Here is a 142,294-nt window from a genome sequence, read left to right on the forward strand (position 1 = left end):
AGGCCCTAGGTCCAATCCCTATTACCATAAAGAACAAAACAAAACATTTTTTTTTTCTTTTTTTTTCAGAGGTACGGTCCAGCTCTAGCCAGGCTGGCCTGGAACTGACTCTGTAGTTCCAGGCTGGTCTTGAACTCACAGCGGTCCTCCTACCTCTGTCTCCAAAGTACTGGTACTAAAGGTGTGCACCACCATGCCCGGCCAAAATAATAACAACAACAACAATAATAATAATAATAATTAAAGCAAGGAAAAGAAATGTTTATAAAGGCACCCCTCAGATCACTTCTTACAGGGGCTCCGGACAGGACTCCATTCCAAACGTTCATCCATTTGGGCCACAAACTCCTCCATTCTAATCTCATAGCATTTGTGACCCAGTGAGAATGAAGGTTTGCTAAACAAACCCCGTTCTTCTGGGGACAGTGCTCAGCGGGTAGTGAGTCCTTGCTGGCCCTGAGGACCCCACCAGAGGCCAGCGAGAACAAGCGGCTAGAAGCCGTGGCCCCACCTAATGCTCTTAGATCCCGGGGCTCATTCAGTGCCAGATGCTTGTGCCTGGCTCCTTGGGCCTTCAGGTCCCCGCGCACTGGAAACACGTGGGCTGCGGGAAGACTCACTGCCGCCTGTCTCTTCCTGCCATCCTAGAGCAGTGCTTCTTGTTGCGGGCAGAGAGCCTGCTCCGCCTCAGCCTCTGAGCCCGGCAGGGCCAGGGTTGTCCCCATGTTGCTATGCTCCCTCTCGTTCCCTGGTAAAATCCGCTTAAAAGCTGACAAATTTACCTCTTTTTCTGAGACAGAGTCAGCCTGACTTGTGATGCTTGGATTGTCTGATTTTTACAATGCCAAAGTGTTACATATTCAATCAAAACTGTTCTTGGATTCTGATCCTTTTTCCTCCCTATGGCTATAGTCTTTGAGATGCTGGGCAGGGGCAGCTGGCTTCTGAGGCCACTTCTGAAAGTGGCCATGTAGTGTGCAGTGTCCCTAAGCTCTGGGGTTAGGTGGGTTGAACGTGCCTTTTTTTAATTTAAAAGATGTTTTTAAATTAATTAATTTATTTTTCTTTCCTCTTTCTTTCTTTTTCATTTCTTTTTTTGGTTTTTCGAGGTAGGGTCTCACACTAGCTCAGGCTGACTTGGAATTCACTATGTAGTCTCAGGGTGGCCTCGAACTCTTGGTGATTCTCCTACCTCTGCCTCCTGAGTGCTGGGATTAAAGGCCTGTGCTACCACACCAGGCTTAATTAATTTATTTATTTTTAAATTTATTTATTTATTTATTTGAGAGTGACAGACACAGAGAGAAAGACAGATAGAGGGAGAGAGAGAGAATGGGCGTGCCAGGGCTTCCAGCCTCTGCAAACAAACTCCAGACGCGTGCGCCCCCTTGTGCATCTGGCTAACTTGGGACCTGGGGAACCGAGCCTCGAACCGGGGTTCTTAGGCTTCACAGGCAAGCGCTTAACCGCTAAGCCATCTCTCCAGCCCTTAATTTATTTTTTTAGAGAGAGAGAGAAGGAAGGAGAGAGAATTGGCAAGCCAGGGCCTCAGCCATTGAAATTGAACACTAGGTGCTTGCGCCACCTAGTGGGCATGTGCGACCTTGCACTTGCCTCACCTTAGTATGTCTGGCTTACACGGTATCTGCAGAGTTGAACATGGGTCCACAGGCTTCACAGGCAAGCACCTTAACCACTAAGCCATCTTTCTGGCCCTGAATGCAACTTTGAGCAATATTTTCAACTTCTCATGGGATAAGTAAGGAGGCACCTGTACAAGCTCAGGGTGGGGGCTTAAGGAGCCTGCTGGATAGGGGGTAGCAAGTTAAAATAGTTTGTTCTTAATCTGCACAGTATGTACGCAAGCAAAGATTCATAAACTCTCCACTTAAAATTTGTACTTGTAAGTACCTAAGAAGATGAACACGAAATAAAGATTTCAGGGCTGGAGACATGGTTTAGCAGTTAAGAAACTTGTCTGTGAAGCCTAAGGACCCAGGTTTGACTCCCCACATCCCACCTAAGCCACATGCACAAGATGATGCAAATGTGCAAGGGGGCACATGCATCTGGAGTTCAACTGCAGCGGCTGGAGGCCCTGGCACACCAATTCTCTCTCATTCTCTCATTAAAAAAAAAAAAAAGAAAGAAAGAGAGAAAAAAGAAAAAGAAGAGAAAAAAAGGCTAGTCTGTTGGGCTTGCTTCAAAAAAAATTTCAACTTCTGGTGGCTCACGCCTTTAATCCTTGCTCTTGAGAGGCAGAGGTAGGTAGATCACTGTGAGCTCCAGGCCAGCCTGAGACTACATAGTAAATTCCAGGTCAACCCAGGCTAGAGTGAGACCCTACCTCAGAAAAAAAACAAAACAAAACAAGAATTTCAACTTCTGTCCCATTTCCTACTATCTTTAGCCAAAGTGTGTCTGTTTCCATCTAGTATAATAATTATATTACTGGGCTGTAGAGATGGCTTAGCAGTTAAAGCACTTGCCTACAAAGCCTAAGGACCCAGGTTTGATTCTCCAGGTAGGTCCCACTGGAAGACAGATGCACAAGGTGGCCACATGTGTCTGGAGTTCATTCCTACTGGCTGGAGGCCCTGGTGCACCCATTCTCTTTCTCTCCCTTTCTCTGTCGCTAATAAATAAATGAAAATAAATATAAGCCGGGCATGGTGGCGCATGCCTTTAATCCCAGCACTCGGGAGGCAGAGGTTGGAGGATTGCCGTGAGTTCGAGGTCACCCTGAGACTCCATAGTGAATCCCAGGTCATCTTGGGCTAGAGTGAGACCCTACCTCAAAAAAAAAAAAACAACAACCAATAAATAAAGAAAGAAAAAATAAAATAAATAAAGAAAGAAAAATAATTACGTTACATGCAATTTATGTGTGAACTGTATCTCCCGCCAGAACGTAAGGCCCGGGGTGGGGGTGAGAACTTTGTCCTGCCCACTGGAGTAACGCACAGAGTGCAGCAGAGCACCTGATGATGCCCGGCAGACAGTAAGGCAACCAGTGAGTGGATAGATGGGTAGATGCATCAAATGCTTCTTTAATGATTTATTTATTTATTTATTTTTCTTTAAGAAGAGACTGCAGCAGAGGAGGATAGCCCGGAAACAGGAGCTCCCGACGCTGTCAGGCCCTAGCCTAGCAGTTCAGGGGTCTTGCCCTGCGAGCCACACGTCCAGGGTCCCATCCCCGTGGCTCGCCCACACGGGCCTGCCCTAGAGCTCGTTGGGATCCGTCTGGTCGGCGTAGATGAGGAAGCCCGTGAACAGGCTGTCGGTCCAGTAGGGGTCGTAGAAGAGGCCGTTCTGCTCCGAGTAGAAGATCTGCAGCCAGACCTCGTCGCCCTCCTTGAGGGGCAGGACGGTGGAGCCCGAGGCCACGTCGTGGTTGCCCGTGTTGGCGTCGAAGGTGCGGATGCGGTACTGGCCGTTGTGCACCAGGCCGATGGCCAGGTGCTTGTTGGCCAGCGTGATGTCGTAGGTGAAGTAGTAGACGCCGGGCACGGCGCACACGAACTTGCCGCTGGACGCGTTGTAGTGGCCGCCCTCGTTCATCAGGATGCGGTCGAACTTGATGGGCAGCCGTTCCCGCGGGTAGCTCTTGGTCACGGCCACCGAGAAGGCCGACTTGGCGCGGCCGCCGCCGCACCGGCAGGGGCCCGGGGGGCCGGGCTCCCCTTTCTTGCCCTTGGGCCCTTTCCTGCCAGGCGTGCCATGCTTCCCCGGGGTGCCGCTGACTCCCTTGGGGCCGCGGGGGCCGGCCCGCCCGATGGCCCCGGCTTTGCCCTTGGGTCCTTGCTTCCCCCGGTTCCCTGTCCGGCCCGGGGGACCTGCAAGACAGAGCAGCTGGTGTCACCAGGAGGGGTTGCCAAAGACCCTCAGCTCGCAGAGGGGCTCCCTCCCCTGCTGGGGGCAGAAGCCGCGGGGGGGGTGAGGACCAGAGGTTGGGGTTGGGGGCTGCGGGCGCATGCTGATGATGGCCTGGAGCCTTCTTTCGGGCTTGTCTGGAAAAGGGGATGATGCAGCCTTGCAGGAGCACACTGGACGTCAGGGCAAAATAATTCCCAACGCCCCGCACTCTGTGCTCTTCCTGCCTTCAGGAGATGACTGGCTTGTCTGCCAGACCTGCCCTTCGCGGGGCTATCCTGGAGATAGGCTGAGAAGAGAACTGCTAAAAGCCTCTTGACTTCAAAACTTCTGAGACAGGCATGGTGGTGCATGCCTTCATTATAGCAGTCGGGAGGCAGAGGTAGGAGGATGGCCGTGAGTTCAAGGCCATCCTAAGACTACATAGTGAATTACAGGTCAGCCTAAGCTGAGCTAGAGTGAGACCCTGCCTTGAAAAACAAAAGAAAGCAACAACAACAAAACTATCTTTTAACTGAAGTCCTTGCCTAGGGCACAAGAACCCTGCCCACACATACATGCTTTTACTGTAGTGTTGCAACAATCAAAGGCCTGTCTGAAGGGAAGTGATAATGTATCCATGCTGCATTTTATTGCACTTTTTAAACTCCAGATGCATGTGCCACCTTGTGCATCTGGCTTTATGTGGGTCCTGGGGAATCGAACCTGGGCCCTTTGGCTTTGTGGACAAGGGCCTTAATGGCTAAGCCATCTCTCCAGCACAGGTCTTGGGTTTTAATGAGGAGAGAAAAGCAAATTGAGACATAGTAGCATCAAATTTTAAAAATATTTTATTTATTTATTTTAGAAAGGGAGAGAGAGAGAGAGAGAAACAGAGAGAGAGAGAGAGAGAGGGAGGGAGAGGGAGAGAGAGGCAGAGAGAAAGAAAGAGGGAGGGAGAGAATGGTCATGTTAGGGCCTCTAGCAAACAAATTCCAGACACATGTGCCACCTTGTGCATCTGGCTTACATGGGTCCTGGGGAATTGAACCTGGGTTCTTTGGCTTTGCAGGCAGGTGCCTTAAACCACCATCCCTCTAGCCCAGCATCAATTTTAGGTTGCTGACTTTGTAACCTGTCACAACTTTTCTTGTAAACAAAGAAAGATTTATTTTATTTTATTTTATTTTATTTTATTTTATTTTATTTTATTTTATTTGAGAGTGACAGAAAGAGAAAGAGGTAGGAAGATTACTGTGAGTTCAAGGCCAGCCTGAGACTACATAGTGAATTCAAGGTCAGCCTGGGCTACAGAGAAACCCTACTTGAAAAAACAAACAAAAAAGAAAAAGGGGGGGGGGGTGCTGGAGAGATGGCTTAGCAGTTGAGGCACATGCCTGTGAAGCCTAAGGACCCAGGTTTGATTCTCCAGGTCCCACATAAGCCAGATGGCACATGGTGGCACATGTGTCTGGAGTTTGCAGGGGCTGGAAGCTCTGATGTGCCCATTCTCACTCTCTCTCTCTGACTGAAATAAATAAATAAATAAAAATAAAATATTTAAAAAAAATAAAAAAATAGTGTTTTACACACCCTATAATGGAAATGAACTATGGGAAAGAACTGAACTGAGACTATTTCTTAGAGACCTTACAAAGGGCTTTTCTGATATTATTTTTCTTTAAATATATTTTATTTACTTATTTATCTGAGAGAGAGAAAGAGTGAGAGCGAGCGAGAGAGAGAATGGGCACTTCAGCCACTGCAAATGAACTCCAGATGCACGCACCCCCTTGTGCATCTGGCTCACGTGGGTCCTGGAGAGTCGAACCCAGATCCTTTGGCTTTGCAGGCAAATGCCTTAACCTCTAAGCCATCTATCCAGCCCCTTTTCTGATATTATTGCTGTGAAATGCTAAATTCCTTACTTGTAACTTGCCCTAAAATTAATCTCACAACTGTGTAATCTTCCCACTTAAAGCAATGTGACTAGGTTTCCTCTGCCTCAGTGTACATTTGTCCTAAAAATCACAGATGACCAATATTGATGAGCAATGTTTAGAGATGCAGACTGGTCTGAGTCGAGAGTCCAACCAGGCCTCCGAGGAAAGGAACATAGAGCACATCTTAAGCCATCTCTCCATCCCCAAATCTTAATTTGAGAGAGAGAGAGAGAGAGAGAGAGAGAGCGATAAAGAGAAGAGACAGAATTGGCGTGTTGGGGCCTCATCTACTAAAATCGAACTCCAGACACTTGTGCCACCTAGTGGGCACGTGCAACCTTGTGCTTGCCTCACCTTTGTGTGTCTGGCTTACATGGGATATGAAGAGTTGAACATGGGTCCTTAGGCTTCTCAGGCAAACACCTTAACTGCTAAGCCATCTCTCCAGCCCAGAAATTTGTTTCTTTTTTTGTTTGCTTTTTTTTTTTTTTTTTGTTTTTTTGAGGTAGGGTCTCACTCTAGTCCAGGCTTATCTGGAATTCACTGTGGAGTCGCAGGGTGGCCTTGAACTCATGGCGATCCTCATATCTCTGCCTCCTGAGTGCTGGGATTAAAGGCGTGTGCCACCACACCCAGCCAGAAATTTGTTTCTTATATGTACATGACATAGAGCATTTCGCTGTATTTTAGACTTGACTTAAGTGTCTTACGTTTAAATTTTTAAAAAATTTGGAATAGATTTCCAAATAGCATTTATTTTACTTAGAATTTAATTTTCAGGAGCCAGTTGCCAATGCTAAGTGCTAAGCAATGTCTAGCTTTGTTATACACCTGCAAGTCATATACCTGGTATTATTAAATACCCAGAGAAAGGCCAGGAAGGATATTTAACTAACTGGTTGACAGTGGCTGTCTCTAGAGATTGAGGGATGACAAGTGACTAAGGAGGATTTCTGCCTTATTTGTGCTGTTTGGCTCTATTAAAGTGACACTATATCTGTGTACTTCTTGTACAAAAAAGAAAGAAAGAAAGAAAAGAAAAAGAAAAAAGGAGGGAGGGAAGGAAGGAAGGAAGAAAATGGGGCTGGAGAAATGGCTTAGCAGTTAAGGCACTTGCCTACAAAGCCTAATGATCTAGGTTCGATTTCTCAGTACATAAACCAGATGCACAAAGTGGCGCATACATCTGGAATTCATTTGCAGTGGCTGGAGGCCCTGGCATGCCGATTCTCTCTCTCTCTTTCTTCTCTCTCTCTTTGCAAATAAATAAATAAAAATTAAGTAAATAAATAAAGATAGTGAAAGTGGGTATGTAGGGGGCACAAGCACATGCTTGGGATGTTTAGGACCCCAAGATGAATCTCCAGTTACCAAATGAAGAAAGAATGGGGAAAAAATAAAACCAAGCCAGGCGTGGTGGCGCACACCTTTAATCCCAGCACTCGGGAGGCAGAAGTAGAAGGATCACCGTGAGTTCGAGGTCACCCTGAGATTGCATAGTGAATTCCAGGTCAGCCTGGGCTACAGTGAGACCCTACCTCAAAAAACAAAAAAGAAAAAAAATAATAAAACTAGATAGGAAGCTCAGAACTGTTTGTTGATAACATGAAGAAGGGAAGGTGGGAGAAAGGGCTGAAAGCAGACGGGGGATGGAGACAGTGGTTGTGGCTTGGAGTTCATTCCAATGGTGTGTACATGCGGGGCTCGGCAGGAACATCTAGGAGCTGTGTGATCTGCTTCCTTCTCCGTTGCTTTTTTTTTTTTTTTCCTGAGGTAGGGCTTCGCTCTAGCCCAAGCTGACCTGGAATTCACTACGTAGATTCAGTCTGGTCTTGATCCTCCTACCTCTGCCTCACCAGTGCTGGGATTAAAGGCGTGTGCCACCATGTCCAGCTTCCATTGCCTTTTTAAATATTTTATTTATTTATTTGAGAGAGAGAGGGGTGGGGGAGAGAATGGTTGTGCCAGGACCTCTAGCCACTGCAAAGGAACTCCAGACGCGTGCACCAACTTGTGCATCTGAGCTTAGGTGGGTTCTGGGGAATCAAACCTGGGTCCTTTGGCTTTGCCAGCAAGTGCATGGCATCTGAGAATTGTGGGTGAAGCAATGAAGATGCAGGCTTGAGCATACAAGTTGCCATTTCAGAACGTGTATCCTTGTGGGGATGAAACTAACATGGAAAGAGGAACAGAGCCCAAATAAACATTTTTTTTTTTTCCAGCTCTGGACCAAGCTATTCCTGAAATGTAGCTCTTGGTCTTCCCAGTTTCATGAATCTGTTAATTCTATTTGTGGCTAAAAAATGGGTTTCTGTTACTTGCAACCAATAGTTTTGGATACTATTCCAGGAAACTTGCTCCAAGTCACTTAGCAAGGAGCAGCAGGGGCAGAGAATATGGTCAGATGTCCCCTGTTCTGTTGCTTTTAGCATCCATACACCATTCAGTGTATAAAGAGATACTCAATTGGTTTATAAAGTAAAGGGTTACAGGGCTGGAGAGAAGGCTTTATGCTTGGGGTGCTTGCCTGTAAAGCTAAAGGACCCAGGTTCAATTTCCCATGTAAGCCAGATGTACAAAGTGGCCTTTGCAGTGGCTGGAGGTACTGGCATGCTCGTTCTCTCTCTCTCTCTCATAAATAAATAAATAAATAAAGTTTTTTAAAAAGTAAGGGGTTACAAAGTCAGGCATGGTCGTTCAGGCCTATGATCCCAGCACTCAAGAGGCTGAGGTAGGATTGCCATGAATTGGTGGAGGCCAACCTGGGCTTGAGTTAGTTGTTGTTAGGGAGGGGTGGTTATTACTAGTTTTAGCATCTCAGGATCCACCCAGCCCCATGGCAGATGCTGTCAACCCCAGGAGGGAGCAGGAGGGGGCAGGCATCAGCAGGTCTCTTACCTTCCTCTCCGCTGTCCCCTCGGTCCCCATCCCGGCCATCCTGGCCATCTTTACCAGGGAAGCCCATCCTTCCCACCATTCCAGAGGGTCCGGGGGCTCCTGGAGGACCAGGTGGACCCTGGGGGCCGGGCAGGCTGCAGACGAGTTGAGGGGCGCCCTTCTGGAAGTCCCTGCGAGAGAGGGCACCCAGCAGCGAGTCAGCGGCGCAGGGGAGGGCGCAGGCTAAGAGCACCCAGGGGATCATGGCGGTCGCCTGTGGGGGGTAAGAGAGCCGTGGCAGGTGAAGGTGGCCATGGGGCTGACCCACTGGTCAGTTGGAATGACAACCAGGGAGAGGGAAAAGGAGGGGGGGAAGGGGTGGTAGCTGGCATGGACAGGGCCATCGCTCAAGCTTGGAGCTTAGGTTTCCTTCCTGCATCCTCCACCTCTCTTTCTTCCCAGCCTGCTCTTCCCAGCCTACTGGACTGCCTTCGGTGGCTCTCCATAAAAATGAGCTGACCCTTCCTCCGCCTGGCTCACCCCAGAGCAACAACAACAAGAAGTCATGGGGATTGATCCCAGGGCCATACTAGATTAGCTTTCTACCACTAAGCCATATCCCCAGGCTACTTTTTACTTTATTATAATTTTTTAAAGAGAGTGAGACAGACGGGTGTGTGTGTGTGTGTGTGTGTGTGTGTGTGTGTGTGTGTGTGTGTGCCAGTGCCTCAATCACTGCAATTGAACTGCGGACACATATGCCACCTTGTGCAGCTGGTTGACATGGGTCCTGGGGAATTGAACCTGAGTCCTTTGGCATTGCAGACAGGTGCCTTAACTACTAAGCTATCCCCCCAGCCCTAGGCTGTTTAATTTAATAATGCTAAAAAAAAAAAAAAAACCCAAGAAAACAAAACAACAACAACAAAAACCCCTGTTTTGAGAAATCAAGCTCTTCACATATAGCAGGATGTGAAATTTCACCATTATATTAAGAAAAAGAGCCAGCACTTGGGTGGCAGAGGTAAGAGGATCACTATGAGTTCATGGCCAGCCTGAGACTACATAGTGAATTCCAGGCCAACTTGGGCTAGAGTGAGACCCTACCTCGAAAAACAAAAAACAAAAAGCAAACGAACAACAACAACAAAAATCCAGCCATGGTGGCACACGCCTTTAATCCCAGCACTTGGGACACAGATGTAGGAGGATCGCCATTAGTTCGAAACCACCCTGAGACTACATAGTGAATTCCAGGTCAGCCTGAGCTAGAGTGCAACTCTATCTTGAAAAACTAAAAAAAAAAAAAAAAAAGAAAGAAAGAAAGAGAGAGGGAGGGAGGGAGACAGAGAGAATGTGTGCACCAGGGCCTCTTGCAACAACTGTGAATGAACTCCAGACCCGAGTCACAATGTGCATCTGGCTTTACATGGGTATTGTGGAACTGAACCTGGAAAGGCAGGCTGTGCAAACAGCCCAATTTTTCTTTCTTTCTTCCCTTTCTTTCTTTCTTCCTTCCTTCCTTCCTTCCTTCCTTCCTTCCTTCCTTCCTTCCTTCCTTCCTTCCTTCCTTCCTTCCTTCCTTCCTTCCTTCCTTCCTTTCTTTCTTTCTTTCTTTCTTTCTTTCTTTCTTTCTTTGCTTTTCTTTTTTTTTTTCCCCCTGAGGTAAGGTCTCACTCTAGCTCAGGGTAACCTGAAATTCACTATGTAGTCTCAGGGTGGCCTTGAACTCTTGGCGATCCTTCTATCTTTACCTCCCAAATGCTGGGATTAAAGATGTGCAACCCCCCTCTTCCCTGACGCGCAGCTTTTTTTTCTCTCTCTCTCTTCTGGGGATTGAACTCCCAGCCTCACACATGCTAGGCAGTTTCTCCACCACTGAGCTACATCCCCAGCTGTTATTGGGAATCTACTCTACACTCAGGCCTCCAGAATAGGAACTGAATTCCCAAACAGGATTGAAATAATCTGGACAGCTGTAATGTATAAGCAGAGAATGAAGGAAGGAAAGAGGTGGGGGTGAGCTTGCACGCAGAGGAGAACCCTGCAAACAGCCAAACCCGCAGCAAAGAGACAGCCAGATGGGGTGGGGCACATCTGTCACAGTCTTGGTCCCCTCTCTTCTGCCCCCAGGCCAGCTGCAAGGCCCCTGAGGGGGAGCGCCTAACTCTCTCCATCAGCAGTGGCCTCTCTGGACAGCTGGCAGGATCAGGCCGCGGAGCCTGAGGAGAGGGGTGTTCTGGAAGCCTGGGAGGAAGGATTTCCTCAGAGCTGGAGCCTGGAGGTTCCTAAAGCCCCTGAGGCTTTCCAGGGGCTCCAGCCAGGAACTGTTTTGGAAATAAAGGAGGGACACTAGATTCTTTTCCAAACCTGGTGGGAGAGGAGAGCCTGCTTGCCTCCAGGGTCACCTCCAAGAAAAACAATACTACAAATAGCTCTAGTCTGAACCCCATCCTCACTCTCCACCCCATGCCCTGGCCCTGGTGAGAAAATGGAGGGGTTGTTTACTTAGCACGGAGCAAGGCCCTAAGTCATCTGGGGTGGCTGACTCTGCTGGGCATTTATTTATTTATTTATTTGAGGTAGAGACTTGCTCTAGCCCAGGCTGACCCTGGAATTCACTATGTAGTGGGCCTTGAACTCACAGCGATCCTCCTACCTCTGCCTCCAGCGTGCGTCACCACGCCTGCTCCAGGGCCATTTACATGATGTCGAGCCCAAAACTTGGGGATGGCCTCAAGCACCATCAAATCCAATCCATTCTGTTACCTATGAGGAAACCGAGGCAGAGGCAAACTGACTTCATCACCCACTGCCAGTGCTTCTGGCAGTGCACAGAGCCCCTCGGGCACACTGTGGTCGGGAAGGCACAATCAACCCTCTGCAGGCCGCACGCTTAGAGACTCATTGGTCAGAGGACGAATCAAAGACATCCTCCCAGGTCACACAACCGGGGCGCAATGGAGGCGACCTTTCCCGCGGCTGACGGTCTCTGCGGCCATGCGTATCCTCACCACCGTTCTCGCTTCCGCTGCAAGTTTCCCCTCTTGATTTGTAGACCAGGAAACGAAGAGTCGGACGGGCTAATTTGCTCATGCTTACGCAACTGGTTGGCGGCAGAAGTTACATCTGAGCTTGGGCTTGGTGACACCCTTAATACTCAAATGCTTTCCATTATGTCAGCATTTCTTAAAAACTTTTTTTTCCTCCCAAACATCCCAAATTACAGAGGAGACCTTGAAGCATGTGCCAAAGCCACACACAGCAACAGAGAAATTTCTTTAATATGTTGTACTCTATTTTACACCTCTGTGTACACACGCACACCACATGACTTTGATAATGTCAAAGTTGTATCACGTTTCAAAGTCATGTGGTGTGCGTGTGTACACAGAACTGTAAAATATACACACGCACATCATTTTGATGTTTTCTGTGTGGGTAGATGGCTGTGACGCATGCACACATGGAAACCAAAGTTTCCCTCTAACTATTCCCTTCTATTGCTCCGTCTTGTTCCCTGAGATGAATTCTCTGAACGGGAGGTCCTTGCTTCTCAGCTGGGCTGGCTGAGCAGGGAGCCCCAGCGACCCACTCAGCTCTGGGGTTACAGGCATTCGTGGCTGTCGATGTGGATGCTGGAGATGAAACTCAAGTCCTCACGCTAGCACTGAGTCATCCCCCGTCCCCAAAAGAGACTTCTGCTTTCTCAGGATCCTGGATGCTTGAGAAAAGCCTGCAGTCCTTTGAAAGGCCACTGCTTCAAAGGACAAAAGCCTTCTGGGTCCTGATTCCCCGTCACAAGCCTGTTCTTAGAGGGGGCTCTGCCAGGAGATCAGGGTACATACACTCAGCCCCCTGGTACACTCCTTGCTTGGATCTACAGCAACTTGCTCCTAACTCTCGCTCCATGACCCTGACCCCTTCCACTCTCCAGGCTGAAGCCAGAACATTTTCAAACCATAAATTAGCCATCTTCTGCCTGAAGATGCTCCAGTAGCTGCTGGCTGCTTGCCACAAACGCTGGCTGACAGGGCCTGCAAGGCCCCACGTGACCTGATCCCAGGCTCTCCTGGCCTCTGCTCTCGCATTCTTCCCTTCCTTCTCCCCCACTCTCCTCCCAACTGGCCAGCTGCAGGGCCTCCTCCAGGCCAAACTCCAGCCCTGTCACCACCCTCAGGCACAGGTTTCAGCCTCAATGTCACTTTTTCCGGGCCTCCCCGGATGCTCGCTCCTCTCTAGGGTAGCGCTCTAGTTTTCTTTTCTTGGCCCTTACAACAACTTGCTGAAGTTTATTCTGTCATGTGTGTCCCACTAAAATATAAATCCGTGGCACATACCTTTAATCCCAGCACTTGGGAGGCAGAGGTAGGAGGAGGATTGCCGTGAGTTCGAGGCCACCCAGAGGCTACATAGTGCATTCCAGGTCAGTCTGCACTAGAGTGAAATCCTACCTTGAAAAAAAAGGGGGGGGAGGGCTGGAGGGATGGTTTAGCAGTTAAGATGCTTGCCTGTGAAGCCAAAGGATCCAGGTTTGATTCTCCAGGTCCCGTGTAAGCCAGATGCACATGATGGCACATGTTTCTGGAGTTCGTTTGCAGTAGCTAGAGGCCCTGGCATGCCCATTCTCTCTCCTCTCTCCCTCTAATAAATACATAAATAAATAATAAAATATTTTAAAAATATTATATGTGTGTATACACCCAGGATCTCAGCTGGCTACCTGGTTTCAAATTTCCAAAAACATATAGGTATTTAAGAAATACCTGGGGCTGGAGAGATGGCTTAGCAGTTAAGCGCTTGCCTGTGAAGCCTAAGGACACCGGTTCGAGGCTTGGTTCCCCAGGTCCCACGTTAGCCAGATGCACAAGGGGGCGCACGCATCTGGAGTTCATTTGCAGAGGCTGGAAGCCCTGGCAGGCCCATTCTCTCTCTCCCTCTATCTGTCTTTCTCTCTGTGTCTGTCGCTCTCAAATAAATTAATTTAAAAAAAGAAAAGAAATACCTGTGTAACTAACAAGAATTTGAGACTCAGAAAGCCAGCAGAGTGAAAGCAAAGCAGTGGCCTAAATGCCAAAGGGCAAGGCCACCCCTTTCTAAAGTAACTTTTCTCTCTTCCTGTAGTTTTTCTTACCAACTCAGAAGGAATCCCTCTTCCTTTGACCTCCTAGAAGCAGATATGAGCCACTCTGTTTCCCTGGGTCTGGGTTTTCAGAATACCTTACCAATGGCAAATATTTCATAAAAAGAGGTTTAATTGGTCAGGGGGAAAAGATAGTATTAGTCGTCCCATACCTTTTCAAAAACTAAGTTCTCCTTTCTGAGTGTGGAAAGGTAAAGGTTGGAAGGGAAGGCTTCATGAAGTCTTTCTGCTGAAAGGAAAAAAACAGGTTAGTTGGTTCAACACCAGAAATGGAATCATGAGGTGCTAAACTTGGAGGAGCTCTGAAGTCTGGATTTAATTTGCCAGGTCCTGGGCTTCTCGTCGCTAAGTAGTTGCTGATCATAACTGCTGCTGTTCTCGGAAATCCCAAGGAGACTGGGCTCCAAGCTGGAGCTGCTGTGGGGAAGAACCAACCTCCTCTTGCCTTTCGTCCCCGTCCTGCAGGGCATTGCCCTGGCTCATGGCTGAGGGTCTTCTACCCAGACTGGTTTTTTCTTTTTTCTTTTTGGTTTTTCAAGGTAGGGTCTCACTCTGGCTCAGGCTGACCTGAAATTCACTCTGTAGTCTCAGGGTGGGCTTGAACTCTCAGCGATCCTCCTACCTCTGCCTCCTGAGTGCTGGGATTAAAGGCGTGCGCCACCACGCCCGGTTTAGACTGTGACATGAGATAGGACAGAAGTAGTGACATGCGTCTCCCATGAAATCTTCTACAATGTGATCTGACAGGACAAAACCTAGGAACAGTTGGCTGGGCCTTGAGTGAGGCTGCAAGGCCTGGGTGCTGATCGATCTCCCTCTGGAGATCTGAAGATGAATATTATGCTCAGATAACTGCTGTAGGGCTGGGGAGATAGGTTAAATATGCTTTCTGTGCAGGAATAGGGGCTTGAGTGGAGCTGAGACCGTCAGAGTTCAAATCTCTAGGTCTCACATAAGATATCTGGACATGGCCATGTGTTCCTGTCACTTCAGTGCCACATGAAGCAGAGACCTGAGACTCAGTAGAGCTCCAAAGGCTCCAGAACCAGTAAAGGGAGACTCCAGCTCAGAACACCAGGCAGGAGAGTGACTGAGTGGGATAGTGGACTTTCCACTCAGGCCACTGCAGGCCACAGACCCTAGGGGAAAGTGAGCATTTAGGGCATGTGCACACACCACATACACATACAAGCTAGACAATGAAAAGTATAAAAATAAATGTTCTATCCAAAGTTTACAACAACTCAGAGCAGAGTGGTTAACTCCTTGAGAAACCCAAGCCAGTCCTCAACTATTTCAAGAAAATGAATCGCTCAAAGGATTAAACCCAGAGTAGGATACAAAATTAAAGTCTGGACAGTTGGTCAGAACTCTGCTCAAGATGTCCCATCCTAACCCCCTCCACAGAACTCTAAGATGTCCCATCCAAACCTTCTCCACAGAATTCTAAGATGTCCTCACCTTAACCATCTCCACAGAACTCTGAGATGTCCCATCCTAACCTCCTCCACAGAACTCTGAGATGTCCCATCCTAACCTCCTCCACAGAACTCTAAGATGTCCTCATCCTAACCTCCTCCACAGAACTCTGAGCTGTCCTCATCCGAACCTCCACCGAAGTCTACTTAAGATGCTCCTGTCCTATCTTGCCCCCATCTCAGGAGGCCTCACCGCTGCCTAGGAAACCCATCCTTGAAATCTCTAGTGTAATCTTTTGGCATTGAGTCCACAGCCTAAACCATCCAGCCTGATGCTCTCACTCCACCCTTTCAAAGCACTTCACGTATTTGTGGTCATGGATTCACTCAATTTGGACTCCTTAGCTGTCTGTCTGTCTCCTGGGAGGTTCCTGAATGTGGTTCTGCCTCTTGCTGGCTTGTACCACCAGAGCCTGGTACAGTGCTGCTCACAGTCTGTGTTCTGTACATCTTTGTTCAGCAACACTAAATACAATGGTTTTCTTTTTTGTGTTTTAGACAAGCCCAGTGGACTGACCCTTGCCCCTTTTATGTGAGAGAACAAGAGCAAGAGTGAGAGTTAGAGAGAGAGAGATTTGGTGTGCCAGGGTCTCCAGCCAGGGTGATAGAACTCCAGATGCATGCGCCACTTTGGGCATACGTGCGCCCTTGTGTCACCTGTGTATCTGTCTTACGTGGGACCTGGAGAGTTGAACATGAGTCCTTAGGCTTCATTAAGCACTAAGCCATCTCTCCAGCCCAGTTAAAAAAATAATTTATTTATTTGCATAGAAAGTAGAGAGATAGAGAAGGAGAATGGGCATGCCAGGGCCTCTAGCCACTGAAAACAAACTCCAGATGCATGCACTCCTTTGTGCATCTGGCTTTATATGGGTGCTGGTACATTGAACGTAGGTCGTCAGGCTTTGCAAGCAAGCACCTTAACCCTTGAGCCATCTCTCCAGGCCAATGATTATTTTTATAGCCCATGAGAGACCAACAAGATCTCAATATATTTGTGTCTGCAAAGCTGCTCTTTGCTAATCAGGAGAACCCAGTAAAATGACTAGTCTTGGGTTCAGAAGACTTGCATGACAGTTCTAGCTTATTTATTATTTATTTATTTGACAGAGAAAGAGGGAGGGAGAGAGAGAGGGAAAGAGAGAGAGAGAGAGAAAATGGGTGTGCCAGGGCCTCCAGCCACTGCAAATAAATTCCAGATGTGTGCACCTCCTTGTGCATCTGGCTAAAGTGAGTCCTGGGGAATGGAACCTGGATCCTTTGGCTTTGCAGGCAAACGCCTTAACCACTAGGCTAGCCCTGCAGCCCGACAGGGAGTTTTGTAACTCACTGGTCACATGACCATGGACATAACATTTTGTCTTATCTGGAACTTTATTTCCTCATCTGTAAAATGGGACAATAACACTTGCCTAGTCTAGTCTGCCTTACAGGGCTGCTGTGAGACTCAAACTAGATACCAAATGTGAAAGGCAAAGTGTTCCATCCAGTGAGAACCTGACTTAAAGTTATGATTGTCACCACCTGCAGTTGAACTGTAAGATCACCATCCTCAATTCCTACTGGGGGCTCCTGGAGTGTTTCAGGACCTCCGTGTAAAAGGACAGCTGAATCCAATTCAATAGAGCAATTCTGTGTGTGTGTGTGTGTGTGTGTGTGTCAGACGGGGTGGGGGGGAAAGGGGAAGGCAGGCTGGCGGGTGGCATTTGCAGATGCAGCTTGCTAAAAGTCTGCTTCAATAGGAGCAAGATTTCTATAATGGAAAACACCCCGCCCACCCAAATTCCAGAAAGCAAATTGGAAGCAGCCCCGTCCCTCTCTGCACTGCACGCTGTGGGATGGCCTGGAGGAGAGGGGCTGCCTGCAGCTCCCATGGGGCTCTTGGAACGTCCCCTTGCCCGGAATCTCAAGACGCAGGTCTACTTAGTAGGGAGGCCTGCTTGCTGGGAAATCTTTGATAGGTTTCTCTTTCTCCCCATTTCTGGCTAAGCCTAGTTAAAAGAGGTCCAAGGATAAATTATGACCCAACAAGAGGTCTCAGAAGCCAGGATCTTACCCGACTTGTCCCACCAAGCGTTCCTGAAGGCACGCAGGAAGTCAACCTCAGAATCCGTTTCCTCAAGCCCTTTGGCATCAACAAACAAGCGATGGGCAGTGCAGGCCAGCCCTGAGCCGGGGCTGCTTCAGGTCTGAGCCTCCCCGCTGAACAACGAGGGGAGACTACTGCCAGGCTCTGGGGTAACCAAATCAGAATCATCAAGCTTTGGCCAGACCTTGGCTGTCTGTGCCTTGGGAGACCAAGGACACAGTCAGAGGAGGGTCAAGATGCTGGATGGGACCTGAGGGACAGACAGTGAGAGGTCTGAGTGCATTTGGTTTCCTGAATCCCTATCATCTGAGGGCCAGGCTTGGCACAACAGACCAAGGCTGAGGGGAATGTATTTGAGGACCACATGTGTCACTTTAAGTGGTGTCATTGTCACAGTAACAAAATAAAATAAAATAAGATAAAATAAAATAAAATAAAATGGGGCTGGGGTGATAGTGAGTCAGTGTGAGCTCTGGTTGCTTGTGCTTGCTGGTGTTGGCAGTTGTCTCTGTGTTGTGGACAGACGCGTGCTGAAGGGAGCCAGCTTCCTCCACCACGATGAAGCTTCCCCTGGGATTTGTGAGCCGGAGACAAACCCTTTTCTCCCATAAGCTGCTTCTGATCAAGTGTTTGTTCTAGCAATGAAAAGGTAACTGCAACACAAGGGAATTGGGCAATCAAACTCAGGGTCGGCAGGCTTTGCAAGCGAGTGCCTTTAATCTCTGTGCCGTCTCCCCAGACCCATTTTATTTTCTTCTTGCCCTTCGGAAAACTAAAAAAAATAAATAAATAAAAATAAAAATAAATTGATGTATGGGGCTGGAGAGATGGCTTAGTGGTTAAGGTGCTTGTCTGCTAAGTCTAAGGACCCGTGTTTGATCTGTCTCCAGATCCCACAAAGCCAGATGCACGAAGGTGATTCAAGACTGCAACATGCACACTAGGTGGCGCAAGTGTCTGGAGTTCAATTGCAGTGGCCGAGGACCTGGCATGCTAATTCTCTCTCTCTCTCTCTAAAAAACAATTGATAGATGATGAAAGCAATACATGAAGCCATGACTAAAACTGTAATAATTACCAACTGCAGTGGAACTAAAGCACAGTCCTGATCTACCTACCAGGAGTTCTTTTTTTAAAATTTTATTTTATTTTTTGTTTTTTTTTGAGGTAGGGTCTCACTGTAGCCCAGGCTGACCTAGAATTCACTAAGTAGTCTAAGGGTAGCTTCAAACTCACGGTGATCCTTCTACCTCTGTCTCCCGAGTGCTGGGATTAAAGGTGTGTGCCAAAACGCCCAGCTCCTATCAGGAGTTCTGTGGCATTTTGGTGGGGGTCCCTGCATCTTCTGCTGGAGGCCTATTTTCTCTGGTTAGTTGTGCTTCTGTTAGCTGATACTCAGAGAGACACTGAGCCCTGCTGCTTCTGCTGGGGAAGACAGTTTAGGTTCTGTATCCCTGACCAATTGGCATGCTCATGCTCCGTACACAAAAGTCAGGGAATTGGGCTGGAGGGATGGCTTAGTGGTGAAAGCACTTGCTTGCGAAGCCTAAGCACTCAGGTTCAATTCCCCAGGACCCATGTAATCCAGATGCACAAGGTGGAGCATGAATCTGAAGTTCTTATGCAGTGGCTGGAGGCCCTGGCATGCCCATTCTCATTCTGTCTCTCTCTCTGTGTCTGCCTCTTTTCCTTCTCTCAAATAAATAAATAAAAATTAGAATATTTTATAAAAGTCAGGGAATCGAGGGTAGCACTTTCCTCATCAAGAGTGGAGCTGGGCGTGGTGGTGCACGCCTTTAATCCCAGCACTCCGGAGACAGAGGTAGGAGGATCGCTGTGAGTTCGAGGCCACCCCGAGACTACATAGTGAAGCCCAGGTCAGCCTGAGCCAGAGTGAGACCCTACCTCAAAAAAAAAAAAAAAAAAAAAAGATGAAAAATGAACAAAGAGGGTGCAATGGCTCAGCATATGGATAAACAATGAATGGTGTCACTTAGTGCTCTTAGTGGTCAGACACTGGAAACCTGGGGAGATGTTTGAGGGCACACGGTGACTATGTGACTGCCCTATTCTGTTCCAGTCAGGACAGAAAGCAGCCCAAGTCCCTCCTTCCCCTTGCAACAGATTGCCCAAGGAGCATCCCAGATCAGGCAGGAGGCAAGGAAAGAAAATTTGGGGGCTAAATGAACCCTCAGAATGGTAAATGGAAGGGACTGTGCAGACACCGAAGGAGAACAAATCCTACATTCAAAAGGGCGAGGAAGCCGGGCGTGGTGGCGCACACCTTTAATCCCAGCACTCGGGAGGCAGAGGTAAGAGGATCGCCATGAGTTCGAGGCTAACCTGAGACTACATAGTAAATTCCAGGTCAGCCTGGGCTAGAGCAAGATCCTACTTCTGGAGAAAAAAAAAAAAGTTTGTCACGAGCCTTGAAGGCAGCGTGGACTGGGAATTGCATTATTACATTTATGCTATAAGCACAGAGCAGTGCTATTCTAAGGGGTAAGGCACGCCTGTCTTCCCCCAGTGGGTGAGCTTTGAATTATCTCCCAACAGGTGAGTTTTCAGTTACTCTAGCCTTGAATCATTTGAAGTCTTCAGAAATGTCTCCTTGAGAAATTGGCCAGCGTGCCCTTCCCTTGTAGAATGATTGTGAATAGTCAAGGAGAAACTGGGGTGACCAGCCCACAGCAAGCCCTCAGTGACAGTGCTATTTGGGCACAACGCTCGTGAGAGCAAAGAGAGATATGGAATCATGGGAGGAGGTCGCTCTGCGCGTGTATGTGGATGACAAACAGGCCTGGGTCTGCTGTTCGCATTTCGGAGACACGGTGAAGGCGGAGAGCTTGTGATGAACTGAACAATCGGGAGCTTGAGTGTAAACACTGGGAAATTTTAATAGTTGATGGGATTTTCCATCAGGGCATGAATGCAAGACGCAGGACTTCTACAGGTGTGCCCTACTTTAACAAGGATGTATGATTAAAACCTATTTATTCAGTGATTTTTAAAAAAATAAAACATAGTTTATTTATTTATTTGAGAGACACAGAGAGAGGCAGATATATATGGAGAGAATGGATGTTCCAGGGCCTCTAGCCACTGCAAACAATCTCCAGATACATGCGCCACCTTGTGTATCTGGCTTACGTGGTTACTGGGGAATCAAACCTGGGTCCTTAGGCTTTGCAGGCAAGTGCTTTATGGTGGTTTGGTTCAGGTGTCCCCCATAAACTTAGGTGTTCTGAAAGCTAGGTTCCCAGCTGATGGACATTTGGGAATTAACACCTGTTGGTGGTGGTGTATTGTTGGGGGTGGGCTTATGGGTATTACAGCCGGTTTCCCCATGCCAGTGTTTGGCACACTCTCCTGTTGTTACTGTCCACCTTATGTTGGCCAGGAGATGATGTCCACCCTCTGCTCAGGCCATCGTTTCCCCCTGCCATTGTGGAGCTTCTCCTCGAGCCTGTAAGCCAAAATAAATCTCTTTTTCCCATAAGCTGCTCTTGGTTCGGTGATTTCTACCACATTGTGAAACTGACTGCAACATGCCTTAACTGTTAAGCCATCTTTCCAGCCCTGAGCTTAATTAAAAAAAAAAATTATTTTTATTTGAGAATGACAGACAGGTAGAAAGAGATAGAGGTAGAGAGAGAGAGAGAGAATGGGTGCACCAGGGCCTCCAGCCACTGCAAACAAACTCCAGATGCGTCATCACCTTGTGCATCTGGCTTATCTGAGTACTGGGGAATCAAGCCTTGAACTGGGGTCCTTAGGCTTCACAAGCAAGCGCTTAACAGCTAAGCCATCTCTCCAGCCCCTTAATTTTTTTTTTATTGGCAACTTCCATAATTATAGACAATAAGCCATGGTAATTCCCTTCCTCCCTCCACTTTCCCCTTTGCAACTCCACTCTCCATCAAATCTCTTCCCCCTCTCAATTAGTCTCTCTTTTATGTTTTCAAAAATTATTTTTTTATTGTATTTATTTATTTATTTTGTTTTTTCGAAATAGGGTCTGACTCTAGCCCAGGCTGACCTGGAATTTACTATGTAATGTCTCAGGGTGGCCTTGAACTCATGGCAATCCTCCTACCTCTGCCTCCCAAAATTTGGGATTAAAGGTGTGTGCCACCACAGATGGTTATTATTTATTTATTTATTTATTTATTTATTTATTTATTAGAGACAGAGAGAGAGAAAAGAGAGAGAGTGAGAATGGGTGCACCAGGGCCTCTAGCCACTGCAAACGAACTTCAGATGCATGCGCCACCATATGCATCTGGCTTATGTGGGACTTGGAGAATCGAACTGGGGTCCTTAGGCTTTGCAGGCATGCGGCCTTAACCGCTAAGCCATCTTTCCAGTCCAGTCTCTCTTTTATTTTGATGTCATCATCTTTTCCTCCTATTATAATGGTATCATGTAGGTAGTGCCAGGCAGTGCAGGGTCATGGATATCCAGGCCATTTTGTGGCTGGAGACTTTTTTTGTGGGGGGTAAAGATTCAAGTGGGGCCAGGTGTGCTAGTTCACACTTTTAACCCCAGTGCTCAGAAGGCAGAAGTAGGAGGGCTGCTGGGAGTTCAAGGTCAGTCTGAGACGACACAGTGACTTCCAGTCAGCCAGCAAACAGAAAAGATTCACATGGGGGCTGGAGACATGGCTCAGTGGTTAAAGATGCTTGCTTGCAAAGTCTACTGGCCTGGGTTTGATTACCCAGTATCCATGTAAAACCAGAGCTACAAAGTGGTGCATGTATCTAAAGTTCATTTCCAGTGGCTAGAGACCCTGGTATGCATACACACACACACACACACACACACACACACACGAGTCTCTCTCTCTCCAATAATAACTAAAAAATATTTAAAAATATTAATAAAAAGATTCAAGTGTTCAAGGACTGACTGGTAGGGGCTGGAAAGCCAAGGAACATGACCCTATCACTGAGAAAATCACATCTCAACGAGAGTGTCAAGCTGGCTAATCAGTGGCTATATGCACATCACAGTTTACACTTTTTTTTTTTTTTTTTTTTTTTGAGGAGGGTTGAGGCAGGGTCCTATGTAGCACTGGCTGGCTTAAAACTTAAAACTTGCTATTATAGACACCCGTGACATTGAACTCCTGATCCTCTAGTCTGTACGTCCCAGGTGCTGGGAATATAGGCATGGAGCACCATGGCTGTACTTTTTTTATTTTTATTTATTTTTTGTTTATTTATTTGAGAGCGACAGACAGAGAGAAAGACGGGGTGGGGGGGGTGAGAGAGAGAGAGAATGGGTGCGCCAGGGCTTCCAGCCACTGCAAACGAACTCCAGACGCGTGCGCCCCCTTGTGCATCTGGCTAAGGTGGGTCCTGGGGAACCGAGCCTCGAACCGGAGTCCTTAGGCTTCACAGGCAAGCGCTTAACCGCTGAGCCATCTCTCCAGCCCATGGCTGTACATTTTAACTTCTGCTTCAATTTGAAATTGTTACCAGTTTAAGAATGAGTAATCTAGAGGTCAGCCTGGACTAGAGTGAGGCCTACCTCAAAAAACAAAACAAAACAAAACAAAACAAAACAAAACCTAGTGTTTTTAAATTTATTTTTATTAACAACTTCCATAATTGTCAACACTACCCTCCCTCCTCCACTTTCTCTTTGAAACTCCACTGTCCATCACATCCCCTTCCCCTCAATCAGTCTCTCTTTTATTTTGATGTCATGATCTGTTTCTCCTGTTTCGATGGTCTGTGTAGGTAGGGTCAGGCACTGTGAGGTCATGGATATCCAGGCCATTTTGTGTGTGGAGGAGCACGTTGTAAGGAGTCCTACCCTTCCTTTGGCTCTTACATTCTTTCTGCCACCTCTTCCACAATAAAACTAGTGGTTTTATACTAAAACAACTTTTGGCTGAAGAGGTGGCTCAGCAGTTAAAGGCACTTGATTGCACAGCCTGACAGCCCCGGCTGGATTCCACACTACCTCTGTAAAGCCAAATGCATAAAGCAGTGCATGTGTCTGGAGTTTGTAGCAGGAGGCCCCAGGGTACCCATTCTCTCTTGTTCTCACTCTCTCAAATAAATAAAAATAAATAAATGAGTTCGAGGCCACCCTGAGACTACATAGTGAATTCCAGGTCAGCCTGGGCTAGAGTGAGACCCTATCTCGAAAAACCAAAATAATAATAATAATAAATATATAAATAATATTAAAAAATACTTCTGGGCTGGAGAGATGGCTTAGCGGTTGAGCGCTTGCCTGTGAAGCCTAAGGACCCCGGTTCAAGGCTCAGTTCCCCAGGTCCCACGTAAGCCAGATGCACAAGGGGGCGCACGCGTCTGGAGTTCGTTTGCAGAGGCTGGAAGCCCTGGCGCGCCCATTCTCTCTCTCTCCCTCTATCTGTCTTTCTCTCTGTGTCTGTTGCTCTCACATAAATAAATAAATAAAATTAAAATATTAAAAAAAATGGTGTGTGCCACCACACCCAGTTTAAAAAAAAAAAAAAACTTCTACTTTTCTTAGGGACCTGATACCTCTGACATTGATCCTGTATTCTGGCAAGTCACTCAAGGCTGCCCCTTGAGACAGGTGCGATGGCTGAATTTTGTCTTCTCCAAATTCATCCACTGAGACCCCAGCCCCTACAATCTCAGAATGGGACTGTATTTGGAGAGAGAACCTTTAAAAAGTAATTAAAGAAAGGTGAGTCACATGGGTAGGTCTTCTCCACTATGAAGAAGAGATTAGGACAAGGACACACAGAGGGCAGCCAAGAGGAAATGTAGAATGGCATGAACGTGGGCATTTGCAGGCGAAGGAGAGAGGCCTCGGACCTGCCTACATCTCAATAGTTTTTATTTCTTTGACAGAGATAGAGGGAAAGAGAGAGAGAATGGGCACACCAGGGCCTCCAGCCATTGCAAATGAACTCCAGATGCGTGTGCCACTTTGTGCATCTGGCTAATGGGGGTTCTGGGGAATTGAACCTGGGTCCTTTGGCTTTGCAGGCAAATGCCCTAACCACTAAGCAAGCCCTCCAGACCCCTCCAAGACCCCCCTTCCCCACCTACAACTTGATCAGGGACTTCTAGCCTCCAGGACAGAGAGAAATAAAAGCCTAGCTGGGTGTGGTGTGGCGCACACCTTTAATTCCAGTACTTGAGAGGCAGAGGTAATAGGATTGCTTTGAGTTCAAGACCAGCCTGAGACTACATAGTGAATTCCATGTCAGCCTGGGCTAGAGCAAGACCCTACTTCTAAAAACCGGAAAAAAACCCCCAAATCCTGCTCTTTTAGTCCCTGGGCCTGTGGTACTGTCTTATCACCCCAAGAATGCAGGGCTTGCAGCTGCGCAAGACGGCTCATATCGATCATCTTAGTATGTGGGAACCTAAGGTAGGAGGATCATCATATCATTTATTTCAAGGCCAGCCTAGACTACATGGTAAGTTCCAGGTCAGTAGTCTGTTTTTTTTTTTTTTGTTTTTTTTGAGGTAGGGTCTCACTCTAGCCTAGGCTGACCTAGGATTCACTATGGAGTCTCAGGATGGCCTTGAACTCACGGTAATCTTCCTACCTCTCCCTCCCGAGTGCTGGGGTTAAAGGTGTGCACCACTATGCCTAGCAAGAGAGAATTAAGAAATATATATATTTATTTATTTGTAAGCAGAGACAGAGATACAGAGAGAATGAGCATGCTGGGGCCTCCAGCCACTGCAAATGGACTCCAGAGGCATGTGCTACTTTGTGCATCTGGCTTCATATGGGCACTGAGGAATTGAACTGGGGTCGTTATGCTATGTAGGCAAGCACCTTAACCCCTAAGCCACCTCTCCAGGCCAAAGAAGAATGTTTTTACCTCAATTCAGGCAAGAGAATCAGGCTTTCAGCCAGGTGTGGTGGCACACACCTTTAATCCCAGCACTCAGGAGGCAGAGGCAGGGGGATCGCTGTGAGTTTGAGGCTACCTTGAGACTACATAGTGAATTACAGGCCAGCCTGGGCTAGAATGAGATCCTACCTTGAAAAACCAAAAAAAAAAACAAAAAAAAACAAAAAAAATCAGGCTTTTATAAAACAATCTGGAAAATTGCTTTTTTACTGTAGCTTATTCAGATGGCATAAACTGGTTTCTTTTTAAAAATATTTTATTTATTTGAGAGAGACACAGTAAGGAGAGAGAGTGGGTATGCGTGCGCCAGGGCCTCTTGCCTCTGAAATTGAACTCCAGGCTCACGCACCACTGTGTGCATCTGGCTTTACATGGGTACTGGGGAATTGAACCTGGGCCATCAAGCTTTGCAAACAAGCCCCTTTAACTGCTGAGCTTGAAGACAAGTAGTTTAAAGGGTGGGTGGGGTGAAGAAAGTTGTAGAAGCTGAGTGCAATTCTCCAACTGCTATTTGGTATACATTCCTGGGCTCAGTCTGCCTGGCTGAATATTGTTGCTGGGAGAGGGAGCGTCATTCTCTTTAATGAGCCATCCACTAGTATGTGTGTTTGTTGGTGTGTGGGTGTTGGGGGGGGATGTTCTGGGATGTGAGAAGGGGGATAAGACAGAATAATGGATGGGGCTGGAAAGATTGCTCAGTGGTTAAGGAACTTGCCTGCAGAGTAATGGAGGTCTTGGTAATCAAAGTACAGTATGTATAATAATAATAAAAAATTATAAATACCCAATATTGGCATATTCAATATTATTGATATAAAATAAAGTTAGCATTTAACTTTTTTGTCCAGTTACTATTTAAGTAACTGCAGAGGGTAATTATGTTCTGAAATTATACTTAACATTCTCAATGAAGTTAGGAAACTATAAAAAAAATTTGTCTTCTATTTTTTACTCATATAATACTTTACCTTTAGAATATGTAAGACTTTAATAATTGTAATTATTATTCAATCTTAGTGGTTAAGGCACTTACTTGCCTGTGAAGCCAAAGGACCCAGGTTTGATTCCCCAGGGCCCACATTAACCAGTTGCACAAGATGGTGCAAATGTCTGGAGTTTGTTTGCAGCAGCTGAAGGCCCTGGTGCACCCATTCTCTCTCTCAACAAATAAAATAAAATAGAAAGTTTTTTTTTTTTTAATCTAGAAGACAAAATAATAATAGTGTGATCCGGGGAGATGCCTCAGGGGTTAAAACTACCTGCATGCAAAGCCTGTCAGCCAGAGATCAGTTCCCCAGCACTCATGTAAAACCAGATGCAAAAAGTAGCATAAGCATCAGGCTGAAAAAAAATTATTTATTTATTTGAGAGAGAGAAAGAGGCAGATTGAGAGAGGGCCTTCCAGCCGCTGCAAACCAACTCTAGATGCATGTGCCACCTTGTACATCTGGCTTATGTGGGTCTTGGGAAATTAATTGAACCCTAGTCCTTTGGCTTCACAGGCAAGTGCCTTGACTGCTATGCAGTTTCTCCAGCCCAAACATCAGGCTTTTATTTACAGCAGCAAGAGATCCTGCACACGCACGTGGGCGCGTGTGCGTGCACACACACACACTTCCACACACTTGTAAATAAATACATTTAGGGCTGGAGAGATGGCTTAGCAAGGATCCCGGTTTGACAAGGACCAGCGTAAGCCAGATGCACAAGGGGGTGCATGCATCTGAAGTTCGTTTGCAGTGTCTGGAGGCCCTGGCGTTGTGCCCATTGTCTTTCTCTCTGCCTCTTTCTCTCAATTAATTAAGTAAAAAATAGATAAAATAAATAAATTTTAAAAATTAATACAAAAACCCAGAGGCCACTAAGTGAAGATTAAAAAAAAAAAGAAATGTGAAGAGTAATTAAGATAATGCATTCAATATATATGTATCTCCTCCTTTTTTTTTTTTGTTTTCAAGGTAGGGTCTCACTCTAGCCCAGGCTTACCTGGAATTTACTAAGTAGTCTCAGGGTGACCTCAAACTCATGGGTATCCTCCTACCTCTGCCTCTCCAGTGCTGGATTAAAGGCGTGCGCCACCACGCCCAGTTTACCCTCTGTTTTTGATTGTTGCTTTTTTTTTTTGAGAGAGACTCTCATGCTCTCCAGGCTGGTCTCAAGCTTACTATGTAGCACAGAAAGTGGCCTTGAAGATCTCATTCTTGCATTATTGGCATGCACCACCACACTTTGTTTACGGGGTTTTGAGGGTCGAACCCAGTGCTTTGCACAGGCTAGGCAAGTACTCTCTATCTAACCAGCACAGCCACACGCCCAGTCCCCAGCTACCGTGACCTCAGCGAGCCCAGGCTTTGGACTCAGACCTGGAAGGCTTCAGGTCCCTTTGCCCTCAGTTACCATCCGGACAGGCAGCCCCGAGCAGGTCACTGATGCCTCTGGGCCTGTTGCTTTTTTTCCTTTTCTTTTTCTTTTTTTTTTTTTTTTTTGGCCGATGGGGAGGATCTGTTGTCATGGCAACGAAGGTTCACAAGGCAAGGGCGGCGGGGCTGGACACCGAGCGCGCGCTCAGTAAGTGGCAGGGAGCCCAGCACCCAGGAAGCACTCCAGGAATGTGCCAAGTCGGGTTCTAAAGCCAAAGGCAGTGGTCCACAGGCGGGGAGGAGGGGCTCCCAGCTCCGGCTCCTTCTCTCTTCCCGCAGGGTACCAGCCCGGGCATCGCATCCTCTGCTCCCCCGGGTCCCCCGCACGCCCACCCGCGCGTCCCTCCCTGCGGGTCACGGGGGCGACACTCACCGTCTCTGCCCGGGGCCACGTCCAGGGGCGTCAGAGCCGAGAGCTGTCGGCGGGGCTGCGGCTCAGCCAGGCATAGTTTTCCTCCCCCGTCATGGGCGGGAGCGCCTTCCCCGGGTCACGTGGGCCGCTGGCCCGCGGCTGATGTGCGCTCTCCTCCGTTTGGGGAAAACTTGGAGCGGCAGTGACAACTTGGATGTGTTCGTGCGTGTCTCTGTCTCTCCTTCCTTTCCTCCCTCCCGTCTTCTCTTTCTTCCTTTCTTCCTCCCTCCCTCCCTCCTTCTCTTTGCAGAAGTTGTCAGTCGCTGCATTTGAAGGTTTTAAGTGCACTCGAATGGCAGCTTATCTGAGCATTTGCAAGGATGTGTGTAGCGTTTATGTCACCGTGGATCTGGGGGTGTGCGTGGGCATGACCGCTTAGTTGAGAGCAATTAGGAACCTTTTGTCCATGTTTAGTCATGTGTGCATAGATCCTATGTCCAAATGTGCACCAACACTCCTGTCTGTACACAAGCAAGCACCCATATGGTGAAGGCTGAGCTTGGTGTGGGACTGGTTGTGTCCCATAGTGGCTAGATACCTGTGGGACTTGCAGTCAGAGAGGGCTCAGTGGCTTATTCTCTGTGTGTGGACATATTTATCCAAGTCACCAAGCGGAATTTGTCTGGATGTGAGCACCTATACACATGGGGGGCAGGTGTCCATGAAGCCCTGCCTCTGTCTCTGTCCTGTCTAGACAGTGACACTGTCCTGGTCTCAATAGATTTCTGGACCACTTCAAGTCACTGACAGAGGTGGGCGCCACTGGAGGGTCTCAACTCCCAAGACAGGCACAGTGATCCAGTTTAGATAGCCCCCAGACACTGGAGGACCGGAAGAGGACCAGAGACCCGGGCTTTGTTTCTCCCACCTCCCTTCTCTGCTGTCTTCCCTCAGCTGCCAGTGTTTCACCAGGAATGGGAACATCTGGCCCACAGCTGCTGTATGAGGCAAAGTTTACAGAGAGAACTTTTTTCCTTTTTTTTTTTTTTTTTTTTTCAAGGTAGAGTCTCGCTCTAGCACAGGCTGACCTGGAATTCACTATGTATTCTCAGGGTGGCCCCAAACTCATGGCGATCCTTCTACCTCTGCCTCCCAAGTGCTGGGATTAAAGGCATACACCACCACACCTGGCTTTACAGTAAGAACGTTAATGAGTTAAAAAAAAATTTATTATTTGAGGCAGAGAGAGAGGGAGAGAGAGAAAGAGAGAGAATGGGTGCACCAGGTCCTCTAGCCACTGTAAACAAACTCCAGACTCATGTGCCACCTTGTGCATCTGGCTTACATGGGACATGGAGAATTGAACCTGAGTCCTAGGCTTCACAGGCGAGCACCTTAACCACTAAGCCATCTTTCCAGCCCTACAGTAAGAACTTTAACACAGATATGTCTTCGAGTGGTAATGCTACTTCACCTTCTTATACAAGCCAGTTAGTCCACAGATGCCATTTCAATTTATGAAAAGTGAGGAGAGTAATTATCTTACTTGTACTGTCTTCCCCACACACTTGAAACACTCAACTATAAGGCAGAGACTCAATAATAATATTGCACACATTTATGTATAATATTTACTATTCTTAATAATAAATGCTATAAACTAGCCAGGTGTGGTGGTGCACACCTTTAATCCCAGCAGTTGGGAGGCAGAGGTAGGAGGATTGTCATGAGTTCAAGGCCACCCTGAGACTACATCATGAATTCCAGGTCAGCCTGAGCTACAGCGAGACCCTACCTCAAATAACCAAAATAATAATAATAAATGTTATAAATATTGTGAGGATGTAAGTTAGTAGGTATAGTATTCATTCAACAGATATTTAATAAGCATTTACTATGCGTCAGCCCCTCAAGCAGGTTGTCGTGTTGATTGAAAAGAAGCTAAAAGTTGAATGGATTCACTGAGTGAGTTACTGTGAGAGTTAATTGCTAAGGAGCTAAAATTTATCTTTGTCAGCAGATTGGAAAAATCCCAAAGAAGGAACTGTCCAGAAAGGGCCCGAAGAAGGGACAATAAGAAGGAAAGACAGTTTAGGCTAAAACAAAATAAAGTGGAGTTCATTGTTAGGGTGGCCTGACTACAGAAATGATATGCAAATTGCCACATCTTGCTCATTCACTCTCCCCTTGGCTATGAAAACTGTAAAATGGATATAAAATCTCAGCTTGACCCAGAGCTTCTCTGGAGGGTGACCTCAAGCTCCTTGGCACCCCAGGAAATAAACTCCTCTACCTTCAATCATACTGGCGTTGGAGTGACCTTTCCAGAGAATCTCAACAACAGTGTTCACTTTTCCTGAGGAGACAAACAAATGTCTATTCACCTCCAGATAGGGCCCTGACCACAGAGCAGAGACTGGCTCCACTGATCCAGCTTAGTGAAGCACTGAGTTTATTAGGGTGACTTACGGGAGCACGGGGGCGAGGTTACATACAGGAGAACGGCTAACCTGACGCCACCACCGGGAAGCTCACGCCAGCACAGGCGACCACTCATGAAAGGTGCATCCCTGGAGCTGCTGGCATTGCTTGCAGGCAGCTGTGCTGGCTAGAGAGGGTCTCCCCAGCCAGAGTTCACTGCTTGCATATCCCTGGGGAGGGCCTTGTGGGTCCTGTAAGTTTCCACTTTCTAGGACTTCAGTCCTGAGTCATAGGGGTCCCCCTCACCCCTCCAGAAGGGAATGTTTCAATTTGAAGGAACTTGCCATGTGGTGCCCTTGTGAAACTTAGTCTATCACGGATGAGATCGTGATTACAAGTCAAAGAAAGCTACAGGAGAGAAAATCTTCCAGGGTTGTGGTTGTTTGAATGTAACACGTTCCCTCTCCGACCCTAGACCCACGTATTTAAATATTTAATCCCCAGCTGGTGGTGCCTTTGGAAATGGTTGTGGAACCTTTAAGAGGTGACACCTTGCTGGAGTCTGAGCCTTAAGGTGTTACAACCCAGCCCAGCTTGCTCTCTCTACTTCCTTCCTACTGAGGTGAAGAAATGACTCCATGGGCTAAAGAGATGGCTTAGCGGTTAAGTGCTTGCCTGTGAAGCCTAAGGACCTTGGTTCGATTCCCCAGGACCCACGTTAGCCAGATGCAGAAGGGGGCTCATGCATCTGGAGTTCGTTTGCAGTGGCTGAAGGTCCTGGCGTGCCCATTGTTCTCTCTATTTCTCTCTGCCTCTTTCTCTGTCGCTCTCAAATAAATAAATAAAAATAAAACAAAAAATTTAAAAAAAAGTAAATCTGTAATAAAAAAAAAAAAATGACACCAGCTGTCCCCTCTTGCCATGCCTTCCCCTGGAATCTGGAATCTGAATTAAATTAAACCCTTTCCTTCCATAAGCTGCTTCTGGTTGGGTGTTTTGTCCCAGCAACGAGGAGGTAACTATGACAAGTATGGAATCGGGTGGTCAGAGGAAGGCCAGGGAAGGTGGTGGTCCAGGTGAGCCGCCGGGTGAGTGAGACGTGTCTGGGGAGAAGTATGAGATGTCAATGCAAGTGAAATAGAGCTTAGACGGCTGGAAGTGTGTCCTCCCATGCAGCATCCTTTGGGTACATTGTTCCCACACGTAGCAGGAATAGAAAGTTGAGGAAGTACTGCTCAGAATGACTAGAGTCCACTTAAACTGCCAAAGGGGCCGGGCGTGGTGGCGCACGCCTTTAGTCCCAGCACTTGGGAGGCAGAGGTAGGAGGATCACCATGAGTTCGAGGCCACCCTGAGACTACAAAGTGAATTCCAGGTAAGCCTGAGCTGGAACGAGACCCTACTGCAAAAACAAAACAAAACAAAACAAAAATAATTAAGTAAATAATTAAAACAAACTGTCAAGGGGGGCTGGAGAGATGGCTCAGCAGTTATGGCGCTTGCCTGCAAAGTCAAAGGACCCAGGTTTGATTTCCCAACACCCACGTAAATCCAGATGCAAAAAGTAGCACATGTGTCTGGAGTTCATTTGCAGCAGCTGGAGGCCCTGCTGCACCCATTCTCTTTACCTATCTCTGCTTGTAAATAAATAACTAAATAATAACATATTTTCAAACTGTCAAAGGTTCGGAGAAGTCCCTTCACAGGGCAGCGCGGGCACCTGCGTGTTGCCCTTGAAGTCACTGGCATGTGCTTGTGACAAGGAAATAGTGGAATACCTAGAGGAGACAGTGGCACCAGACGGCATTTGGGAGACATTTAATAAGCATTTTCTCTTCCTTCTACTTCATTTGTTCTTTCCTTCCTTCATCCTTCCCTCCCTCCCTCTCTCCCTTCTTTTCTTTCCTTTTCTTGTTTTGTAGAGCGAGGTAGGGTCTCACTCTAACCCAGGCTGACATGGAACTCACTCTGTAGCCCCAGGCTGGTCTTGAACTCATGGTGATCCTTCTACCTCAGTCTCCTGAGTGCTGTGATTAAAAGTGTACACCACCACTTCCAGTTTAATAAGCATTTTCTGTCTGAATGAACTTTAACCTTTGAGATAGGGTTTCTTGCTGGACCCCAGAACTCATGGATTCAGCTAGTCTAACCAGCCAGAGTCCCAGAGAGTCCCTGCCTTTGCCTCCCTTGTGCTGGCGTAGAGTGTCCCACCATTTTATGTGGGAGCTGGGGATCTGAACTCAGACCCTCTTCCCGCACCCCTGCCCTGTCCTGCCCACCAGCACATCACTGTCTAAAGCCTTTTTTGAGGTAGGGAGCCACTCCAGCTCAGGCTGACTCTGTAGTCTTCTTGTTGTTTTGAAAATGGTGATGTTGGGAAGCTGGGCGTGGTGGTGCACACTTTTGATCCTAGCACTTGGGAGGCAGAGGTAGAAGGATCACCGTGAGTTTGAGGCCACCCTGAGACTACAGAGTGAATTCCAGGTCATCCTGGGCTAGAGTGAGACTCTACCTTGAAAAAATAAAACAACAAAAACCCAGGCAAAGAGGGTGATGTCTACCCTCTGCTCATGCCATCATTTTCCCTACCATCGTGGAGCTTTCCCCTCGAGCCCATAAGCCAAAAATAAACATCTTTTTCCCATAAAAAAAAAAAACAAAAAAAAAATACAAAAAAAAAAAAAAAACAAAAAACCCAGGCAAGCAAAAAAGAAAATAGTCATGTTGGGAGGATGGTGGCTGCTTCTGAATCTTCAGAATCTCAAAGGAAGAAAGGTTTGGAGCAATAATCTGGTCTATGGTCCTTTTTTCACACACAACACCAGGAGGTCAGTGATCCGATAGTCATGGAGCTAACATGAGGAATATCCATAGCCGAAATGTAAGCCACTCTCTCAGCACTTTTTTAAACAAATACTTATTTATTTATTTGACAGAGAAGGGGGGGGGGCAAAGAGAGAGAATGGGCATACCAGGGCCTCCAGCCACTGCAAACAAACTCCAGATGTGTGTGCCTCCTTGTGCATCTGGCTAACGTGGATACTGGGGAATTGAATCTGGGTCCTTTGGCTTTGCAGGCAAATGCCTTAACTGGTAAGCCATCCCTCCAGCCCTCTCAGCACATTTTAAATTAAAAAAAAGTTTTTAGTGAATCAATGGGTTTATTGGGATTACTTACAGAACACGGGTGCGGGGTCATTTATAGGAGCCTGGAACACTCAGGGGCGGCTGCGTCCCTGCAGCAGGATGACCCCCTCAGGAAAGCTACCTTGTGGAGCCCCACAGGACTTTTTTTTTTTTTTTTTTTTGAGGTAGGGTCTCACTTTAGCCCAGGCTGACCTGGAATTTACTATCTAATCTCAGGGTGGCCTTGAACTCATGGTGATCTACCTACCTCTGCCTCCCAAGTGTTGGGATTAAAGGAGTGCGCCACCATGCCTGGCCTGAACGTTTTTTATTATTTTTAAAAATTAATCTATTTATTTGCAAGCAGAGAGAGAGAAGAGAAACAGAGAGAATGGGCATGCTAGGGCCTCCAGCTACTGCAGATGAACTCCAGATGCATGCACCTCTTTATGCATCTGGCTTTACATGGGTACTGGGGAATCAAACTTGGGTCATTAGGTTTTGCAGGCAAGCACCCTAACCTCTGAGCCATCTCTCAGCCCCCCTCTTGGCACTTTTGGACCCTCTCTTACTCTAATACTAGCACGAAAGTGACTGTAAGCCATTGTTGAAGCATTCCAAAAGGCTGATGGACTAGACCCACGACGTCAGATGTTTATTTTCAACATGGATCTCGGTGGCTCTCAATGGAGTCTCACTACTGCCTCAGGACCGCAGAGATGGCTATTCACGGGGAGGACTTGTTGCCATTCCACGGACTTCCCAGCCAACAGGCCTGGACAACTGCCTTCACTGTGACAATGTCATTTGAGGAAAAAGTATAGAAGACTGTGAGGTTGAAGCAGATGCCAGCTGCTCTGCACTTTGCCACTGATAGTTTATCACGCGTCGTTCAACCCAAAGCAAAGTGCAGATTTATAAAACTTAAAAGTACGCTGATTTAAAAAAATACTTTGTGGCCAGGCATGGTGGCACACGTCTTTAATTCCAGCACTTGGGAGGCAGAGGTAGGAGGATTGCCACAAGTTTGAGGCCAGCCTGAGACTACATAGTGAATTCCAGGTCAGCCTAAGCTACAGTGAGACCCTGCCTCAAAAATCCAAACAAACAAACAAACAAAACAACTTTATTTTATTTTATTTATTAAAGAGCGAAAGAATGGGCGTGCCAGGGCCTCTAGCCACTGCAAACAAACTCCAGACGCATGCGCCACCATGTGCATCTGACTTCTGTGGGTTCTGGGAAATCAGATAGATCTGAGTCCTTAGGTTTCACAGGCAAATGCCTTAACCGTTAAGCCATCTCTCCAGCCCAGTGATTGTTTTTTTTTAAACATAGTTTCTGTTTCCAGGAACGTATTCTGAAAGTATGTCATGTAGATATTAATTATACTAATGAAAGACGAGGCCGTCTGTAGCGGCCACCTTCATGTTGCTGGGATAAAACAGCAGACCAAAGGCGACTGTTGGGAGAAGGGGCTCAGCTCGCGGCCTCGGGGGAAGCTGCCAGGCAGGAGGGAGGCGGGAGCAGGACGGAGGCTCACATCTAGTCTTGCAACTGGGCGGAAGGAGTCTAAGGCCATCTTAGACACCTCCAGCAAGGCTCCATCTCCCAAAGCGCCACCAGCTGGGGACTGGGCATGAGGCGTATTCACAAATACAAGAGGCGACGAGGGACATTTTGCATTCAAACTACCACATCGTCTAAAGGCCCAGCCCCATGGAGCTATTAAGGGGATCATTGTGTATACATGCTCATACACATACTGTTGTTGCTGGGACAAAACGCTTGGCCAAAGCAGCTTATGGGAGGAAAGTATTTATTTTGGCTTATGGTCTGGAGAGGAAGCTCTGCAATGGCAAGGAGAAGATGGCTTAAGCAGAGGCTGGTTAATAATGAGGCCCTATAAAAAAGCACTGTAACTCATGGAATTGCCTCCGGGGAGAGGAACTGGAAGGCAGCGAGAGAAGCACACTTAGTTTTCACTGTGTTTCTTGGAATGATGTGAGTTTTAAAGCCATGGGAGTGACTTAACATATTAAATACCCTTGTCTCCAGTAAAATAAAAATAAATTACATGATGTGTGGCAGTATTTGAAAATATTCCCTTTACTCTTATGGATGGACTAAATGTGTGGGTGTGTCAGAGAGTTCCAAAAGTTAAGTGAACTGCCTACAGTTATATACTTCATTAAAAAAAACGCTGAAAATAGTGAATGTTTTATCTTCCAAATCCTGGGACAAGCATTTTATCCATTGTACAGTTAAAGGCTATTCAGTGGCACCCATCTTCCCAAGGGTGGAGATGGGGATTTATCTTGATGACACCCCCATCACAGATTCCTCTACTAGATCATACCTGGCTGGGGAGAGACTCAGTAAGTAGAGTAGTTTCCATGGGAAGGAGAAGAAGGAACAGGGACTTCTGACTGCCTCTCTTGGCTTAAGGTTTCACAGAGTCAAAGTACCAAGATGGCTGGAGTTCCAGCACACATGAAATCCACCCAAAATAGACACCGCTTATAGTCAACAGGAAATGACCCAGAAAAGTTCTGACTGCTTTCCAGATGTAACTCTCAGGGCCTTGGCTGGAGATATTTCATTTTAGGATCAGATGCCAAAAGGTCTTCATTGAGGCATCTCACCTCAGAGAGTGGGTGAGAAACGAACAGGTTTGTGATTTAGGGACTGAGCAGGTCTGAAAGCTGCTGCCTTGCAGAACCAAGCAAAGTGGATCTAGAGTAAAGCTTTGCTACATACATTTTTGGAAGAGAATATGAAAAGTAAGGGACCCCAGCTCCACCTTTGGCTGGGGAGAAAACCATAAACCCTAGATCAGAGAAACGAGACATCATTAAACTGTGCCAATGAGTTTAGCTAGTGGCTGCCAAGAGACTTTTAGCTTGTGTTTTCAAGAGTTCTATAGACTGAAATAATAATTAGAAGGCATTTAGGGGCTGGAGAGATGGTGTGGTGGTTAAGGAGCTTGTCTGCCTGCAAAACCTAATGACTGGCTCAATCTCTGATGCCCATGTAAAGTCACATACACAGAGTGGCACATGCATCTGGAGTTCATTTGCAGCAGCTGGAGGCCCTAGAGTGCCCATTCCATCTTCTCCCATTCTCCTTCTTTCCTGTCTCTCTCTGCCTGCAAATAAATAAATATTTTAAAAAATAAGGCTGAGCTGGGCATGGTGGTGCACACCTTTAATCCCAGCACTATAGAGGCAGAGGTGGGAGGATCGCCGTGAGTTCGAGGCCACACTGAGACTTCATAGTGAATTAGTCCAGGTCATTCCAGGTCAGCCTGCGCTACAGCAAGACCCTACCTCAAAAAACAAACAAACAAAAAAAGGGTTGGGGAGATTTAACGGTTAAAGCACTTGCCTGAAAAGTCAAAGGACCCTGGTTTGATTCCCCAGGACCCACGTAAGCCAGATGCACAAGGTGGTATATGCATCTGGAGTTTGTTGGCAGTGGCTGAAGGACCTGGCATGCCTATTCTCTCTCTCTCAAATAAATAAAACTAAATAAAATACTTTCTTAAAAGAAAAAAAAGCTGAGCATGGTGATGCACACCTTTAATCCCAGCACTCAGGAGGCAGAGGTTGGAGGATCACTGTGAGTTTGAGGCTACCCTGAGGCTACATAGTGAATTCCAGGTCATCCTGGCCTAGAGAGTGAGACCCTGCCTCGACCTCCCCCTCCAAAAAAATAAAAGCAAAACAAGGGGTTGGAGGAATAGCGTAGTGGTTAAGACACTTGCCTGCAAAGCCAAAGGACCCAGGTTCAATTCCCCAGGACCATGTAAGCCAGATGCATAAGGGGGCACACACATCTGGAGATTGCAGTGGCTGGAGGCCCTGGTGCGCCTGCCCACTCTCTCTCTCCCTCTTTCTCTGTCAAATAAATGAATAAATAAAAAATATTTAAAAATAAAAAAGCAAAACAAGAACAAAAACAAAAACTTAGTTTGGGTTGGAAAATTGGTTTAGCAATTAAGGTACTTGCCTGTGAACCCTAAGAACCCAGGTTCAATTCCCAGTACCCACATAAGACACAAACCAGATTCACACATCTGGAGGTTGTTTGCAGTGACTAAAGGCCTTGGCATGCCCATTCTCCCTTTATGTCTCTCAAATAAATCTCTCTCTCTCTCAAATAAATAAATAAATAAATAAATACATGGCATACAAGAAAATCAACTCAGTGGGACTTTAAAAATTATAATGTTGGGGGCTGGAGAGATAGCTCAGTGGTTAAGGTGCTTGCCTGCAAAGCCTAATGACCCAGGTTCAATTCTCCAGTACCCATGTAAAGCCAGATGTACACAGTGGCACATGCATCTGGAGTTCATTTGCAGTGGCTGGAGGCCCTGGCCCGCCCATTATCCCTGTCTGACTCTTCAATCTCTCTCTGCTTGCAAATAAATCAATAAATAAAAAGTTTTTAAAAATTACGGGCTGGAGAGATGACTTAGTGGTTAAGGCACTTGCCTGGAAAGCCCAAGGACCAGGTTTGATTCCACAGTACCCATGTAAGCCAGATGCACAAGGTGGCACACACGTATGGAGTTCTTTGCACTGGCTAGAGGTCCCAGTGCACTCATTCTCTTTCTCTCTCAAATAAATAAATAAAAGTTTTTAAAAACTGTAATGACAGGCGCTGGGGAGAAGGTTCAGTGGATAAAGCGCTTGCCACACAAGTGTGAGGACCTGAGTTCAGATTCCCAAAACCTATGGAAAAATCTAGAAGCTGGAGCAGAGTTCTGTAACCTAGTACACCAATGGTGAGGAGGGAGACAGACACAAGAGAACTTTCCTGAAGCTCACAGACCAGCTTGCCTGGAGCATGCAGTGGTAAGCAATGAGAGATGCTGCCTTAAGCAATGTCGGGGGTGAGAACTGACACCAGAAAAGTATGTTCTGGCCTCCACATGTGTGCCATGATATGTGTGCCCTTATTCACTACAGGAACATACACACATAAAAAATGGTAATGGTCCAAAAAAATTTAAAAGGTGAGGGCTGGAGAGTTGGCTTAGCAGGTAAGATGATTGCCTGCAAAAGTTAAAGGACCTAGGTTCGATTCCCCAGGATTCACCTAAGCCAGATGCCAAAGATGGTGCATGTGTCTGGAGTTTGTTTGCAGTGGGTGAAGGCCCTAGCACGCCCATCCTCTCTCCCTCTTTCTCAATCTGCCTCTTCCTTTCTCTCTCAAATAAATAAAAAAGTTAAAAAGGTGGGCCAATAAACAGAAATTGAAAGTATTTGGTGGGGGGGCTGGAGAGATGGCTTAGTGGTTAAGGCATTTGCCTACAAAGCCAAAGGACCTCTGTTCGATTCCCCAGGACCCACGTAAGCCAGATGCACAAGGGGGTGCACATGTGTGGAGTTTGTTTGCAGTGGCTAGAGGCCCTGGTGGGCCCACTCTCTCTCTCCCGCTCTCTGCCTCTTTCTCTCTCAAATAAATAAATAAAAATAAAGTTTTTTTTAAAAAAATATTTGGGGTACAGTTGGAGGCATTTTGAGTATGGTCAGGATATTACACAATATTACGGAATTAGTGATAAGTTTTCTTATGTGCAAATGATGGTTTTGTGGTTACATGGGATGATGGCCTTATTTTAAGGAAATGCCTGCTGAAGTAATTCTATGTGAAGATGTGTGACATTGAGAATTCAGTGACAGTTAGGGTGGGGATGGGGAAAGTGTCCCCACACTTGAGAGTGGATGTCTGTGTGGCCTTGGGTGCAGCTGAAAACCTCAGGCCCTTGAGCCACAGTTCTCTAAGCCTCCATTTCACGTCCATGTCTGAGAGTGGGCTTCCTTTGCCTGAAGACGTCACCTGAAGGAAGAATCTCTCACGGAGACACCTACTGGACAAAATCTAGTCCCTGCTCCTTGTTGCTATACTTGTGGCTTGGCTGGGGCAGATCCAGCACCTTTCAAGGCAGCAAGTATGAAGGCTGCTCCTTGCATTCTCTGTATAGCCAAGGCAGGACTCAAACTTAACAGTAATCCTCCCTCCTCCTGAGTGCCAAGACTGTAGGCATGAGCCACCATGCCTGGCTTGCTTGGCTAATGCATAAACCTAGAGAAGGCTGGGTGTGGTGGCGCACGCCTTTAATCCCAGCACTCCGGAGGCAGAGGTAGGAGGACTGCCATGAGTTCAAGGCCACCTTGAGACTCCATAGTGAATTCCAGGTCAGCCTGGGCTAGAGTGAGACCCTATTTAAAAAAAAAAAATCCAGTGATTCATGGCCTTACTGAAGTTTCTTCCCCTCTTCCCTCCTTCCTTCCCTTCTTTCCTTCCTCCCCACCCCCAAGGTAGGGTCTGGGTATTATGAGACCCAGCAGGCCATAAATTAGAACAGCAATGCATCATCAAGTGGAAATGACAAAGAAACAAGGATTAAGATTCAAAAGTCGCAAGCAAGCTGCCTGAGTAGGTGACTTAATTCCTTAACGGCTTTGACACCCACTCCTGCTACAGGCTTGCTTTTAGTCCATAACTATGAAGGCATTGGGTGGGGGTCCCTATGACCAGCAGACTAGAAAAAGGAAATTGATCAATATGACAGCATCAGCCAGTTTCTGCAAAAGCTGTCGCAGCATTACAACCCCAATTTCCTGAGGAAGAACGTTCCTAGGGAGAATTCTGAGCACAGTATTTGGTCGTCTAGTATCTGAACTGAGTAATATCCAGAAACATGGACATAAACTGCGGTAGTTAGAGGCACTTACCAAAGGTTTGATGGATGGTCAGGGACTTCGACAGAGGCGTGAGGCGGGTTTCTCAGAATGAGCAGAGAATTAAAGATAATTGTTCTCTAGGTGAATGCTCCCCAAAGGACATTGTGCGGTCATAAAATCATTTTGAAATACACAAGTGAAAGAGAACATAGTTCACCAAGGGACGCTGCTGTGACTCTGTGAAATTTATCCCTGCATTACCAGAAGCCACTGCCAGTAAATGACCCAGTACGGAGGGAACACTAAGCCATTCCTATTCCTGGGACAGATGGGTCTCATGTGCCAGCTGACGCCGCCTTGAGGATTTCCCAATGGCTTTGCTGAGCCTCAACTAACAGAGACGTCCAACCACTGGGGAAGATGCTCTTATTTAGTAGAGGAGGAGGAAATGTGTGGTCCATATCAGCTGGTCTCTCTCCATGACTATTCAAATGATGATCCAGAGGGCCCATTTATAATAGTGGCTATGTCGGAAGGATGGGTGACGAGACACAGGCTCAACATTTCCTCCCCTTCACCAAATAAATCAGCTAGACTTGCCAATGGCAATGACCAACACTGGGATGCTGAGATGAGTGTGTGGTGGCAGGTTGATTTTCTACCATAGGTGGGGCAATTCTTTTCTCTTATTTGAAAATATACCTATTCTAAGATGGGTGTGGTGGTACACACCTTTAATCCCAGCACTCAGAGGCCAAGGACAGAGAAAGAGAGAGAATGGGCATGCCAGGGCCTCCAGCTGTCGCAAACAAACTCCAGATGCATGAGTCACCTTGTGCACCTGGCTTTATGTGGGTACTGAGGAATCGAACCTGGGTCTTCAGGCTTTGCAGGCAAGCGCCTTGAATGCTGAGTCATCTCTCCAACCATTAAATTACTTTTTAAGTCTGTATATAAAGTAGTATATTTCGGGCTGGAGAGATGGCTTAGCTGTTAAGCGCTTGCCTGTGAAGCCTAAGGACCCCGGTTCGAGGCTCGGTTCCCCAGGTCCCACGTTAGCCAGATGCACAAGGGGGCGCACGCGTCTGGAGTTCGTTTGCAGAGGCTGGAAGCCCTGGCGTGCCCATTCTCTCTCTCTCCCTCTTTCTCTCTGTGTCTGTCGCTCTCAAATAAATAAATAAATACTTAAAAAAAATTAAAAAAAATAAAGTAGTATATTTTATTATGGTATTTTCATAGGTACATATCATCATACTGTATTCTAATTTGTCTCCCACGTCGCCCTTCCACCTGTTTTGTTCTTTAGTTTCTGGCATAATTACTCCCAACAAAGCAGTCTCTCACTCTGCTGTCAGGTCACATGCTCCATTCCCCAGTCTTTTGCTCTTTTCCTCCTTCCTTAAAATCACTTCCTTTCATGGTCCTCTTCCTAGTTTCATGACCACCCACACATACACACAAACTTAAAGATAGGTCTACCTATGAGAGAAGACATCTGGTATTTATCTTTCTGAATCTAGCTTATTTTGTTTAAAGTAATGATTCCCAGTTCTAGCCATTTTCCTGTGAATGTCATGATTTCATTTTATGGCTGAATAAAATTCCACTGTGTATGACAACCACATTTTCTTCATCCACTCATCTGTAGATTGTTATCTGGGCTGGTTCCATTTCCTGGCTATTATGAAAGGCTTAGGAATCAATATGGATGTACAAAAAACAAAAAACAAAAAACTCTTTGGTAGGCTGACTTAGACCTTTAGATAGAGAGTGCCATAGCTGGGTCATATGATAGTTTCTATTTTTAGTTTCTTATTTTTATTTTTGAGAGAAAAGGAGGATGGTGTGCCAGGGCCTTGTGCCCCTGCATATGAACTCCAGATGCATGAGCCACTTTGTGCATTTTGCTCTATGTGGGTTTTGGGAAGTTGAACCTGGGCTGACAGGCCTTGCAAATCACAGCCTTTAACCACTGAGCAGTCTGTCCAGCCCTGTTTTTTTAGTTTTTCTTTTTTTTTGAGAAATCTCCACACTGATTTCCACCATGGGGCACCAGTTTCCATTCCTGTCATGAATGTCTAAGTTCCTCTTTCTCTACATTTTTAGCATTTGCCATTGTTTGTACTGATTTGGGAGAGAGGGAATCTCAAATCAGTTTTAATTTGTTTTTACTTGGTGGTTAAAGAAACGAGACTTTTTTTTCCCCCAAATATTTACCAGGGATTTGTATTTCTTCTTTGGAGAATTATCTGTTTAGCTCATGACCCAACTTAATGATTGATTCGGTTTTATTTGAGGGGTTTGATTGTTGCAGTTCTTATATATAGAAGATCGTAGATGGTACACCTCCCCCCTGTCAGATGCACTGTTGGCAAAGAATGGGAAAATCTTGTTCAATAGGCTGTCTCCTCATTCTGGTAATTGTTTCCTTTGCTGTGCAGAAGATTTAAACTCCATTTAATCCCATTTGTGACTAATATGTTAAGACATTTATTAGTATCATGGTATTTAGTGTACGGGTGCTGAAGGACTAGACATGGTGATCAACATCAAAGAGTAAATTTAAAAATGTCTTATATCAGGTTATCCCTTCTCCCACTAGATTATTTCATAATCCTCTTTGGATTTCATTAACCTCCCCAATAACAACCCTCACAAAGGGGTGGGTAGGACATACTTTGTCATTTTATCCTTTCAATTGTTGGAAGTCTTTTTTTTCCTCTGGTTTAATTCCTAGCCCGTTATTCCACATTTCATACTCAGGTGTCTTCCTTATATATTGCATCAAAAAGTTATACATAGGGCTGGAGAGATGGTTTAGCGGTTAAGCGCTTGCCTGTGAAGCCTAAGGACCCCGGTTCAAGGCTCAGTTCCCCAGGTCCCACGTAAGCCAGATGCACAAGGGGGCGCACGCGTCTGGAGTTCGTTTGCAGAGGCTGGAAGCCCTGGCGCGCCCATTCTCTCTCTCCCCCTCTATCTGTCTTTCTCTCTGTGTCTGTCGCTCTCAAATAAATAAATAAATAATTAAAAAAAAAACCTTTAAAAAAAGTTATACATATAGCTGGGCATGGTGGCACATGCCTTTAATCCCCGCTCTCAGGAGGCAGAGGTAGGAGTATCACTGTGAGTTCAAGGCCACCCTGACACTACACAGCTGTAAGATGTCCTCGCTCAATCAATTCTATAATGGATCACGTCATCTGACAAAGGGTTTTGCTGAAATTTCTTCCCTGCATCTGGTCCCAAAATGATCTGGGTTATTTCTAGCACACAAAGGTCTGACTAACTTTTCAGCTGTCGTGTGAGGATTCTTCTCTTTGGCACATAAATATGCAAACTGATAACAATGCCTGCAGTAAGGCATCCTCATGAGACAACTCCAAGGGCTTTCAAGGCTTCATTCTGTTCTGACGGTTCTGTCATATGCTTCATTTGCTGATTCTCCTGGTACAGCTGCCCAAATGCTGGGATTGAGAGACACAGCAAAAGGTAGTATTTAAATTTTTTTTTAAAAAAAACTGAGCTGGAGCTTTTCAGCGATGATGGGGATGTAGAGATCAGCACTGTGAAGGACATGGGATTTCATGGGTGTCTTAAGCCCCTCCTTGCCTTCCTGTCTAATAAAATGGCTTGAGTGGGGTGGGGAGGGGGTTAGAGGGATGAGCTGGAGAGATGGCTCAATGGTTAAAGGTGCTTGCTTGCAAAGGTCCAGGTTCAAATCCCCAGTGCCCATGTGGGCCACATGCACAAAGTCGTGTATGCAGCTGGAATTTGTTTACAGTGGCAGGAAGCCCTGGCATACCTATTCCCTCCCTTAAATAGACAAAAATTATTTAAAAAAATAGCCGGGCATGTTTTTTTAAAAATAATATTTATTTATAAAAGAGAGAGAGAGAGAGAGAGAGAGAGAGAGAGAGAGAGAATGGGCACACCAGAGCTTCTAGCCATTGCAAAAGAACTTCAGACTCATGTGTCACCATGTGCATCTGGCTTATGTGGGTTCTGGGGAATTGAAACCTGGGTCCTTAGGCTTCTCAGGCAAGTGCCTTAACCACTAAGCCGTCTCTCCAACCCTTGTTAGGCTGACCTGGAATTCACTATGCTGTCTCAGGGTGGCCTCAAACTCATGGTGAGCCTCCTACCTCTGCCTCCTGAGTGTTGGGATTAAAGGCGTGTGCCACCATGCCTGGCTGTCTTGTTTTGTTTTTCTGAGGTAGGATCTCCCTCTAGTTCAGGTTGACCTGGAACTCACTTTGCAGTCCCGAACTGGACTCAAACTCAGTGATCTTCTACCTCTGCCTCCCAACTGCTGGGATTAAAGGTGTGTGCCACCATGCCCAGTACCATGGAATTCTTTTGAGCCATGAAAATTATAGCACATATTTCCATAAAGGTAGCTAATATTGACAAATTAAAAAAAAAGCTGGGTGTGGCAGTTAGTTTGCAATCCTAGAACTTTGGTGTGTAGGTGAAGATTGGAAAGTAAGGAGTACATCCTCATCCTCAGGTACATAGTGAGTTCAAGACCACTGTGATAGTTAATCTCTGGTTGTCAACTTGATAGAATTCACCATGCAAACAAGTCTCTGGTTGTCAGTGAGGGATTTTCTAGATTAGATATAGGAGGACCTCAACTATGGATGGCACCATCCTATGGGTTGGGTTCCTCCCCATCAGGAGGGGGCTGGCTGAGCATTCAGCTTTCTCAATCTCTCTGCTTGGCTTCCTCACTGGTGTGCTGGACATGACCAGCTCCTGCCACCACGCCTTCTCCACCATGATGGATTGTAACCTGATAGTCCCTTCCCTTGAATTGATTTTTTGTCAGGTATATAGTTTCAGCAACAAGAAGATAACAGATATAGCCAGTCTGGGCTACATAACTGTCTCAAAAAATATCAAAGACCAGGGCTAGTGAGACAGCTCAGTGGTTAAGATGCTTGCCTGCAAAGCCTATGGATCCAGGTTCGATTCCCCAGGACCCACGTTAAGGCAGATGCACAAGGTGACACATGTATCTGGAGTTCGTTTGCAATGGCTAGAGGCCCTGGTGTGCCCATTCTCTCTCTCTGCCTCTTCCAAATAAATAAATAAAAGTACTTTAAAAATATCAAAGATCATATCTAAATAAGGTTATTGGTAAAAATATCAAAGATCACATCTAAATAATGTTATTGGTGTTACCTCCTCCCCCCTCAAATTTAACAGAAATAAGACAGGATTTTGGTTATTATAAAAATTTCCTGCTGGGTGTGGTGGCATACACCTTTAATCCCAGCACTCAGGAGGCAGAGGTAGGATCGCTGTGAATTTGAGGCTACCCTGAGACTACACAATGAATTCCAGGTCAGTCAGGGCTAGATGAGACCCTACCTCAAAAAACCCCCAAAAAACCAAAAAAAAAAAAAAAAAAAAAATCAGGTTAAATCAGGCCTCAGCAAGGAGGGAGCAGTTTAGACTAGTTAGGAGGCTGAGTTTTTAAATGTGTATGTTTGTGGGCCTGTGGACTGCATGCGTATGTAAGGCTACAGAACAACCTTGACTGTTCCTTTTGAGACAGGGTCTTTCATTGGCCTGGAGCTTGCCTTCAGCTCCCCAGCCGTGGGATTTTAAGTGAGTGCCATCACACGACTCTTTACTTGGGGACTGGGAACTGAAGATTAAATTTAGGTCTTCTTGCTTGTAAGGCAAGCACTTTACCAACTGAGCTATGTCCCTAGTCCATGCATGCTGAAATTTTCCAATACAAACTTCCAGAAGGTAACCTAGGTCCCTTACCAGTCCTGGAACCCTTTTGTTACCAAATAGTTAAAACAATATTCAAACTACCCATGTATTCCCAATTACATCTTTATTAACAAATAATATACAAAAGAGTTAACAATACCAGACTTCATGTTGAGCCATCCTATGGTAAAGTAGGAATAGAAAAACAGAAATCTTGACCCCTGAAACAGCACTGTATTCACAGTAGTCTTATCCTAACAATCTCACCTAGGAAGACTGCTGGTAGCTTTCTCTGTGGGTGGGGGAGCCTTGCTGGAGGAGGCGCCCTGTTGGAGGTGGGCTCAGGGGTGTTACAGCCAGCTCCTCCTTGCCTGAGCTGGGCTCACTCTCTTCTGCTTTGCACCTGCTGTGGCAGAGGTGGTGTCCCCTCGGCTCATACCGTGTGTCCCCTGCCACCATGACGCTTCCTCTGGAGATCGTAAGTCAAAATAAAAACTTCCCCCCATCACTGGTTTTGGTTGGGCTCTTTGAGCCAGCAACACAAAGGTGGTAAATACAACACTCTACAATTCTTTGAAGAAACTTTCAACTTCAGGTTTCTTGTTCTGCAAATTTTACAAAGTGACACCTGCTGGCTATAAAGACTAAGTAAGTGGATGTTCTAAGCTTTTTAACATCAGTGTGCAATGACTTTCATTATTAATAAATAATGACGTAAGTTCTATTTTTGTGTCTGAAAATTCATGTTCAGCAACATAAAATATCTGGTGCTGATCAGTCGATGCTGATTGACACATGAAAAAACAAGTTGGGGAGCCGGACGTGGTGGTGCACGCCTTTCATCCCAGCCCTCAGGAGGCAGAGAGAGGTAGGAGGATCATCATGAGTTCGAGGCCACCCTGAGACTACATAGTGAATTCCAGCTCAGCCAGGGCTAGAGTGAGACCCTACTTTGGAAAACCAAACTAAACCAAAACAGAAAACAAAACAAGTTACTTTTTCCAAAGTAACTTTCCAAATTCTGGATAAGGATGTATAAGGAAATGCATCAGAACCCAGAATTTATCAATCCCATGAAAACATGCATTAATTACTTCGGGTTGGGGTAGTCACAGTTATTTACATGCAAAGGTCTTTTTCAGTGTCTTTTACAGCAGAGAAACTTTGTCTTCAGATCAGAAAAATGTTAGAAGGCAAAAACAAATGTGAAATAACTGCAATTCTCAACTTAAATTAGAAGTGTTTTTTTTTTCCCCTAACAGGATCTTGCTATGTTGTATAAGATAGCCTCAAACTTTTTTTTTGAAGCAAAGTTTTATGTAGCCCAGGCTGGTTTCAAATTCAGCTACGTAAGTTGAGGCAGGGGCTGGTCTTAAACTCCTGGATTATCTTGCCTCCACTTTATTTGAGACAGAGGGAGAGGCAGATAGAGAATGGGCGCTCAGGACCTCCAACCATTGCAAACAAACTTCAGATGCATGGCCCTCTTGTACATCTGGCTTAGGTGAGTCCTGGGGAGTTAAATGGGGTCCTTTGGCTTTGCAGGCAAACGCCTTAACCATTAAGCCATCTATCCAGCCCTGCCTCCATTTCGTGAATGGTGGGATTAGAGGTAAGCACCTCCACAGCTGGCTGCCTCAACCTCCTGATCCTCCTTAAAAGTGCTAGAATCTCAGGCATGAGCCACCAAGTCAGGCTTCAGAAGACACTCTTGTGGAGACAGCCAGTATGTTTTTCCAAGCTACTAATTTAAATTATATAATTTCCAAACTTCATCCACAATTAGCATATCATTTGTTTCCTCAGTGTGGAAAACAATGGTCTTCCTTTAACACTTGAGAAAGCTTTATTACAGGCAGCAGGAAGAGTGGACAAGGGGTTCCTATCTAGAGTCACTACCAGAAGCAGAAAGAACCCGCTGGTTGTTCCTGTCGGAGGCCACCTTCTCCGAGTAGCTACTACTGCCCGAGAAAGGAGGCCATGGGGTCATCGGGCCTCTGCCGTTTCATTCTGTAGGCCTCCATCTCCTCTTCGGTGGGCTCCCGTGTCTCATATACGCTGTTGTAAGGCCGCTTCCTCTCGTCAACCTGCATGATCTCCTTGACGTGCAGAAGGCGGGCCTCCTCGGCATTCAGGGCCTGTGCGGAGGCAAAGTGAGGGGTGTGCAGCCACATCACGTCTTAGTCTGCCAGTGGCACAATACCCAAAGACCCCGCGGAAAATGACCTGGAATTCACTCTGTAGTTTCAGGTTGGCCTCGAACTCAGTGATCCTTCTGCCCCTGCCTCCCCAGTCCGGGCTTAAAGGTGGGCAACAACACGCCAGGCCCTGTCAGTTATTTGTTTTCTCACATGCCCACAGCAGGGGGTTCTGGGAGAGCAGCTCTGCCTTTCCTGCTGAGGTGAACAGCTTGGAGCTGGCAGGCAGGCTTGCTGGAAACGCCCGGCTCTCCCACAGCGGTGGCACCAGACACTGTCTCTCCTTCCAGAAAACTACACGGTGCCCCCCACATCTCCGCCAGCGTGACCTGGGCCCTCATTCTCAACAGGAGGGCGCTTCCCGAGGTCCTTACAACAAGGACTGCCGCTACGTGTCCCGCTGCCCGCTCAGGTGCCCCAGAGTACCTTCTTCAGTTTCTCCTGCTTCCTCTCCTCGTCGTCGCTGTCCGAACTGCTCCTCCGCTGCTTCTTCTTCTTCTTTTTCTTCTTCTTCTCTTCTTTGAGTTTTTCCTGATGCATCTGAACAGAGGACAGACAGACAGTGTGACCACAAGCTCTCATCGGGGTTACAGTGCCCCGAGGGCACCACAGTGCAGAGCCAACTCCTGAGGACTCACCTCCATGAGGGTCTGAGGCTTTTTCAGCGCTTCTTCCCCAGCGGCGTCAGCTGCGGGACAGTCCTCGGAGTTCTGCGGAGGCAGGTGGAGCATGAGTTGAGCCACTCATCATTTAGATCAAGTCTACCCCGAATCGTGCAGCCAGAGGACAGTACTTACAACAGTCTCCTTCCCGGCTTCTCCAGTACAATAGGAATACTTGAAGAAAGAGTGGCAACATTTGTACCCCCACCGGCCTTCCTTCCAGTAAGACCCCCAGATATGCTGCAGAGAGAAGCACAGGTTACTTCAAAAGGGACTCGACTTGCACACACTGTTGAGAGGAAAATCAAGTAATTCAGCGCTCTTGAATGTAATTTGAGAAGAAATATGAGGATTCCAGGGCTAGTTAACTTCTACTTAGTGAAGGCTTTAAACCTGAATTCTTATTTCTAAGACACATGGGGATAGACAAAAGTCATGATACTACTGGGTAGCAGTTCAATATAGACTATGAGGTGCTGGGCAGATGGCTCTGTGGTTTAAGGCTCTTGCTTGCAAAGCCTGACAGCTCAGGTTCAGTTCCCCAGACACCCATGTGAAGCTGGCCCCAAAAAGTGACACAAGCATCTGTGACGGAGGAGACCCTGGTGTGCCCACATACACATGCAAATAAATAAATAAACTGCAAAATACAGACGCCAAGATAGTTTACATGACAAGTGGCTAGAGCAGGTAAATGGTCACTGTCATGAAACAGGAAACAGTATTACTAAGTAATGATAAAAACCAACCTCAGCTGGACTCTGACTAAAATCAAGCCATTAAAGGTGAGTTTGTGTATGTGATTAAGGACTATAAGATTCAGGGATTGTCAATTTTGTTTCTTTCTAAAAAAAAAAAAAAAATTATTTATTTAAGAGTGAGAAAGAGAAAGAAGCAGAGAGAAAGAATGGGCGTGCCAGGGCCTGTCACCACTGCAAATGAACTCCAGAGGCATGTGCCACCTTGTGCAGCTGGCTTATATGGGTACTGGAAAATTGAACTTGGGCATTAGGCTGTGCAGGCAAGCACCTTAACCACTGAGCCAGGTCTTCAGCCCCGAATGCCCCTGTTCTAAAGCACAACACTGGCGGCACGGTGCTTAGGTGTCATTACACCACCGACGGAAGTAAACCGCATGTGCTGCCTCTCCACCCAAATGTGCTGTCTCCACTCTGTCCCTTCTTGTCGGCTCAATGGGTCATTAGCAAAAGGCCCACCGAGTGCTTTTAAAAGGGCGAGATGTGATTATTTTAAAGACATACATGACAGATTACTTATGGGTAAGAAGTCTCACCTGCAATTTTCACATATTCCAGCAAAAAAGGTAAAAAAACATAATACTTGTGTGTATACACATAAGCGCACAAATAACCCTACACAAGGCACACCCAGCACAATGTCACAGTACTGTGATTCTAGATGGGCAGACAGGTGTATGTTCGCCAATTTGTGGGAAAAAAGCCATAAAGCAAAGTTAAAATGCTATCAGCAAGAAGTACAGCACTAAAGAGGCTACCAGGGAAGCTGAAGAAAGCTGCATTTGAGAGCGCTCCAGCGAGGCCACCAGTGCTAAATGCACTGTTACGTATGTACAGCCAGCAAGGCCACACGGCTCCCGGGGAGCAGGGACCACTACATACACATACACCAAAAAGGACAGGTGGCTCATGGTCAACAAGGAGACAGCTCAGTCAATAAAAACACGTGGCTTTGTGTCACAAGAGCACACTGTTCTGGGTCAACAAGGGGACACGTGGCTCACAGTCGGCACATACCGTGTGGTTATGGATCTTCACGTCCTCCTCATACTTGGAGCAGGCAACCGCCCGCTCCTGTCCTTTAATGACAGTTCCGTGTCTCGAGTACTCCACATAGTCCTCTGTCTGGGCTAAAAGTAATTCAGCTGGAGGAGCATCCAGGTGTTCTTGGCCACCATACTAAAAGAACATTAGTCATCAATAAATATATTTTTTATAACAACAATTTACATTCTAATCCTTATGGATAGACTTATTTTCAATCATAAAAATTAATAAACTGCCAGGCATGGTGGTGCACGCCTTTAATCCCAGCACTTGGGAGGCAGTGGTAGGACTATCACTGTGAGTTTGAGGCCACCCTGTGACTACACAGTGAATTCTAGGTCAGCCTGAGCTAGAGTGAGACCCTACCATGAAAAAACAAAACCAAACAACAACAAAATTAAATGAAAAAAAATATTTTTAACTCGACTTTATTAAAATAAAAAAGTCACCAAATTTTCATAGGCCAAAAAAAAAAAAAAAAAAGACAGTTTTGGATGCTATACATTTACTAAGTGTGACAGATGACAAAACAGCTATAAATCCTTCTCCTTGCATGTCCTTTGCCTCAGGACTTTACTGGTCCTCTCATCAAGAGATGGCGTGCTTCTCCACCCTCTGAATCTGGGTGTGGTCATGTTCTCAGCTTTGACCAGTGGAAAGTGAGCACGTGATGAAAGCAAAGACACTGTGTGGGGGGGGCCTGCACAGTGTTGCTACTCCCTAGAACTCTGAGAATGCCCTCTTGTCTTATTTGTTATTTTTCATTGTTTATCTTTTTTATTGGCAACTTCATAATTATAGACAATAAACCATGATAAATTTCCCTCCACCCCCACTTTCCCCTTCAGAAATTCACTCTTCATCATATCCTCTTCCTCTCTCAATTAGTCTCTTTTATTTATTATTTATTCATTTTTTTTTCAAGGTAGGATCTCACTCTAGGCTGATCTGGAACTCACTAAGTATTCTCAGGGTGGCCTTGAAGTCACTGTGATCCTCTTACCTCTGTCTTCCAAGTGCTGGGATTAAAGGCCTCAGCCACATGCCCTGCTCTTTGATTTTGATGTCATCATCTTTTCCTTCTATTATGTTGATCTTGTATAGGTAGTACCAGGCACTGTGAGGTCATGGATATGCAGGCCATTTTGTGTCTGGAACACTGCACTGTAAGCAGTCCTACCCTTCCTTTGGAACTTACATATGAGAATGCCCTTTTAAAAAGTAGGATTAGGCTGGGTGTGGTGGTGCACACTTTTAATCCCAATATTCGGGAGGCAGAGGTAGGAGGATCACCATGAGTTCGAGGCTACCCTGAGACTACATAGTGAATTCCAGGTCAGCCTGGGCTACAGTGAGACCCTCCCCTTGAAAAACAAAAAAACAAAACAAAACAAAACAAAACAAAAAAAAGAAGTAGGATTAGGGCTGGAGAGATGGTTTGGTGGTTAAGGTGTTTGCCTGCAAATTCAAATGATCTAGGTTTGATTCCCCGGTATCCATGAAAGCCAGCTGCACAAGGTGGCACATGTGTCTGGAGTTCACCTGCAGTGGCTAGAGGCTCTGGTGTGCCTATTTTCTCTCTAACTGCCTCTTTCTTACTCTTAAATAAAATAAATAAACAGAAATAAAATTGCTTTTGAAAAAGCAGGGCTAGGCTACTAGAGGATGAGAGATTATGTGACAGAGATGAGCAGACCCAGCTGATGGCAGAACTGTGAGAAATACTACATGCTTACTTTAGACTATGACATTTTGGGGTGGCACGTTTGGCTACAAAAGCTCATGGATACAAAAAGTCTACACAAACTGGCTAAGTTGGTGAAAGGAAAAGTCTTTTCCCAATGGTGAAAAGACACTCTTTGTACTGTGTATGAGACAATATGAATGCATACTAAGTAGTCATCTTTAATAGTTCGGTCAAAATTACCTTCTCCAGGATGCTTTCTTTCTGCTGCTCTTTGAAGTCTTCCTTCTTGACCTTGAAGGACTTATACAGCAGCTCGAGCTTCGTCGGGTCGGCCTGCAGGTGCACCTCGGATCCCTTGTCATAGGCCTCCCAAGCAAACACTGCAGGCACCCAGGACACCGAGATGAGTTGTCGCCACTCACTGCATGTTTCTTTAAGGCAGGCTTTAAATAATCTCCAGTACACATTTTGGTTTTTTGTAGGCTTACTATGTAGCCCAGACTGGCCAGGACCTCACAATGTAACCTATGCTGGCTTCAAACCTGTGGCCACCCTCCTGGCTCAGCCTCCCACATACTAGAATGCTAGACATGCACAATCACACTTGTTTTACAACCTCCCAAATTTCTTTTTCTTCTTTTTTGTTTTTTAAAAGTCAAACACCTTATTTCCAGGGCACAATGCCCTGCAAATCAACCTCAGATGCATGAGCTATCTGTGCATCTGGCTTTATGCGGGTACTAGCGAATCACATTCAGGCCTGCAGGCTTTGCAAACACCTTTATCTGCTGAGCCGTTTCCCTAACCCACAACCCCTGATTTCTCATGAGCCCATGTAAAAGGCTATCGTATCAAATAAACACTTACACTGTGTCTGAGCCATTGAAATGGTATCTCCTGTGTATCTAACGAAGTTATCTCCAGCATAACTCACTCTATAAATAAAAATACAAAAAAAAAAAAACTCAGACTATTTCCTTAAAGAAAGCTCTTTCACAAAACTGAATCTACAAAACGAACACTATCTGTGACTAGTCAGAAGAGTACTAACTTCCTCCTATTCCAAAATGTGTACATTTAACTTGATACTTACTCATCTGGATTCTTTCCTGCATTGGCATATGGATTCTCTCTCATAGCTCTTGTTTTTGGATCATAGTAGGCAGAATTTGGATCTAAATTTCTCAAATACTAGAAGAAGAAACATTTGAAGACTGAATTAACATTTACTTAAAAACAAGACTTCAGCTGGGTGTGGTGGAGCACGCCTTTAATTCCAGCACTCAGGAGGCAGAGATAGGAGGATCGCCTTGAGTTCAACGCCAGCCTGAGACTACATAGTGAATTCCAGGTCAGCCTGGAACAGAGTGAGAACCTACCTCAAAAACAAAAAACAAACAAACAAACAAAGCCGAAGACTTCAGTTGGTGGGAGGAGTTTATTATGACTAACGAATGAAGTGTGTGTGTTTGTAGGCACAGGTGAAGAGAAAAAGGAGAATGACACATTACCATGGAATGACTAATTATATGACTCAAATACCACGCACAAACACTGCATAAGTAGATAAAATTGTGGGCACAAATTACTCTTCCAAAGCATAGGTTAGGTTGGCAAGACTTACTTTTGCAATATCTTCACGAATCCTGAGGTTCCGGACAGTGATGCGTCTCTTGGAGTCAAAATTCTGCCCAGGCATGTCAATATCATCAGCGTATTTATCTTCATCTTCATCCTCACTGTTGTGATCTTTTTCCTGAAAGGAGAGGGAACAGAAAACTAAGTAATGAAGAGCAACACCTAGTTTTTGTTTTCTATCCTTTTAACTGAACCCTTATTTGTGTAATTTAGAAGCTACTGTATTATCCCCATGAACACTAGTCACTGAAACCTTTAAAGAGACAGTGTATAGCCAGGCAAGACAGGTGTTTATTACCATCTGAGAATTTGGTTCCTCTTCTCCCCACTGGTGTTTTGGAGAATTCTGCATCATGAGAAAAAGAACACCATTTGTAAACTTATTCCACTTAGTCTACTGATCACTTAGCATTTTAAAAACATGACATAAATTGGACCTGGGGATACAGATGAGTAGCGGGTACTTGCTTACTATACTATGTGTGAGGCCCAGGGTTTGAACCCCAGCACTGAAGGGAAAAAAGAAGGAAAATATTTCATGTTAACTAAGTTCTCATTTTCCCACTTGTAATGAGTACAGATATCCTGAATGCAAGTATGCTGTTGTGAAGGGCTAATTTTATCAGTATTTTCAAGGCTAGAAAATTTACAGATAATTTTTATTGATACACAAGTAACAGAAAGATTAACATGACTCAAAAGCCCCCCCCCCAACATTAATTTTCCATGTTGTTAGTATTGAGATAGATCATGTTCACTAAACCTCACCAGTTTTCTGTCAACTCTAAGGAAGAAAGTGTTACCAGGATCATGTCCCAAGAACCTTCACAGCCAAAACAACCTTTGTAAATTTTGGCAATAAAGAAATCTACTCAGATGACACCCACTGTGATTATAGGGAGTCTAAAGTCTTTGTCAGAAAGAATTGTTTTCTTCATTATCAACCATTCAGGATACTCTAGTTCCACAACTACATACAGCAAAATGTCAGTATATCTTCATGTAAGTCTTAAAAAAAAAAAAAAAAAAAAGAATACAGAGATTTCGCTGGGTGTGGTGGGGCATGCCATTAATCCCAGTCCTTGGGAGGCAGAGGTAGGAGGATCACCATGAGTTTGAGGCCATCCTGAGACTGCATAGTGAATTCCAGGTCAGCCTGAGCTAGAGTGAGACCCTACTTCAAAAAGGAAAAGGAAAAAAAGAAAGAAATCAAGAAATAGAGATTTAAACAAAAACAGCATTAGCAAAGGGCTGCAGAGACATGCAGACAGGGGTATGTGCATGTATGTGTGCAGGTTTATACAGCAGAGACAGGAACATAAATTCATACAGCCTTTCTGAATAATGTGATAGGTCATCAAAAAAATTTATGGACTGGAGAGATGGCTTAATGGTTAAGGTGCTTGTCTGTAAAGCCAAAGGACCCAGGTTTGATTCCCCAAGACCCACGTAAGCCAAATGCACAAGGTGGCTCATACATCTGGAGTTTGTATGCAGTGGCTGGAAGCCCTGGATGCCCATGACCTCATAGCACCTGGCACTACCTACACAAGACCCTCCTAACAGGAGGAAAAGATGATGACATCAGAATAAAAGAGACTGAGAGGGGGAGGGGGTATGAGGGAGGTGGATTCATGAAGATTAAACTAGTGGAGGGGAGGAAATTATCATGGTTTGTTTCTATAATTATAAGAGTTGTCAATAAAAAAGTTTAAAAAACAAGAAATATATTAGGAGACAGTTGTTTGCAGAGTTCCCACTAGCTTCTAGTCCAACAAAGGATATCTACACTGCTATAGATAAAATTAAGTCTCTGTTGTAGAGCCTTTTTCATTGCTTTAATATCCATGTAACTGTGTGTAGTGTCTCAGCCTTTAATCCCAGCACTCAGGAGGTAGAGACAGGAGGATCATTACGAGTTTGAGGCCAGCCTGAGACTACAAAGTGAATTCCAAGTCAGCCTGGGTTGTGCAAGACCCAAGTACCTGGAAAAACAAAAACAAATCCATGCATCCAAGGGGGTAAAACCTATCAGCCACCTACATACATTTAAGTATTTTACTATGTTTATAACAACAGAGAGTGTATCTGTTAGAACCAGAGAAATAGGTCTTTTTCCAGAGTTGGCAACAATTAAAATCACAATGCCAGCTACTAATTACACAATGTTGACTACATGACATGTCTGTGGAGGTGACTGACCAGACACATGACAGACAGGTGTTGTTGTCATTATCATTTAATTTTGCTGAGGCTCAGGAAGACAAAAAAGTTTAGGAAGCTAGCTAGTGACAGAGCTAAATTTTTTTTTTAAACTTTTTTTTTCTCTTTTCCCAAGGTTTGGGATCAGGCTGGCCTAGATCTTATTCTGTAGTTTGAAGAGATCTTATTCTGTAGTTTGAAGAGACCTCAAACTCATAGCAATCCTCCTACCTCTGTCTCCTGAGTGCTGGGATTAAAGGTGTGTACCACCACTCCCAGCTTTTTTTAAAACTTAAAAAATTTATTTATTTATTTGCAAGGAGAGAGAGAGAGAGAGAATGGGCACGCTAGGGCCTCTAGCCACTGCAAACGAACTCTAGATGCATGTGTTCCCTTGTGCATCTGGCTTATGTGGGTCCTAGGGAATCAAACCTGGGTCCTTTGTCTTCGCAGCAAACATTTTAACTGCTAAGCCATCTCTCCAGTTCCAAAGTTTATTTATTTGAGAGAAAAAAAGAATAGGCAATGTTATAGCCTCCTGCCACTGCAAACCAACCCCAGATATACGTCATACTGTGCATCTGGATTTACATGAGTACTGCAGAATCAAACCTAGGCCATCGGGTGTTGTAAGCAAGTGCTTTTTACTGCTGAGCCATCTCCCTGTCCAGAGCTGGATTTTTACTGCCTATGTGAGTAATCTGATTTCTTTCAATGACTATTTACTTGGTAATTATTGTCTGTATTTGGTTTGCTTTGCAGCTCATGCATACTGAGTCCCTGTTAGAAACTTTCATAAAGCTCCAAATGCTAATTATTTGTGCCATGATGATGCCACAAACAAGTTTTATACATATTTATTCTATGAAATTAACATGAATGAAACAGTTAGCTGAAATTCACCTTTATTATACAAGTGTTTTTGCCTAGTTCTAAAATTAATACAGTTCATTACTGAAAATGTGCAAAATACTAAAACAATTTATTAAAAAACCCTTGTGAAGGGTATGAGAAAGATAAAAGAAAACCTCAGCCAGGCATGGTGGCGCCTGCCTTTAATCCCAGCACTCAGGAGGAAGAGGTAGGAGGATCGCTGAGTTTGAGGCCACTCTGACACTATAATGTGATTTCAAGGTCAGTGTGGCTAAAGCGAGACCCTCCATCATAACAACAAGAAAACCCCCCAAAAGAAAACCTTACCAATTACATTAAATAAAAGGTTTAGAATGCTCAAGTCATGAGTTCAAACTCCAGCAAGTATACGGATGGCACATGCATGGGTTTTCATACACGTGTATGAACACGAGTCAGAAAAAAGAAACTTGGTGTCTTGATAAAATTCTTCTATGATAGTATTTTTTTTGTATTATTAAAATAAAGCGGCAGCCAACATAGTATTAACAGCCACGAGTGGGCGTAGTAGCACCCACATATAACCCCAGCACTCGGGAAACGGAAGCAGTTCTTTGAAACTGGAATTGTCTAAAATAAATTCTTCTTTTTTTAATTTCTTTTCTTTTTGGTTTTTCTAGGTAGGGTTTCACTCTAGCTCAGGCTGACCTGGAGTTCACTACAGAGTCTCAGGGTAGCCTCAAACTCACAGCGATCCTCCTACTTCTGCCTCCCAAGTGCTGGGATTAAAGGCATGTGCCTCCATGCCCGGCCTTTTTTTTTTTTTTTAATGAGATTGAGAAAGAGAGAGAAGTGGGGGAAGGGAGAGAGAGAACTGGCACACCTAGGGCCTCCAGCCACTGCGATCAAACTCTAGACACATGTGGCATCTCTGGGCATGTGCAACCTTGTGCACTTGTGTTACTTCGTGTGCCTGGCTTATGTGGGATCTGGAGAATTAACATGAGTTCTTAGGCTTTGCAGACAAGCCCCTTAACTGCTAAGCCATCTCTAGCCCTTTTTGTTTCAATTTTCATTTCACTGTTTAAAGAGTTTGGACATTTTGTATGTTACTCACAGCTTGTTCCACCAGCTTTCCTGAGGCTAATTCTTCTTGCAGTTTTTGGGCTTTCAATGTGCGTTTTGCCTAAAAAAAAAGAAAAAGAAACATTAAATTTTACTTACAACACTTAAATGCCCATTTGATTTTTATAGATTTAAAGTAAACAGCTATACTACTTCAGAGAAGGTCAGTAGAGCTAGACCTTCGCTACAAACAAAAGAAAACATGAGGAGGTTACTAGGCCTACGACTTTCTGAAGGAAGTTACAGACTCCTGACTGAACCAGGCATTGATGTAAGCAGACAGATGGCTTCAATGGTCAACTGCAGGCACCAAACCCTGATCAAAAATGGCAGATGCAAAAAAAAAAAAAAAAAAAAAAAAAAAAAAAAAAAGGCAGATGCTGGGTGACTTCAGACAAACCAGCTGATTTTTGTCAGGCAGACCTAGGTTACTATGTATTTCAATGCTCAAAATAAGACGAACTCTAGATTTGCATATGAAATCTCATCATCTTGTTGGGAGGGGTGGCATACATCTGTAACCCTAGCAGTCCTCAAGCAGAGGCAGGAAGATTAGTAGGTCAGAGGCAACTTTGGCTATATGGTGCGTCTGAGGCCAGACTAGGCTACAGCTAAAATGCAACAGTAGCAACAACATCAATAAAAAGGAAAAAACAAAACAAAACATTATGCTCTTTCCATATTACCTGTAATTTTAAAATCAGGTTGAATTAAAATAAAATTCCATTTTCTGAGACAGGTTCTCCTTCACTTTATTTAAATGTTATGTGTAGCCAGGGGGCCAAGAGCACTGAACTTCAAAAAGCCAAAAGCTCTGGATACTAATCTGTTCTTGTGCTTCCAGTATCTTTTACTGTATATTGTTAGTGAAAATAATAAAGAATCAAATAAAAAATGCTGCGAAGTAAGGCAAGCACATTGTTTATTTTTACTTTTCAATTAACTACACCACTGTAAGAATGGCAAAAATTTCATCATGCTTAACTACTGGGAAAACAGAGGTTTAGCTAAATTAGAGACATAGCAAACTTTTTTTTTTGAGGTAGGGTCTCGCTCTAGTCCAGGCTGACCTGGAACTCACTATGTAGTCTCAGGGTGGCCTTAAACTCACAGCGATCCTCCTACCTCTGCCTCCCGAGGCCTGGGGTTAAAGGTGTGCACCATTACGGCCGGCTCTCAAACTGTACTTTATGGGCTGTCACCAAGCTGGAAACTCTGCTCACCAGATCGACTTTGGCATACTCTTCCACGATTTTCATGTGCTCCTCTGGGTTGTAGCCGTTCCAGCGATCCCTCTTGCCATCGTAGTCAAACGTGAGCTGGGGCTGGATGTGTTCATCTGGAGCGATGTTAGTGCCTGTGAATTTGGCTCCGACCCGCCTTGGTCTCTGGAAGAACAGAGACTTGATTTTTTCCTCAGGGCTTGTAACCCACAGGCACCCTTCCTGGGGCTTTTACTCAGCCTGACAGAACCAGGGGCCTTGCTCATTCTGCTCAACCATAAATAGTCATCCAGCAGAAAATTCTGATATACTGGACTAATTTCCTTCAGATTTTGTTTATATCTAAATATAAGGGCTGGAGAGATGGCTTAGTGGTTAAGGTGTTTGCCTGTGAAGCCTAAGGACCCATGCTCAGCTCCCCAGATCCCATGATCACACAAGGTAATGCATGTACAAAGTCACACATGCACACAAAGTGGTGCACGCGTCTGGAGTTTGATTACAGTGGGTAAAGGCCCTGGCACACCAACTCTCTCTCTCTGTGTTTCATAAAAAAAGGCTAGTCTGGTGGGTTTGCCTGAAAACAAACAAATAAACATAGGTAGTTTTAGAGAATATAAAAGTCCTCTGACAAGGAAAAATGACTGACTGTCAGGTATCCAAAATCTCCAAGCTGAGCTCACCTCAAAGCAGTCCTTCTTTTTGTGTGTCATGGCCCCGCAGTTTTCACATGCTCCTTTGCGGTACTTAGTAGTTATGGAATTCTATTGTAGGAGATGAAGAAAACTTATGTAAGTTAGAAATAACTTTGGCTGCGTGTAGTGGCACACACCTTTAATCCTAGCACTTTGGGAGGTAGAGAGGTAGAGTTAGGAGGATCACCATGAGTTCAAGGCCACCTTGAGACTACACAGTGAATCAGGGTTAGAGCAAGGCTCTACCTTGAAAAACCAAAAAAGAATGAACTTTGGCTCTCATTACTATTGTGTCTACTGAACTATTGAGCTGACTTATTTGGAAAGACAACAGGCGGCAGTCTCTATATGAGAAAGCTAAAGAGTTTTAGTAATGTAAAATTTATATAAGAAAACAGGGCGCTTGCCTGCAAGGCCTAAGGATCCAGGTTCATTTTCCCTCTACCCATATTAACCAGATACACTAGATAGCATATAAGTCTGGAGTTCACTTGCAGTGGCTGGAGCGCCCTTTCTCTTTATATGCCTCTTACTTCCCTTCTCTTAAATAAATAATAAAAAAAGAAAACAGGACAAGCCAGGTGTGGTGGCACACACCTTTAATCCCAGCACTTGAAAGGCAGAGGTAGGAGGACTGCCATGAGTTTGAGGCTACTCTGACATTATTTTCAGGTCAGCCTGGGCTAGAGTGAAACCCTACCTTGAGAAAGCAAAGAGAGAACAGCTAAAGTTGTATATCCTGTGAATTTCAATTTCAATGCCACATAATGTGTTCCCACCTGACACAATGTTTTTTTTTTTTTTGAGGTAGGGTTTCAGTCTAGCCCAGGCTGACCTGGAATTCACTATATAGTCTCAGGGTGGCCTTGAACTCATGGTGATCCTCCTACCTCTCCCTCCCAAGTGCTGGGATTAAAGGCATATGCCACCACACCCAGCCAGTGTTACATGTTTTTATATTAAGTTCTTGAAAGGAAATCACCACATCCAAGAAGACACACACAGGTTGCTACATACCTCCTTTACACCCCTTTTGTACCATTCTCCGGATGAACTGAACTGTTTCTGTTTCTCTGGCTGTGGCCGCTGATGCTTTAAAGTAGGCCTTTTTGATGGATCAATATACCAGGGAACTGAAGAAATATACTGTGGAATGTGAGGGTTGATATCTCTGTAATAAGAGTTAAGCAAAAATTTTAAGAAGAAAGTTGAAAACAGGTTATTTCCAAAAGTAGTTCACAAAGAAGCCAGGAACAGAAATATAGAACTACTGCAGTGGGGCAGGGGAATGTGGGAGCTATCTCAGCAATCATATAAAGAACCGGAAGTAAGGAAGTAACTGATGCTACAGCGAAAGTTTAGAAGCAGCCTTTCTATTTTCTTTTTAAATTTTCATTTTAATTAATTTTTTTCTTTTCAAAATTTTTAATTAGCAACTTCCATGATTGTAAATAATGTCCCACGGTAGTGCCCTCCCTCCCCCAACTTTCCCCTCTGACCCTCCACTCTCCATCATATCCCCTCCCCCTCTCAATCAATCTCTCTCTTATTCTGACGTCTTCATCTTTTCCTCCATTATGATGGTCTTGTGTAGGTGGTGTCAGGCACTGTGAGGTCATGGACATCCAGGCCATCTGTGTCTGGGGGGCAGCACGCTGCAAGGAGTCCTACCTTTCCTTTGGCTTTTACATTCTTTCTGCCACATCTTCCACAATCTTTCTACTTTTACTTATTGATTTGCAAGCAGAGAGAGAGGTAGAGAGAGAGGATGGCTGTGTCAGGGCTTCCAGCCACTGCAAACAACTCCAGGTGCATGCGCCATTTTGTGCATCTGGATTTATGTGAGTCCTGGGGAAATGAACTTCGGTCATTAGGTTTTGCAGGCAAGTGCCGTACTCCCTAAGCTACCTTTCCATCCCTAAAAATATTTTTATTTATAGATTTGTAAGCAGAGAGAGACAGAATAGGTACACTAGGGCCTTGTGCCCCTGCAAATGAACTCCAGATGCATATGCACCTTGTGCATCTGGGTTTATGTGGGTACTAGGAACTAAACTTGGGCCAGCAGACTTTGAAAGCAAATGCCTTTAACCACTGACCCATCCCTTCAGCTCTAATGAAAAACTTTCTAATCAAGATATTAAGAATAATGATAGCCAGGCATGGTGGCACATGCCTTTAATCCCAGAATTTGGGAGGTAAAGGTAGGAGGATCGCTGTAAGTTCAAGGCCACGTGAGACTACATTGTGACTTCACTGTCACTGTCAGACTGGGCTACAGTGAGACCCTACCTCAAAAAAATTAACAATGAAACAACTAAAAGGAAAAAGCAGAAATAGAACTAAATCTGCACAACAAAAAGTGAAAATGAGTGTCTGGGTCATTTGGTAACAATAATCATGTAAACATTAGTTTTTCAAGATGTGAAGGCAATGACCAGGAAAACTGAAAATACGAAGATTTTAATGCAGCCACTATGGACGGACATGAGCAGAAGGAAGGAAAATGGTAACTACTGTTCATTATAAACTCTTCAGTATTATTTGAAAATTCTTACACAAATAAATAACAAAATTTTACGAATGGTAAAGATAGTTTTCTGTTACAACAAAGGGTGAGAAACTGATCAAGAGATATGAATTTGGAGCTTGGGCGTTGTGGTGCACACCTTTAATTCCAGTCCTCGGGAGGCAGAGGTGGGAGGATTTCTGTGAGTCCGAGGCCACCCTGAGACTACATAGTAAATTCCAGGTCAGCCTGGGATAGAGAGTGAGACCTTACCTCAACAAAGCAAAAAAATAATACAATAAAAGAATTTGAATTATAAATGAACAGGTCATATAAAAAGCTACTTACGTGGGCTGGAGAGATGCCTTAGCAGTTAAGGCACCTGCCTGCAAAGCCAAATGACCCAGGTTTGATTATCCAGGACCCATGTAAGCCAGATGCACAGGCGGCGTGTATGTCTGGAGTTTGTTTGCTGTGGCTGGAGGCCCTGGCACACCCATTCTCTCCCTCTCTCACAACTGCTTCCTTCCCTATCTCTCTTTCAAATAAATATTTTTTTAAAAAATTACTTACTTTCCTTCTTCATCAACTTCTGCAGGGGCATTACCCAGTTTTCGCTGCTCCTCTAGTTCCTTCTTCTTCCTCCAGTCTTCTCGGGTCATTTTTTTTGGTTCCTCCAAACTCATTTCTTTGGACCCCGACAAGGGCACAGCATTAGCTGCATCCACAGCGGCTGCTGACATGATGAACTGGCCTTCTCTGCGAAGAGCCGTGGACAGCAGAAAGTAAGTAAGTCTTTACGAATTCACCACTGAAACTTCCCAAACTACACCTCGCAGGCCACACTGTGGGGCGTGTATAATCTTCTGATCCCCACCCTTCTTGCCTCCCTCCCTCCTCCTCCTTTTTTTTAGGGGGAGTGTTGGAGATTAAACCTGGGCTTTGCTGAAACTCAAACAGTACTTTATCACGGACTAGATTCCTATGTTCTTCTTCTTTTTTTTTTTTTTTTAAATATTTTTATTTATTTATTTGAGAGCGAAAGACACAGAGAGAAAGACAGATAGAGGGGGAGAGAGAGAATGGGCGCGCCAGGGCTTCCAGCCTCTGCAAATGAACTCCAGACGCGTGCGCCCCCTTGTGCATCTGGCTAATGTGGGACCTGGGGAACCGAGCCTCGAACCGGGGTCCTTAGGCTTCACAGGCAAGCGCTTAACCGCTAAGCCATCTCTCCAGCCCTATGTTCTTCTTCTGTCAAGGTGACTGTAAAGGACCTTTTTCTCTTTCTCAGGCTCTACATACTTGGCATCACATCTCCCTCAACTTTAGTTTACAAATGAAAGGTGCCACACACATAAAATCTCAAAGATTCTCATATACATTCCTAAATTCCCCTTACTGTGTGCCTACAAGTTTTTTTTTTTAAACCACAGTAGAAAATACAGAGGCCCAACCCAGTTCCCCCTTCAAGACCCACACCTTAAGTACTGTCTAGCCAGGCGCAGTGGCTCACACCTTTAATCCCAGCACTTGTAGGCAGAGGCAGGAGGATCGCCATGAATTTCAGGCCAGCCTGGGACTACAAAGTGAGTTCTAGGTCACCTTGGGCTAGAGTGAGACCCCCTACCTCAGGAAAACAAAACAAAACAAAGCAAAACAAACAAACAAACAACAACAAAAAGCATTGGTTACATTCAGGAAAGAGTTGGCTACATTCAGGACAGTGGGTGTAGCTCAGTGACAGGGTGCTTGCTTAGCCTTGGAGTTGGAGCTATAGGACCACAAAAACAAAACAAAAATCACCTATACTGTTGTTTGCTCCAGCCCAGGCTGACCTAGAATTCACTATGTAGTCTCAGGGTGGACTTGAACTCACAGAGATCCTTCTATTTCTGCCTCCAGAGTGCTGGGATTAAAGGCATGTGCCACCACACCCGGCTTCCATTTATTTTTAAAAAGTAATTTTATTTGAGAGAGAGAATCAGAGTACAGGTGTGCCAGGGTCTCTTGCTACTGCAAATTCCAGACACATGTTTGGCCAGACTGGCTTCGAAACTTGCATACAGCAGAGGATGACTTTTAACTTCTGATCCTCTCGCCTCCACCTACCAAGTGCTGGGATTACAGAGACGCATCCCTAGTGCCCATCTAATATACAGACTAAAGATGGGACAAGTGTACTGGGAGGTGAATGGGGGGCGGCATTTGTAGATATTTCTTTTACCTATTATTATTTTTTATATTACCTTGTATAATCTCACCTAATCTTTACAGCAACCCAATTTTATAATGAAGAAACAAATTCTGGGATATTGAGTCCTTCATTTCAGCCAAGGACCTAGGTCACTCAAAGATCTCAAATTCAGGCCTGAATCCTTTACACTCTTACGTTCCACAGGATATTGGAGTCGGCCTACCTTCCAAATCCGAAACCGAGATGGAATGAAGCAGTGCAGGCACCAAGTTCTATTTATTAAGTTACACCCCGCTGGCCGGGTGGGGGGGTGACTCCCTTTCTCCAGGTAGAGTGGAAGCCGAGGGCCACGAGCGCGTTGGGGTTCAGCCCGGTGACCTCCGACGGGGGTGGCGCGGAGTCCTCCCTGCGGGAAGGGAACACGGAGCTCGGAGGCATTCTTGGAGAGGACACGCCCTGTCCACTCGGGTAAGGGGCGCTCGGGATCTCCCGGCCATCCCCACCGACCACAGCACACGGCCGGAGCATCATCAGCCTGCGTGTCCGGCCGCCGCCCCCTCCTCCTCCCGGCCTCCGGCCCTCGCCCCCATCCCCGCCCGTGAGGACGGGCCAGGGGCCTCTCCGAGGTGCCCAGCCGTGCCCTGCCGAGTCTCAGAATAGCTTCTCACCAACACCGCCTCAGGCGACTCCAAAGCCTTCCCCCGGCACAAACGACGCCAATCCGGGAATGTTTACTTCCGGGTTCTGCGGGCCTTCTCCCGGCAGCCACTGCGCCAGCTTCCGGCGGGCTACAGGGCCGTGGCTCACGCATGCGCACTGCCGAGTGTGTGGCTGGGGCCCTGGCGCGCTGCGTTAGGGAGGTGCTGGGGAGAGGTGTGTCGCCGGGATGCTGTTCCAGCCCTTTAGAGCCGCGGAATTTTAGGACGTATACAAACCTAAAAGTTAAATATCTACGGCAGGCAGTGGTTTTAATTCTCCGCGCTTGGCAGGTGGAGGCCGCAGGTTCGGGAGTTCAAGGCCATCCTTAGGTACACAGCGAGTTTAATGACAGCCTGGCTTTTGTGAGATCCTGTCTCAAGACAAAAACCTATGAGGTGAATGGCAGAGTTTGTGACTGACTAAGTAATAAAGGCAGTTTAGCAATAGCGGCCAGGTTTGTGATAGGGTAAGGGTGTAACGAGCAGTTTCTTTGCTTGAATTGGCATTATAACACGACCGAGAGGGCTGTAGAGGTGGCTCAGTGGGTACGGCGCTTGCCTGCAAGGCCTAACAGTCTGCGTTCAATTCCCCAGTACTCACGGAAAGTCAGATGTACAAAGTGGTGCGTGCATCTGGAGCTCCTTTGCAGTGGCTGGAGGCCCAGGTGCACCCATTCTCATTCTCTCTCCCTGCTTGCAAATTCATAAATAAATTAAAAAAACAAGACAAAGATACAAAAATTATTATTATTATTTTTTTGAGGTAGGTTCTCTCTTAGTCCAGGCTACCTGTAATTCACTATGTAGTCTCAAGGTAGCCTTGAATACACAGTGACCTTCCTACCTCTGCCAACCCCCTCCTGAGTGCTGGGATTAAAAGCATGTGCCAGGACTGGAGGGATGCTTAGCAGTTAAGGCGTTTGCCTGCAAAGCCAAAGGACCCAGGTTCATTTCCCCAGGACCCACGTTAGCCAGATGCGAAGGTGGAGCATGTGTCTGGACTTTGTTTGCAGTGGCTGGAGGCCCTGGTACTCCCATTCTCTCTCTCTTTTTCTGTCAAATAAATAAATAAATAAAACATACATATACATATGTGATTTTTATTTTGTTTTTGTGGTGCTATGGATCCAACCAGAGGTTCAGCAAGCACTCTTATCACTGAGCTACACCCACTGTCCTGAATGTAGCCAACTCTTTCCTGAATGTAACCAACTTTTTTTTTTTGTCTGTTTGTTTTGTTTTCTTGAGGTAGGGGAAACTCTAGCCCAAGGTGACCTGGAACTCACTTTGTAGTCCCAGACTGGCCTCAAACTCATGGCGATCCTCCTGCTTTTCTGCCTCTCACGTGCTGGGATTAAAGGTGTGTGCCACCATGCTTGGCTTTTTAAAAATAATTTTTCAAATAACTTAGTTGTAAACGGTGTTTGTTAAGCCAGGTGTAGTGGGATGTGTATGTAATCCCAGCACGTGGCGGGCTGAGGCAGGAGGACTGCTGCCAATTTGAGGCCAGCCTGGGCTACATAGTGAGATTCCTCTCTTTCTCTCTTAATTTTTCCAAGGCAGGATCTCCTTCTAGCCCAGGCTGACCTAGAACTCACTCTGTAGTCCCAGGCTGGCCTCAAACTCAGTGATCCTCCTACTTCTGCCTCCCAAGTGCTGGGACTAAAGGCCTGCACCACCAGCCAGGCCCATGGTGAGATTCTATCTAAACAGATAAAATCTAGACTGCCATGAGCTGTGAGAATATAGCGTGTTTGGTAATTTTGACACCTCTGAAGCAAAATTAGATTTTATCCTTAGAAAAAAATAGGGACTGGAAAAATGTCTTAGCTGTTAAGAAGCTTACCTTCAAAGCTTAATGACCTGGGTTTGGTTCCTCAGTAGCCACCTAAAGCAGATGCACAAAATGGCACATGCACCTGCAGTTCGCTGGCAGTGGCTGGAAGCCCTTGTGTGCCAGCCCCCAAACCCCAGCAAGCCTTTCTTGAGTCCTGTGTGAGGTAGAGTTTGCATAACACAGGTCAGCCTTGATCTTTTGAATGTATTCATTTATGTGGTGTCTGTTTAATATATCTTTTTATTGTGCATCTAGCTTTTTTGTAGGTACTGGGGAATTTAACCTAATCATTTAATCGTTGAGCTGTTTTTTTTTTTTTTTTTAAATTGTCTGCACGTGGTATATGTGTTCACACGCCGTGCCAGGAGTGCCCTTAGGTTTTACGTGGGTGGCTGGGGCAGTCCTAGTTATTTTATTTTTATTTTCGTTTATTTGCACGTGGGTCTGTGTGTGCATATGCTGTGTGCATATGCTTGCACGGGTGTGCTCGGGTCCTGTCCGCGGCAAATGAATACCAGTCGCCTGCTCCTCTAGGGCTGTCTTTACGTGGGTGGCTTGTAAACTGATCCCTTGACCTCTGAGCCCTCCACCCTACATTTTTAAAAAAAATATTTAATTTTAATTAATTTATTTGACAGAGAAAGAGGGAGAGAGAAAGAATGGGCGCGCCAGGGGCTGCAGCCACTGCAAACAAACTCCAGATGCATGTGCCTCCTTGCATCTGGCTAACATGGGTACTGAGGAATCGAACCAAGGTCCTTTGGCTTTGCAGGCAAATACCTTAGCCGCTAAGCCATTGCTCAACCGCTAAGCCATTCCTCAAGCCCCACCTACATTTTCAATTCCCTTGGAATCAGGTCTGAGACTTCCAGAGACAGAGCTCGGGGGCGGGGCAAACGGCCGACAGCCGGTGTCTCTCATTGGTTCTCGTCTCAGACACGCCCTCTCGCGGACGGGCCAATCGAGTCGCGAGTTGTTGTTTAAACTGCAGCACCGCGTCCCTGCGGGCGCAGTCGTGGGTGAGTCTGGCTGTTGCGGTGACGGCAGTGATTCCGGGGAACAAGAGTGTTTGAACCGGCCTGGGGGAAGCCGGGACTGTGGTTTGGTCCGAGCAGGGCTCCTGCGCGGGGGGCTGGGACTGGGTTAGGAGTTCTGGCCGGGACCGGGCTGGGGCTGGGTCCTGGGCACCTGGGGCTGGCGGCTGAGGCTGGCGGCTGGGCTGGAGCTGAGCTGGGATCTGGGTCTGGGTTGGAAGCTCTGGCCGGGTGAGGTGGGGCTGACCTGGAACCTGCCCTGGGGCTGAGCTGGGACTGGGACCGTGCAGAGGGCTCCCGTGGGCCGGCTGCGAGACCCAGACGGGCTGGGCTGAGCCGCGGCTTCCGCAGCATCCCCGGCCCACGAGGACTTTGGTGCTCCCTAGGAATTTAGGGCCTCTGACTGTGGATTAAAGAGTAAGCTCTGATCTGCATGATAGGAGGAAAAAAAGTGGATGGGGGTTCTGATCTTGGTATATTTATGGAAGTTGTCAATAAATAGTTAACAAAATCATGAACTTAAAGCATTAAGAAAAAAAAATGCCCTGTATTAAATGCCAGTTGGTTAAATCACGGTCTTTTATTTTCTTTGCGGACCTCCTAAGCCCCCCCCCCCCCTTTTTTCTTGAGTTTCCGATGTAGGGTTTTGCTCTAGGTTAGGCTGGAATTCACTATGTAGTCTCAGGGTGGCCTCGAACTCATGGTGATCCTCGTACCTCTGCCTCCCGAGTGTTGGGTTTAAAGGAGTGCGCTACCACGCTCGGCTTCCACTTGAGATTTTATTTTTTATTTGAGATAGAAAGACACAGGGAGAGGGAGAGAGAGTGGTCTCCAGCCACTGCAAATGAACTCCAAACGCGTGCGCCACCTTGAGCATCTGGCTTACGTGGGTCCCGAGGTATCGAACCGGGATCCTTTGGCTTTGCAGGCAAGCGCCTTAACTGCTAAGCCATCTCCCCAGCGCTCCCCCCTCTTCAGTTTTTGTGCGGAAGTCCCCTGGGTGTAGGGTTGATGTGTGCTGTACCTTACTTAGCTCCTCTGGCTTAACGCAGGCCCCAGCTTCTATCTAATACGTTCACTCGTCCCTAGAACAGTCCAGGATGGCTACTCTGATCTTTGTTGATAAGGATAATGAAGAACCAGGCACCCGTGTGGCTGCTAAGGATGGGCTGAAGCTGGGGTCTGGTGGTGAGTACACTGATCTCAGCTGTGGTGAATGGATTGTGGGTGTGGTCTTCAGCCCTTAGTGTACTAGTGAGTTTCCTGACGTTTTCTTGCAGAGCATCTCCTTTGTTTTTGAGGCAGGGTTTCCCTCTGGCTCGGAACTCACTCTGTAGCTCCAGACTGGCCTCAAACCCACAGTGATCCTCCTACCTCTGCCTCCCAATTGCTGTGATTAAGGGCATGCGCCACCTGCTGCCCAGCTTTCATGCTACGAATCTTTTTTTTTAATCTTTTATTTATTTAATTGAGAGCGACAGACACAGAGAGAAAGACAGATCGAGGGAGAGAGAGAGAATGGGCGTGCCAGGGCTTCCAGCCTCTGCAAACGAACTCCAGACGCGTGCGCCCCCTTGTGCATCTGGCTAATGTGGGACCTGGGGAACCGAGCCTCAAACCGGTGTCCTTAGGCTTCACAGGCAAGCGCTTAACCGCTAAGCCATCTCTCCAGCCCATGCTCCGAATCTTAATGAGGTAACTGAGCACTGACCCGCTGTCAAAAGTGATGGACAGGTGTGGAGGTGAGAATTGGGCCAAGGTGTGTTTATTTGGCCCAATATATTCTTTATTTGTAGTTATTTGAGAGCAACAGAGAAAGAGGCAGAGAGAGGAGAAAGAATGCGTGCACCAGGGCCTCAGCCACTGCAAATGAACTCCAGATGCATGCGCCACCTTGTGCATCTGGCTTATGTGGTTACTGGGGAATTGAGCCTCGAACTGGGGTTCTCAGGCTTCACAAGCAAGTACTTAACTGTCATCTCTCCAGCCCCTTGGCCCAATATATTGTGGTAAAATTTCTTTTTCTATCAGTCAAAGCCTTAGATGGGAGACCTCAGATCTCAACACCCCGTGTTGGCAAAACCTTCAATGCTCCATCGGCCTTACCTAAAACGGCCAGGAAGGCTTTGGGAACTGTCAATAGAGCTACAGAAAGCTCCGTGAAGACCAGTGGACTGCACAAACAGAAACAGCAAGGCTTCACGGTGAAAAAGGTAAGTGCGGGCTGTGAAGGCTCTGTTTAAACACCTTAGCGCTCGTTGTTTTGTTTGAATCAGAGTCTCACCGAACCCTGGGCTGATCTGGAACTCACTTTGTAGCACAGGCTGGCCCCTAGCTCAGGTGATCCTTTTATCTCAGTCTCCTGAGTGCTGGCATTTAAAGGTGTGTGCCATCGTGCCTGGCCCACTGTAGCGCTTTTGACACTTGTTCCTTCGTTTTCTTCCTTAGAGTAGTCAACAAGCAGATTAACAGGAGAATCATGCTATGGGCTTTTCAGTACCTTGAGATTAGAAGTCTTAGAAATAGCTAATGCTCATGTTGCCTCACTTGTCCTTAACTAGTTTTAGGAAGTACACTGGTTATTGGTATCCACTACAAGGCATGTGAGGAATCTGGAGGAACACTGGTTCAAGGCCAGGCTGGGCTATATATATTTCAGGAAAATAAGTTAAATAAAATTCTCACAACTATCCATATGGGAAATATAACAAAGACTGATAATGTAGGAAAACTGTGATAGGAATCTTCCCTAAGCATACACATATATGAGAATATGCAGGCTTCTATCTTGGTCTTCTACTGTGATTAACTATCTATTGTGATCTTCAGAAGTTCTGGGCTGCCGGGCGTGGTGGCTTACGCTTTAATCCCAGCGCTTGGGTGGCAGAGGTAGGAGGATCACCAGGAGTTTCGAGGCCAGTCTGGAACTATAGAGTGAGTTCCAGGTCCGCCTGGGCTAGAGTGATACAATATCTTAAAACAACATTTTAATTTTAATTTTTTTTTTTTTTTTTTTTTTTGCTAGTAGGTAATTCTAGGTGTCATGCCCAGTTTCTCCTGTGTTAGGTTTGAACAATTGAGTTGACTAGCTCTGAATTAACTCTGCTCAGCTTTCTTGGTAATGTGTATGAACAGAAGCTAATACTTGTCTGCCTTCTGAGCTATGCTACTAAGCTATATTTGAATTACCTGTAGATGGAATTCTGAGAACTAAGAATTGTGGCCTTGTAGCATGAAATTGACAAATTTTGAATTTGTTGGACTAATCATGTTTGAAGCGGCCCTCCAATCTCATGTATGATTTAGTTTGCAACACTTCAATTCCACTAATCCATATTTTCTTGGGTTTATCTAGATGACTGAGAAAACCGTTAAAGCGAAAAGCTCGGCTCCTGCCTCCAATGACACCTATCCAGAAATAGAAAAGTTTTTCCCCTATAATCCTCTCGGTAATAACCTTTTGATATGGAAAAATGCCTTTGACCTCTAGTGTGATGCAAATGTGATGTGATCCCAGACCTGGGTTCCTTTGACTGACTACACTTGCTCAGGTGGAATCATTTGTAAGGAACCCCCCTAGATCACGAGGCAAGTGGGAGCAAGGCGTTGAGAACAGCCCTTCCATTCCTGAGAAGCCAGGGGGAGGAAAGAAGTGGGAAGAAGTCTGTGCAGTGTTTCAGCAGGCTTATAGAAAGGGGACTTTTGGTAAGTTTAATCTACATAGCCAGTGAAATGTGTGTTTTTAAAATTCCTTCTACCTGGGCTGGAGAGATGGCTTAGCGGTTAAGCGCTTGCCTGTGAAGCCTAAGGACCCTGGTTCAAGGCTCAATTCCCCAGGACCCACGTTAGCCAGATGCACAAGGGGGCACATGCATCTGGAGTTTGTTTGCAGTGGCTGGAGGCCCTGGCGTGCCCATTTTCCCTCTCTCTCTCTCCCTCTCTCTCTCTCTCTGCCTCTTTCTCTGTCTGTCACTTTCAAATAAATAAACAAACATAAAAAAACAAAAAAAAAAATCTACCTGACAAATGTGCACAATACACTTTTTTTTTTTGCCAGGCATGGTGGCACGTACCCTTAATCTCAGCACTTGAGGCAGAGGTAGGGGCAGAGGTAGAAGGATCACCATGAGATCATGGCCACCCTGAGATTACAGAGTGAATTCTAGGTCAGCCTTGGCTAGGGTGAAACTCTACCATGAAAAACCAAAAATAAACAAACAACAACAAAAAACTACTTTTCTATTTCTATAGAATCAGTTCCCTCTTCTTTCCCTTCCTCCTTCCCTCTTTTATGGTACTGGTGATCTATCTAATCTAGTGTCTTATGTATAAGTGATCTACTGTTGAGCTACATAGCTACATTCCCAGCCCAAACAGCTGTTTTTTTTTAAGGTAGGGTCCCATTCTAGCCCAGGCTGACCTAGAATTCACTATGTAGTCTCAGGGTGACCTTGAACTCATGGTGATCCTCCTACCTCTGCCTCCCGTGTGCTGGGATTGAAGGTGTGCTCCACCATACCTGGCCTAAACATAGCTTTTTAAATTTTAGTATTGGAGGGAAAAGCTTTTGTGTGCTGGACGCTATTAGATATGGGAGACAGTTGGTGAGGCCAGCGGTGCTTTGAGGAAGCCCTCTACTTTGGGGGAAAGTCAAATGAACTATGTCCCTGTGTAAATAAGAAGAACATTGTAGATCAAAGAGCTTCAAAAGGAAAAAAGGGATTTTTAAAAAATCTTCTTTAAAGTGCTTTTTGTGGAGAAAGAAGATTCTCCTTGCTGGGAGTGGAGAGGCGGCTCAGTGGTTAAAGATGCTTGCATGCAAGCCTGCTGGCCTGAGTTCAATGCCCTGGCATCCCCCTGAAGCCAGATGCAATGTGGTGCATGCATCTGTAATGCCAATGCGCCTACATCAATGGGAGGCAGAGCCAAGGGAGTCAGGGTGTTCCCCTGGCCAGCTAGACTGGTGCGCACACAGCATCAAAACAAACAGAAACTAAGGGAGACGCTGTCTCATCAAGGTGGAAGGAAAGGACAGCCACCGCCAGGTTGTCCCCAGTCCTGTGTGCACACCCGTGCACATAGCTCGTACACATCTGCACACGTGTGCTTGGCAGGTGGCTTGCAATGCAGATAATTGTGCACATCTGTTTTTTTTTTTTCTTTTTTGTGATGTGACCATCACTCAGATTTAGCAATAGTGCATTATGGCTTATGACTTTTTGTGTTTTTAATGGGGTGTCCCTCATAAACACATGTGTTCTGAATGGTAGGGCCCCAGCTGGTGGCAGTTTGGAACCTTGTTGGAGGTAGGTTGTTGGGGTGGGCTTATGGGTGTTATAGTCAGCTTCCCCTTGCCGGTGTTTGACACACTCACTGCTGTCCACCTGATGTTGGCCAGGAAAATGATGTCCATCTTTGCTCATGCCCTCAAGTTTATAAACCAAAATAAACCCTTTTCTCTCATCTTGTGCTTTTGGTGGGGTGTTTTCTGCCAGCAATGTAAAGCTCAAGTTCTCATTTTAGTATATAGAATCTTTTGGGAGGTATGATTTTTATTTTATATTTTATCTTTTTTGTTTTTTGAGGTAGGGTCTCCCTCTGGCCCAGGCTGACCTGGAATTCACTATGGAGTCTCAGGGTGGCCTCGAACTCACAGCAATCCTCCTACCTCTGCCTCCTGAGTGCTGGGATTAAAGGCATGTACCACCATGCCTAGCTTTATTTATTTTTTGAGGTAGGCTTTTGCTTCATAGCTCAGGCTGGCCCAGACTCATGGTGACTCTACTGCATCAGCCTCTCAAGTGCTAGGATTAGTCATGTGACACTGTATCTAGTTTTTTTTTTAAAATTTTATTTTTTTTCAAGGTAGGGTGTTGGAGATATTTCTCAGGAGACCTGGAAGACCCTAACCCTGAAATGAGACACGGACAGCTGTTCGATGCAGCTGACAACTTTGTTCTGCAGCCACACAGTATTTATAGAGAGATCAGAGTTACATATTAGTTACTAAGTAAGCTGTTTCAAAGATAAAACATGTATATGTTCTAACTACCAGGTGACCATGATTGGGAACTTCAGTAAAGAAAACGTGCCTAGGAAAATGGGCATAAAGACTAAACAGGGGCACTTGGCTTCTTTTGAACAGCTGCCAGCATTCTTGGCCTGTTGCCATCCTTGGAGGACCTTCTCCTCAGGCTGGTGTTCTCAAGTTCCCTTCACAGTAGGGTCCTGCTGTAGTCCAGGCTGACCTGGAATTCACTATGGAGTCTCAGGGTGGCTTTGAGCTCATGGCGATCCTCCCACCTCTGCCACCCGAGTGCTGGGATTAAAGGCGTGCGCCACCACGCCTGGCGGCATATCTAGTTTTTATCACACAGAATATTAGAAGGATATCTTTCTAATAGTTGTGCTTTTAAGGTTATACTTTTTAGTATGTATGGTAAAAGTAACATTTACACCAATGTAGTAGTTTTACTTCACTGTATTAAGTTGACATCCTTTAAAATTACAAGTGATGGAGAATATACTGACTATTGTAATTTACTGCCCTTGCCTTGATTTGGGCTAAGACATCAGCAGTCCTAGATACGGTATCATCACTGCAGATGTTGGTGGATAAAGGTATCAGTGTTATTAGGAACTTAGTTTTGATTCCATAGATGCCTTGGGAAAACTGCCCACCATCCAGGGTTCTGCTGACCACACTGAGAAGTGCTGTCCTGACAAGATGCTTTCCCTGTGACAGATTTTGAGAGCTTTGACCTCCCTGAAGAGCACCAGATTGCACACCTCCCCTTGAATGGAGTGCCTCTCATGATCCTTGAAGAAGAGAAAGGGCTTGAAAGGCTGTTGCACCTGGATCCACCTTCGCCCTTGAAGATGCCATCTTCACCATGGGAATGTAGTAAGTGAACTAGTGCCCTCTGCAGAGGCTCCTGCACCTTGTTCCGTAGCACTGTGCAAGGGGGCGGGACAGAACTGTGCAGAGGTGAGCCTGTGAGCCACTTCTGTCCTTGGAGCCCCAGAGGGAACGGGTCCGAAATAGCCAACTCGTCTCAGTTGGCATTGCACTTTCGTACCAGATGTCCTTGTAAAATGCAGTATAATAATTCTGGAACCTGGTCAGTCTTACATGTAGCAAAGCTTATGCCTTCTTAGGATTGGAACTAGAACTCTAAGCTTCAGCCCAGTGGAGAGTCACGGTATCTTTGCTACCATGTAAAATGGCGATACCTTCTTAGGACGGCAGGTTGGAGATGTTAGTTTGAAGTGGTGGTCAGAAGCCACCATAGAATGCTTCCTACATTTTGTAGTTTGTTATTGAGACTTTTCTGGTCTCTAAGAAGGTGTGGTTTAAACACCTCTCTGTGTTTATGTAGGTCCACAGTTTTGGACACACGTGTGCATGGATCTTTTTGCCACATGTATGTGAGGGTAGAGGTTGATGTGGGCATCCTTAGTTGCTCTCTGGCTTACTGAGATCTTGTCTCTCGCTGAACCTAAAGTTCAGTGATACATCTGCATTTCTACACTCATGGGGATCCTCCTACCTCTGTATCCTGAGTGCTGTGATTAAAGGTGTGCACCACTATGCCTGGTCCCCCAGTCCCATCAAAGTACTTTTTAGGTCCATTTCCTTATAACACTTAGCTGTGAGGCCACAGCTACTGCTATACCAGTTTTTGGCCCCTCTCCCCACCTTCTTCCACCAAGGAGAAGCAAGCACGCATGCAAAGGCAAGGAGCTTTATTTCGTGCTTAAGTTCGGACTCTTGACTTCACCAGCGCAGTGGATCCGTACAAGAGCCCTGAGTAGCAGGGGGGCAGGTTTTCATAGGGATTTGAACAAAGAAGTAGGGAAATGGTTACGTGATTGGTTGATTTAAGCAGTAACTGCACTTGTATTTTTCTGATAGGCTTAGGATGCTGGTGGGCAAAGCTGGTGGGCAGGGGGCTAGGGGAATTCCAAGCAGATTAGGTAATCTTTATTGTGATTGGCTATGTGTATCTGAGGAACTTTAAGCAAACTTATTTTGAGCAAACTTATCTATGACCACAGGAAGGCATGGTGCAGATAGATCATCCCCTTATCAGGAAACTGACCTTGCTGGGAAGCAGAAACTTAGGCCTATTGATGGAGCTGAGGCCTATCATGGCTTCCTGAGTCCTTCACTACTTTTCAAGAAGTGTGTGTATGAGAACTTGGTAGGAATTCATAGATAAAGGAAAATCAGAAATCTAGAATTAAAAGTGATAGTTTATGTTTGTGTTGATAAGGACAATGGCTATGGATTTCTAGAAACCTAATAAGAAATTCCTTTTTTTCTAGATCCGCTGCAGTCTCCTTCAAGCATCCTGGCGAGCCTGGGCATTGAATTGCCTCCTGTTTGTTATGATATAGATGTTTAAGTATCTTCCTTTTTAGTTTGTGAATATTGTATTAATAATAAAGCATTTTTTGGTTTATCAGACTCTTCCTGTTACTGTGATTGGTTTTCCTTAGAATTAAAACAGTATGAGAGGGCTGGAGAAGTGGCTCAACAGTTAAAGGTGCTCACTTCCAAAGCATGGTGACCCTGGTTCAGTTCCCCAGCACCCATGTAAAGCCAGACGTGCAAAGTGCTTCTGGAGTTCACTGGAGACCCTGGTGAGCCCATTCTCTGTTCTTTCTCTTTGTCTCTCATAAGTATTAAAACAGTTTGAAAACTAGCTGAAATGCTAAACAGGCCAGAGTGCACTTGCCAGTACAAGTTTGTCTGATTTGTAAGTCATTACCTAAAACCCTAAAGTTTGCTTTACTGGCTCATTTTAGAAGCTACACTGTTTTCCCTGAGAAGTATACCATTCAGTGTGTACTTTATTGCCTTTTGTGGCCTTTAACTAGTGACAGTTATTAGATCTCTTAATTAGAAGAGCCACTTTTAGCTCATTAAGTATTTATCGCCAGACATTCTTTATTGTGCATTCTGTTTAGTTCTAATGACTTTAATACCCAGTGTTCAGTAACCAGCATTTGAAAGGCTCTAAATCTTCTCCAGTCATCCTCCTCGGGATGTTCGGTAAGACACTTTGAAGATCACTGAAGACAATTTGGGTAAATTAGAATAGTAAGATCCGTTCTCCATCTATAAGTGTCATTTATCTTTTGTTGGACACTAAACACAATAATACACATCAAATAATATCTAAGAAGACGTTGTTTTTCAGGTGAGATCAGTGAGTCTTAGAAGTTCTCTGGTTTGCCAAAGGTGTGAAGAGCTAACTTTTTTTTTTTGTGTGTGTGGGTGAGGTGTTCAAGTTAGGGTCTCTATATAGACTCAGGCTGGCTTTGAACTTGCTGCGATCCTCCTGCTTCTGCCTCCCAAGTGCTGGGATTAAAGGTGTGTGCTACCACACCTGGCAGAGAGAGAGGGGTGGGATAAAACCATGCATGTGTCATCTGTGCATCTGCCATTGCATGGATATTGGGTCATCAAACTTGGCTCATTAGGTGTTGCAGACAAGCGTCTTAACCCCTGAGCCGTCTCTCCAGCCCCAGAGCTGACATTTTCGTCACACCTCATTTTGCTCAGTGGCACAGTATGCCAGTTACTGCAATGTTGAGTTTTGCAAAATGATTCACAGTCTGAGGGGGCAGGGGTCCCAAATCTGTCTGTCTTCTTGAGAAGGTGTGAGTCTATTTATAGGATAAAGGTACTGTGGTCTGGGGCCTATGGCTGTTGTGGGGCTGGGAAAAGTAACTCCTCTGATCTGGGCATGTGTAGTCAAATTTCTCATTTTATTTATTTTTTTTGTGCTTATTTTTATTTATTTGAGAGTGACAGAGAGAAAGGGGCAGAGAGAGAGAGAGAACGGGCAAATGAACTCCAGACGTGTGCACCCCCTTGTGCATCTGGCTTACTGGGTCCTGAGGAATCAAGCCTCAAACTGGGGTCCTTAGGCTTCACAGGCAAGTGTTTAACCGCTAAGCCATCTCTCCAGCCCAAATGTCTTGTTTTATAATGATTTGAGAGGAGTGTTCTGCCTTCTAAGGGTCGTCCGTCTACTAGATACCTGGACAAGCGCAAGTAAAAGTCGGTAGTTTTTAGATAAGATCAAGACCCTGGGTATGTTCCCAGCACAGCTGTAACACAGTCCTCCTCCACCCCATCCCCAAGCTCCTAAACCTCCCTGGAAGCCATTGTTAACTAAGGTGACTGCATCACATGCCCAGCTACCTAAACCGAATGTGGGTGCATTGCCAAGTCACCTGACTTAAGCTTGAGAAGCTTTGATGATTTTCTAGGTTCTCATGATTTTGTTTTGACCAAAAATTTGAGATTCGAATCAAAATAGAGATAGCAAATGGTTGCCTATGGGATTTCTTTAATTTAATTTATTTTTTTCTGAGGTAGGGTCTTGCCCTAGCCCAGGCTGACCTGGAATTCACTCTGTCTTGTCAGGGTAGCCTCGAACTCACAGCAATCCTCCTACCTCTGCCTCCTGAGTGCTGGGATTAAAGGCATGCACCACCATGCCCAGCCTGAAAATATTTTTATTTGTAAGAAGACAGCAAGCACCAGGACCTCTAGCCACTGCAAATGAACTCCAGATGCATATGCCACTTTGTGCATTTCCAGGCAAGCACCTTAACCATTGAGTCATTTCTCTATCCCCCTCTTTTTTTCTTTTTTTTTTCCCCTGATGTAGGTTCTCATTCATTCTTGAATTTGTTGGGTCAGGGGGTCGCACAAATAATGAGGCAGAGACTGCTCGAGCTCAACAAAAACCAGAAAAAAGTTTATTACAGCCAAGGCATGACAAAGCTGATTGATCAGGAACTATGGAAAATTGTCTCCTGTGGGCTGGGAGCAAAGGTCACGACGAGTCAGTCCCTGACCCATTCCTGTCATCTGGATCAGCACGGAGCCATCGGATCTTTCTATTGTGAATTGGATGGTAGTGGTCTCAGTGTGTGTATGTGTATACACCATTACTTCTTGCATTTAGAAAATATAAATATTAAAAATATGTATGTATATAAATTATTTTACTTGTTTTTTTCTAGGTAGGGTTTCACTCTAGCCTAGGCTGACCTGGAACTCACTCTGTAGTCCCAGATTGGTCTTGAACTCACAGAGAACCTCCTACTTCTGCTTTCCTAGTGTTGGGATTAAGGGTGTGTGCCACCACGCCTGGCTTAAAAGGGTATTTTTATTTGTGTGTGTATATGGGCATACCTGGAGGGCCTTTTGCTGCTACACATGAGTGCCAGATGCATGTACCACTTTGTGCATCTGGCTTTATGTGGGTACTGGGGAATCAAAACTGGGCTTTGCCAGCAAGTGCCATTAACTTCTGAGCCATCTCCCCGGCCTTTCTCAATGCCCCTCTATCTTGGGGTTAACCTGACTTGTGTATGGCTCTTAAGGCCTTGTCCAGCCTCTCAGGGGTTGACTTATCCTCTGATTTTTTCCTAGCTCTTCTCTTGCAAGCCTGTCCTCACCCGGCCGGTGTGCTCATCTGGCCTCAGACACTGACGCTCTTCTGATACAGCTGTCCTCTGATATCTGCGGGAAATTGATTCCAAGGATACTCAAGTTCCTGTGTAAAGTGATGTAACATTTACATACAACTTACACGATCCTCCTGCATACTTTAGTCCCTAGATGTCTTGTGATACTTAATAGAGCATCAGTGCTGTGTAAATAGCTGGACTGGATTGTTGAGTGAATCACATAAGGGAAGTTTGCACACACCTAATGCATATGTAATTTTCCCCTCTGAATAAATTTGATCTTATGGAGCCTGAAGATATGAAAAAGCTCACCGTATTTACCACACTGCATTGGTCTTCAGCATCTGTCTGACTGCCTTTCTTCTCCACTGAGAAGAAGGCGAGACACTGTTTACTGTTATGCCTTAGGCCTGGCCTGTGTTGGGTGCTTAGGGATTTGCTGAAATGAGCAAATATGTCATCAGCCTGTGGATCCATGTTCACAGACTCCCAGTGACACCATGACCACTGTTAGCATCATGTAGTATGGGCCCTGGGGTTCCTTCTTTATCCAGCTTTCCAGAGTGATGGAGAAGACCACAGGTTAAGGAGGCTGACTCCACATTTCGCTCAGCCCAGGCATAAGTTGTTTCCTGAGAAGATCTTAACTCAAGATGGAAAAATCAATTGGTTTTCTTTCCCTTAAAAATTTTTGTTAATATTTTTATCTATTTGCAAGGAGAGAAAGACTGAAAATGAATGAGAACATGAATGGGTGGACTGGGGTCTCTCTCCACTGCAAATGAACTCTGGGTGCATGTGCCACTTTGTGCATCTTGGCTTTAGGTGGGCGCTGGGAAGTTGAACCCTGGCTGGCAGGCATCAGGGTAGTAGGAATGGTGCTTGACAGTGGTGACAGGAGCATGAGACTGCCTGCTCACATCTCAGAGGACCAGGAAGCCGGGGAGGGGGAATGCTTGTGGGTGCTCAGCTGTCTTTCTCCTCTTTCCCACCCCATCCTTTTTGAGATAGGGTCTCATGTAACCCAGGCTGGTCTTGAACTCATGGTGAGTCTCCTACTGTTGCCTCCCGAATGCTGGGATTAAAGGTATGCACCACCACTCTTGGCCAGGTTTTTAAAAAAAATTGCGTGTGTGTGTGTGTGTGTGTACACATACATACACACATGTTTGTATCAGGGTCTCTTGCTGCTGCAGACAAATGTCAGATACTTGCCACACTTTTTGCATCTGGCTGGATGTGGGTGCTGGGGAACTGAATCCAGGCTGCAGGCTTTGGAAGCACGTCCCTTTAACTTCTGAGCAATCTTTGCAGCCCTATCCTGGGCATTTGTTAATCTAATCAAGTTGCCATCCCAAACTGACCACCACCTGCGCCTCTGGTCTGACACTTAACCCGAAAGTCTTTTCTTCCCCGGGGGCTTCAGATGCCCCACCTTGAGAAATCTCTGCACCAGGAAGCAGTCACCAGTCTTTAGGAAAATTCCCACGTCCAGTGATTCTCCAGTCCTTTCTGCAGCAAGAAGATAGCGGGGTGGGGAGTGAGGGGTGGGGGGCGGGGGGGTGGGGGGGCGGGGGGAAGGACACTCTCTGCCTCTCTGGTTGTTCCCAAATAGCTTTCTTTCTCACCATCTTGTGCTTGCTGGTGGCATCACAGCGGGGCTTAGATTCTCATAGCTCAGCCGTGTGCCTCCGGGTCATACCACTGCCCTTCTCGAAGACTCCAACGTATTTGTTCATTTCTCACTATGGATATAGCTTTTCTCCACAAATACCTCAGAGCAGATCACATATATAATTTTTATTATATAGTCACATATATATCTTTTTAATGATTTTTTTTTTATTAGAGATAGGGAGAGAGAGTGGGAATGGGTGTACCAGGGCCTCTAGCCACTGCAAACCAACTCCAGATGCATGCAACACCATGAGCACAGTGGTTAAGCGCTTGCCTGTGAAGACTGAGGACCCCGGTTCAAGGCTTGATTCTCCAGGACCCACGTGAGCCAGATGCACAAGGGGGCGCATGCCATCTGGAGTTCGGTTTGCAGTGAGTGACTGGAGGCCTTGGTGCACCCGTTCTCTCCCTCTCTCTCTCTCTCTCTCTCTCTCTCTCTCTGTCACTCTCAAATAAGTAAAAATAAACAAACAAAAAAAAATTAAGGGGTGCACCACCGCGCCAGGCCTGATTATCTTTCTTCATGCTCCTTCCTACCTGATGGTTGGCGCTCACAGGGCCTCTCAGCGAGCCGAGAGCTCACGTTAAATAGACCGCAATCAGTGGCTTTGAGGACCTCAGCCACATGCGCTCAGGTGACCGAGCAATCAGATGGCAGACCTTTTCCTCCTGTCCTGCTAAGACCCTCTTGCCAAGGGTCTTGTTTAGCTCTGCTTGCCCCCACATCCAGCCTCTTATCTGGACTAGACAAATGATCGGGTTGTGGAATTACAACAGGAAGAGAAGCGCAAGGGCTCACCCTTGTCCTGTGCCCACAGACCCCCAGGAAGACGCGCGCCTCGGGTCTCTTATCAGAGGCCTCTTTTTCTTGTAAGCTCAGGATTGATGGCCTCTTCTCTTAGCACAGGTGCAGTGGACCTTGGCCTTGTCTTCCTCCAGTGCCCGAGGAGTGGAGGGAGTTTCCATGGTGATGGCACGAACAGTCACTCGCCCCAGGTTGCCGCCAGAGAGCAGGTCCCGCTGGCTCCCGGCTTCCTGTACACCTGCACCTGGACCCTAGATCAGACGCCCAGTGGGGGTGCCAATGTGAAAGGCAGGGCAGAGCCCGTTATTAGGAAGGATCTTCATTTTCTTAGGAAGAGTGAATAGAGCACACCGTTCTGTACTTCTGGCCTAAACTCTGGCAGTTAACAGAGCAACAGATGCAAAAACTTGTATTCCAGCCTTTCCTTCTCGTGGCAGGGGGTACCTTGAAAAAGGGCTGGGGAATTGAGGGCTAGGAAGGCAGACACAGGACTGGAGAGACGGCTTAGCGGTTAAGGCATGTGCCCATGAAGCCTAAAGAAAGACCCATGTGCCACTTTCCAGATCCCATGTAAGCCAGACGCACAAAGGTGAGGCAAGCGCAAGGCCTCACATGCCCACTAGGTGAGACAAGACTCTGGAGTTCGATTTCAGTGGCTGAGGCCCTGGCATACCAGTTCCTCTCTCTCTCTCTCTCTCTCTCTGTCTCTAAAGAGAAAAGAAAAAAAAAGAAAGTGGGCATAAAACCACAGCATGTGGGCACACAAACCCTGGAGGGGCTGTTGAATCTCATGGGAAGCACATAGTCCTGGGATATAAGAGTGACTCTGACAGGGATGCTGTAATATTGGAGTTAGGGCTGTTGCAACAGGGTACCCGAGACCAGAGACTGATCTTCTCACAATACTGGAGACCAGGAGGAGGGCTGGCTGTGCTTAAGCCTTTTGTCTTGACTTGCAGAGAGAAGAGCCATATCAGGGCAGAGGTGGGCTAGGTCCAACATGTTCAGGGAAAGGAGAATGATCCCGTTGTTTGGAGTGAGGCGCTGGATGGCACTGTGTGATGACGTGGAATTTTAGGGCAGAGGAGGAAATGTGGCTTGCTGGGAAACAGCAATGGGGACTTAGGAGGACACCCTTCTACTCTGGCTATGGGTGGCGCAGGGATTCCCTCCACGGATGCTCATGGGGACATGTGGGTTGGTGGCCAGGGAAGACATGGCACCAAGGGGATAACCTGATGACCAAGGATAGTGCTATTAATCGCACACACATGTGCACGTTTTGAAACAAGGTCTTATCTGTAGCCCAGGCTCGCCTTGAATTCATGATCCTCTTTCCTCAGTCTCCTGAGTGCTGGGAGTAGAGGCAGGCAGTCCCACACCCAGCTATATATTTTAATTAAACATACATAGAGTACCACTTTTTTTTTCCCAGGTAGGATCTCACTCTATCCCAGGCTGACCCGGAATTCACTGTGTATATACTCAGGGTGGCCTTGAACTCATGCGATCCTCCTACCTTTGCCTCTCAAGTGCTGGGATTAAAGGCGTGTGCCACTCTGCCTAGCTGGAGTATCACTGTTTTTTTTTTTTTTTTTTTTCAGGCAAGCCAAACAGACTGGCCTTTGTTTTTTTTTTTTTTGGGGGGGGGTGCGGGGAGTTGGTGCTCCAGGGCCTTAGCCATGCAATCAAATTCAGAGAGAAAGAGAGAGAGAGAGAGAGAGAGAGAGAGAGAGAGGGAACGAGATTGAGAATTGCTTCACCAGGGCTTCTAGCCGCTGTAATCAAACTCCAGATACATGTGCCACTGTGTGTGCATATGTCACCTTGTGTGTCTGACTTATGTGGGATCTGGGGAGTTGAACATAGGTCCTTAGGCTTTGCAAGCAAGAGCCTTAACTGCTAAGCCATCTCTCCAGTCCAATATCACTTTTTTAAAAAATAATTTTTATTTTTAAAATACTTTATTTATTTATTTGAGAGAGAGAGAGAGAAAGAGGAAGAGAGAGGGAGAGGGAGAATGGGCATACCAGGGCCTCCAGCCACTGCAAACGAACTCCAGATGCATGTTTCCCCATGTGCATCTGGCTTACGTGGGTCCTGAAGAATTGAACCTGGGTCCTTTAGCTTTGCAGGCAAATGCCTTAACTGCTAAGCTTTCCCTCAATCCCTCACAACAATTTAAAAATGTATTTTATTAATTCTGGACATACTTAGTATGTAAACAGCACATGTTGGTACCATCCTTTCCCTCCTCCCTTTTCTGAAGAGGCCTTCCTTATTGGTGATGCAGGTCAACCTCATGGGATTATCGGTCATACATTATGGGGGCAGATGTCATTTATGTGGGAGAGGCAATGTCTCTGAGCAAAATGTCCCAACTTGTGGCTCTAACAATCCTTCTGTCCCCTCTTCTGCAAAATTCCCTGAGCCTTGTTGGGTGCGTTTTAACTCTACTTCAGTGATGGGCTCTTAGGAGCTTCTGGATCTCTGGTTTGGTAGGTGTTGAGTGTCCTCAGTGTCAATCTCCATCACCCTTGTGCTGATATCAGATTCTCTCAGAACGCAGCACTCTTGCTCATCTCCCCAGTTCCTCTGTGGTTTCAGCTGGGGCTGGGCTGAAGTGTGGTGAGTAATTTATCTCCGCAGGTCCAGCTCCCATCTGAAAAAGAGAAGGAGATTCTCCAATGGAAAATGAAGTCAGGGGCTGGAGAGATGGCTTAGTGGTTAAGCGCTTGCCTGTGAAGCCTAAAGACCCTGGTTCGAGGCTCGATTACCCAGGACCCATGTTAGCCAGATGCACAAGGGGTCGCACGCGACTGGAGTTTGTTTACAGTGGCTGGAAGCCCTGGCGTGCCCATTCTCTCTCTCTCCTGCCTTCTCTCCCTGTCTGTAACTTTCAAATGAATAAAAATAAACAAACAAAAAATATTAAAAAAAAAGCAAATGAAGTCAGGACTGGTTAAATGGGATAACCATTATTAATTTAGAGAGAATGAAAAGGGTGTAGACCCTCTTATCACCTAAGGTTAGTGGATGCTTGACAATGGAAAGCGGAATCATTATCTGGATGTGATTCTGACTTGTTTCACAGTTCCAGATATGATTTCCTTTCCATTGAATGGATCTGTTAGCCAATCCAAGAGCAGGTGGTTACCCACCATGGCTGTGTGCCACTATTGCACTTGTGTGAGCATCATGTCAGGTTGTTTGCTTCTGAGTAGCTTAGACCTCGAGTTGCTCAATCAGGTGTTGGCCGCTTTGCCCAGGTAGCACATGCAGTGCTTTCCAGCACTAGACCAGCTAAGTGTCTGGGCACTGACTCTTCCAGGTTCCAACCAGGTCTCTCCATGGTCCATGCCAACAGCGTATGGTGTCTTCAGCAGTAGGGTCTTACCATGAACTTCTGGTGGGTAATCAAGTGCTGGGACCGAAGCCTGCCTTGTTTTGGGAGACCTTGTAGGTCTCTTCGATCCACAGCTCATTGTCTATCGCTACAAACATTAAAGGGTACAGCCCTTGTAAACCAATTCTGTTTTTGGTCGCTAATATGTTTTAGTGGTATGATGGAATCTTGAGATCAAACCATTTGAGGAGAGCTGGTGTGGTTGTCAAGAGAGAGACCATGAGCTCTGAGCTAGAGTACTTGGGTTCAGATCCTGTCTTTGTTCTCTCAGGCAAGCTCCTTGCCTTCCGTGAGAACTACCTTCCTCGTGGGCACACTAGGCCACACTAGGCATTAAGGTGAGCACGGAGGACTAGCCCTGGGCACAGCCATCACTTCATAAGTGTTTATTATTTAACAGAGAGATTGATTAGATATATTTTCCACATCTAACCCTGCACTAAGTCCCATGGAGGTTATACAATGGCGTAAGTCACAGCTTGTGCTGTGAGGGGACCTGCCACCCAGCAGGACACAGATATCCAATTTTGTAGTTAGTACCTTTGGGAGGATTTAAGACTTGACCTTGACCACCTCCTGATGAGAAAGTCAGATAAAAGGCATCTGAGGTGGTTGCTGAAAAGATGGCGAATCCCGGCATGTCTGTTTTAGAAACACTACCTCTTTACCTCGGCCTAACACTTGGTTTTGCCCTTTCCCTTGCAAATTACTGCTAAATACTCTGCTTTGCACCTCCACAATGTACCTGCTTTTCCTCCATACTGTCACCTGGCCACTAGAGGGCACTTCCTGCCTTGTTTATCACTTCCTTGTTACTTTCACGAACTTGCAGCTGGTCACCAGCAAAGATGGGCGGTGAGTGGAGATTTGATGTCGTTTGGGCAGTCTTAGCTTAATCGGTAGGGTAAGTTTTGCCTTAAACTTCCTGCCTCCACCTCCCAAGTGTCAGGTGATGATCAAAGAGGAAAGGGAGAGCCGTCTGGCCTAAGAGAGAGGGTCTGAGATGAAATGCCCTTTCAGAATTGATGTTCTATGGGCTGGGAGGTGACTCCGTGGTTAAAGGTACTTGCTTGCAAAGCCTGCTGGTCAGGGTTCGATTCTCCGGGACCCACATAAAGCCAGATGCATAAAGTGGCACACACATCTGGAATTTGTTTGCAGCGGCAAGAAGCCCCTGGCATGCTGATATTCTCTCCCCTCTCTCTTTCTCTGCTCACACACACATAACTATAGATAAAAAAAGCCGGGTGTGGTGGTGCACACCTTCAATCCCTGTGGAGGCAGAGGTAGAAGGATCGTTGCGAGTGTGAAGCCAGCTTGGGACTGCAGAGTGAGCGCCAGGTCAGCCTGGGCCTGAGTGAGATTCTACCTCAAAAACATCCAAAATAAGTAAATATATAAATAAAAAACAAAAGACAAAACAAAACAATTGGAGCTACATTAGGAGAGTTACAGTATCATGCCCCAGGCTGGCCGTAGTGGGAGACTCTGGACTAAGAAGAACAAAAACAAGGGGGTCCTTTCTATGAGCCACCCCCCCCCCCCACCTGTGTGGGCGCGTCTAGGCCTAGACTGCGTGAGAGAAGTCAGGGAGCAGAGGAGGAGAGTTTGGGAGACAATGGTGGTCTCCGGCCCTTCAAGGTCTCTAAGGCCCAGGGGTTCATCTTCTCCTATTAGCAAGGGTGCGGGGGGGGGGGGAGGGGCGGGAAACACACAGAGAAGACAGTAAAGTTATAATTCAAGGTTGCTTCAGTTTGGGTAGCAAGGCTTCTTAAAGAGACCACATCTGTGTTCTAACATGGGGAGGAGGGGCATGTGCCACCATGTCCAGCCTGTTTGTTTATTTATACATTAGAGAGAGGCAGATAGAAAGAATGGGTGTGCCAGGGCTTCCAGCTGTTGCAAACGAACTCCAGACACCTGCGCTGCCTTGTGCATTTGGCTTAAGTGGGTGCTGGGAAATTGAACCCGGGTCCTTAGGCTTCACAGGCAAGAGCCTTAACTGCTCAGCCATCTCTCCAGTCGCCCCTCACCCCGCCCCAGCCTGTTATCAGTCATGTCATGTTTACTGGGCCACCCTTAATTACAGCTGAGCGAGAGGAGGAGGGGAGGCCATGGCAGTGGGGGCCGTCACCTGCAGACATCGACCGAGCGTTTGTCTCTCACCAGACCTACGCCAAGTGCATTGCACATGCGGCTCCTGGAACCTCCGAGCCATGCTGGCTGCACAGTCGTTCCAACAGCTGGAGGCTTGGGATGTAGCTGGTTAAATCGCCTAGTCGACACCCAGCTTGAAAGGGTGTTTCATACTCCACAGGGACTCTCCCCCACTGGATACTAGGGAAGCAGAGGGCAGGCCTTGTTTGTGGCTCTAGGACAGTGGCTCTCAAGTTCTGTCAGGCATGGAAGCTCTCTGTAACAACTCTTTTGTGCTCAGTGGAACTCAGACTGAGCCAAAGGGACTCCACCAAGGTACCCTTCAGTCACAGTAACTGGTGGTTGGAATCAGGTATACCCCATTAACTCATGTGTTCTCAATGCTTGGTCCCCAGCTGGTGGCAGTTTGGGAGGTGGAGCCTTGCTGGAGGACAGGTGTTTTTGGGGGCGAGACTAGGGGTGTTCTAGCTGGCTCCCTTTTGCTAGAGTTCAGCTCACTCTCCTGTTACTTGCACCTGCTGTGGCGGAGGTGACGTCCAGCCTCTGCCCACGCCACGCTGTCCCCTGCCATCATGAGGCTTCCCCTCAGAGACTGTAAACCAAAATAAACGACTTTCCTCCCATCACCTGCTTTTGGTCAGGAGCTTTGTCCCAGCAACGAGGAGCTGGCTGCAACAGTAGCTGAGGCCTCTGTTGCACGGGGCCCTGGCCAATGGACTGAGCCACAAGCGATTGACTGGTGAGCTCAGCTGCAGCCAGTTGTCTCTAGCGTCTCACTGCCTGTCTTGGGAAAATGCTGTGGGATCGTGTTGTTGCCTGGAGTTTGCCAGATGTGCTGTGGGCCTGGGAGCTGCCCAGTTCGGGAATCCTGTGCAATTAAACTCTACATGTCATAATTGACCTAAGGAATCTCCCCTCCACATTTCCAACATACCCTTTGCTATCTTGAAGTGGGTTCACAGGCGCTGTATACTTACACTCACACGTCTGATTAGGTGTGTCTGCAAAGGAGGAGGAAGGAAAATCCTCAGTATCAGCCTTGCCTGTGGCTGCCCGAAGGCAGACATCTGGCCTGCGCCTCAATTTCCGAACTGTCCACCAGGAGGCGTCATACCCCTTCCATTCCTGCAAAGTGCTCAACCATTGCTTCTCTGGTGCCCAGGGACGGGTGTTGGAACTCCTGTGAGTTACCAGGGGGTGAAGAGGGAAGTGAAGACAGGAAGTCACTGGGCATGGACCTGAGCCTCAAGTCAGTGTGGTGGATTCCTAGTCACATGTTCCCATCATGAGTTGAGTCATATGCCTTATAGTCTAAATTTTGTTGCTACATCATTTGCAATTATTGAAATTGTTTTTCAGGTAGGACAGCCAGTGATCAGCGTTCATTTTTCCCCTTTAAGTTGACCCAATTTTTCTTTAAACTAAGTACATTTTTTTTTTTGTTTGATTTTTGTTTCTCGAGGTAGGGTCTCACTGTAGCTCAGGCTGACTTGAAATTCACTATGGAGTCTCAGGGTGGCCTCGAACTCATGGCAATCCTCCTACCTCTGCCTCCTGAGTGCTGGGATTAAAGGCGTGCGCCACCACACCTGGTTTATTTAAGTACATATATTTAAGTGGCAACTTTAATGTACAAATGATGCATGGGTGGAACACTTGTCTCACTACATAATCAGAGGCAGGACACACAGACGCAGAGAGAAGAGAAACTGTTGCTGAATTCTAGGTGACGCTGGTCCTGTTTCTCACCGAAGGTCTTTTCCCTGTCTGAAGAGGGAGTTGAGTAAGACTTAAAGATATATTAGTACGCAGCTCAGATTATCCCTAAAGTAACTAGCGGGACAAACAGGACTGAACAAGGAATAATTTTCTCATTATGCAGGTCAACAGAGTTGAAGGCAAGTCAACATCATTTACAGTTTTTTTTTTAATTTTTATTAACATTTTCCATGATTATAAAATATATCCCATGGTAATTCCCTCCCTCCCCACCCCCACACTTTCCCATTTGAAATTCCAATCTCCATCATATTACCTCCCCATTATAATCATTGTAATTACATATATACAATATCAACCTATTAAGTATCCTCCTCCCTTTCTTTCTCCACACTTTATGTCTCCTTTTCAACTTACTGGCCTCTGCTACTAAGTATTTTCATTCTCACGCAGAAGCCCAGTCATCTGTAGCTACGATCCACATAAGAGAGAGAACATGTGGCGCTTGGCTTTCTGGGCCTGGGTTACCTCACTTAATATAATACTTTCCAGGTCCATCCATTTTTCTGCAAATTTTATAACTTCATTTTTCCTTACCGCTGAGTAGAACTCCATTGTATAAATGTGCCACATCTTCATTATCCACTCATCTGTTGAGGGACATCTAGGCTGGTTCCATTTCCCAGCTATTATAAATTGAGCAGCAATAAACATGGTTGAGCATGTACTTCTAAGGAAATGAGATGAGTCCTTTGGATATATGCCTAGGAGTGCTATAGCTGGGTCATATGGTAGATCAATCTCTAGCTGCTTTAGGAACCTCCACACTGTTTTCCACAATGGCTGGACCAGATTGCATTCCCACCAGCAGTGCAGAAGGGTTCCTTTTTTTCCACATCCCCGCCAACATTTATGATCATTTGTTTTCATGATGGTGGCTAATCTGACAGGAGTGAGATGGAATCTCAATGTAGTTTTAATCTGCATTTCCCTGATGACTAGTGACGTAGAACATTTTTTTAGATGCTTATATGCCATTCGTGTTTCTTCCTTTGAGAACTCTCTATTTAGCTCCATAGTCCATTTTTTGATTGGCTTGTTTGATTCCTTATTATTTAACTTTTTGAGTTCTTTGTATATCCTAGATATTAATCCTCTATCAGATATATAGCTGGCGAAGATTTTTTTCCCATTCTGTAGGTTGCCTCTTTGCTTTTTTCACTGTGTCCTTTGCGGTGCAAAATCTTTGTAATTTCATTAGGTCCCAGTGGTTAATCTGTGGTTTTATTGCCTGAGCAATTGGGGTTGTATTCAGAAAGTCTTTGCCAAGACCAATATGTTGAAGGGTTTCCCCTACTTTTTCCTCTAGCAGTTTCAAAGTTTCCGGTCTGATGTTAAGGTCTTTAATCCATTTGGACTTAATTCTTGTGCATGGCGAGAGAGAAGAATCTATTTTCATCCTTCTGCAGATATATATCCAGTTTTCAAAACACCATTTGCTGAAGAGGCTGTCTCTTCTCCAATGAGTATTTTTGGCATTTTTATCGAATATCAGGTGGCTATAGCTACTTGGGCTTACATCTGGGTCCTCTATTCTGTTCCACTGATCTACATGTCTGTTTTTGTGCCAGTACCATGCTGTTTTTGTTACTATGGCTCTGTAGTATAGGTTAAAATCAGGTATGGTGATACCACCAGCCTCTTTTTTGTTGCTCAGTATTATTTTAGATATTCGAGGTTTTTTGTGATTCCAAATGAATTTTTGGATTGTTTTTTCTATTTCCATGATGAAAGCCTTTGGAATTTTGATAGGGATTGCATTAAATGTGTAGATTGCTTTAGGTAAGATTGCCATTTTCACGATATTGATTCTTCCAATCCAGGAACAAGGGATGTTTCTCCACTTTCTAGTGTCTTCTGCAATTTCTCGCTTGAGTGTTTTAAAGTTCTCATTGTATAGATTCTTTACTTCCTTGGTTAGGTTTATTCCAAGGTATTTTTTTTTTTGATGCAATTGTGAATGGGAGTGATTCTCTGATTTCATCCTCTGTGTGTTTGTTGGCAGCATATATGAAGGTTACTGATTTCTGTGTATTTATTTTGTATCCTGCTACATTGCTGTAGGTTTTGATCAGCTCTAACAGCTTGCTAGTAGAGTCTTTAGGGTCCTTTATGTATAGAATCATGTCATCTGCAAATAATGATAACTTGATTTCTTCCTTTCCAATTTGTATCCCTTTTATGTGTGTCTCTTGCCTTATTGCTATGGCTAAGACTTCCAAAACTATATTAAATAAAAGTGGGGACAGTGGACATCCTTGTCTTGTTCCTGATTTTAGTGGAAAAGCTTCCAGTTTTTCCCCATTTAGTAATATGTTGGCTGTAGGCTTGTCATAAATAGCCTTTATTATATTGAGATATGTTCCTTCTATTCCCAGTCTCTGTAGGACTTTTTTTTTTTAAATTATTTATTTATTTATTTATTTGAGAGCGACAGACATAGAGAGAAAGACAGATAGAGGGAGAGAGAGAGAATGGGCGCGCCAGGGCTTCCAGCCTCTACAAACGAACTCCAGACGCGTGCGCCCCCTTGTGCATCTGGCTAACGTGGGACCTGGGGAACCGAGCCTCGAACCGGGGTCCTTAGGCTTCACAGGCAAGCGCTTAACCACTAAGCCATCTCTCCAGCCCTCTGTAGGACTTTTATCATGAAGGGATGTTGGATTTTGTCAAATGCTTTCTCTGCGTCTAATGAGATGATCATGTGATTTTTGTCCTTCAACCCGTTTATGTAATGTATTACATTTATAGATTTGCGTATGTTGAACCATCCCTGCATCTCTGGGATAAAGCCTACTTGGTCAGGGTGAATGATCTTTTTGATATACTCTTGTATTCTGTTTGCCAATATTTTGTTGAGAATTTTTGCATCTATGTTCATGAGGGAGATTGGTCTGTAATTTTCTTTTTTTGTTCTATCTTTGCCTGGTTTTGGTATCAGGGTGATGCTGGCCTCATAGAAGGAGTTTGGTAGAATTCCTTCTTTTTCTATTTCCTGGAAAAGCTTAAGAAGCAATGGTGTTAGCTCTTCCTTAAAAGTCTGGTAAAATTCAGCAGTGAATCCATCCGGGCCTGGGCTTTTTTTAGTTGGGAGATTATTGATAACTGTTCGGATCTCCATGTTTGTTATAGGTCTATTTAAGTGATTAATCTCATTTTGATTTAATTTAGGTAGGTCATATAGATCGAGGAAATCATCCATTTCTTTCAGATTTTCATACTTTGTGGAGTATATGCTTTTATAGTATGTCCCTATGATTTTTTGAATTTCTCTGGAATCTGTTGTGATGTTACCTTGTTCATCTCTGATTTTATTAATTTGTGTCTCTTCTCTCTTTCTTTTGGTCAGATTTGCTAAGGGTTTATCAATCTTGTTTATCCTTTCAAAGAACCAACTCTTTGTTTCATTAATTCTTTGGATTGTTCTTTTTGTTTCTATTTCATTAATTTCTGCCCTAATCTTTACTATTTCTTCCCGTCTACTGATTTTTGGTTTGCCTTGTTCTTCTTTTTCCAAGCCTTTAAGGCGAAGCATTAGGTCGTTTACTTGCGACCATTCTAATTTCTTAATATAGGCACTTAAGGCTATAAATTTACCTCTTAGAACTGCCTTCATTGTGTCCCAGAGATTTTGGTATGTTGTGTTCTCATTATCATTTGACTCTATAAATTTTTTGATTTGCTTTTTGATTTCTTCATTGACCCACTCATCATTTAGTAGTGTATTGTTTAGTTTCTATGATTTTGTGTATGCTCTATAGCCTTTCTTGCTACTGATTTGTAGTTTAATTCCATTGTGGTCAGATAGAATGCAAGGAATTATTTCAATTTTCCTGAATTTGTTAAGATTTGCTTTGTGTCCTAATATATGGTCTATTTTAGAGAATGTTCCATGTGCTGCTGAAAAGAATGTATATTCTGCAGCCTTTGGGTGAAATGTCCTGTATATATCTGTTAGGTCCATTCCTTCTATGACCTCATTTAGTCCAGATGCCTCTCTGTTTATTCTTTCCCTGGATGACCTGTCAATTGATGAGAGTGGGGTGTTAAAGTCACCCACCACCACTGTGTTTGGTGTTATCTGTGACCTTAGTTCTAATAGTGTTTGTTTGACGAATTTGGGAGCCCCCATGTTAGGTGCATATATGTTTAGGATTGTAATGTCCTTCTGTTGGAGTGTGCCCTTAATCAATATAAAGTGACCTTCCTTATCTTTCTTGACTAACGTCGGACTAAAGTCTACCCTGTCTGATATTAGGATAGCAACCCCTGCTTGTTTTCTAGGCCCATTTGCTTGAAACACCGTCTTCCAACCTTTCACCCTAAGATAATGTCTATCCTTTGTAGAAAGATGAGTTTCTTGGAGACAACAAATTGTAGGATCCTGCTTTTTAACCCAGTCTGCAAATCTATGTCTTTTCGTTGGGGCATTGAGACCGCTGATATTAAGAGATATTATTGAAAGGTGTGTATTTATGTTTGCCATTTTTGTGTGTGTGTGTGTGTTTCTGGTTCTACCTGTGCTCTCTTCTGTTAACTGGTATTTGAGTATAGCTTGTTTTTTCTAGGTTCCTTATATGTGTGCTTTTCCTTTTGTTCAGCGTGGAGGATTCTATCAACTATTTTCTGTAGAGCTGGTTTTGTCTTCAAATACTCCTTTAACCTGCTTTTGTCATGGAATGTCTTTATTTCTCCATCTATTTGAATGGATAACTTTGCAGGATAAAGTAACCTTGGTTGACAGTTGTTATCTTTCAGAACTTGGAATATATCACTCCAAGCCCTTCTGGCTTTAAAAGTTTGTGTTGAATAATCTGCTGTAATCCTTATGGGCTTGCTTTTGTAGGTAACTTGATTTTTCTCTCTAACTGCTTTCAATATTTTTTCTTTGGTATGTGTGTTTGGAAGTTTGATTATAATATGGCGAGGAAAGGTTCTTTCTGGGTTTTGTCTGGGTGGGGTTCTAAAGGCTTCCTGTATCTGTATTGGCACCTCTTTCCCAATTTGGGGGAAATTTTCCTCTATGATTTTGTTGAAGATGCCTACTATGCCTCTGGAGTGGAGTTCTTCTCCTTCTACAATGCCCTGAATTCTTATATTGGATCTTTTCATAGTGTCCCGAATATCTTGAAATTCCCACTCATACTTTTCTATAAGTTTGTCTTTCTCTTTGTTGGACTGCATTAGGTCTGCCACCTGGTCTTCTAGCTTAGATATTCTGTCCTCTCCCTCATCCATCCTACTGGTGAGATTTTCTACAGAGTTTTTTATTTCATTAACTGTGTTCTTCATTGCTAGTAATTCTGACTGGTTTTTCTTTATTATTTCTATTTCCCTATTTATGTCTTGTATTGCCTTCTTTATTTCATTAAATTGGTGTCCTGCCTCTTCTTTGATTCCTTTGATTTCCTCTTTGATTTCTTCTTTGATTGTTTTCATGTGTTCTTTGACCTCTTTGAACATATTTATAATTATTCTTTTGAACTCTTTCTCAGGCATTTCCTCTAACTCTTTCTCACTGGAGGACATTTCTGATGCATTAATACTTTTAGGTGGATTTATATCGTCTTGCTTTTTAGTGTTTCTTGTGTTATAATGTATATATTTTTGCATCTTGGATTAAGTTAATGCTTGGATTTTCTAGCTATCTGTGTATTCTTAGCTGTATCAATTGATTTGATGTAATATATTTTCAGGGTAGGGCCTTAAGGTGTTAGGTGTGGCTCTTAAGACTCTCAGAGTATCTACAAAGATGTTCTTAGGGGTTGAGTTTCCCTGCTATAGGAGTATTCAAGCAGGCTGAGTGGAATAAAATACAGGTAGATTCTAAAATTTAACTAAACACTGTACACATTCAATCACAAACAGCCCCGAGTATGTATGCAAGAGTAGTTATTATAATGACCAGATCCTCTATCAACAAAGAGGTTTAGATTTCTGGTCTGTTGAGGGATCCAAGTCAGCTTGTGACCAAGTGAGACCCTTCCCTGGTGCAATCCCAGTTACCTTGGGTGATTTTGGTCTCAGTCAAGTTGCTGCCTGGGTCGTTGGGATGCTGTTCTGATTTCTGGAGCTGGGCACTTGCTTTTCCTACGGGGCAAACTGAGCCGCTGCTGCTGCCTCTGCTGCTGCTGTAGCTGCCACTGCTGGAGCCACCACTGCTGCTGAAGCTGCTGCTGCTGTGTCCACTGCCGCTGCTCCCCCTGAAGCTGCTGCTGCCGAGTCTGCCGCTCACGTTTCCGAGTTGCGGAGAGCGCGGTGTGGGGGGAAAATCCCGCACCTGGCTTTTCCTGCGGCTCGAGCCGAGTCTGGCGGTTTTCTGCTGCGCCACGGCCGCGCCGGTTGGCGGAGCTCCCGGAGCCGCTTTTCCCGCCTATGCGGGCTCTGGATGCTCTATAACTCTTCTACTTCTCCGCTGCCGCTACAATTTCCTATACACCTCACTTTTTAGTAAAAGTGTGTATTTTGCTGAGTTTTTTTGGTCTTTTTCCCCCCTAGGCTGCTTTGGCGTGGTGCCTACGCCGCCATCTTAACCGGAAGTCTCCATTTACAGTTTTTTTTAATTTAAATTTTAATTTTTTTCTCAATTTTTATTAACATTTTCCATGATTATAAAAAATATCCCATGGTAATACCCTCCTTCCTCCCACCCCACTTTCCCCGTTGAAATTCCATTCTCCATCATATCCCTGCCCCATCTCAGTCAGTCTCAATGGCTTGGATATCCATGACCTCATAGTGCCTGACACTACCTACACAAGACCATCATAAGAGGAGGAAAAGATCATGACATCAAAATAAAACATCATTTAAAGTTTATGCTCCCTACAATGATTTCTCTTGCGATGTCAACAAAATACCACCCACTGTGGACACATTGGCATGGAAAATGACTTCTTGGACTTGGAGTCCATGGTCTACTTAACATCTGTGTGTTCTTACCTGGAGCCATCTCTCCGGTCCATCCTGAGAGAATTCTTTTAAAATATTATTATTACTGGGCATGGTGGTGCATGCCTTTAGTTCCAGCACTCAAGAGGCAGAGGTAGGAGGATTGCTGTTAGTTCGAGGCCAGCCTGAGACTACATATTAAATTCCAGGTCAGCCTGGGCTACAGCAAGAACCTACCTCAAAAAAACAACAAAAAATGCTATTATTTCTTTGCAAGGAGAGAGAGAGAGAGAGAGAGAGAGAGAGAGAGAGAGAGAGAGAGAGAGAGAAATGTGTGTGCCATCATCTCTTGTAACTTCAAAAGAACTCCAGATGCATGACACCTACATTCTACAACTGGCTTTATGTGGGTACAGGGGAATCAAATCCGGGCTGTCAGGTTTTCCCCCTTTCCCTGAGGTAGGGTCTTGCTGTAGCCCAGGCTGGCCTCGAATTCACAGTGATCCTCCTCCCTTGGCCTCTTGAGTGCTGTTATTGAAGGCATGTGCCACCATGCCCAGCTGGGCTGTCGGGTTTTGCAAGCAAGCGCCTTTATCCACTGAGCCACCTCACCCGCCCCAACCCAATGGAGCTGGAGGCTGGAGCTAAAAGCATGGGCCCTTCTTACTAGCTTCTTACTAGCTCCGAGACTTTGAGTGGGCCCCAGAGAACTCCAGCTCCATGTCCCCAAGTATAAAATAGGGATAAAGGTATATTTACCATGAAAACCAAATCATAACACACATGCCAGGTGCTGGACCAGGGTCTGGCCCAGATGTTGGCAGTGATTCAGCTACTATGGTAATTCCCAAGATCTGGTTTTTAAAATAAAAGTAGAAGTCCTTGGGGGAAATTATTTGGTAGCTTGTCTGCTCAGATTATTATTATTATTATTATTATTATTATTATTATTTTGTTGTTGTTGTTTTGGTTTTCAAAGTAGAGTCTCTAGCCCAGGCTGACCTGGAATTCACTATGTAGTTCCTGGGTGGCCTCAAAGTCACAGTGATCCTTCTACCTCTGTTTCCACAGCCCTGGGATTAAAGGCATGTGCAACCATGCCTAACTGAAATTTTTATTTTATTTACTATTGTATTTTAGAGAGAAAGAGAAAGAGAGAGAGAGAGAGAGAGAGAGAGAGAGAGAGAGGGAGAGGGAGAATGGACACACCAGGACCTTCAGCCACTGCAAACGAACTCTAGACGCACGTACCATCTTGCACATCTGGCTTTACATGGGAGCTGGGGAAACAAACCTGGGTCCTTTGGCTTTGCAGGCAAGCACTCTTAACCGCTAAGCCATCGCTCCAGCCCCTCAGTTTTTCAATCAGATGAGGTGGAATGAATGCGATAGGCGCGTTGAATAGGCGTACAGGAGGCTGTCCCATCTCACACGGCCTTGGGGATCGTGTGAGGGGCAGGTGTGTGTGGGATTCATTTATTCATCCATTTTTACTTATTTATTTTTGTTTTTTCAAGGTAGGGTCTCACTCTAGCCCAGGCTAGCCTGGAATTCACTATGTAGTCTCGGGCTGGTCTTGAACTCACGGCGATCCTCCTACCTCTGCCTCCCAAGTACTGCAAGTGAAGTAATGTGCCACTATGTCTGTCTCATTCATTCAGTTTTGGCCTTAACTTTTGATTCCACCTTCTTCCATTTTCTGGGTCCTCAGATTCAAGGTGCAAGGCACCACAGCCAGTTTTTGAGGTGCTGGGGGTCAAACCCAGGACTTAATGCACATTGGACGAGCACTGTACCAACAGGGCTGCATCTCCAGCCTGCAATGTGTGTGTGTGGAGGGGGGAGGCAGGGGAGGGTTAGGGAAACGAAGGGGGGCTGGGGTTTGCCCACTACCCCAGCAAGGCAGGCCACTTCTAGCCTGGTGGGCTGAGCCAGGCGGCTGCAGTGGAGAGAGCTCCTGAGGGAAACCCCATCTTGTCAGCCTCTGCTGTGGAGCTGGAACATTCTAGGCCAGATAGAGCGCCCCCCCACCCGATGAAGACATTCTGCTAGGGTGGTGGTGTAAACGCTCTGAAGCATAGAGAGTTCTGGTGTTTAAGCTGCGGAGCTGGACTCTGTCCCCTCCCCCCCACTGATCAGTGCGGTGACCTTGGGCAAGACCTTGGATGTTTCTGGTTCTTTCTCTTTTCTTTCTTTCTTTCTCTCTTTCTCTCTTTCTTTCTTTCCTTCCTTCCTCCCTCCCTCCCTCTTTCTTTCCCTCTTTCTTTCCTTCTTTCTTTCTTTCCTTCCTTCCTTCCTTCCTTCCTTCCTTCCTTCCTTCCTTCCTTCCTTCCTTCCTTCCTTCCTTCCTTCCTTCCTTCCTTCCTTCCTTCCTTCCTTCTTTCTTTCTTTCTTTCTTTCTTTCTTTCTTTCTTTCTTTCTTTCTTTCAAGTATTTTCCAGGTAGGGTCTCTCTGTACCCCAGGCTGACCTGGAACTCACAGCGATCCTCCTACCTCTGCCTCCTGAGTGCTGGGATTAAAAGTGTGCGCCACCACACCTGACCTTCTTCTTTTTCTTCTTTTTTTTTTTTTTTTTTTTACTTTTTCTTCCTCTTTCTCTCTTCTCCCTTTATTTAATGATAAATTGAATCGTTACAGTGGCTTTTAAGATAAACTTATCTGTGTGTATGGTAGGTAGATCTTGGAGCCTTTTGACAAACTGATGAAGTTACAGACCCTTTCTTTAGAAAAGCATATAGGTAGCAAGTTATAGAAATTCTTTCTTTTTTTGAGACAGCGTCTCATGTAGCCTAAGCTGGCCTCAAACACAGCTAAGGGTGACCTTGGACTTCTCATCCTTTTGCTGCTTCCTCCACAGTGCCAGGATGACAGGCATGTGTCATAATTTCTAGTTTATGCCATGCTAAGGTTTGAACTTAGGGCTTTGTGCCTGCTGGATAAGCACTCTGCCAACTGAGCTGTGTCCCCAGTCCTCTGAAATTCTTCATTTCCCACAGCAGAAACTGCTTCTGGCTGACTGAACAAAAGAAGAATTTCCCGAAAGCAGGTCAGGGGGTCAGAGAAACGCCAGACACTTGAGGAGAAGTGCCAGAGGGTGGTCACAGCAGGCCGGGGCTTAGCTGGGGCAACAGCCTGAGAGATGAGGACAGTGTCAGTGTGGCATGGATGCCACTGTCATCAAACAAACCCAGCTTACCCTGCTGCACTGGTGACCTTGCTTTAGCTGTTGGCATCACCTTAGGATGAATTCTCTGTGGGTTTCGTGTCTTTGCATATGCAGACGTAACTTGCTCCAACTTGGATCATGTGCTGAACTATCTGAGCTGCAAGGTGTATAGGAAAGTGAGTGATGTTTTCAGCTTATATACTGTGTGTGTGCGTGCGTGTGTGTGTGTGTGTGTGTGCTGGGAGGGAGATGCTCTCCTCTTCCCAGCAAAGCTCTTGTGCAAGTCCCCGAAAAAGCCGAGCAACCCTCCCAAACCAACAAGTGAGGATGGATGGGTCTCTTATTCAGCACTAAGTGAGACATCCGTCACACCCTCCAAGGCTCAGGGACCAATGCAGAAGAGGTGGCAGAAAGAATGTAAGAGCCAAAAGAAGGGGAGGCGAGCTTACAATGCTGTCTTCTGGACACAAAGTGACCTTGATATCCATGACCTAACAGAGCCTGACAACACCTGTACAGGGCCTGCAAAATAGGAGGAGGTAAAAAATGGTGACTTCAAATAGGAGAGAACTACTTATAAAGAAGTGTGGCGGGGGGCGGGGGTTGGAAGGGAGAAAAGACAGGGTGGTGGTGGGATAGGATTGTCATGGTTTATTGTCTACATTCATGGGCATTATCAATGAGAAGTTAGAAACAAAAGAAGACCCTTACAGGCTATGGGGCGTTTTATAAAAGCAAGGATGAGGGGGCTGGGGACGGAGGCAGGGGGCTTGTCCTCCGGTTCCCAAATCTGCTGCAGTCTGCTCCTTGGCTTTCTTACTGCATGATGACATTTTATTTCCTCCATTCGGAAGTTGGGGTCTTGTGGGGAAAAATAGGGTCCTTGGAGTTTCCCTCCCATAGCTCAAGAGGTCCTCTCGGCATGACAAGCGAGGTGTTCCCTGGAGATTTGACCTGCGACCCCAGGTCTTCCTCTGGCCTAGGATGGATCTCAGCTTCTCTGCATTATTTTCTCCTTCACCCTCCGCTGGGGTCTTTCAGGAAGCCTGGTTGTCCTGAGGCTGGGCTGCTGGTCACATGCTCCTAGAATAGCTGACCTTCATATCGCAGACGGAGAGTTGGGGGCTGGAGAAAGTCAGCGGTTCGCTGAAGATGCTGCGTGTCTCGTGACCACCTTGGCTCATAGCGCATAGACGAGGGCTTGGCTTATAGATTGCTTTCAAGAGACATTAGTTAGACCACTGGGATTTCTTTTTTCTTTCTTTTTTTTGTTTATTTTTATTTATTTATTTGAGAGTGACAGACAGAGAGAGAAAGAGGCAGAAAGAGAAAGAGAGAGAGAGAATGGGCACTCCAGGGCCTCCAGCCACTGCAAACGAACTCCAAATGCGTGCACCACCTTGTGCATCTGGCTAACGTGGGTCCTGGGGAATTGAACCTCGAACCAGGGTCCTTAGGCTTCACAGGGTTGAGTTTTTTTCTTTTAACTTTAACTTTATTTTTTAAAACTATTTATTTATTTATTTTTAATATATTTTTTTATTTACTTGAGAGAGAGTGAAAGAGAGAGAGAGAGAGAGAGAGAGAGAGAGAGAGAGAGAGAGAGAGAATGGGCACGCTAGGGCTTCCAGCCACTGCAAACGAATTCTAGACGTGTGTGCCCCCTTGTGCATCTGGCTTACGTGGGTCCTGGAAAATCGAACCAGGATCCTTTGGCTTTGCAGGTAAACACCTTAACTACTAAGCCATCTCTCCAGCCCTATTTTTTATTTGATTTTTTTTTTTTTTGTTATGTACACAGTGTGTATACAGCCACGTTGGTGCCATTGTTAGCCTCCTCCCTATCCTCCCGTCCACAGTACCCTCCTCATTGGGGAATGTGGGCCGTGCATTGTGGGGTAGCCATCAGTTATGGGGAAGAGCAATGCCTCTGTGCATAATGTCCCAACTTGTGGCTCTGACATTCTTTCCGCCCCCACTTCTGCAAGTTTCCCTGAGCCATGTTGGGTTCATTTTAGGTCTGCTTCAGGGATAAGGTCTTGGGAGCCTCTGTGTCTCTGGATATCTGGTTTGGTAGGAGTTGAGTGTTCTCTGTGTCTGCCTCCTTCACCCTTGTGCTGGTACCAGGTTCACCAAGAAAGCAGCACTCTTGCTCATTTCCCCAATTACTCTATGGCTTCAGCTGGGGCCCTGGTGAGGTGCAATGGGCTGATTCTCTCCTCAAGTTCTGCTTCCATCTGAAAAAGAGAAGCAAATTCTCCAATGGAGAGAGAAGTCAGCACCAGAGAAATGGAATAACCATTATTATTTTAGAGAGAATTTAATAGGTGTAGGTCCTCTTGTAGCCCATGATTGGTGGGAGTTTGATAATGGAGAGCAGGCTCGTTTTTTGGATATGGTTCTGACTTGTTTTCCAGCTTTAACTATGGGTTCCATTCCACTGAGTGGATCACTTAGCTAAATCAAGAGCAGTTTTTTTGTTTTTTTTTTAAGGTAGAGTCTTTTTAAGGTAGCTCAGGCTAACCTGGAATTCACTATGTAGTCTCAGGGTGGCCTCAAACTCACAGCAATCCTTCTACCTGTGTTTACTGAGTACTGGGATTAAAGGCATGCACCACCATGCCTGGCTGGGTTGAGTATTTTTTTTAAAGATATATTTTATTTATTTATTTGAGTGAGAGAGAGAGAGAGAATGAGAATGGGCACACCAGGGCTTCCAGCCACTGCAAAAAACTCCAGATGCATGTGCCTCTTGTGGATCTGGCTTACATGGCTCCTGGGAAGTTGAACCAGGATCCTTTGGCTTTGCAGGCAAATGCCTTAACCACTAAGCCATCTCTTTAGCCCTGGGTTGTGCATTTTTTTTAAACATTTTTTAAAATTATTTATTTATTTGAGAGAGACAGACACAGAGAGAAAGACAGATAGAGAGAGAGAGAATGGGCGCGCCAGGGCTTCCAGCCTCTGCAAACGAACTCCAGACGCGTGCACCCCTTTGTGCATCTGGCTAACGTGGGACCTGGGGAACAGAGCCTCGAACCGGGGTCCTTAGGCTTCACAGGCAAGCGCTTAACCGCTGAGCCATCTCTGCAGCCCTGGGTTGTGCATTTTTAAAGAAATATTTTATTTGTTTATTTGCAAGGAGAAAGAGAGAGAGAAAGAGAGAGAGAGAGAGAGAGAGAGAGAGAGAGAGGAAAAGAGACTTAGAGACCAGGGCTTCTTGCCACTGCAAATGAAGTCAGACACATGTATCTGTTTGTGCATCTGGCTTTATGGGGAATCAAACCTGGGTTGTTAGGCTTTGCAGGCAAACACCTTAACTGCTGAGCCATCTTTCCAGCCTGGGTTGAGTAGTTTTAAAAGGATCTTTGTTGTCTTCTTAGTGTGATGTTTAGTTGTTTCTTAGGGTTAACAGTATACACCTTCACCTTATCAGTGTGCCTCTAAGCAGGAGTGTATCACTTTTCTATAAGGACCTCAGAACAATCTGTTTTCTCACCTCCCCTTCTGAGGCCATGATTGTCATGAATGTTTGCTTTTTAATGTGTCATACTGTCATTATTTTTGTTTTAATATTTATCTAATATCTATCTATCTATTTATTTTTACTGTTTTTAGAGAGGGTAAGAGCGAGTGAGAGAGGAGAGAGAATTCGTGTGCCAGAGCCTCAGCCACTGCAATTGAACGTCAGATGCTTGCGCCACCTAGTGGGCATGTGCAACCATGCATTTGCCTCACCTTTTGTGCTTCTGGCTTAGGGCGGATCTGGAGGGTCCAACGTGGGTCCTTAGGCTTTGCAGGCAAGTGCCTTAACTGCTAAGCTATCTCTCCAGCCCTAAATATCTATTTAAAATTTCTTTTCTACTTATTTTCAAGAAGAGAGAGAGAGAGAGAGAGAGAGAGAAAGAATATGATAGAGGGGATGGACATGCCAGGGCCTCCTGCTACTAGAAATAAACTCCAGATGCATGTGACACTCTGTGCATCTTGCTCTACCCTGGTATCAGGGATTCAAACCAAGGCCACCTGGCTTTGTAAGCAAGCATCTTTTAACCACTGAGCCTAGCCTGAATAAATAATTATCACTTTTTTGGTATAAACATAGGTAGAGTTTATTGCAGCATGATTAGGAGTACCCTCAAGAGATTGGAGTGGACAGTGGGCAGAGGGACCACATTATGCTGACTTACAATCTTTTTTTTTTTTTTTTTTGAGGTAGGGTCTTGCTCTAGCCCAGGCTGACCTAGAATTCACTATGTGGTCTCAGGGTGGCCTTGAACTCACAGTGATCCTCCTGCTTCTGCCTCCTGAATGCTGGGATTAAAGGCGGTCAATCTATTTTCTTTTTAAAAATATTTTCATTTACTTAGGAGAGGGGTGGGGCAGAGAATTAATGCTCCAGAGCCCCTGCCACTGCAAACTCCAGAAGCATGCACCACATTGTGCATCTGGCTTTACAATGGAACTAGGGAATTGAACCCAGGCCAGGAGCTTTACAAGCAAATGTCTTTAGCCATGGAGCCATCTCCCTAGTGTATAATTTTATCTCTAAAGTCTCTAGAATGGTCAGCTTTCCATGAGGTGTATTTTTCTGTCCAGGTGATCGGCAGACCCTGGTGACTGATTGTCGTGGGAGGGCCACAATGTTACTGTCTTTGTTCTTCACCAGACACCGGCCTATGGCTAGACAGAAATCGGTGATGTTTAGATGGTTATCGATTAATGTCCTTCCAGGCATTTCAGAATGTCATCTCCAGCAAGGGCCAGACCTATGACTCCATCCCATTCTATTGACAGAGGGCTGCAGTTTCATGAGGGTTTTCTTTTTCAAGGTAGGGTTTCAGTGTAGCCCAGGCTGACCTGGAATTCGCTCTGTAGTCTCAGAGTGGCCTCAAACTCATGGTGATCCTCCCTCCTCTGCCTTCTGAGTGCTGGGATTAAAGGTGAGTGCCACCACGCCCAGCTCACAAGGTTTTTTAAAAAACATATTTTATACTTATTTATTTAAAAGATAGAGTTAGATAGATAGATAGATAGATAGATAGAGAATGAGAATGGGTGCATCAGGGTCTCTAGCCACTGCAAATGAACTCCAGACGCATGCACCACCTTGTGCATCTGGCTTTATGTGGGTCTTGGGGAATTGAACCTGGGTTCTTTGGCATTTCAGGCAAGTGCCTTAACTGCTATGCCATCTCTCTAGCCCTTCACAAGGTTTTACAAGCTGCTGATTATGAGGAAGGACTCCTTCTCCAGATACCTCCAAACCTGCAAACATCTAGCTACTTAGCAATGTACCTTCAGGAGACCCTGAAATCATTTCGTGGGTGGACTTTGACTCAATCTGGCTGATTCTGGCTGAGGTTAGGGTGATTCTTGGTGATTGTAGGCCTTGGTGGATGATTGGAAGAACTTATATGTGGAGTTAGATTGCTGCAGGATCATCTGAGGTTAGATCCCTTGACAGTGGGAAAAAATAAAATTAAACAGTTTTAAGTACAAGGTCAAAATGCAAGTAGAATTATTTCTAAGATTATCATTGGTATAACTCATTTCCACCATGAAAACCTAGGGATCCAATTCCAAAGCTCTTCACCAAAAGGGTTGGTAGGCGTCTGGCATGGTTTGAATCTGATTTTGTAGATTGTGTAAATCAGATGAGGCATTAGTGCAATTATCAGGACCATGTACACAGCACTTAACCTTGATAATAGCATGAGTGCCCTATGTGGCTGTGAGAATATCTAAAGACACATAACATTATATTCCTCTATTAAGAGATCAGAGGCAGCTATTATTCTAATGTATCCTGGCCACCCTTGGGCTATTAAGTCAGGCTGTTTTGGTAAATCTCCCATAGGTAGAAGGATTTGACCCAAGGTCCAGGTGAGAACTCTCAGTGCTACATCCTGACATCCAGTAACATACAGCTTAAAAGGTCTTTTAGGTTGTGCTGGGGCCTTTAGCAAAGAGGCTTTTAATTTATTGCAACCTTCAGCTATTCTTGTTTCCAAGGAGGGGAGCTTGGTCATTGTTTGCCTTTAAGGATTCATACAGAGACCTAGTCGGAAGATCATATCCAGAAATTCAAAGCTGATAATAACCTGTTAGAACATCTCAAAGGACTAAGCTATTTTCTAGTGCTGGGAATAGGAAGGGCCTGGGCGGCTTAGAGATGCTTAACTGAAAAAGCTCTATGCCCTGGAGCTAAGAATTCTAGACCTAATACCTTTGGGGAGAATAATTGGCCTTGGCTCAGAGAATCTATGTCCTCTGTTGGCTACAAAATTTAGTTCATATTAGGTGACTTTGGGCTTCCTTTTAAAAAAAGATTTATTTATTTATTTGAGAGAGAGAAAAAAAAGAGAGGGGAGGGAGAGAGAGAGAGAAAGAGAGAGACAGAATGGGAATGCCCATGCCTCCTGCTACTGCAAAGAAACTCCAGACACATGTGCCATTTTATTTATCTGTCTTTATGAGGGTACTGGGGAATTGAACCTAGGCTGTCAGGCTTTGCAAGCAAACACTGACTTTGGGCTTCCTTTAAGGAAGGAGAACCGACAAGGAGATCATCTACATGTTGCAAAACGGTTCCGTTATCTAGAGTTAAATCACTTAGGGCCCAGCTAGGGACTGTTCAAAAATATGGAAGTTGTCACCAATACCTTGGGAAATAGTCTGTGTGGGTTGTCAGTCCCACCCTTGTACATGGGGCCATTCAAAGAACAAAGAATTTGAGACTCAGATGCCATAAGGATACAAGAAGGCAGTTCTAGTATCTAGGACTGTGATCCATGTGCATTCAAAGGAATTTGGGTTAATAAGTTATGGGATTATAGGTGTTAGGGAACACTGGGCATATGGGAATGACAGATTCACTTATAGCACGAAGGTCTTCTATCACTCAGCAGTCTCTATGAGACTTTAATAAACAGCACTGGGGTATTATAGGGTGGCTGGCATGGAGTTAAAAAAAATCTCATGTTGAGGGCTGGAGAGATGGCCCAGAGGCTAAGGTGCTTGCCTGCAAAACCTAAAATCTCTGGTTCAATCCTCCAGTATCAGTGTAAAGCCAGTTGCCTAGGGTGGTGCATGCACCTGGAGTTCATTTATGGTGGATGGAGGCTCTGGTGCGCCCGTTCTATCTCTGTTTCTCTTCTCTATATCTGTCTATGTTTGCAAAAATATAAATAAAGTGTTAAAAAATATCATATTGGAAGGATTCAATGACTAAGCACTGACGTTTCATGAATTTCAGGCCCTAAGTATTGTTTGCAGCTAGGCAAGCATGACAGTCCTTCAAGCGGCGGTGGCTGTGACTGCTCTGCTGGCACATCCGCCGCCCATGCGTGGGGGTTAATGGGAAGACTATGTGGACTGAATCGTTATCTCTAAAAAAAAACTCTAGACTAGGGGCTGGAGAGATGGTTTAGTTTAAGGCACTTGCCTGTAAAGCCTGAGGACCCAGGTTCAATTCCCCAGGACCCATGTAAGCCATTTGCACAAGGTGGCACATGTGTTTGGAGTTCGTTTGCAGTGGCTAGAGTCCCTGGCATGCCCATTCTCTCTCTCCATCTGCCTCTTTCTCTCATAAATACATGGATAAATAAATAAATAAAATATTTATTAAAATAATCTAAGCTAGCTCTTTCAGCTTTGTTCTATTACCAAATTATTCTAGCCTTTACACTTTCCTGCTGGGTGTTTAAATCCATTGAGGTGGGAAAAGGTTAACTTTAAATTTTTAAAAAAAATTAATTATGGACATACTTAGTATGGAAACAATACATGTTGGTACCATCCTTTCCCTCTTCCCTGTCCCTTTTCCAAAGGGGCCCTCCTTGTTGGGGGACACAGGTTATTCCCATGGGGATCATGTGTTGTGCATTATGGGAGCAGCAGTCAGTTATGGGGCAGAGGCAATGCCTGTGGGCATAATGTCCCAACTTGTGGCTCTAACTCTTCCCACTCCTCTTCCACAAAATGCTCTGAGCCATGGTGGGTGAGGTTAAGTCTGCAAGAGTGTTTTCATGGTTTTGCTGTTCAGGTGAGTTGAGGCTCTTCAGGGGTTACTTTTAGGGATGTAGAAAAAGCTTCTTGGCTTCGGGTTTGGTCTTTCTTTTCTTTAAAAAATATTTTATTTATTAATTTATGAGAGAGAGAGAGAGAGAGAGAGAGAGAGAGAGAGAGAGAGAGAGAGAGGGAGGGAGGGAGAGGCAGATAGAGAGAGGGAGTGAATGGACATGACAGGGCCTCTAGCCACTGCAAATGAACTCCAGGTGCAAGCCACCTTGTGCATCTGGCTTATGTGGGTCCTGGGGAATTGAACCTGGGTCCTTAGGCTTCACATGGAAGTGCATTAATCACTAAGCCATCTCTCTAGCCCCCTTTTTAGAAGATTTTATTTATTTATTTGAGAGAGAGAACAAGGCAGAGGAAGAGAGAGAGAAAGAGAGAGAATGGGTGTGCCAGGGCCTCTAGCCACTACAAATGAACTCCAGGTGCATGCGCCACCTTGTGCATCTGGCTAATGTGGTTCCTGGAGAACCGAGCCTCGAACTGGGTCCTTAGGCTTCACAGGCAAGTGCTTAACTGCTAAGCTATCTCTCCAACCCCTCCTTTTTTCTTTTGTTCCTACCAATTGTACCATTTGTTTTGATAGGCCAGAGTCTTGTAGATGGTGTGGCTTCCCTTGCAAGCATTACCCTTGTCTTGGTAATGACACTCCTCTTTGCAGAAATACATTCTGGCTACAGTCACCAAGAAGGTTAGTTAAACTAGTTTGTTTATTTTTATTTATTTTTGTATTATACACACACACACACACACACACACACACACACACACACACACACACACATATATATGAGAGAGAGAGACAGAGAGAGAGAGAATGGACATGACAGGGCCTCCAGTCACTGCAAATGAAGTCCAAATGCATGCACTGCCTTGTGCATCTGGCTTACGTGGGTTCTGGAGAATCAAACCTAGATCCTTTGGCTTTGAAGGCAAGCACCTTAACCACTGAGCCATCTCTCCGGCCCATCTCTCACGTTCAATTAGAGCAGTTCTCTTTTTAAATGGCAGTGGCCACTGGAGAGACTCAAAACTCATCAAAGTGCTGAGAAGTGACAGTAGAGTGTTTACCACCAAGTGACACATCTCTGTCAGATCCTCCAAGCCTCAGAGACCATGTGAAAGAGGTGGTGGAATGATTAGAAGAGCCAAAGGAAGGAGAGGAGTGCTTTACAATGCTGCCTTCCAGACACACAATGGTCATGATATTTATGACCTCACAGTGGCTGTCACTACCTGCACAAGATCTGTATTGTAGGAGAAACATGATGACGTCAGCGTAGAAGGACTAGTTGGGAAGAAGGGACTCAGTGGAGGGGCATAGAAGAGAGGGAGGAGGGAGGTGGTGGGGCAGTTATGATCATGGTATATTTGTATATATGGAGGTCGTCAATAAAAGAAATCAAAATAAGTGAAAAATCTTGATTGGAAAAAATTTCTATTCCAGAACTAACTTATCAAGATAGTCTCCAAAGTGAATGAAACAGTGAGTAAATTGGAGGAAAAAAAAAAAGTCCTAAATGTGGAGGAAAAATTCAGCAAGGAAATTGAAGTACTGAAAAAGAATCAAACACAAATTATGGAACTGAAAGCAATGATCATGGGAATAAAAACCACGTCAGGATGGAAGGCAGGTGAATGACTTGCGGGATGCGCACTAAGTCCAGGCAGTAACGCACACAGGCTCATGTGAGGAAAGAAAGCAGAGAACATGACCAGAGTTTTTAAGCACTCAGGGATAAATTCAGAAGACCAAACCTCAGCGTAATAGAGGTAGAAGAAGGAGTTAATCAACTGTTGAATGAAAGTATACGAGACAGCTTTCCAAACCTAGAGAAAGAAGTGGACATCCCAAAACAAGAGGCCACCCTGAGACTGCATACTGATTCATGTCAGCCTGGGCTAGAGTGAGACCCTACCTCGAAACAGAACAAAACAAGAAACAAGCGAAATACCCACAAAGACACTGTAAGCCTTAAATTTGGCCAGTCAGGCCAAATGAGCCAATGGGTGGGGGAAACCAACCACTCTCTAACTGGACTGCAGGCCTGTTCCATGGGAGGGAAGATATTCCTGATACTGAAAACCCATGACTGGGTAGTCATGAGCCCTAGCGGCGTGAAGTCTGCTGGTGTCTGGCTAAATGCATATACTATGCTCACCAAACTGCCCCATAAGCACTTCTCTTAAGGTTCACACCCATATATTAATGTTATTCTCATTTTTGGTTAAAGAACCTTCTCTTTTCAGAATGCTCTGATCTTGGGATGACTCAGAAGGCGCCATGTTGCTGAGAAGTGACAGAGGAGTGGTCAGCACTGAAATATCTCTATCACACCTTCCAAGGCTCAGGGTCCATTGCAGAAGAGGTGGCAGAAAGAATGTAAGAGCCAAAAGAAGGGTAGGACTCCTTACATCGTGCTCCTCCAGACACAAAATGGCCTGGATACCCATGACCTCACAGTGCCTGACGCTACCTACACAAGCCCATCGTAATAGGAAGAAAAGGTTATGACATCAAAGTAAAAGACAGGCTGATTGAGAGGGGCATGGATATGATGGAGAATGGAGTTTCAAAGGGGCAAGTGGGGGGAGGGAGGGAATTACCATGGGTTCTTGTCTACAATTATGGAAATTGTCAATAAAAAATAAATTAAAAAAATCAAAGAAATACCCACAGAGAAGGTCCTTTCCATGAGGTCCAAACACAGACTTTCATGAAGTCTTGACCCATTATGGCTCTCTTCCACCCATTCTCTCCCTGATCATACTTCATGTTCTTAGCAATGCCGGTTCTCCAGGCCATCACACTTGCTGTGTTCTCATATTGGAGCTTTTTTAATTTAGTCTTTGTGTTCTTTTATTTATTTATTTATTTAGTTTTTTTTTTTTTTTTTTTTAGTTAGGTCTTCACTCTGGTCCAGGCTAACTGTGTAGCCTCAGGGTGGCCTTGACTCATGGCGATCCTCCTACCTCTGTCTCCTGAGTGCTGGGATTAAAGACATGTTCCACCACACCCGGTTTTGTTCTTTTTTTTAACAAAAATAATTTTAATGTTTTAATTAGCATATGGAGATTTCAGTATCATTCAGTTAAGTACAATTTGTTTTAGTTGATTCTCATCCTTATCTCTCTCTTCCTCTCGAGAACGGGTGCGCCAGGGCCTCTAGCCACTACAAATGAACTACAGATGCATGTGCCATGGTGTGCATCTGGCTAATGTGGGACCTGGAGAATTAAACCTGGGTCCTTAGGCTTCGCAGGCAAGTGCCTTAACCATTAAGCTATCTCTTCTGCCCCGTGGTCAGTTTTCTTGATGACAACCATTCTGACTGCTGTGAGATGGTATCTCAACGTGTTTTTAATTTTCATTTCCTTGATGGCTAAGGATGCTGAATACACATAAAAATATTTATTGAGACAAGGATACAGGGATACCCTAAATTTATTGGTGTGTTGGTGTATTGGCAAGGAACCCCAACACTCCTTCTGGTAGAGCCTTGCACTATGCTGGTGAGTGTGGCTACTCTCTTCTGCCATTCCTCATTGACAGTGAGGCTCAGGACTGGGAGATGGCACTTGCTGACAACGGAGCTCAGCTTCTCTGGCCTTCCAGCACGGATTTAAAATCAGTATCTTTCCAAAAACTGAATACTGAAAGTTGAATATTTATTTTCTATGCCCAATGTCATTTTCTTGCAGTGTGAGTATTTATTATATGCTATTGTGGAGGGATTTTTTTTTGGTATTGTGGCTCAGTTAAAAGACCTTGGATTATGGGGATGTTTTAACATCATTAGGATTGATAAAAACTATGGGGACTCCTAAAGTTGTACTGAATGTATTGTATTTTATATCATGTATTAGTTTATGGGGGCCAGGGGTGGAAGGTGGTGGTTTGATTCAGGTGTCCCCCATAAACTTAGGTAAACTGAATGCTAGTCTCCCCAGCTATTGACAATTGGAAATTAAAGCCTCCTGGAGGCAGTGTATTGTTGGGGGTGGGCTTATGGGTGTTACAGCCAGTTTCCCCATGCCAGTGTTTGGCACACTCTCCTGTTCCTATTGTCCACTTTATGTTGACCAGGTGTGATCCTCATCCTCTGCTCATGCCATCGTTTTCCTCTGCCATCATGGAGCTTCCCCTCAAGTCTGTAAGCCAAAATGAGCCCTTTTTCCCCACAAGCTGCTCTTGGTAGGGTGATTTCTGCCAGCAATGCGAACCTGACTGCAATAGTCCCTTTATCTCTGACAAACAAGCCAAAAACCTTGAGGGGGGCGGAGAAGACAGACTAGTCAACAAATGGTGTGGGTAAAACTGGATATCCACCTGCAGAAGAATGAAATTAGATCCATTATCTTTCACTGTGTATAAATACCAACTCAATGTGAATGGGAGAGCCAAACACTGAAACTGCTTGAGGAAAAAAATAGGAAACATGCTTTAAGATATAGACATAGGCAAGAACTTTCTGACCAGGACTCCAGTAGTACAGGAAATAACCTAAAAGGTTCACAAGTGAGACTACAGAAAATTAAAAAGTTTCCGCACAGGCAAAGAAACCACCAGCAAAGCTCACAACAGCACTCAGGACGGGAGGCTTTGCTTTCCTACACGCTTCCCTTTCTGTCCTCGGTTCTGAAGTCACTTCTCAAGCCTTTGCTGATACCTAAGTTGGGGGTAGATGCTGCTACTTGATGTCACAATGTCCTGTGGACTGTCTTACTCTAGCACTGTTGTGAAAGACTGCTGACCCACCTGGAACCCCCTCCAACCCAAGAAATAAATGTTAATATCCAAGAGAGAAATGCCTTCTTCATGGTTATGTTTTTGTTTCATGGTATAAAAGTTGAAGGTAAGTACATATTTATTGAATGAATTAAGACGGTTTCTCAGGTCTGGAGAGAGGCTCAGCAGTTAAGGCGCTTGCCTGTAAAACCTAATGGCCTGAGTTCAATTCCCCAGTACCCACATAGAGCCAGATGCACAAAACGGTGCATCCATCTGAGGTTTCATTTATAGTGGCTACAGGACCTGGCATGCCCATTCTCTCTATCTCTGTCCCTCTGCTTGCAAACAAATAAACAATATTTTAAAAAGGTTTCTCAGGGCTTCCAGCAGGTTTAAATGGAAAAACAACAACTGGAATGCTGTGATTAGCAGCATTATACATATTCATATGCCTCCCCTGTCATAGAAACCTTGGGTTTATTGAATCAGCTAGAAGTCTGGAGTTTACTTCTATTTCTTCCTTACCTTCCCCAGTAAAACATCAAACTTGAGACAGTCCATCTCCTGTCTGAACATCACTCAGATACCACCTCCTCATTTCCGAACTTATTGCTTTGTTTTCACTCTTCTGTTCTTGGCTCCTCAACCATCAGCATTGACTTAGTTCTGGAATCTCGTCAACACAGCACTTGAAACTTTTCTCTGCCAAACTCACTGGTTTCCATGGTGGAGGTACTTGCTCTGAGTTCTTGGTCATTCTATTGTCATATTTGTTACCACATTATTTAATTCCCATTGCTCTCCCTTGTCCATTGAAGTTCTACTTCTCTTCCAATGACCAGTTCGGATCTCCCTCCAGGCTTCTGCAGAGTAAAGATAGCCCTTACTCTCTGAATCTTTTTAAAAAATATTTTTTGTTTATTTTTATTTACTTATTTGAGAGTGACAGAGAGAGAAAGAAGCAGATAGAGAGAGAATGGGCGCACCAGGGCCTCCAGCCACTGCAAACAAACTCCAGACACGTATGCCCCCTTGTGCATCTGGCTAATGTGGGTCCTGGGGAATCAAGGCTTGAACTGGGGGGTCCTTAGGCTTCACAGGCAAGCACTTAACCACTGAACCATCTCTTCAGCCCACTCTCTGAATCTTGTTCATTCTCAAGTCCAATAACAAATTTGGGTAAGGAGTAATAGTGTGCTATTAAAAATTCAGAAGTTCCTGGGCTGGAGAGATGGCTCAGCAATTAAGACACTTGCCTGCAAAGCCTACCGTTGTGGGTTCAATTCCCCAGTACCCATGTAAAAGCCAGACAAAGTGGTGCATCTGGATTTTGTTTGCGGCAGCTTGAGGCACATTCTCTCTGTCTGTCTTCTCTATCTCTCTCTGCTTGCGAATCACTAAAGATGTTTTAAACAATTTAGTTCCTAATTTCTAGTGAGTCAGTACGTAGAGTTCATACAGAGGATGATACCTGTCATGACAATGTCCACGGTGTGTCACTATTTACTAAGAACCAGGGGCCTCCCCTCACCTGCTTTAGGTCCTTTGTTCTTCTTGCCACCTCAGTGTGGCGGAAACAGTCAGCTTTTAGAATATCCTTGTCATGACAGGGAAACTAAAACCTGATTTTCTTACAGCCACCCTGCAAGGGAAGTGGTGATTCCTTGGGGCATCTTGAACCTATTCTCCTTCCTGCCAGAGCTCAAGATGCTAAGTGACGTATCTCTGCCTGGCCAGTGCATGTCATAATCAATGCCCATCAGCATGCAATGAATGAATGCTTCTTAACTGGTATTGACAGATCATGATCTTTCATCATCAGTTTCATTAACTATACACATGGCTGTCGTCGTCAGCTTCACATTGCTGGAATGAACGTTCGGACCAGGCACACTTTAGGGGGGAAGGGATTTATTTCAAGCTTACAGAAGCCGCTTCTTTATACCCAAGCACAGAGAAACAACCTAACAGCCAGCCACGCCCAAAGCGACAACTGCAAATGGGCAGCAAGCAGCGGGCACCCAGGCGAGAGCTCAAACTGTTCTCTTACACATTTGGGCTGGAATTCAGATCCACCTCACCCCCCAAAACACACCTTAGGGCTGGGCCTCAGGATCAGCCAGCAGTGACCCCTCCTCCAGCCAGGCGGCTGAAGACATGCTTTAATAAAACACCCACGTCTGAGTCTGTTAGTTTACGTAGATAGAAATTCCAGACGCCAATGATAAATAAAAAGGCAGTAAAGAGAGTATAGCTGAAAGTGCAGGTTCATTTCTTGTGCTCCGGCTGCCTTGCCTAATTCCCAGAGGCACCTGCTAGCAACAGTTTCTTGTGTATCCGTCTGGAAAAATTCCATGTATAAATTAGCATAGGCGAATATAGGGTTCTTTGAGCAAAACTCAAGTGGGAACTTAGCACACATTGTTCATCATGTTGCTTTTTTCACTTAGAATTCTGGACACTGTCTCACTTCCCACATTTGGGCTGGAGAGATGACTCAGTGGTTCAGGTGCTTGCCTGCAATGGCTAAAGACTTGGGTTCAATTCCCCAGTACCCATGTACAACCAGATGCACAAAGTGGCACATGCATCTTTAGTTCATTAGTTTATTTCATTTAGTTCACTTCCATTAGCAATTGATTTAATGAGCACTGTGTTGATGGACAGCGCGATTATTCCCCGCCCCCGGCCATGCTGTCGTGAACAATGCCGTAAGGACAGCTTTTCACAAATTTGCTCACTTTTTTATCTCCTTCCATGTAAATGTATACCCTTGTGGGACAGCTCTGAGTAAGTACTCCCTCTGAAAAAATGGAACAAAGAAGTTTTGAGAATTTTTTTTTGTTAACAAACTATTGGAGGGAATGTTCAGAAGCCTCTTCATTTTCAGGAGTATAAGCATAGGAAGATAATGATTCTTCCTCTTGTTAATAAAAATTAACAGGGGGCTGGAGAGATGGGTCAGTGATTAAAGCACTTGCCTGAAGAGCCCAAGGACCCAGGACCCATGTAAGCCAGGCGCACAAGGTCGTGCATGCATCTGGAGTTTGTTTGCAGTGGCTAGAGGCCCTGGTGTGCCCATATTTTCCCTTTCTCTCTTTCTTTCTCTGTCTCTGCTTTCAAATAAGTAAATTACTTAAAATTAAAAGAAATAAATTTAGCATTATGAACCTCCCCCTCCCCCCACCAAAGCTTCAGTATTCCTCAGGTCGACCACTGTGGTCCTTCTGCTGAAACATCTGTAGCTTTGCAAACATTCCTTTCTTGACATCCTTGCTTTTCTGGGACTCTAGCATAGCTTAGCGGTCTCTTTGCCTGGCGAGAAATGGTGCAGGCCACTGAGCGGGGGACCGAGGAGTGTCAGCTCTCCAAGCAGAAACGAGACGGAATTCACAGCTCTCCTTGCAGCCGTGGACTCTCTAGAAGAGAGCTCAGGCCCAGGTACTTCTCAACACGGGTCTCCCTAAAGAGTCCTAAAGAACATGGAAACCTGGGCACCCCCCAGCCCCCCTGCTAGGACAGGGAACTCTGGCTCTCTTATTTCCCAAGTGCACAGAGGCAGCATGGAGGCTGCTTAGATCAATAGCAGGTTAAGCTGCAGCGTCCTTGAAGGATGTCCTTCAAGATGGAACTCTGATTTATGGCCCTCTGGTAGGAGGTATGGGGGAGGGGGCAGCAGCGGATGGGTCTCAGGGGCCTAGTGTGTGCTGACGTTGTCTGTCACGCAGGCATCCTGAGGACAGTCCCTGGAGGACCTCAGGTGACATTTCCAGTCTGGAGTGTGTCTTCTCATGCCCTGTTGGAATGGCTGAAAGAGCTCCTAGCCAGTAACTGGGCAAGGTACTGTCTGAGGTGAGGACGCATCTTACTGGAAGAACCCTAGAAGTTAACACAGCCTTGGTGGCTGGCCCGTAGGGACAGGGAAACTCGTGGGAGCTCCTTGGCATTTGCATGCACATACCCTCCTATTTATTTTGCTTTCATTATAGACGAAGGGCAGGCATTATAGTGTTGTACTGACGGGTAATTTCAGGCCTAAGGAAATTTCTGGTTCAAATCTTGGCTCCACAACCCACTGCATTGTGACCTTGAGTGAGTTCATTAAATCTCAGCGTGTTGCTAGACTAGAGTAGGTTTACGATGGTCTTGCTGCTGCTGCTTCTGTGTATGTGTGCACACAACATTAAGAATTTTGGGGCTGGAGAGATGGCTTAGTATTTAAGGCACTTGCCTACGAAGCCTAAGGACCCAGGTTCAATTCCCCAGGATCCACATAAGCTAGCTTCGCAAAGTGGCCCATGTGCCTGGAGTTCATTTGCAGTGGTCAGTGGTCCTGACATTCCCTTTTTCTGTTTCTCTTTCTCAAATAAGCAAGCAAGCAAACACACAAATAAATATAAAAAATATTTTAAAGAAAAGAATTTTGGGGCTGGAGAGATGGCTTGGTGGTTAAGGTGCTTACCTGTGAAACCTAAGGACCCAGGTTCAGTTTCCCAGTCCCCATGTAAGCCAGATGCACAAGGGGGCACATGCATCTGGAATTCATTTGCAGTGGCTAGAGGCCCTGGCATGCCCATTCTCACTTTCTGTATTTGCCTCTTTTTCTCTCTCAAATAAATAAATAAAAATTAAAAAAAAGAATTTTTGGATCATGATGGTTTAGTAGTGCCTTTTAAGGATTTCACTTGCTTTAAAAGACTCAGGGATCTGAATAGAAACTTGAAAAATTTGGTTAAGAGCATGAAACTGGAACCATGTGTCAGCGTTCAGGCTGTTTCTTCTACCTTCCCGCTATGGGTCCTTGGACAAACCACATCAATTCTCTGCACCCAAGTTTGCTCCGCACTAAAGGCACTACTGATGGTACTTGCTGAACTCACCGGTGATCTTGAAGATTTCAGGAGGTGCATGTGTAAAGTGACCACAAATCATCTGAGATATGCACTTGAGGCTCCTGGCAAAGTTCTTGCTCTTAAAGGTAGGTGCTAGATTTGCAACTCCTCTCTTCCTTCCCAACCCGATACACCTTTCTTTGTTTTTACACTTTACTTTGATGGTGAAACTACATATATATTGCACTATGTGGTAACTATTATATTGTAGATTCAGGGGGACACATCAGTGAACCATTAAGATATGTTTCTGCTCTCAGGGAGCTTACCTTTAGTGGGGAAAGTCAGATGACAACTAATATGATAAATAGAAGGTCATGTGATATGTATGTAGAAGGTGGTAAGTGCTATATAAAATATAAGAGTATATATAAAATGTACATGTGCTACATAAAAATGTAGAAATCCTATATAAAAATGGGGTGTAGGTTGGAGAGATGGCTCAGCAGTTAAGGCATTTGCCTGCAAAACCTAAGGAGCCAGGTTCGATTCTCCATTCTCCACATAAAGTCAGGTGCATTAGATGGTGCATGTGTCTGGAGTTTGTTTCCAGGGGCTAGAGGCTCTGGCATGCTCATTCTCTCTCTCTCACCCACTTTCTCCTTTTCTCTCTCATAAATAAATAATAATTTAAAAATAGGGGGTAGAGGGCCGGGGAAATTGGCTGAGCAGTTGAGGCATTTGCCTGAAAAGCCTAAGGACCCAGGTTCAATTCCCCAGGACCCACGTAAGCCAGATGCACAAGGGGGCACATGTGTATGGAGTTTATTTGCAGTGGCTGGAGGCCCTGGTGTATCATTCTCTCTCTCTGTCTCTGCCTCTTCCTCTCTCTCTCTAAAAAATAGGAGGTAGAAAGACAGAAAGAGGGCTCTGGGGCGTGTATACTGCTCAAAATATGGGCAACTCCATGAGAAGGTCATCATGGGAAGGCTGGGGGCTGAGCTGTGAGAACAAGCGAGGGCCCTTTGTCACCTAGTGGAGCAGACAGGGGCTGGCGGTAAAGCTGACGTTCCGTGAGGAATGGATTTCACGGGGCTGTGTAGTGGAAGGGTCTTAATTCTTGGTTTGAATACGACCTGGTTCCATTTGAGGAGAAGAGTGACATTGGGGGATGGAGAGATGGCTCAGTGGTTAAAGGAACTTGTTTGCAAAGCCTGATGACCAGGGATCAATTCCCCAATGCCCAAGTAAAGACAAACACACAAAGTGGCACATGCGTCTGGGGTTTGTTGGCAGTGGCACGAGGTCCTGGCATGCCCATACTCCCCCTCTCGTAAGTAAATAGATATATATTTTTTAAAAGAACACATTAAAAAGTTATTGTTTGTCACTATTTAAGCAAGGATTGGAAGCTATCTAGATGCCAATCAGTTAGGAGTTGATCAATAAATACAGTTAGAGAAAAGAAAGCATGGCTGATGTGGCTATGATGTGTAGCATGGATTGAATTTAGGCCTTTCTTTCAAACTCATATTTTGCAACTTAATCCACAATACAGCGGTATTTGAAGATAGGCCCTTTGAGAGGCAATTAAGTCATAAGATTCTCTCTCCACTCCTTTCTCCCTCTTTCTCCGCTTCAATCTCCCTCTTTCACTCTCTGCAAGAAGACATCTATCTACAACCTGAAAGAGATCTTCACCAGAACTCACTCATACAGGCACTCTGCTCTCAGGCTTCTCCCTTCTAGATCCTGAGAAATAGATGTTTAATTGCATCTAAGCTGCCCAGAAGAATACAGCATGGGATTCTGTTATGGCACCCTGAACTGGCTGAGGTAATATGCTATTCAAGATGGCAAGTTGTCAAGACACACAGGAAAACGATAGTCTCTGGGGAAGTGTATGCACGCTCTGGAGCACAGAGTGTATAGGAAACCTTTTACTCATATGATTTTTTTGCATTCCTTTAAAAAATTTATTTAGGGGCTGGAGAGATTGCTTAGTGGTTAAAGCACAGTTAAGGTTCTTGTCTGCAAAGGCTAATGACCCAAGTTCAATTCCCCAATGCCCATGTAAAGCCAGATGCACAAAGTGGTGCATGCATCTGGAGCTTGTTTGCAGTGACTGGGGGCCATGGAAAACCCATTCTCTCTTCTCTCTAGCCCTCTCTTCTTGTAAATAGATAAATGAAAATATTAAAAGAATTATTTAGTGTTCAATTTTTGTGGTAGTAGAGATTGAATTCAGGGTCCTGCACAGGTCGGACCACTGAGCTATCCCATAACCCCTCTTTGTCCTTGTTGAATTTTGAACCATGTGACTATATTACTACTTAAAAATGAATAAAACTTGCTAGGCATGGTGGCACATATCTATATTCTGAGATACTTGAGCGGTGGAAATAGGATGATTATAACAAGTTTGAGGCCAGCCTGGACAATTTATCTATACCCTTGTCTCAACATAAAAAGGGATGGGGATGTGGTTCAGTGGCAAAGTGCTTTCCTAGCATGTAAGATGCCCTAGGTTCATTCCTTAGTACCTTCAAATAAACAAAATAAGAACCAAAATATAAAACTAAACAGTGTACACATATCAAGTCAGATGTTATAGAGCTGTATATAAAGAAAAAGGGCTGGAGAGATGGATCAGTGGTTAAAGGTACTTGCATATAAATCCTGATGGTCAGAGTTTGATTCCTCAGTGCCCACATAAAGCCAGATGCACAAAGTGACACATTCATGTGGTGTCATTTGTGGTGACAGGAGGTCCTGACATGCCCATACTCTCTCTTTCTTTCTGTCTCTTTGTCTGTCATAAATAAATCGATGAATAAATAAGTAAGTAAATAAAAATACTAAAATAAATGAAAAAATTGGTATGTTCCCTCTCCTATTCTCTTGTCCCACAGTCAGAGAAAATAGGCAGTCTATGCCTGTCACACCTCTGTCTGTGGCTCAACACAAGTCTTCTTAAAGTAAAGGAACAAGAGCTGGGATTATGTTTCATTCACCAATTTGCACCTTTCTTTCCTCCCAAGCTTCACAAAAGGCCATCACCATTCTTCATCTAACCTCTGTTATCATTTTATTTTCAGCAGAAAAAGCATGTATTATGTTAATGTTCAGTTCAGTTAATAGCCCCTCACTTGGAGCACACGTAGGTTGTTTCTAGCATCTTTGTATATGTGCTCATGTGTGCACTTGCCATAGTGCTGGGATGAACTTTTTTTTATATATATATCATAATGAGCCTTTTGAACTGATTTCAGACATTTTGTCTCAGTTATTAGAGTTACATGGGGTTGGGACAGGCAATGAACACTCCCATTTATAAAGCAGTCTAATGGGCCAAATGCTACTAACCAGCTCATTGTGTAACTTTGGGCAATTTCCTCTCTAACTGCTGGTCCCTGCCCTTCCCTCTGTCAAAGAAAGAATTAGACAAGATGATGTCTATTTCTCTATTATTCCTAAGATCTCCCTCACAGGATTGCAAGTTCCATAAGAACTGTCTTTGCTTCATTCAGTGTTACTTGTTGACTGTCAAGTGCTGAGTGGACCCAGACCGAGGGCTCTCTGAACACAAGCAAGCCTGGATCATCTACTGAAGGTCATGCAGCTCGGTCGTAGAGCTGAGTGAGCTTCTGTTCTTTTTTACTCTCCAGCCCCCTGCCTCCTACCTCTTAAACCTCACTGCCCTTGACCTTTACATCCTGTGGTGATCTTTTACACATCTGATGTGTTTCATTGCCAATGTGATATTTCTTTTTACATATTAGGCGAGGATTCTAATCTTAGCACCATCACTTGCCACCTGTGTGGCCTCAGGCAAGTTGCCTGACCCTGTTTCCTCCTGTATAAATAGGAATGAGCTCTGGGGTACATTATCTATGAGGTGATGTGTGAATGTGCTGGTGGCTGGTGACTGCTCAATGAACAGTTGTCAACATAGTTCCGAGCAGGTGCAGCATAAGTTACAGTCATTTTAGTTCTCTATATGTGTTGGTATTTGCTAGACTGAGATGCTGTCCTGACTGATGGAGTGGTTCAACGTGGTATGATCCAAGAGCCCTGTTCTAGTAGCTTATCGTGAATCCTAGAAACATCCATAATACAGAGGAACTTTCTCAAAATGGATAACTATGTTATAAGTCATATTTCCTGTCTTATCTCTCTTGTGCAGTTACTGAGTCAACACACACACACACACCCCACAGAGATTCTTTTGCATTGACTTAGTCCCTGTGTTTCTCTCTCTGTTTATTTTTTTAAAATTTTAACTTATTGATTTGAGAGAGTGAGAGAGGGAAAGAGGGAGAAAGAGATCAAGAGAGAAAGAGAGAGAGAGAGGGAGAATAGGTGTGCCCGGGCCTCCAGCCACTGCAGATGAACTCTAGATGCATGTGCCACCTTGTGCATCTGGCTTATGTGGGTCCTGGGGAATCAAACTGAGGTTCTCTGGCTTTGCAGGCAAGTGCCTTAACTGCTAAGCCATTTCTCTAGCCCCCCTGTGTTTCTCTTATTTTAAGTACCTCTATCATTTTTCATCTTATTGTTAGTTTTGGAACCATGGGAACTGTAGTGAGATAAAATAGTTGCAGTGGGAAGGAGGCAGCTCTAGGCTAGTTGGGCTTTTATAAAGTGCACAGCTTAACTCTATCAAATTCTGTTAATAGAGAAAATGGAGACTGGAATGATGGCTTGGCAGTTAAAGATGCTTTATTGCCAAACGTGATGGCTTGGGTTTGATTCCCTAGTATGCATGTAAAGCCAGATGCACAAAGTGGTGCATGTGTCTGTTCATTTGCAGTGGCAGGAGGCCCAAGTATGACCTCTTCCCCCTTACTCTGTGTCTCTCAAATAAATGAATAGAAACATTAAAAAAAAAGAAAATGGACTACATGGTCAATTTGCAGAGAAGAAAATGAAAGGAATTGTTCAACTCAGAAACAAATCAATTAGGGCTTTTGACATGCAAGTTACAGAGATCAAACCAACTGGTTTAAATAACAGATGATTAATTTCTTCATATAAATGATGTGTAGCAGGAGATCTGGGCTCAGACAAGGCTGGGTCCAGGGCCTCCAGTGATCACCAAGTGCTTGCTATAGTATTGGTGTCATTTTCATCTCTTACTAGGGTCTTTGTAGCAGCTCCAGATACCACCTTATGTAACCCAAATGGTCCCATATTCATGCCTACCACTATCTAGAGGAAGAGAATCTTCTGGAGAAATTTCAGGAGTCTCAGGATCACTCCTCTCTCTCTCAGCCTTGTCTGGGTGAGGATCCCTTTTCTGAAACAATTCCTATTGCTCAGAGGATAGTTTAAACCAATCAGTGGCCAAGTGTTAGGAAGGGGAATGGGTGCCAGGCAGTCAGTACATTGTAAGTGTCCCCCGGACAATCAACAGTTTATAACCACGCACACATCAGACACAGCTATGAGCAGTTTACATGCACCCACTGCTCTCATCCTAATACAAGTCCTGTGAGACAGCACAGTTTTCCAATCCTTAGCGTGCACAGCAGAGCGGACTGAGACTGGGTAGGTGGCTCCTTGGGTGGCGTCATGGTTTTTGTCCCACACAGGTGGGAGCTGCAGGAGCTTCTTCTACACCACGAGGACATTTCCCTAATATGATGCACTGTAAACGATGTCTTCCCCCACACCTGCTTTTTGAAGACGATATTCCCACCTTGCTGTGGCTCATTCCATTTAGTTGAAAGCTTTCAGGTAGTTTCAGGACACTTGTATGCTTTTAGGAGTCCAAGGGGAAGACAAAGTAATTTTTGTTTAAAATTACCTTTAAATGGCACTATCTTTGATCTATAAATATTTGCTGTTAGCAAGTTCCCAGTCTTTCATCTGCAGTCTTTCACCAGCAGCATGGGGAACGCTTCGCTGTGCCCCGAAGCTTTGAAGAGACTGAGAAGAGGTCTGCGAGGAGAAGGCGGTGCCTGTGTGTGTGTGTGTGTGTGTGTGTGTGTGTGTGTGTGTGCGCGTGCCTGTGTAAATGCTTTCTGACCTTCTTTCTTCCCTTTCCCCTCCTCCTCTTCCTCTTCTTTTTCCTTCCTTGATCTCTCAGACTAAAATGTCCCTTTTGTAAAGCATTCCATGGGTTAATTTTTTTTTTAATTTTATTGTAGAAAAGGTAGAAAGACCTTGCTTAGCGAGTTGCATCCCCTCTGCTCATCTTTTTGGTGTGTTTAGTGATTTTTCACAAGAAAATTAAATGACAACCATAAGACTTTAAAAAAAATATTTATTTATTTGAGAAAGAGAAAGGGAGAGAGAGAATGGCACACCAGGGCCTCCAGCCACTGCAAACAAACTCCAGATGCACGTGCTCCCTTGTATCTAGCTTACATGGGTCCTGGGGAATCGAACTTGGGTCCTTTAACTTTGCAGGCATACACCTTAACTGCTAAGCCATCTGTCCAGCCCCTTGAAACCTTTGGAGTGCTGTTTTTTTTTTTTTTTTTTTTTTTTTTTTTTTTTTTTAACATATCAAGAGGATTAAAAAAAATAGACTTTTGGGCTAGAGAGATGACTTAGTGGTTAAGGTGCTTGCCTGTGAAGCCTAAGGAATCAGGTTTGATTGTCTAGTATCCACATCAGTCACATGCACAAAGTGGTACATGAATCTGGACTTTGTTTTCAGTGGCTTGAGGTCCTGGCATACCCATAAACAATTTATCTATCTATCTATCTATCTATCTATCTATCTATCTATCATCTATCTGCCCCCCCCTCTTTTGTTCTCAAATAAATAAATAAATAAAATATATCTAATTTTATTTCATTATCTGTTTGGTTTTTCAAAGTAGAGTCTCCCCTTAGCCCAGACTGACCTGGAATTCACTCTGTGGTCTCAGGGTGGCCTTGAACTGAAGGCAATTCTCCTACCTCTGCCTTCCAAGAACTGGGATTAAAGGCCTGTGCCACCAGGCCTCGCTTGAAAAAAAAAAAAATATATGTATATATATATATATATATATATATATATATATATTTTTTTTTTTAATTTTTTGGTTTATTTTTATTTATTTATTTGAGAGCGAAAGAGAACGAGGCGGAGAGAGAGAGAGAGAGAGAGAGAGAGAGAGAGAGAGAGAATGGGTGCTTCAGGGCTTCCAGCCACTGCAGACGAATTCCAGATGTGTGTGCCCCCTTGTGAATCTGGCTAACATGGGTCCTGGGGAATCGAGCCTCGAACCGAGGTCCTTAGACTTCACAGGCAAGTGCTTAACCGCTAAGCCATCTCTCCAGCCCGAAAATATATTTTTTAAGAATAGACTTTTTGTTTGAAACTTTGTTATGTAGCTGAGGATGGCATTGACTTCCTATATTCCAGCTTCTACCTCCCAAGGGCTGAGTTTACAGGTGTGTACTACCACACTCTATTTTATTCAGTGTTCAGGATCAAACCCAGTGCCTCCCTCATGCATGCTAGATAAGCACCCCGCACGTTGAGCTACATCCCAGCCCAGGATGTGTTCTTAAGCATACCTTAGTACCGTCATTTAAAATAGACTGGAAGGAGGGAGGGAATTACCATGGGATATATTTTATAATCATGGAAAATGTTAATAAAAATAAGAAAAAATAAAAAAAATAAAATAGACTGGAAGACTCATTTTGTAGTTGTAATTAAAAAAATATTTTACTTAATTGTGAGAGAGAGAGAGAGAGAGAGAGGGAAGGGTCAGGTGGGGGGGGATGGGCATACCACAGCCTCTAGTTACTGCAAAAGAGCTCCAGACGCATGGGCCACCTTGTGCATCTGTCCTACATGGGTACTGGGGAATCAAACCTGGGTCCTTTGGCTTTACAGGCAAGCACCTTACCAGCTAAGCCATCTCCCCAGGCCTTGGAGATATAATTTAGCGCGTCATGGTGCGCCCATCGTAGGAGGAAGCAGGTACCCTTCCTCTGTTTACCTTCTCAGTGAGTGAAGTCTTTAACCATGGATTCCTGGGCTGTGGACATCCGAGGGTGGGAGGGTCGGCTTCACGTGTGGGCTCTACTCTTCGGGTTTGCCCTCCCTATGTTGCCCGTATCTTTGTGCTCAGTGTAGCGCAGTGCTGAAAAGCGGGCCTACCGGAGTGTGGCTGGGTCATGGAGCCATCACCTTCACAGGGGTCTGAAGTTGGCCTCTGAGTTCTATGGAGAGCGAATTATAAAAGCGTGCGAGTGACTCCTCCCCCAGCATTCTCTGGCTGCCTTTTCCTCCATGTGACTTCCTCTCACACACATTCCTGCTGTGATACCTTCTGCTATGTTGGGGTACTAAATTGGCCCTCAAGAGATGCTGAACTGATGGGCACACCTGATCTTGAACCTCCAGCTAACAAAACTGTTAAACTAAATAAATGCTTTTCTTCATAAATCCTTAAACTGGAGGTGGGGCCGGGTGGGGTGACTGGAGAGATGGCTTAACAGTTAAGTGCTTGCCTGTGAAGCCTAAGGACTCCGGTTCAAGGCTCATATTCCCCAGGACCCATGAAAGCCAGATGCCCAAGGTGGCGCATGCGACTGAAGTTCATTTGCACTGGCTGGAGACCCTGGCATGCCCATTCTATCTCTGTCTGTCTCTTTTTCTCTCTATCTGTCGCTCTCAAATAAATACATAAAAAATTTAAAAAAAAATCCCTGTGCCACAGGTATTTTGCTATAGCAACAGAAAACAGGCTAAGGCCTTCCTTGGTTGTCACCTGTAGAGATGCAGAGATTTTTCTGTGGGCATGCTATCAGTTTCAAGGGCAAGGTCAGGTTGCAGGAATGCAGTGCGCGTCTCTGCTGTGTTCCTGCACTGTGGCCACTAACACTTGGTATGCTCTCTGTACCAAGCACGCACATTTAATGGAGCTCACCGGAAGTCCAGTTTGGGGAAGGGGCATGGGAGAAATATAATACAGATGTCTTAGAGCTGGTGTGGTGGCGCCTGCCTACTATTTCAGCACTTAGAAGGACAAGGCAAGAGAATCAGGAGTTCAAAGCCAGCCTGAGCTAAAAGAGACCTTGTCTCAACAAAATAAAACAAGTCAACAAAACTAAGCAACATTGGTGATCTTTTGGCTCTGTCTTTTCCAGAACCTACCTAGGACTGTGCTGTGCACTGGACACTTTGAGGATTTTTAAAGTAAACGCCATCTTCAGTGGCATCCTGTCAGGTGGAGTTGTCCTGATTTTATTGGCAGAGTGACTTTTCTTGGCTGGAATCTAAGACTAATTTCTGCTGCATTCACATGTGCATGAGTCAGTTGGTGACACCAGCTGTGCACAGATGAACAGTGAAGAACAACGTACAGAATACATATGCCAGGCAGTGCTGGGCTGTGAGGGATGAAGGGAGACGTGCAGCCAGAGAGGACTGTGATGGTGCGATGGCTTACATTCCACACCTGGGACTTTCCTGTGGCTGGAGGTTATCCAGCAGCTACAACTGGTGGCAGAGACAGCGATGAGATGTGTCTATTCTGAACTGCACGCTGATCCAGGTACCAGCACAAACCCTCACACTGACAGCAGCTATGTACTCAGAGGATTTCCTGGTCTCGAAAGCTGCCAGCATCTCAAGTACTAAGTAGGCTAGAGACACAAGCATGGTCGTGATGCTTGGTGACATGTTTCATAGCCATCTATGTCCCAGCTTCCAAGAGACAAGTCAAAGAGCTTGAGGACTCAGGAACTCAGGTGGAGACATTTTTCCTCATGCTACCTAGGGCACGTGTGAAGATTGTTTTTCCAAGTCTTATAATTTTACATCTTTGTAACATTTCAGGTGAGCAGTTGCAAGATTCTCCAGCCCCCTGTATGTGGTGCATGGAACATGGAGCAAAACCACGCTTTCCCCGTGGAGCCGGGTACCCTGTACTATCGAGGACTCAGGACACTGTATTTGTGCTTTTCCAGACTCACAGGGAAAACCAAATTGGCTACAAAATGCAAAAAGGAAACTATAAATAAAAACTGACAAGAGTTTACTAAAATGTGTTCCCAGAGCAACATCATAACTTGGCATTACTTTACCAGTTTTTTAAAAAAAATTTATTTATTTATTTATTTATTTTGAGAAAGAGAGGAAGACGGAGGGAGTGGGTGGGGGGCGGATAATGGACACGCCAGAGCCTCTAGCCACTGCAAACAAACTCCAGATGCATGCACCACCTTGTGTATCTGACTTACCTGGGTACTGGAGAATCGAACCTGGTTCCTTAAGCTTTGCAGGCAAGTGCTTAACCACTTAGCAATCTCTCCAGCCCTGCTTTACCCGTTTCAACTCGTATCAGTCTTGTCCCAGATTTCCACAAGTGAGTTCATGGTACTGATAGTTGCAAGTTTCAGTTAACGCGGTACCGTGTGACACTGAGGACAGGCGGTATGTGCCACTTCCCGTAGGCTATGGGCATATTGTGAAACGTCTGCCTGGTACAGTGGTGACATGGGTGTGGGTGAGGAGGGAGTACTCAAAAGGAAGTGTGATGCTGCTTAGGCTTAATAAAAGCAAGGCAGCGCTCACACTATCTTCTTACCATCGTTGATGATTGTCTCCCAAGTGACAGGGTAGAAAACAGCCCCAACCCAGCGCAAATCCTTTAGTTTTGTTTGTTTGTTTGCTTGTTTATTCCCTGTAAATAGGGAATGAAGCCTGGCATTTAGTATACAAGACAGTGTTCGTGTTCTCAATGGAACATCATACCCTCTTTAGTAATGCTTATCTTCACAGTGTCTGGACTCACCCTGTAAGTTGTTGACGTCTCTGAGCTTCTGTCTTCCATGGCGATGGTAACACCCGTGGGGTAATCATGAAATTAGATTATGTGCTAAAGTGCTTTGGCATTTTCATGGCTTGTATGGACAGTGTTTAGGTTTACCTCCACCCTAACCCTCCCCAAAAAAGAACACTTAAAAATTTTTAGCTAGGGTTGGAGAGATGGCTTAGTAGTTAAGGCGCTTGCCTACAAAGCCTAAGGACCTAGATTTGTCTCCCCAGGACCCATGTAAGCCACATGCACATGGTGGGGCATGTGTCTGGAGTTCGCTTGCAGTGGCTAAAGGCCCTGGTGTGCCCATTCTCTAACAAATAAATAAATAATAAAATATTAAAATTTTTTTTTAGCTAGAAACGGAAGAGGCTCAATTCAGATTTCATCCATGAAAACCTGCCCCTGCATTTTAGTGGATGCTTCCGGTAGCAGAGGACGGATAGTTGAAGAGCATCTAGCTGTTGGCACAGAGCTATGACCCTGGCTCCCAGCATCCAATGAACTGCTTCTAGAAAACCATAGTAAATGAGCCCTAGGTGTTGGAAAGGGGTCCTGAGGAATGCAGAAGTTAACAGAAGGAAACTCAGTAATGAACTTGTTAGGAGAAATCAGCCAGGCCTGAGCTCCTCCTGTTTATTCCATTCAGGTTTCACCCCAGCTAATGGATCAAAATGATTTCAGATTTCTTTAAGGAGGACTGGCACTAATTGACATGAAACAGCTTTTGACCTTCTGCAAAGGCTTCACAGAGAAGTCATGTATACCTTAATAGAACATGGCTCATGGCTCTTGGCTCTTCTGGCCACCCTTATGCCTCTGTCCTTCCACACAGCCCGTGTCTCAGTAAACTCTATGCCCAGCATCTGCAGGTCTTCTGAGAGCCAGCTGATGCCAGAGCCCAGCTTCCGGCCCGGGAACTCCCCTTTCCCGGAGGAGATTCTCACAGAGAGAAACAGTTTAGATGTGGTCCCCTGGGAAGCAGAGTGGAAGTGGGGTGTATGGGCACGTCAGAGATTGGGGCCAGCAAGCATCATTGCAGATCCTTGCTCTTCTCTTTTCTAGCTGTGACCTTGGATATGTTTTTAAATTTCTCGGAGCTCCAGTTCCCTGACTTATAATCTGGGGATAAAAACAGCGTCTACTTTTGTGTGTGTGGTTGGGAGGATTAAATGGCACATATATGGTGTCTGGCATACAGTAGTCACTCAAGAAATACTTGTTTTCTTTCTTGTTAGCTGTTAAAGAACTTGAAACAGGGCTGGAGGGATGGCTTAGTGGTTAAGGCATTTGCCTGCAAAGCCAAAGGACCCAGGTTCGATTCCCCAGGACCCACGTAAACCAAATGCACAAGGTGGCGCATGCTCCTGGAGTTCATTTGCAGCGGCTGAGGCCGTGGCGCGCCCATTCTGTCTGTCTGTCCGCTCCCCCCCCAAGTCTCCAAAATAAATAAATAAATAAAACAACAGCAATAGCAACAAAAAAAGAAGCTGAAACGAACGTTTTGGAAGCCCAGCAAGATGAGCAATCGAACATTCTGGGGGAGTTCAGGGGAGCGACTACTCATGCCACAAAGAAAACTCCTTTCTTTTCTGCCTGTGAGCAAATTTCCAGAGGCTATACTACTTTATCTTGAGTGGGAATTTGAACTTAAAATTACATATTCCAACCGCTTCCTGAGGCCTTTGCAGTTTGAGGAAAGGTGAACTATACTGCATGGCTTTGGGCAAGTCTCCCTTAGTCACCAAAGATTAAATTCTTTTCATCAGTCAGACGGAGCTCACGCCGCTGGCTCCTTAGTGGGGCCGTGCAAGGGTTCGTAGAGGCCACGCTTGGGAAACACGCATCCTGATGGGAGCCCCTTAAATTTTAGCAATTACTGTTATTAGTGGACACACAAGACTGCCTCAGATTTCCACATTGCTGGAGAAGGGTGCTTGGCAGGGATTTCTGACTCCCTGCTGGCTGTGCCCATGAACCCTTCAAGCTGACAGTTCCCAGTTCTGAGCATCCCTCTGTCCTGCTTGAGAGCAAATCCAGACCCGTGTATCCTCCAGGGAGGCGTTGGGGGGGGGGGGAGGGAAGGCTTTCTGCCTTTTCCCACACCCTGAAGGCCGGCTCTTATTAATCTTTTTTTTTTTTTAAGTGCCTGCACACGTTATTTATATTTAGTTTTGGGTAACGTTACACTGAGGTTTTTTGACCGATGCTCAGCCTGCAGCTAACTTGAAAAGCCAACAGGCTCCATCGCGCAGCCGATCAAGCTCTCGGGATTTCCCCGCTGGGCTGCGGGAGAGTACAGGACGGAAGCCCGGGACCCCGCGCCTGACCAGCTTCCTGGGGGCGGGGGGGGGGGGGCTGGACCCCAGAGAACATCCTGCAGAGAGCGCTCCCCAGCATCTAGCCAGCATCCCTCCGCTCCCAACCCGCGGGCTCTGGGAGAGGGGTCCAGCCTGCGCCTGGGGTCTGCACCCTGGTGGGTTCAGGAAGGGAGCTTCAGGCTTCCTCCCCGAGATGCTGACTTTGCAGGGCTGGGCTGGAACCTTCCATTCCGGCCCAGCCCCTTCCTCCTTCGGAGGGAATTGAGAAGGGACTTTCCAGCGAGCGTTAGCGGGCAGGGTGTGGAAATGGAATAAAAACATATGCAAATAGGCCTGAGCGTGCCTTCTTCGGCCCCAGTGAGCGAGAAAGAGCCTTTCTCCAGAAAGATGCTCTGCTTGTAAGGCCCTCTGGCAGCAATCTTCCTCCCTGGATGGCCGCAGCCTGGGTCCCTTGGAGTGGTAAAAGGAGTAGGCTTGGCTCGGTTGGACAGGGTAGCAAAATGAGGGGGAGAAGGGTGGCTGAATTGGAAAAGATAAAACAGAGATGGAATTTGAGGAGCTCACCGTGAGTAGGCTCTGGGAAAAAAAAATAATCATTGCAAGCTGATTTATTATGTACTTATCATCTGCCTGAGAGGCAGCAGACTTTTTTGTGTAGTGGATTATTGTGGACTAAATGGCACATTACAGATATAATCAAGGTGTTTAAGGCATATTGAATGACACAAGTTCAAGTAGGTGAGACTTTGTCATAGTCTATAAATATAAAAATGTCACTGGCTTAGAAAATATTTCCAGCGCTTTAGTTAAGACGTGGGTCCATTTCTAAAGGTATTTTTTTAACCTTTTGTTATTTCCATGGTGGAGTAGGGTGGCATGGGAAGTGGTTTTAGAATCAATATTGGTGATAAAATAATGCGCTTTAAGACCTGTGTTGTGGACGGTGGCCTTTCTTTGGCCAGCTGTTTTGCAGGTTCTGGCACAGAAAATAAGAAAAAAAATCTTGGGGGCCTGAAGTATTGTAGCTGCTGGTTGTTTCTATTTCTCTTCAGTGTTCTAATTTTTCATCTCATTCAGTCTTGTCTTTGAATGTTATCTTTTTTGGTGTGTATATGGTGTGATGCATGTGTGTTGGTGCACGTGTGTACGCATCCATGTGGAGGCCAGAGATCGACCCTGGGCGTCTTCCTCAATCACTTCACCTTATTATTGTTGTTGTTGTTTTTGTTTGTATCACTGAACCCACAGGCTCAGCTAAATTAGCTAGCCAGCAAATACCAGGGGTCCTTCTACCTCTGCCTTCCCTGAGCTGAGATTAGGGCCTGTGCTCCCACACCCCGTTTCCATTTGGGTGCCCGGGGTCAGAACTCAGGTCCACAGCCTTGTGTGGCAAGCACTTTACTGATCAGCCATCTCTCTGGTCTTTTATTATTTTTTTTCTCTACAATATTTATCTATTTATTTGCAAGGAGAGAGAGAGAGAGAGAGGGAGAGATAGAGAATGGGCACCTCTGTAAACGTACTCCAGACACGTACACCACTTTGGGCATCTGGCTTTACGTGGGTGCCGGGGGATCGAACCCAGGCCATCAGGTTATGCAAGCGAGCATCTTAACCACTCAGCAGTCTCTCCACCCAGCCCAGCCCTTTAATTTTTTTAATATTATTATTTTTTTTCACATACTAAACTTAGCTTGTATATTAATTGGCGACAGAGCTTTTCTTTCTTGAAGCCTGGGTGGGGCTCGAGGAGGACTGAATTATTGTGTTTTCTTGCCATTTGGGATCTTCGCGCTCCGTGCTGTTATCCCACGTGTTTCTGCTGTTCACGTTGCTTTTGGCTCAGGCCCGGCTGACTGCTGACATTTGCCCCCACGTGGCTGCCCTATGCACAGTGCTTCCAGGACAGGATAAGCCGCGGCACTAGAAGATCCCTGCAGTGGAGCTCTGAGCTGAGCAGGGTTGAACCTTTGACTCAAGTCTGCTTAGATTGGGTCTGCTTATATGGTTAGAACGTGAGGAAGAGGTCTCTTTAAGGTGCTGGAAGGATGGGGTGAGGAGCCAGTGGGGTCCTGGCCATGCATTCTTTTTAAAAATATTTTTATTTATTTATTTATTTATTTATTTATTTATTTATTTATTTATTTATTTATTTATTTATTTAGCAGAGAAAGAGGAAGAGAGAGAGAGAGGGAGGGAGGGAGGGAGGGAGGGAGAGAGGGAGAGAGAAAGAAAGAGAAAGAATGGGCGCGCCTCCAGCCACTGCAGATGGACTCCAGACACTTGTGCCCCTTGTGCAAGTGGCTAATGTGGGTCGTGGGGAACCGAACCAAGGTCCTTTAGCTTTGCAGGCAAACACTTTAACTGTCAAGCCATCCCTCCAGCCCTGGCCATGCATTCTTGATCCACCTCCCTGCTGAATTCCTACAGTGCCAGTTCTGGTCACGGGGGACTGGAAGAAAACGCGTGGTCAGCTCCGGGGGTAGTCTGGTCATCTCACTGAGGAGGAAACGCTTGTCTTCTGTGTTAGCTGGCTGTGTTCTTGGCTGGGTCTCCCCAAGCCAGCTTCCGCACCCGTTCTGAATTGTAGCTGTGAACCCTCTCTCTGATTGCCCTGTAGTGTAACAAAGGTTCCTTTTGTTGGTCTTGGCTTCTGCCTTGATTATATTAGACATTCTTTATACTTTTAACAACGTATGAAATGTTTTTATGATGTACAATTTGCAAAGCTTTGCTATGTGTCATTTCATGTACTCCTTCCATGAAACTGGGAAGGTTAATCTAAACACAGGGTGGGGGGGGTGGGGGTGGAGAGATGGCTCAGTGGTTAAGGTGCTCACCTGCAGAGCCTAGCGACCCAGGTTCAATTCCCCAGTACCCATGTACAGCCAGATATACAAAGTGGTGCAGGTATCTGGAGTTCGTTTGCAGTGGCACACCCATTCTCTTTCTCTTCCTCCTTGCAAATAAATAAAATATTAAATAAACAGAGACAGAGGAGTGGGCATATCTCAGAAGTTATTATGAAGCATCTGCTGGCTGAATGAATTATATCTGTTTGCTTGCTCAAGAAATCACGACTCAAACAGGTCAGGCTCTCTATCCAAGAACTGGCTGCCCAGCCGGGGCTCACGCTCACGCTCACACCTGATGTTTTCTGTGCTAGACTGGCTCATATAGTGTCTATATGCTATTTGGTCGTTTTTTTCTTTTGGTCTTTTGAGACAGTCTCTCACTCTGTGGTCTAGAGCTCACTGTGCAGACCAGACTGGCCAGAAAACCAAGGTGACCTTACTTCCTCAGCCCCCTCAACACTGAGGTTACAGGCATGCGGTCATGCCCGGCTTTCTATACACTCTTTGTTATCCATTGTCCAGAAAGGTATATTTAGATTCTTTTATTGTGGGGAGGGGGGCTTGAGGTAGGGTCTTGCTTTAGCTCTGGCTGATCTGGAATTTATTATATAGTCTCAGTGTGGCCTCGAACTCTCAGCAGTCCTCCCACCTCTGCCTCCCAAGTGCCGGGCTTATAGAGAGCGCCACCATGGCCATAGCAAGATCATAGGAAAATGCCAGTGTATGTGTTACTGATCCAGTGTGGCTGCTCCACCCTACAGCTGGTCAGTTAGGCCAAGAGTCCAAGCTGTTGAGGCAATGAAATTGAATTTGCTAGAAAAAGAAAAAGTGAGGATGGGGAGATGGCTAAATAGTTAAAGGTGCTTGTTAGCAAAGCCTAATGTTCTAGGTGCAATTCCCCAGTGCCCATGTAAAGCCAGATGCACAAAGGCGCTTGCATCTGGAGTTCATTTGCAGTGGCTGGAGGCCCTGGCATTCCCATTGTCTCTCTCGTTCTCTCTCTAATAAATAAAAATATTTAAAATAACTGGCCCGGTGAGAAGAGAGGCAGGATCACCACAAAGCCTTTCTTGGGGGATAACGCAGGGGCACAAAGAGTTATGGGGAAGGAAAAGAGGTATGTCATGATGAAGGGCCGGAAAGCTCTGTCTGATCACCCAGAGATGTGCCTCCGTTTTTCTTCTCCGAACATCAAAATGGGCTATGTCTTCCTGAGACCAGAACCTGCATTTCTTTCTTTACTATTCATTTATTTTCTTTCAGCGGTACTGGGGATTGAAACTAGAGCCTGTAGCATTTGCAATTAAGTAAGTGCTCTATCACTGAGTTATTTCCCCAGCCTCTTTTTCACTTTTTATTTTGAGACAGTCTTGGGAAGATGCCCTGGGGCTGCCCTTGAACTTGCTTTGTAGCTCAGGCAGGCCTTGAATCTGTGATCTCCTGCCTCAGCCTCCTGAGTGGCTGGGATTATAGAATATTTATGTTGGGCATTGGAACCTGGGCCTCATGAGTGCTAGACAAACACCCTGCCTTGGAGGTACACCCTCAGCTCTTGCATTTTTGTTTTAGCCAAATATGCTTTCTTGCCAGTTAACTTGCACGCTTTGTGTTATATTGATGATGTAGTGAAACTGACTTACCACAGCAGTAAAGACCAAGGAAGACCCTGCAAAGCCATCATATGTTCTGAGTTCTCTAAATCTCAGAAAAAATCATTTAGTAGAGAACATCTTGACCAACTAAGTGGGGTTTTCTAGTGAAGGGAATGAGGGTTCAGTGTGCAAAGGATAATTCTCCAAAGGAGAAATCCTCTCATAGATGATACCCCGTTAGAAGGATGGCACAGGGTCTTGTCTATTTTTTCTCTATAAAACTCCTTTTGGGTCCCTTACTCTGACCAAACCTTATACCCTTATAAGAATATAACTATTAAAAGAAGAAAAAAAAAGAGAATATAACTATTTAGGTCTATCATCATTGGAGATAACGTTGCAAGTTCATGAAGAAAAAAACCTGTCCATCTTAGAGTTTTAGCATTGCTTGGTGGTTTGGGGCTAGAGCTCTGCAAACCTCAAACAAGCGAATCACAGAGGTTTGGCTGCGCAGTTTCTCTGACTTTGTCTTGGGGCACTGGGGAGGGGCATGCAGTGCCATTATTTCAGGGTAGACCTACTATGCAGGGTTTAGCAGCCGTTTGGCCTTTGAATGTTGTCACCAGCTGCTTCCACAGCTGGAGAAAATGTCATCCAGATTAATTCAGACATTCAAATAGTAAGAAAAAAAAAAAGTCCCATTGTCCTATCAGAAATAGGCTCACAGGTCGCACCTGTGTGCAGTTGACATTCCCTTCGTCCCTTTTACCTGACATTCTCTTCAAACCAGTGACACCAGGAGGAGAGAGGAGACAATTTCCTACCTACTCCAAGCTAATTAGAGAGGAGTGCCAATGGGATTCCCCCAAGGGCCTTTCTTTTTGACTTCTGTAACCCAGATTCACAGCCCCGACTGTGAAATTTCTCCCAGAGGAAAGCTGCAAAAACCGTTCTGATTATTTGTTTACTGAGCACATCCTCTTCATGTAGCCAGGATGCAATTGTGCCCCTACACAGGGAGCCTCAAACCTGTCATTCTTCCCCTCGCTGCTTTTTGAACCGTCTTGAGAAAGGCCTGTGTAAAGAGTGCTTATAAAGATTTATTCTTGATTTTACTTCTGTTTTGTTGTCATATTGTTTACTTGCATTTAGCTCTTTCTCCCTTCTGAAGTGTAGTTTTAAAAAAAATATTTTATTTACTTATTTGCAATCACACACACACACACACACACACACACACACACATAGAGAGAGAGAATGGGCAGGCTAGGTCCTCTGGCCACTGCAAAAGAACTCCAGATGCATGTGCTTTCTGTGCATCTGGCTTTATGTGGGTACAGGGGACTTGAACTGGGTCATTAGGCTTTGTAGGCAAGCACCTTAGCTGCTGAGACATCTCTTCAGCCCTGAAGTGTATTTTTTAAATACATGGTGTGAGACAGATCTGATGGCAATTTTTCTGCAGATACCAGTTTTTTTTTTTTGTGTTTGTGTGTTTTTTGAGTCTCACGCTAGCCCAGGCTGGCCTGGAATTCACTATGTAGTCTCAGGGTGGCCTTGAACTCACAGCGATCCTCCTACCTCTGCCTCCCGAGTGCTGGGATTAAAGGCGTGCGCCACCACGCCTGGCTACCAGTTTTTTTTTTTTTTTTGATATAGTTATTTGCAAGCTGAGAGAGAGAGAGAGACAGAATGAATGGACATGCCAGGGCCTCCAGCCACTGCAAATGAACTCCAGATGCATGTACCACTTTGTGCATCTTGTTTTATGTGGGTCCTGTGGAATCAAACTCAGGTCATTAAGCTTTGCAGGCAAGTGCCTTAGCCGCTGAGCTATCTCCTTAGCCCTAGATGCCAGTTTTTGATTATGTTTTATTTTTGCATATGTGTGTGAGGTCAGGTGTGTATCTGTGTTTGTACATGTGTGGGCACAAGGGTGTGTGTGCATATGTGTGCATGTGGCAGTTAGAGGTCAACAATGAGCGTCTTTCTCAATCGTTGTCCACATTATTATTATTAACTATTTTTTAGAGAGGGTTTTCCACCCTATGTAGAGCTCACCAATTAGGTGAGATTAGCTAATCAGCCAGCCCTAGGGATTCTCCTGTTTGCTGCCCCAGCACTGAGGTTATAGACACTTGTTTCCAGGCCAGGCCTAGATTTTACACGGGTGCTGGGGCTTCAAATTCAAGTCCTTGTGCTTGTGCTGGAAGCATTTTACTCACTGAGCCATTTCCTAGTCTTCATCCTTTCTTTCTTTCTTTTTCAAATAAGTTGTTTTTGTTTTTCATGGTAGGGTCTCTCTCTAGCCTTGCACTGGTATGGAATTCACTATGTAGTCTCAGGGTGGCCTCAAACTCATGGTGATCCTCCTGCCTCTGCCTCCTGAGTGCTGGGACTAAAGGTGTGTGTCACCACACCTGGCTTGAATAAGCTTTAAACTTTAGAATAGTTTTAGATTTATAGAAAAGTTGTATGGCCAGGGCTCCCAGCCACTGCAAACAAACTCCAGATGCGTGCGCCCCCTTGTGCATCTGGCTGACGTGGGTCCTGGGGAATAGAACCTGGGTCCTTTGGCTTTGCAGGCAAATGCCTTAATTGCTAAGCCATCCCTCCAGCCCGAAAGTATACTTTTTACTGGTCTTGAATTGCAGCATGCACACAAATGCATTTCTCAAACTCCACGTTCACACTGCTGGCATTTGCTATTTCTGCCCCGATGTCACGTGTTCACTTCTTATTTGTGGAGAGTTTCTAGCTTTAGGTAGGAAAACTTCTGGTGCCTTGGCTTTCTCAGCAATAAAATCCAGCCTGCAATCAGGACTAGTGTCATCAGCCCTGGGCATGAGGTGACCGACATGCTCGAAGTACCTCAGCTGGTGCACAACAAGGGGGTGGTCACGTGAGACCTGCCTCTTTAGTGTTCCACATTCTCCTCTCTTTGAGCTAGACCTTGGTCACAGTAGCAAACAACAGCCTCAGCAGTAGGGGTTCTTCCTTTTTATAAAAAAACATATTTTATTTATTCATTTATTAGAGAGAAAAAGAGGCAGATAGAGAGACAGAATGGTCATGTCAGGGCCTCTAGCCACTGCAAACAAACTCCAAATGCATGCGCCACCATGTGCATCTGGCTTATATGGGGTCTGGGGAATTGAACCTAGATCCTTAGGCTTCTCAGGCAAGTGTCATAGCTGCTAAGCCATCTCTCCAGCCCTGCAGAAGGGTTTCTTTAGCGCAGGATTATTAACATTTTGGCATTGATGGTTTGTTGAGCTGGGGCTGTCGTGTGGCTTGTAGGCTGTGAAGGAGCATCCTGGCCTCTGTCTAGTGGATGCCACCCGTCTCAGGACACCTGATGATGAGAACTAACCTAACCATCCAAGCCACGTTACACGCTGCAGATGTTCCCAGTTGAGAGCCGCTGCTGTGAGGGAGCCTGCCTGAGCCTTAACCCTGACTCCCCTGTTAGTAAGTGTCTGCCTTTGTTTGCTGCCATGCAACATGCACGCGGTTTTATGTCCTGTGTTTATGTCCTGTGACGGCCCTGAGGACCCCGTGAACTCATGCACCTGAGAACACACCAGCGTAGCAGGCAGGGCGGATCAGCATAATGCAGTGTTAATGGTTCCCTCATGAGAAAAGTCCTTGGTAGCTGGTCTCACTTTGAAGCACACAGACTTCCCATTTCTCTCACCTCTGCGGGGCGTCCCTACTATGGAGAGAATGTGTTGAAATCACAACCATCTTCACCAAAAATTACATGTCTGTGTTAATGAAATGCGGCTCTATTTTCAGGGCTCCGAAACTGCTAATTAATCAGCTCCCATGATAAATTCATCCTGTGTGTGAAGTTTATTTGCAGCTTCAGAATGGCATTTTCGCTTAGTTAACGGGCCTTTAAGTGACAATCCAGCTCTGTGGAGCAGCAGCGCGGCCCAGAAATGACTTTCTAAGCAAGATGGTGATGACAGCGGGAAAGAAAGAGAGCTGGGATAAGAACGGAGGATTTATTTCATTCATTAACAGGATGGTTTGGGGAGCTTTCTGGCTCGCCGACTGTTAAAATGTACCATCCTCCTAGAGTGTGCGAGGGGAGCACATCAAAGACTCGTTTTCCAGCAATTCTTGTTACTTTGTTGCCCAAATTCTTTCTTCCCCCCTTTTGTAACAACAGCTCTTGTAAGACCATATGTTTGCTGCTAAGCTTGCCAGAGAGCCCCTCTTGTGGGGATGATTCTAGAGTATGAGCAGATCCAGCTGTCGCTACCTTTATTCCAAGGGCCCACTTCCGGCTCCCACTGAAACCAGCCTGTGGTTTGGAGAGGCCTGAGCGGCCAGTGTGGCAGGGAAATGAGGCTCTGTTGCACTCCCTGAGCCTGTGCAGCCAAGTGGCTGTGAGCCTGGGCTCTGGAGATGGATTTGTTAGGCCGAAATTCCAGTTAGAAGGTTGGGGAGATGGCTCAGCACTTCAACGTGCTCCCTTGTAAAACCTGCTGGCCCAGGTTCAATTTCCCAGCAAACACGTAAAAAGCTGGATACAAAGTGGCCCATTTCCCTGTGATCCCCATGCGTCTCCAATGATGGAAGGTGGGACCAGGAGAGTCTGCTTGTAGTGACAAGAGACCCTGTCGCAAAGAAAGTGGAGCATGGACACCTCAAAGCTCTCCTCTGAACTCTCTGCATGCACACCCATCCCCACACGTGCACGCGCAAACACGCACACACACACACACACACACACACACATAAATAGATATATGAAAATAGAAAAAGAAATTCCAGTTACAGTGGAAGGCTGCTGAACCTTTCCAAGCCTTATTTTTTTTTTTTCCTCATATATCATGTGCTGCTGAGAAGAGAATCTACCTCAGGGTTTGCTGCAAAATCCGAGCTAATCCACGTTTGCCAGCTATGGTGATAATTGCTTTTTATTATCGAGGGGCCCCCTGTAAGGCAGTGTGTCTCGCAGGGTCAGGAACACACTCCATTCAGTATGACAAAGTAAGCCTCCAAAGAGTCCACAGCCTGGAGACTGGCATGAGAAGAGTGTTTGCCCTTAGCTGGGAATCCATCAAAAGCTAAGGGAGTCAGAGAAGCCCCCTGGGAATTGACTTTTTGCTTCAGAGTCTGATCCTTAATAACAAACAAGTGAGTGCACCCGAGACACAAGCGGAGGACCTCTCACCAATGCAGATAGAACTTAGACACTTCCCCCTAAATGGGAGGCGATGATCAGCTGTGAAGCGGGCAGCCCGGACGACCAGGGAGAAAAGCATTGCCCGCTTGCGCCTAGGGAGCACCGCCTCGGCTTGGCCGTGTCCAAGTGCCTTGTGTCAGGCTGTGTCTGGATGTGAGCCAGTGAGACGTACAGCCTAGAGGGGCCCAGGGCTGAACACCTGTTGAGTGGGCTGTAATTGTTTAGTTGCCAAGGTATGTTTCATAAAGTCTCTTCTTTATTGCAAAAAAAAAAAAAAAAAAAAAAAACAAACACCTTATGGGCTGGAGAAATGGCTTGCCTGTGAAGCCTAAGGACCCTGGTTTGAAGCTTGATTCCCCAGGTCCCACGTTAGCCAGATGCACAAGGGGGCGCACACATCTGGAGTTCGTTTGCAGTGGCTGGAGGCCCTGGCGCACCCAATTCTCCCCCTCTCTCTCTTTCTCAATCTCTCTTTCTCTCCCTCTCGCTCTTGCTCTCAAATAAATAAGTAAAAATAAACAAAAAAATTAAAAAAAAATCACCTTATAGTTGTAAGGGGGTTTTGTTTTATAAAAGGGACTAGCAAAAAAAAAGTTTTTTTTTTTTTTGGTTTTTGAGGTAGGGTCTCAATGTAGCCCAGGCTGATCTGGAATTCACTATGTAGTCTTGGACTGGCCTTGAACTCACAGCGATCCTCCTACTTCTGTCTCACGAGTGCTGGAATTAAAGGTGTGCCTCACCACACCTGGCTTGCAAATTTTAAATACAAGAAGATCTCCTTGAAGTTTCTTCTTACTGGCAAGAGTTATCTATTTATTTTTAGTAATTATGTTTATTATTGTGAACTTTACAGTATGAACACATTGCCTATTGGTCATATCCCCTTTCCCCTGCTTCCCTTTCACTGAGAGCCTTCCTCTGTGGAGTTGTGGGGATTCTTTGTGAGGTCATGAATGTACCAGTCAGTCTTAGTGTGGGGGACAATGCCTCAGGGCACACCTTCCCATCATCTTAGCAATCTTTCCACCTTCTCTTCTGCAATGTTCCCCGAACCTCAGTGAGCATATGATGTCTCATTTAGAGTTGAGCTCTCTGCATATTGGCAAGATTTATTAATTGTGCTTCTTTCACATTTTCCTGTCTGTTCCAGCTTTTCTTCTAAGGCTCTGTGCAGAGATGCAAATGACATAATTATGCACATCATTTGATCTTTTTTTTTATATAGGGCTGTGAAAAGGACTATTTGTTTTAAAAGACAGACTATATGAAGCAATTTGGATGCATCTCCCTTACACCACTGGGGATTGAACTGGAAGACCAGGATTAACTTATTTTTGAAAGGATATTAAATTTGTAAGGTACTAAAAGGCCTCTCTCTCTTTAAAGTCTTTTTAATTTTTTATTTTTATTTATTTATTTGAGAGCGACAGACAGAGAGAGAAAGAGGCAGAGAGGGAGAGAGAGAGAGAGGGAAAGAGAGAGAGAATTAAAATGGGTGTTCCAGGGTCTCTAGCCACTGCAAATGAACTCCAGATGCACATGTCACTTTGGGCATCTAGCTTACATGGGTACTGGGGAATTGAACCTGTGTCCTTAGGCTTCACAGACAAGCACCTTAACCTCTTTCTAAGCCATCTTTCTAGTCTGGACTTTTTAACCTGTCAGTTAGGCAAGGATGGGACAATGACTGGGGACAGGGAGAGACCCTACAGGGGACAGAAAGAGTTGTTCATCAGTCAAAGCAGAGGCCAGTCGGCCCTGGTGGCATAGGCCTATATTCCAGCTACTTGGGAGGTGGAGGCAGGCAGGAGGAGCCAAGGTTCAAAGCCAGCCCCAGTAACTTACTGAGACCCTGTCTGAAAATAACCAATAAAAAAGCACTGGGCACTTGGCGTAGTGGTTAGAGTGCTTGCCTACCAGGCTTGAGGCCCTGGTATCTCTGGGGAGGCGGGTGGAGCACACGTTGCTCGTGAGGGGAGCAGATTGAGAGAGGTGGAAGAATGTAGCTCTGTCTTTGCACACTTCACACTACTACTGGTGGGTACTAGATCCTGTCTGATCTAATGTTAAACTGTAGGATCAAATGAAGCCTATATACAGGTCCATTTCTTTTTTTTTAATTTATTTTTTTTCCTTTCACAATTTTTATTAACATTTTCCATGATTATAAAA

The 142,294-nt window shown here is 45.4% G+C and overlaps 3 protein-coding genes and 1 non-coding gene across 10 annotated transcripts; 1 reads left to right on the forward strand and 3 right to left on the reverse strand.

Moving 5' to 3' along the window:
- Nucleotides 1–3,043: 3,043 nt before the first annotated feature.
- On the reverse strand, nucleotides 3,044–28,241 carry C1qtnf2 (C1q and TNF related 2). Of its 4 annotated transcripts, none has more exons than XM_045152725.1 (4): nucleotides 28,058–28,241; nucleotides 13,971–14,044; nucleotides 8,697–8,866; nucleotides 3,044–3,839 (listed from the first exon to the last, which is right to left on the reverse strand). In XM_045152725.1, the coding sequence occupies exons 3-4, from the start codon at nucleotides 8,773–8,775 to the stop codon at nucleotides 3,226–3,228; spliced, it is 693 nt and encodes a 230-aa protein (XP_045008660.1). In that variant the 5' UTR covers nucleotides 8,776–8,866; nucleotides 13,971–14,044; nucleotides 28,058–28,241; the 3' UTR covers nucleotides 3,044–3,225. The 4 variants fall into 4 exon arrangements, with proteins under 4 accessions (XP_045008660.1, XP_045008659.1, XP_004661112.1 ...); XM_045152724.1 differs by having other exon boundaries at nucleotides 13,971–14,047; XM_004661055.2 differs by having other exon boundaries at nucleotides 8,697–8,949; nucleotides 28,058–28,240.
- A 17,873-nt stretch (nucleotides 28,242–46,114) lies between these two features.
- Slu7 (SLU7 homolog, splicing factor) lies at nucleotides 46,115–65,555 on the reverse strand. Its single transcript, XM_004661054.2, has 17 exons — nucleotides 65,464–65,555; nucleotides 65,019–65,201; nucleotides 63,175–63,360; nucleotides 61,110–61,263; nucleotides 60,081–60,161; nucleotides 59,398–59,562; nucleotides 58,167–58,235; nucleotides 54,294–54,341; nucleotides 53,982–54,113; nucleotides 53,451–53,548; nucleotides 53,225–53,292; nucleotides 52,598–52,737; nucleotides 50,641–50,802; nucleotides 49,001–49,105; nucleotides 48,842–48,913; nucleotides 48,630–48,743; nucleotides 46,115–48,143 (listed from the first exon to the last, which is right to left on the reverse strand). Exons 3-17 carry the CDS (start codon nucleotides 63,342–63,344, stop codon nucleotides 47,964–47,966), a joined length of 1,758 nt encoding a protein of 585 aa, XP_004661111.1. The 5' UTR covers nucleotides 63,345–63,360; nucleotides 65,019–65,201; nucleotides 65,464–65,555; the 3' UTR covers nucleotides 46,115–47,963.
- Nucleotides 49,970–50,101, reverse strand: LOC123461943. Its single transcript, XR_006637988.1, has one exon. It is a non-coding gene; the product is annotated as a small nucleolar RNA SNORA21 (small nucleolar RNA).
- A 2,774-nt stretch (nucleotides 65,556–68,329) lies between the features above and the next one.
- Nucleotides 68,330–76,834, forward strand: Pttg1 (PTTG1 regulator of sister chromatid separation, securin). Of its 4 annotated transcripts, none has more exons than XM_045152976.1 (6): nucleotides 68,330–68,349; nucleotides 69,454–69,552; nucleotides 70,396–70,577; nucleotides 71,720–71,813; nucleotides 75,110–75,268; nucleotides 76,693–76,834. In XM_045152976.1, the coding sequence occupies exons 2-6, from the start codon at nucleotides 69,465–69,467 to the stop codon at nucleotides 76,770–76,772; spliced, it is 603 nt and encodes a 200-aa protein (XP_045008911.1). In that variant the 5' UTR covers nucleotides 68,330–68,349; nucleotides 69,454–69,464; the 3' UTR covers nucleotides 76,773–76,834. The 4 variants fall into 4 exon arrangements, with proteins under 4 accessions (XP_045008911.1, XP_045008909.1, XP_004661110.2 ...); XM_045152974.1 differs by having other exon boundaries at nucleotides 68,348–68,435; XM_004661053.2 differs by lacking the exon at nucleotides 68,330–68,349 and adding an exon at nucleotides 68,356–68,435 and having other exon boundaries at nucleotides 69,459–69,552.
- The last annotated feature ends 65,460 nt before the right edge of the window (nucleotides 76,835–142,294 follow it).

This window comes from Jaculus jaculus, chromosome 6 (genome assembly GCF_020740685.1).
Source record: "Jaculus jaculus isolate mJacJac1 chromosome 6, mJacJac1.mat.Y.cur, whole genome shotgun sequence".
Classification (NCBI taxonomy): Eukaryota; Metazoa; Chordata; class Mammalia; order Rodentia; family Dipodidae; genus Jaculus; species Jaculus jaculus.

Excerpts from the sequence above, each read along its gene's own strand:
- C1qtnf2 (XM_004661055.2), bottom strand. The coding sequence starts at position 8,940 with ATGATCCCCTGGGTGCTCTTAGCCTGCGCCCTCCCCTGCGCCGCTGAC. Across the intron at positions 3,840-8,696 it reads AGGGGACAGCGGAGAGGAAG|GTCCCCCGGGCCGGACAGGG; the intron begins GTAAGAGACCTG and ends TCTGTCTTGCAG.
- Slu7 (XM_004661054.2), bottom strand. The coding sequence starts at position 63,344 with ATGTCAGCAGCCGCTGTGGATGCAGCTAATGCTGTGCCCTTGTCGGGG. Across the intron at positions 59,563-60,080 it reads AAAAGAAGGACTGCTTTGAG|AGACCAAGGCGGGTCGGAGC; the intron begins GTGAGCTCAGCT and ends CTGTTCTTCCAG. Across the intron at positions 52,738-53,224 it reads TTCAATGGCTCAGACACAGT|TGTTTGCTTGGGAGGCCTAT; the intron begins GTAAGTGTTTAT and ends GGGTGCCTGCAG.
- Pttg1 (XM_045152976.1), top strand. The coding sequence starts at position 69,465 with ATGGCTACTCTGATCTTTGTTGATAAGGATAATGAAGAACCAGGCACC. Across the intron at positions 70,578-71,719 it reads AAGGCTTCACGGTGAAAAAG|ATGACTGAGAAAACCGTTAA; the intron begins GTAAGTGCGGGC and ends GGGTTTATCTAG. Across the intron at positions 75,269-76,692 it reads ATCTTCACCATGGGAATGTA|ATCCGCTGCAGTCTCCTTCA; the intron begins GTAAGTGAACTA and ends CTTTTTTTCTAG.